Source organism: Carcharodon carcharias, chromosome 27 (genome assembly GCF_017639515.1).
Source record: "Carcharodon carcharias isolate sCarCar2 chromosome 27, sCarCar2.pri, whole genome shotgun sequence".
NCBI lineage: Eukaryota > Metazoa > Chordata > Chondrichthyes > Lamniformes > Lamnidae > Carcharodon > Carcharodon carcharias.
Genome location: NC_054493.1, coordinates 17,305,796 through 17,449,974, shown reverse-complemented (window position 1 = coordinate 17,449,974; position 144,179 = coordinate 17,305,796). Strand labels below are relative to the sequence as shown.

Here is a 144,179-nt window from a genome sequence, read left to right as displayed (position 1 = left end):
TGCTCCGAGTGTGGGAAGACATTTGCGCATTCATCTGATCTGGTGAAACACCAGCACACTCACTCTGGGGAGAGGTCATTCCGTTGCGCCGAGTGTGGGGAGAGATTCACTCAGTCATCTGATCTAGTGAGATACCAACGCACTCACGCTGGGAGAGGCCATTCACCTGCTCTGAGTGTGGGAAGGGATTTGCTCACTCAGGCACCCTGCTGACACACCAGCGAATTCACACTGGGGAGAAGCCGTTCACCTGCTCTGAGTGTGGGAAGGGATTTATTTGTTCGCACCACCTGCTGAGACACCAGCAAGTTCACAGGTCACCAGCAAAGTTGGATTTTCTTGATTTTGCTGCTGAGAATTACGTCCAGGACTGAACCTTTTCTCCTTTCTACCTCTAGAGTATTTCAGTTCTCCTACCTTCAGTTCTCTCATGAAAAAGTCCCAGCTCCCCATACCTTCTAGAGTGTCTTTCTTGGGATCCAGGGAAGGCATCTGTAAGACACTCAGGATCACTAAACACAAAACTCAACCTGTTAATCAGTTTCAGCTCCTGAACTTGGTGTGTGTCCCACAGCATCTCTCTCACCTTCGATGTGTGAATGGAGCATCACGTCTGCAAACCTGGCTTAAATTGAAATCCACTTAGTCAACGTATTTAATGAAACACTGTGGCTGATGAGACAATGTTAAGGTTCCAGTGTGCGGCTGTATTGCTGGGTCAGCTGTGGCTCAGTGGGTAACACTCTCATCTCTCAAGCAGAAGGTAGTGGGGTCAAGTTCCACTTCAGCCACTCAGCACAAAAACTGAGGTTGACTCTCCAGTGCAGTACTGAGGGAGTGCCTCACTGTCAGAGATGCTGTCTTTCAACTGAGAATATTACACCAAGGTCCCCACCTGGCTGCTTGGGTAGATGTAAAAGATCCACTGGCCTTTGTTTTGAAGAAGAGCAGGGGAGTTATTCCTAATGCCCCAGCCAATATTCATCCCTCAGCCAATGTGACAAACACAGATGATCTGGTCATTATCATGTTGCTGTGTGTGGGAGCTTGTTGTGCGCAAATTGATTATGATGTGTTTCCTAAATTACAACAGTGACTGCACTTCAAAAGGATTTCCCTAATGTAAAGCCTACTTTGGGACTCCCTGAGGTGGTGAAAGGTGCTATATAAATCCAGGTCTTTCCTTTCTCTGTGTTTTGCCTGTAAAGGAAAATGCCTGAACCTTTGTCCCAGTGGAACCTTTGCTGTTATGAAATGTTGGGGAATATTAATGAGCCTCACATCCTGCTGCAATTGTGTAGAAAGAGAATGTGTAAGAGCTGGTCTTTGTATGGCAATGTTAACCAAGGAAATGGTATTTGTGTGTGATAGTGATACAGCCTTGTGCTCAAACTCAGAGCAATGCACCGATATCCTTGTGGTTACGGTCTGAGCAGAGTCATCACGAACAAGTTAAATATAAATATCTCCAGTGTAGCTGCAGTTTGTTAGATCAGAGGTGGGGAGAATGCGGCAAATGAAATTGAACACAGGTAAATGTGAGGTAGCAGATTTTGGTCAGAAGAATAAACTGGTCACTTATTACTTGGAACGTCTGAATCTGGATGGGCTAGAGGAAAAAAGAGATCTCCAAGTATAAGTACAGCAATCAGAGCAAGGCCATAAAAAGAGAAAACCAAGTACTAGGTTTTATTTTGCAAGGAATGGAATTAGAAAGTTGGGAGGTTCTGCTAAAGCTGCCTGGAATCTTGGTCAGACCACACTGAGAATAAAGAGTGAATCTGGTCACCATTTTATAAAAAAGGATAGAGAGACACTGGAGACGGAGCAGAGAAGATTTACGAGGATGATTGCTGAAATACGTATAAATCAGAATCACAGTGCAGAAGAGGCCATACAGCTCATCAATTCTGCACCAACATGTGAGAAACACCTGACCTACCTACCTAATCCCATTTACCAGCACTTGGCACATAGCCTTGAATGTTATGAGTACCAAGTGCTCATGCAGGTACTTTTTAAAGGATGTGAGGCAAAACCGCCTCCACCACCCTCCCAGGCAGTGCATTCCAGACCGTCATCACCCTCTGGGTAAAAAAGCTTTTCCTCACATCCCCCCAAACCTCCTGCCCCTCACCTTGAACTTATGCTCCCTTGTGACTGACCCTTCAACTAAGGGGAACAGATGCTCCCTTTCCACCCTGTCCATGCCCCTCATAATCTTGTGCATCTCAATCAGGTTGCCTCTCAGACTTCTCTGCTGCAACGAAAACAACCCAAGTCTATCCAACCTCTCTTCATAACTTAAATGTTTCAGCCCAGGCAACATCCTGGTGAATCCCCTCCAGTGCAATCACATCCTTTCTATAATGTGGTGACCAGAACTGCACACAGTGCTCCAGCTGTGGCCTCCTTGTTAAATCACTCCTTCCAAAGTGTACCACCTCACACTTTTGAGCGTTAAATTCCATCTGTTACTCATCTGCCCATCCCATCTATATCTTCCTGTAACTCTTTTGAGTACAAACATGTTTCCATCTGTTCCTATTCAGATGAAGTTAAATTGTTTCATAGTTTTGCCATTGTGAGATTTGAACTCTTGATAATCTTTTAAATGAAAACCAAATCAACAAAATTGGGATAAATCAGGCACAGCCCCTAATTCAGGTCAGCTGTAAAACCAAGAACAAAGTTTAAAGGAAACTTACAAACTTTAAATCAAAATGTGATTAAAGGGGTCAACAAAACACCCCAGTCCCCGCGGTGCCCACCGAGCACGGAAGGCCTCGAGAGTGCCAGCAGACACCGCGTGCTCCTTCTCCAGGGACATCCGGCAGCGAACGTAGCCGCGGAAGAGGGACAAACAATCGGGCGGGACTCCCCCGTCGATCGCCCGCTGCCTGGACCTGTTAATGGCCAACTTGGCCAGGCCCAGGAGCAGGTTCACGAGGAGGTCCTCCTCCTTCCCGACCCCCTTCCGCACCGGGTGCCCATAGATCAGGAGCGTGGGGCTGAAGTGCAAACAAAACATCAATAAAAGGTTTTTCAAATAACTAAAAAGGGAGTGCAGCCTACAACACCCTATGTATACATGGTCCACGGACTCCACAAGACCGCAAAAAGGGCATGTGTCCTGAGAGTCCGTGAACCTATGCATCCTCTTATTATAAGGGACTGCTGCATGCAACACCCTCCAACCCAGGTCCCCGATAGAAAGGGGGAGGACACCTCCGTAGAGGGCCTCCCATCGAGGGCCTCCGCCGCCGGACGGCAACAAGGCACGCCAGGGCGTGTCCGGTCGACGGACAAGGGCGAGAAAATGGAAGGTGTGCAGCAGCAGTCCATACAAAAAGCCCCTCTTTGCTGTGCCAAAAGGCACAGAGGGCATGTCCCCGAGGCGGCTCATATTGCGGGGCACCAGCACCCGAGGGAGGGTTCGGGGCTTGGGGCCAATGTGGAATTCCGTCCGAACAGGGGAACGCTCAGACGGAAGACCACCGCGCACCTGGGCCACCTCAAGACCCAAAATAACGTCGGGTCCGAGCACGACCGTTCTCAGGTCTTGGATCCACACAACATGGCGGCGATCAGCTGGTTTATGACCAGAACTCGACCCCGGTAAGATAGCACTCGGAGCAGTCCTGTCCAGCGTCGCAGGCGAGCGGTGACTTTCGTCTCCAGTTCCTGCCAGTTCACCGGCCAGGATTCCTCAGCAGGGCAGAGATGGACCCCCAGGTAGAGGAGGCTGGTCCTGCTCCAGGTGAAAGGCCTGAGCTCCTCGGGTAGGGGATCCATTTGCCACTGACCGACCAGGAGTCCAGAACATTTCTCCCAGTTGATCCTGGCAGAAGAAGCGGCAGAGTAGACCTCCTGGCACTCGCGCATCCTCTGCAGGTCAGCCGGGTCACTAAACATAAGGAGCACGTCATCGGCATAAGCCGTTGAACTCTTGATCTTGGGGTTACAAGCCCAGTACCATAACCACTTGGCTATTTAGGCCAAGCCTATATCTTCCTGTAACTCTTTTGAGTACAAACACATTTCCATCTGTTTCAGATGAAGTTCCATTGTTTCATAGTTTGTTATTGTGAGATTTGAACTCTTGATCTTGGGGTTACAAACCCAGTACCATAACCACTTGGCTATTTAGGCCAAGCCTATATCTTCCTGTATTTTTAGTAAGTTTTCTTGTCTGCCCCTTGTTTAACTGGCTGTATAAACGTAATACTGCAATGATAGTGTGTTCCCTGTAAGTCATGACATCAGCATACCCATGCTCTGTAATATATCTATGTGGATATTTTGGGCTTCATGTTGTCACTTGGTGTTGATGTCATGAGCAGTGGTCAAATTATCACCACCAATCTGTAACTCTTTCGAGTACAAACACATTTCCATCTGTTCCTATTCAGATGAAGTTACATTGTTTCATAGTTTGCCATTGTGAGATTTGAACTCTTGATAATCTTTTAAAGGAAAACCAAATCAACAAAATTGGGATAAATCAGGCACAGCCCCTAATTCAGGTCAGCTGTAAAACCAAGGACAAAAGTTTAAAGGAACCTTACAAACTTTAAATCAAAATGTGATTAAAGGGGTCAACAAAACACCCCAGTCCCCGCGGTGCCCACCGAGCATGGAAGGCCTCGAGAGTGCCAGCAGACACCGCGTGCTCCCTCTCCAGGGACATCCGGCAGCGAACGTAGCCACGGAAGAGGGACAAACAATCGGGCGGGACTCCCCCGTCGATCGCCCGCTGCCTGGACCTGTTAATGGCCAACTTGGCCAGGCCCAGGAGCAGGTTCACGAGGAGGTCCTCCTCCTTCCCAACCCCCTTCCGCACCGGGTGCCCATAGATCAGGAGCGTGGGGCTGAAGTGCAAACAAAACATCAATAAAAGATTTTTCAAGTAACTAAAGAGGGAGTGCAGCCTACAACACCCTATGTATACATGATCCACGGACTCCACAAGACCGCAAAAAGGGCACGTGTCCTGAGAGACCGAGAACCTATGCATCCTCTTATTATAGGGGACTGCTGCATGCAACACCCTCCAACCCAGGTCCCCGATAGAAAGGGGGAAGACACCTCCGTAGAGGGCCTCCCATCGGGGGTCTCCGCCACCGGATGGCAACAAGGCACGCCAGGGCGTGTCCGGGCGACGGACAAGGGCGAGAAAATGGAAGGTGTGCAGCAGCAGTCCGTACAAAAAGCCCCTCTTTGCTGTGCCAAAAGGCACAGAGGGCATGTCCCCGAGGCGGCTCATATTGCGGGGCACCAGCACCCGAGGGAGGGTTCGGGGCTTGGGGCCAATGTGGAATTCTGTCCGAACAGGGGAACGTTCAGACGGAAGACCACCGTGCACCTGGACCACCTCAAGACCCAAAATAACGTCGGGTCCGAGCACGACCATTCTCAGGTCTTGGATGGCATCGGCTGCGACCTGGACACTCACAGACGCGCATTGCGCCAACTCCTGCGGGAGCATCCAGCCCAGTCCTCCGCCACCCAGCACGTCCCTGATCCTGGTCACCCCTGCGGCCACAGCCCTCCTCTCCGCCAACCACTGAAAAGGACGGAGGGGTGGATTCCTGAGCAGCGGCTCTCTGACGATAGCCGCTACTCCTGACGGGGGAGAGCTGCGTCGCGAGGCGACCACTTTCCAGACTTTGATCAGGTCCTGGTAAAAGACGGGCAACGCCTGCAAGGAGCCACCGAGGCCCAGCTGTTCTATAAACAGGAGCTGCACGTCATAATTCAGGCCGTGCACCTGACGGAAGAAATACGTCGTCAGGGCACACCATCTAGGAGGAGGCTAGACGTAGAGGTATCGCTGCAGGGTCTGAAGGCGGAAAGTCGCCACCTGTGCGTAGGCACACTAGCGCCTGACCACCCTCGCTAAGCGGGAGACCCAGAACCTCGGCAGCGACCCAGTGCAATCTTTTGTCCCAGAAGAAGTCGACTAACAATCTCTGGATTCTTGTGACAAAGTCCGGGGGAGGGGTCAAAGTGACCAGTCGATACCACAACATGGCGGCGATCAGCTGGTTTATGACCAGAACTCGACCCCGGTAAGATAGCACTCGGAGCAGTCCTGTCCAGCGTCGCAGGCGAGCGGTGACTTTCGTCTCCAGTTCCTGCCAGTTCGCCGGCCAGGATTCCTCAGCAGGGCAGAGATGGACCCCCAGGTAGAGGAGGCTGGTCCTGCTCCAGGTGAAAGGCCTGAGCTCCTCGGGTAGGGGATCCATTTGCCACTGACCGACCAGGAGTCCAGAACATTTCTCCCAGTTGATCCTGGCAGAAGAAGCGGCAGAGTAGACCTCCTGGCACTCGCGCATCCTCTGCAGGTCAGCCGGGTCACTAAACATAAGGAGCACGTCATCGGCATAAGCCGTTGAACTCTTGATCTTGGGGTTACAAACCCAGTACCATAACCACTTGGCTATTTAGGCCAAGCCTATATCTTCCTGTAGCCCAAGACACTCAACCTCACTGCTAATTACCCAGCCCATCTTTGTGTCATCCGCAAACTTACTAATCCTACCCCCTACGTAGTCATCTATGTTGTTTCTATAAATGATGAATAATAGGGGACCCAGCACAGATCCCTGTGGTATGACACTGGCTTCCAGTCACAAAAGCAACCTTCTGTCATCATCCTCTGTCTCCTACAATTAAGCCAATTTTGAATCCACCTTATCAAATTACCCTGTATCCCATGTGCATTTGCCTTCTTTATAAGTCTCCCATGTGGGACCTTGTCAAAGGCTTTACTGAAGTCTATATAAACTACATAAACTGCACTCCCCTCATCTACACACCTGGTCATCTCCTCAATAAGTTGAATCAAATTTGTTAGGCATGACTTCCCTCTGACAAAGCCATGCTGACTGTCTCTGATCAAACCTTGCCTGATTAGGTGTTGATTACTATTTGAAGATTAACTATTGTGAGTTGTTTCAGCTCACCTCAGCTCGATTTCAGAAAGGGATGATTAGAAGCACACGAGCAGGGGAGAGACCTCATCCTGAGTGAGACACAGCCAGAGTGAATGTGGGTCTTGGCAATTTGCTGCACTGTGGGAATTGAACTGGTAAGTCTTTCTCTTTAATTTCTCTGAGTTCAGTAGTCTAGTTAAAAGGTTGCTCAGGTAGCTGACTCACCTGACTGTGTGACAGTTAACTGTCAATCACCTGAAGCCTGATTAGGGCCTGAATAGGTGTTGATTACTATTTGAAGCTATATTCAAGACATTACTGCAGTTGATCCTTTCTGATTATCACTAGACTTGACCAAGTCGCTATTTATGTTTTACATGACTCTGTTATTTGTGCCCTTGATGCTGTCTCAGTTGTTACAAAATGACCATGTTTCTGTTTCTGTTTCATTAGACCCTGTCTCAGTTATTTGACTGTGTCTCTAATAATATCTACCTGTATTACATGAGGCCCTGTGTTAGTAACATGACTAACAATTTGAAAGTGCTTAATTAGGTATAAAGTGTTTTGACACATTTGGTGATCATGAAATGAGCTATATAAATGCAAATATTTCTTAATATTATTTTGAACTGTACTAGACCCTATCCTGGGTTATAGTACCCTAGACCCAGTGTACTGATTACTGCACTAGACCCTGTCCCTGTTTATAATGCACTCGGCCTTGTTTTGCTTTTAACTCACCTTGACCATGGCTCAGTTATTGCCATATAAGTCCAGCCCACTATTTGCACTACACTAGGCCCTGTCAAAGCTACTGCAGTCGACTGCGCCACTGTAATTTGGGCCGTCTGTCTGTTACATTACAGTGGGCCATATATCTCAGTTATTACTGCACTAGATCAGGTCTTGGTTTATTTTACTCCTCTTGCTGTATCAGTAATCACTGCACTGGACCCTATCTCAGTTGAGATTAACCTGGGCCCTGTCTCAGTTTATATTAACCTAGACCCTGTATCAATAATCAATTGAAAAAAGGCGGGAGAGTGTGATCAGCTAAGTGAAGCTAGAAGATAAGATCGGCCAATTGTCCTCCTTCTCTGGTGGAACCATTGTTTGAGTCTTAAGCTAATGGCGGCCGTGGTTCCCACAATCCCCCGCGCCCCAGAAACCGCTCTATCCAATTCGCTCCTTTCCCCGGGCGCTGAGAGTGCTCATGCTCCCCAGGACCAGCCGCGGGGCATTCTGGGCGGCTCCTTTGTTGTGAGTCAGACTCAGTGGAAACGGGAGAAGAAACCGGGAAGCGGCGGCCAGGATGGGGGAGGCGCTGCAGCATCGCTTTAATGGGCAGCCCCGACCCCCCAGCCCGGAGAGGTCACCGCATGGCCGCCGGGCACGGCCGCTCTCATTCGGCCTCTGAGAGCCGCACTCGCTGTTCCTGAGGCTGCGCTTGCCCCCCGCTCAGTTTCTCCATTGAATCCTGTTTCTCTCCTTGTTTTTCCCAACTCAGATCCACCGCCTCATTTTCTTTTCTTCCTCTGAGCCCCTGAACTCCATCTGACAGGGTCATGTTGGACAGCGGGCATTGACTGTCCTGGGAAACAACAGCAAGAGGAGCTCAGAGGCCGGAGGAGCAAAGGAACAGCGAGTTCAGTCACCAATCGGGGGGATTGAGGACTGGACTCTGAGTCAGTCAGTCAGGGGAGTCAGAGTGAACCCCTGGGGAATCAGTCATCTCTGAAAAATTAAATGAGTATCTCTTTTATCAACAATACAATTTAACATTTATCAGTTTATTTTTTATTCTTTGTTACCTCAAACCCAGGATATCGCTGTAGGAATTCCTCAGGACAGTATCCTGGGCCCAAACATCTTCAGCTGCTTTATCAATAACCTTTCTTCCATCATAAGTCAGACTTGGGAATATATTGCTGTTCCTTCATTGTCGCTGGGTTGAAATCCTCGAACTCCCTTCCTAACAGCGCCGACATCACATGGACTACAGCAGTTCAAGGAAGTGAACAGGAAGATTTGCTGACAGGAAACTCAAACCAAAAATCACGTCAAAATCTGACAGATTCACTCAATACATCAGGTCCTGGATATCATTGAACCTTTAATGTAGAAGGAGAAACGTTTTGATCAATTGCACAGCCTGAAAAAAAAATCTAATCATTCACAGCGGGGATAAACTGTGTCCAAGGTTTGGTCTGACCATTCAACATGGACAGCCATGAGGACACCGAAACCATGGAGAAACCGTGGAAATGTGGGGACTGTGGGAAGGGATTTGGTTCCCCATCAAAGCTGGAAATTCATCAACGCAGTCACACTGGGGAGAGGCCGTTCACCTGCTCCGTGTGTGGGAAGGGATTCACTAATTCATCCAACCTGATGAGACACCAGCACATTCACACTGAGCAGAGTTCAGTCATCTGCTCCGTGTGTGGGAAGGCAATCGGTCATTCATCAAACTTTCAGAGGCACCAGCAAACTCACAGTGGAGAGAGGCCGTTCACCTGCTCCGTGTGTGGCAAGGGATTCACTCAGTCATCCTACCTACTGACACACCAGCGCATTCACACGAGGGAGAGTCCGTTCATCTGTTCCTTGTGTGGAGACGGATTTAATCAATTATCCAGGCTTCTGAATCACCAGAGAATTCACACTGGGGCAAGTCCATACACCTGCTTTATCTGTGGCAAGGGATTTAATCGACCATCCAAACTACTGACACACCAGCGAATTCACACTGGGGAGAGGCCATTCACCTGCTCCATGTGCGGGAAGGGATACACCAATTCATCTGACCTGTTGACACATCAGCGGGTTCACACTGGTGAGAGGCCATTCACATGTTCCATGTGTGGAAAGGGATTCATTCGGTCATCCCACCTTCTGACACATCAACTTGTTCATACTGATCAGAGACCTTTTAAATGTTCTGAGTGTGAGAAGACCTTTAAAAGTAAAAAGGATCTGCTGACACACCAACGAGTTCACACTGGGGAGAGGCCATTCACCTGCTCCGTGTGTGGGAAGGGATTCACTCAGTCATCCACCCTGCTGACACATCAGCAAGTTCACAAGTGACTATGGGGATTGAAATCTGTGGTTACTGTTGCTGTTAATCCTGTTCAGGATTGAATTCTTTCATTCTGACAGCTGGAGTTTGTTTCTGCTGAAATATAATTGTGCAAAGAAGGGTGGCAGTTCAGAAGACAGGATAGAATTTTAAAAAAAAGAAAATGATTGATTGAAAGATTAATAAAGAGAGAAAAAGTCGAGTATGAGAGAAAGCAAGGTAGAAATATGAAGACAGATAGTAAAAGTAAATATTGATATTTAAAAATGAAAAGAGTTAACAAAGTGAGGGTTGCTCCTATAGAAAGTGAATCTGGGGAGTTAATAATGGGAAAATAAGGAGATGGCAGATGAATTGAAGAGGTATTTTGCATCATCTTCACTATGGAGGATACAAGTAACATGCCAGGAATGGCTATAAATCAGGAATTGGAAGGGAGGGAGGAGCTCAAGAAAATTACAATCACCAGGGAAGTGGTACTGAGCAAATTGTTGGAGCTGCGGGCTGACAACTCCCCCTGTCCTGATGGATTTCATCCTTGGGTCTTAAAAGAAGTGGCTGGTGAGATAGTTGATGCATTAATTTTAATTTTCCAAAATTCGCTAGATTCGGGAAAGATTCCATCAGATAGGAAAATGGGAAATGTAACTCCTTTATTCAAAAAAGGAGGGAGACAGAGAACAGGAAGCTATATGCCAGTTAGCTTAACATCTGTCATAGGGAAAATATTGGAAGTATTATTACAGGGCACTTAGATAAATTCAAGGTAATCAGGCAGAGTCAACAAGGTTTTGTGAGAGGGAAATCATGCTTAACAAATTTATTGGGGCTCTTTGAAGAAGTAATAGGTCCTGTGGATAAAGGGGAACTGGTGGATGTCCTGTACCCATATTTCCAGAAGGCATTTGATAAGGTGCCTCATTAAAGGTTATTGCAGAAAATGAAATTTCATGGTGTATGGGGTAACATATTGACATGAATAGAAGATTAGCTAGCTAACAGGAAGCAGAGTTTAGGCATAAATGCGTCTTTTTCTGATTAGCAGGATGTGATGAGTGGTGTGCCACAAGGATCACTGCTGGGACCTCAACTCTTTAGAATTGATATAAATGATTTGGATGAAGGAACCAATGGTATGTTGCTAAATTTGCTGATGACACACAGGTAGGAAAATAAATTGTGAAGAGGACATAAGGAGGCTACAAAAGGATACAAATAGGTTAGGTGAGTGGGCAAAAATCTGGCAAATGGAGTATAATGTGGGAAAATGTGATAGTGTCTATTTTGGCAGGAAGGATAAAAAAGAAGCATATTATTTAAATGGTGAGAGATTGCAGAGCTCAGATTCAGAGGGATCTGGGTGTTCTAGTGCATGAATCGCAAAAGGTTAGTGTGCAGGTACAGCAAGTCATTAGCAAAGCTGAAAGAATTTTATCATTCCTTGCAAGGGAAATTGAATATGAGAGAGGTTATGCTTCAGTTATACAGGGCACTGGTGAGCCCACATCTGGAGTGCAGTTCAGCGAAGGTTTAGTTGATCATTACCAGGAATGGGTGGGTTGTCTTATGAGGAAAGATTGGACAGATGAGGCTTGTATCTGCTGGAGTTTAGAAGTGTAAGAGGCAACTTGATTGAAACACATAAGATCATGAGGGGTCTTGTCAAGGTGGATGTGGAAAGGATGTTTTCTCTTCTGAGAGAATCTTTAGCCAGGGGCCACTCTTTAAGGGGTCGCCCATTTAAGTCAGAGATGAGGAATTATTTTTTCTCTCATAGGGTTGTGAGACTTTGGAATTCTCTTCCTCAAAAGGCAGTTGAGACAGAATCTTTGAATATATTTAAGGCAGAGGTAGATAGATTCTTGATAAGCAAGGGGGTGAAAGATTATCGGGGTCGGCAGGAATGTGTAGTTGAGATTACAATCAGATCAGCCATGATATTATTGAATGGCGGAACAAGCCTGAGAGGCCTACTCCTGCTCCTAATTCATATGTTCGTATATAAGTTAATAAACCATTTCAATGGGCTGCTGTTTAATATTCTGGATAAATGTCACATAGCATGTCAAACTTTGTTTTTCACACATTGTTGTACAATTTTGTCTTTTGTATCTGAGTGTTTAACATCACCTGGCTGGAGCTCACAAAGGACAATCTGGGGGTGGATCATATGGCAGGAACAGAACTTCAGCTTGGACACAGTCCTTTAGGGTCATACTGAAAGGGACAAATGACACTTTGGTCTTTCTCATATTTCTTCACTGACAGCAAAACCCACATGTGGATTAATCTTGAGGTGTGTGAGAAATCTGTCACAGCCACTTCTGTGCAGTACATACAGCCTAAAGATGACCAAGGTCAGGCTGTGGAGTCCAAGGTCACATAGAAAAATGGATGGAAAAATACAAACTCCCTGTAAATCTAACCCTCTGATTTCTGTTCGGAATCATTGGGTTTCAAAGCTCCCAGGCACCGAGTAGCAGGCTCCTTTACAACTGTGGTTGTTAAATCAGAGATTGGTGTAAAACTGTGCTCTGTTCCTGACTGAAACTGAAATGGCAGGAATAAGTCTCCAGTTTAAAAATGACTGTGGTGATTATTCTGAAGTTTTTAAGGTTTGTTAGTGACAGTCCTGAGTCCACTACTTTAAGCCAATGTCAACAACAACTTGTATTGACATAGCACCTCTAACATAGTAAAATGTAGCTAAAAATAAATAGTGTAAAGTCTGTCTTAAAATAACACGAGGAGGAATTCACAGGATCCTTTTAACTCCTGGGACAATTATACAACAGACATTTGATCTCCAGATAAAGAAGGACCTACACCATGTTTCCAAGAATTCCCTGTGAAATTGGTGTGTGTGTGTTAGATCCCAGGATTTTGTTGCAGTCTTCCTCAGTATTAACTGTACTTCCCAATTTGGTAATCAATTAATTTATAAATAAATCAGTTCATCACTTCCTCATGTCATTGTACACTCTGCTACTGAATTAAAGATTTAATGAACTGTACAACAAAGTTTTGTTAACTGGGAATTCTTATCTGTGATTTACTGTAATTCTGTTCCCAAATGTTAAAATTGGCTTTCTGATTTCTGAGTCCAAATCGTTTATATAAATTTGAATAACAGTGGTTCCAGCATTGCTCCCTGTGGAACATCAATTCCCACCTTTTACCAGTCTGAGTCGCTACTCTTAACCTCTTCTTTCTGTTTTGTAACCCGCTTGTTATCGATAACAGTGTGTACAAGGTGACCAACATCAGGCTGTGTGGAGTGAAGGGCCAGGCAGCAGATGGATGGAAAGATGGCTACAAAACTGAAATCAGAGGGTTTGATTTACAGAGAGTTTGGAGCCATCTTTTCATCCATTCTGCTATGTGGCCTGACCTTCAACAAGACCATCAATATAAGGGGAATTATCCGGAATACCAATAGGAAAGTAGAGGCTGCAAATATGCAAAGATGTTCTGCATTTTCTAAAATCTCCCGCCAGGGCTGATCACCGGGATGGCCATAGACCACCTAATATCTATTGGTGGCTTAGCTTTTTGTCATTGTATCTGTTCAAGATGTTGTCCATTATAGATTAAGGTTCGGAGAAAGTGCTGGAATTAGATAGTCAAAACTGCTTTGAGTCCCTGGAAGGTGATGTTTACTTGAATTTCGATAACTTTTTGGTCCTTACAGACACTGATACTTTATCGCCAGTCTTAGTCAGTAGTCAGGTTGGCAGTGTGAGGCTAAACCTGGTCTACCTGATCGATAGGAAGTGTATCCATGTGGGTTTGTGTGTATGTGTGTTGTGTCAAACCAAATGGAATGTTCCATGTCCTTTGTAACAACAGGAAGAGTTTTTTTTTCAAGATCCCTTCCTTTCCCCTCACTTTTATGATCAGTTCAGAAAACACTTGTGTACATCATCCTCCAGCGTGCTACTGCCTCCACTAAATACTTCCATCGGTCTTACTAACAGATAGGAATGGGATCACTGATATCACAGGAATAATTTCTAAAATGCTGTCATTCTGATTTTAAAGCTTCCTGGAGTAAGACATTGATCCAGATCTTCCCACTTAACACCAATCCATATTCCCATCTGAGTTCCAGATTTCAACGTGATTGTCCCATATGTTTAGCATCTGTCCATCTGTGAGAGATGATGAGAATACAGCCTCAGAACTTTGGTGAGATCAGATGAGATGATCTGCTGCACTTCATCTGATGGCTGAACAAGCCAATTCTGTAAAGGCAAAAGTGCCTTGTATGAAGGTTTTCCTCACTCGTGTTGCGGGATGATCTCTGCTGACACCTTGTTTGTCTGTGTTGGAGTTTCTGAAACGACATGTTGCTATGGTGGTGGACTTCTGCCCACAGCTGGTGTTTCCAATTGAATCAATCATCAGTTCGCTTCCCACTTGTTATGATTAATGTTGAGGGCTTTCATGTCTCATCTTTGAAGCTTTGTGATTGTGCGATATGGAAAACATGTTTAACCCCTCGTTAAACTTGGTTCAGCACATCCCCTCCACAGACGTTACAACAAATTGTCTTTGAGATCAGTTTTTCCTTTACATTCTGAGTTGTTCTGAATATTAACCTTATCCTGACCTGTCCTAACTTTCCTGCCGGTTCATTTATTGAAACCAAGGACTCCCCTTGTTCTAATGGTGAATTCCCTGTCTGCCCAGTTATTCCTTTAAGTTTGTGCCTTGTTTCACCATGTTCCCACATTTCAGTAACAAATGTTGAAATATTTGCTCCACACCCACAGGGTTTCATCTGTTCAAAACCACAAACAGAAGGGTCCAGTTTTCTCTTGGAGTTTGAGGCAAATCAGCTTCCAAAATGATGCAGAGTTTCAACCAATGAGGGAGATCGTGGTTCAGCCCCGCTCCTCGTTCACTCCAATTGGCTGGAGGGCCAGCCGCTCCCCTTTGGTCCTGCGGTCCTGCAGCCCTGCTACCTCTTCCTATTGGGCCAGAGCTGCCGTCAATCACCCAGGCATAGTGATGAGAGCATGCGCAGTGTGGCTGCTGGTGCTGGACATCAGTGCGCAGGTGCAATCCCGCCTCGAGTTTGGAGCATGCGCAGTGTGAGTGAGGGCGAAGGAAAGCTGCTTGTTTGTCAGGTCCGCAGCCGGTAAGATAAAGGGCGGAATTGAGGGAGAGATGCAGCCGGCGGGTGGACGGGCAGGTTTCGTAAACACCTTGAGCCGTTCTGAAGCCAGAATAACAAGCTACCGGTTCCTCGCTGGTACTGTGGGCGGCAGTTGCCCCGATCCGCGTTCCTCGGTGAGAGACCCGGATTAATGGCCGCCATCGTGTTCAGAGGGGCGCATGCGCGGTCATCTATGTCTCTGTCAGCAGGAGGAGAGGATATTATGAATTTCTATCCTGGACTGACAGGATGGATTTTGGAAACTATCTTTACAGTGGGTTAGAAGGGGAGGATTTACACACAGGAAACTCAAATCAAGAGAAATGTTTGTCCCTTCTCAGTTTCCATCCTGGATTTATAGTGATGGTTATTGTAAACTTACAGGACACTGGAAGTGGAGGATTGACAGACGGGAAACTCAAACCAAACATCTGACAGAGTCATTTGATTCTTCAGAACCTGAATATCACTAAAGTTTGAATGTATAAGTGGAACAGCTTGTCTGTAGGCAAAGATTTCAGGTAAGCATGAGAATGATGAACTCCAGTGGGGTAAGAATGGATCTGACCCAGTTAAGTTGAAAACAAAGGTTGGCAGGTGAAACTGGAACTGAAAAATTGGCTGCTTTGAAAAAAGAGATAGTTTGGACACACAAGGCAAAAGATAGGGGAAAGAAATCCAGAGCTCTCACAATGACAAAAACAACAGAGATTAAGATGAAGAAGAAAAAGTGTGCTTTATTGCAAATGTCAGGTGTAAAGTAGAAGCAAGCTGAATAAAAAAGGTTCAGAGCAGAATTGGAAAAGCAATTAAGAGAAGCAAAGAGAGGGTATGAAAAGAGATTGATGGCTAACATAGAAAGAAATTAAAATGTCTTCTATAAACATACAAAGGATGACGAAGGAATGGATGGGGCTAATTTGGAACCACAAAGGGAATTCACACATGGAGGCAGGGGGCATGGCTGATGTATTAAATTAATACTTTGCACCTGTATTTACTAAAGAAAAAACCGTTGCACAGGTCATGGTGAAAGAGAAGGTAGTTGAGACCCCTGAAGGGTTTAAAATTGATGAGCTATTGGACAGGCTGTCTGTACTTAAAATAGACAATGTACCAGGATGGTTTGCATCCACGGATATTGAGGGAAGTGAGAGTGGGAATTGCGGAGGCACTGGCCAGAACTTTTCAATCTTCCTTATACTCGGGTGATGTCAGAGGACTGGAGAATTCCAAAGATTCCACCCTTGTTCAGAAAGGGTCTAAAGATAAGCTCAGCAACTACAGGTCTATCAGTTTAACTTCTGTGGTGTGGAAGCTTCTAGAAACAATAATTCAGGACAAAATTAATAATGGCAAATCATGTTCATCTAAAATAAAAACAAAGTTCTGTAAAAACTTTGCAAGTCAGGCAGCATCTGTAGAGAGAGAAACAGAGTTAATGTTTCGAGTCCGATATGACTTTTCCTCAGAACCTTATCTAACTTGCTTGAGTTTTTTGATGAGGCATCAAAGAGGGTTGATGAGCGTAATTCTGTTTATGTGGTGTAAATGGACTTCCAAAAGACATTTGATAAAGTGCTGCACAACAGACTTGTGAGAAAAGTTATAGCTCATGTGATCAAAGGGACAGTAACAACATGGATACGGAATTGGCTGAGCGCCTGGAAATAACGAGTAGTGGTGCAGTGGTTAATGGTTGTTTTTCGGACTGGATGAAGATTTATAGTGGAGTTCCCAAGGGATCAGCATTAGGAGCTCTGCTATTCCTGAAAAAATATTAATGATCTACACCTTGGTATACAGGGTTCAGTTTCAAAATTCACAAACATTACAAAACTTGGAAGCATTGTGAACTGTGAGGACGATAGTGTGAAAAGGACGTAGACAGGTTGGTAGAGAGGGTGGACTTGTGGCAGATGAAATGTAATGCAGAGAAGTGTGACGTGATTCATTTTGGTCAGAAGAACGCTGGGAGACAATAGAAAAGAAAGAATACAAGTCTAAAGTGGATATAGGAGCAGAGAGACCTGGATGTGTATGTGTTGAAGGTGGCAGGGCAGGTTGAGAAAGCAGTTCATAAAGCACACAGTATCCTGGGGTTTATTAATAGGGACATTGAGTACAGGAGCAAAGTTGTTATACAAGACTGGTTTGGCTTCAACTGGGGTATTGTGTCTATTTCTGGGCACCACGCTTTGGGAAGGATGTGAAGGCATTAGAGAGAGTGCAGAAAAGATTCCCGAGAATGAAGTCCCTCATCCCTGGGACCAGTTACAAATATAAATTAGAGAAGTCCGGACTGTTCTGTTTGGAGAAGCGAAGGTTGAGAGGAGATTTGATAGAGGTGTTCAAAGTCATGAGAGGCCTGGACAGAGTGAACAGGGAAAGGCTGCTGTCATTGGTTGGAGGATGAAGATTCAGAGGACACAGATTGAAGGGAATTGGGGAAAGAAGCAATGGTCATATGAGAAAAACTTTATCTCATAGCCAGTGTTTAGAATCTGGAATGCACTGCCTGAGAGTGCAGCGGAGGCAGATTCCATTGAAGCATTGGGGAGGAAATGATTGTATTGTTTGAAAAGGAAGAATGTGAGGGGCTACAGAGAGAAGGCAGGGGAGTGGTACCAGATGAATATCTCCTTTAGGGAGCCAGAATAGATGCAAGGGGCCGAATGGCTTCCTTCTGTGCTGTAACTATTCGGTGATCCTGAAGCAGTGTGACTGGAAAAGCACCGAGACACACATACCCTGGTTAGAGCACACCTGGAGAACTGTGTTCAGTTCTGGGCAGCAAACTTTAGGAAGGATAGAATGGCCTTGGAGGGAGTGTAGCACAGATTTACCTGAATAATATCCGAACCCAAGGGTTAAATGACAGAGATTGCACAAAAAGTCGTAGAGACATTATGACATAGAGGAGGCCATTCGGCCCATTGAGTCCATGCCAGCTCTCCAGAGCAATCCAGTCAGTCCCATTTCCCTGCTCTATCCCTGTATTCTTGCAGATTTATTTCCCTCAAGTGTTTATCCAATTTCCTTTTGAGATCATTCACCATGTCCATTGCCAACCCCTCGCATAGGCAGCAAGTTCCAGCTCAATATCACTCATTCTCAGAGGGCCAATAGGCTGTGGAATTCTCTTCCCCTGAGACCATGGGGGCTGGGTCATTGAATATATTCACGGCTGAGTTATATAGATTCTCGACTGACAAAGGAGTTGCAGATTATAGGGGATAAATAGGAAAATAGAGTTGAGGCCACGATCAGATCAGCCATGATCTTATCAAATGGTGGGGCAGGTTTGAGGAGCTGAATGGCCTACTGTTGCCCCTAATTCCAATGTTTGTATGTATGGAAACTCAGTACAGTCTTGCCAGGGAGAGGGTGTTCAGAATTGAAATCAGTGAGGACTCTGATCTCTGGGAAGGAAGGAAACCCTGGGAGGTGGGCGTGGAGGATTCAGAAACACTCACTGGAGACCCCAAACCCTCAATAAGAGCCTGCAGGTTCTGCGTTTGCAGCTCTGAGGCTTCTTCCCAGGAGCAGGCCCAGGTTAATGGCCGTAATCTTGGTTCATCTGGGAGCAGACGCATGTATGGCCACCTTGATGATGCAACAGAGAGTGGACGGGGCTTGAGGGTGTCTGTTACCAGGAGGGAAAATGATTAATTCATTGATTTTATTGTCAGTCTACAGACAGGAGCTGGAGAACTGAACCCAGGCAGAGGAGAGGGAGGGAGAAAACTGGGAGTGGAGGAAAGAAATGGTGGAGATGGGTTTGGATTTCAGCCCAGGGAGGATGGAGTGTGTGTGGGACGGGGATTTATAGCTTTGGGGGAACAAGAGAGAAATCAATATTCCATTAAAACTAGAATTGTCTGCTCTGAATTTCTATCCGGAACAGACAGTGATGACTTTTATAAACTCGTTTTCCAGGGTATTAGAAGGGAAGGATTTGCAGATGCGAAACTCAAACCAAACATCTTCTGACAGAGTCACTCGATTCACCAGGACCTGAATCAGACTTTGAATGTGGAAGGAGAAATGTTTGTCTGTTCTGTCAGTGGGGAAAGATACTGAACGTCAGTGTCACTGGAAAAACACTGAGACACACACATATACACACCCGAGTGAGCGTGTTCAGTGAACTGACTGTGGAAAGAGCTTTAACCAGTTAAACAGCCTGGAAAAGCATCACATCGTTCAGTGAGGAGAAATCATACACATGTTCTGTGTCTGGACAAGGCTTCAACTGATCATTCAACCTGGAGAGACACAAGGACACCCACACTATGGAGAAACCGTGGAAATGTGAGGATTGTGGGAAAGGATTCAGTTACCCATCCCTGCTGGAAAACCATCGACGCAGTCACACAGGGGAAAGGCCATTCACCTGCTCTGTGTGTGGGGAGGGATTTACTCAGTCATCTGGCCTTTGGTCACACCAACGAATTCACACTGAGGAGAAGCTATTCAGCTGCACTTCTTGTGGAAAGAGGTTCAGGCACTCTTCAGCACTCACTGTACATCAACGCATTCACACTGGGGAGCGGCCATTCACTTGCTCCGACTGTGGGAAGGGATTCACTCAGTCGTTCCATCTTCTGACACACCAGCGAGTTCATACTGGAGAGAGGCTGTTCACTTGCTCTGTGTGTGGGAAAGGATTCACTGGGTCATCCCACCTGCTGTCACACCAGCGAATTCACATTGAAGAGAAGCCATTCAGTTGCACTTCCTGTGGAAAGAGTTTCAGACAGGCATCGTCCCTCATTTTACACCAGCGAGTTCACACTGGGGAGAGACCATTCATCTGTTCTGAGTGTGGGAAGGGATTCACAGTTTTACCCAACCTGCTGAGACACCAGCGAATTCACACTGGGGAGAAGCCATTTAGCTGCACTTCCTGTGGGAAGAGTTTCAGGCAGTCATCCAACCTCACTGCTCACCAACGCACTCACACTGCAGAGAAACCGTTCACATGCTCCGTATGTGGGAAAGGATTCAGTAGGTCATCCAACCTCACCGCACACCAGCGAGTTCACACTGGGGAGAGGCCGTTCACTTGCTCGCTGTGTGGGAAGGGATTTGCAAAGTCTTTCAACCTGCTGACCCACCAACGCACTCACACTGAGAAGAGGTTATTCAACTCTCGGTGTGTGGGAAGGGATTCACTCAGTCACGATGCCTCCTGAGACATCAGCAAGTTCATAAGTGACTGCAGGGGTTGGATCCTGCTGTTCTTGCTGCTTGTAAGATTGTTTAGTATTCATAGTCTGGCAATATTTTGTTTCTGCTGATGTTAACAACCCTATAACTGGCTGGAGTTTAATATTCTGGAGATGTCACTGATTTTCAGGACTGCAGTGTCCCTTTTTAAAAGCACCATTAACTTCAAAAACTGTCAGTAGAAACCCCTTGACAATAAAATTATGAACTTTTACTACAATCGTAAATTGATATTTGGTGAAAAATCTCCAATTCAGTGTCTGAAAGTTTTAACTGCAGGGATCTAAATTTATTTTTCAATGCCAGTGGGAAGAGGATAACCAGGGAAAGAGTAGGGCCCATTAGCGACCTATGGGCCTTGAAATCTTGACCATCATTCAAGGCTATGGGCCAAGTGCTGGTAAATGGGATGGTTAGGTAGGTAGGTCAGGAGTTTCTCATGTGTTGGTGCAGACTTGATGGGCTGAAGGGCCTCTTCTGCACTATGTGATTCTGAGAAGATTTCAGGTGTGACTGGAAAACTGCTGAGACACACAAACCCTGGTTATAGCACACCTGAAGAACAGTGTTCAGTTCTGGGCAACAAACATCAGGAAGGATAGAATGGCCTTAGAGGGAGGGTAGCACATATTTACCTGAGTGATCTGAGCTCCAAGGGTTCAATTACAGAATGTGATTACGCAAAAGAGTCACAGAGTCATTATGGCACAGAGGAGGCCATTAGGCTCATTGAGGCCATGCCAGCTATGTAGAACAATCCAATCAGTCTCATTCCCCTGCTCTATCCCCGTATCCTTGCAAGTTTATTTCCCTCATGCTTCTGTCCACTTTCCTTTTGAAATTACTTACCATGTCCATTTCCACCTCCCTCATAGGCAGTAACCTCCAGGTCATTACCACTCACTGTGTAAAAATATTCTTCCTCACATCTGCCGCACTTTTTACCCAAAATCTTAAACCTCTGTCCTTGAGTCTTTGTATGATCAGCTGATGGGAATAGCTTTTCTTTGTCCACCGTATCTAAACCTGTCATAATCTCATACACCTCTACCAATCTCCCCTCAACCTCCTTTGCAGGAACCATTCTGGTAAAGCTCCTCTGCACCTTCTCAATGACCTTCACATCCTCCCTAAAGTGAGGTGACCAGAACTGGATGCAGTTCTCAAATTGTGGCCTAACCAGAGCTTCATAAAGAATTCAACATAACTTCCTTGTTTTTGTTCTCAATATCACAATTTATGAAGCTCAAGATCCAATTGGCTTTGCTAACCACTCTCTTAATGCATTCTGTCACCTTCAGAGATCAAAGCCATGAAGCCCCAGTTCCCCCTGTCCCTGCACACTCTTTAGAGCTGTGCCATGAATAATATTTTCCCTCTCCCTATTCCTCCTGATAAAATACATCACCTCACTGTGAGGGTTGTAATCCCTGGAATTTATAAGATTAAGAGCTGATTTGATCAAAGTTTTTGAGATAATAATTGGAACTGACAGGATAGATAGAGAGAAACTATTTCCACTGGTTGGGGAATCTAGGACGAGTGGGTGGAGGCTAAACATAGAATCAGGTTCTAGCACCTTTTCTGGGAGAGAGTTCCCGATCAGAACGACTCTGTTGGTGCACTTCCCTGTTTTTGTACTCAGTACCTCTATTTATGAAGCCCAAGACCCCATATGCTTCACTGATACCCCCTCAATCTGTCCTGCCACACGAAATTGGTTCCATAAATGGTTTAGTCATCACTCGTACTCATAAAGCCTACAGAATGATACAAAATTTAAAATAGTTCCTGTACTATGTGAAACAAAAGCAGAATTACCTGGAAAAACTCAGCAGGTCTGGCAGCATCGGTGGAGAAGAAAAGAGTTGACGTTTCGAGTCCTCGTGACCCTTCGACAGAACTGTAGTTCTGTCGAAGGGTCATGAGGACTCGAAACGTCAACTCTTTTCTTCTCCGCCGATGCTGCCAGACCTGCTGAGTTTTTCCAGGTAATTCTGTTTTTGTTTTGGATTTCCAGCATCCGCAGTTTTTTTGTTTTTATCCCTGTACTATGTGCCCTGAATACCACACACCCGTCCCCACTGTTATGTCATCGTATCTACAAGGACCTTGATGTTTGGATGATAAGGGAATTATCCACAGATTTCAGAAGTCAGAATGCAGGGAGAGAGATGGGTGGACTATGACCACCCAGTAGCCAAGACCCCGGTGTTAAGGCAGTTTTCAGAAAACACTGAAATAGTCCCTGTGATAGTGACACCAGTAAAAAGGGTGGAGAGAAGAGAGGGATTGGTGACTGGGCTGGAATAGGGGCCACGGCTGGCACGGCTGCTGGGAAGCACTTATACCTGGAGAATATGTGGGAACAGGATGAGGCTGTGAGGCAGCAATGGACAGGAATCTTCAGTAAAAGAAATAAAAGGCAGAGAGATGAAATCCTGGAACAAGAAGAAGGAGCGAAATCCAAAAAAGAGATGGTGGACGGCCTGATTGAGAGAAAAGGAACGGTCAGTGAGATCATTCAGCAGAAAAAGATTGAGGTGAAAAGTCAGAACATGTCTAAAGCTGTTCCCTGTGTGATGTGAGGAGGGTTTTTATTGGATCAGGTACAACAAGGCCAGGAGGACATTGAAAAACAATAGACAGTCCAACAATAGAGAGCCCAAAGGGTCTGGAGTGGGGAGAGCTAATAAACCCAGGGAATCACAGGGCCAGTAGGACATTGAAAAACAAAAGAGAGCTCAAAGGGTCTGGAGGGGGAGAGTTATTAAACTCAGGGAATCACAGGCTGCACAAACTTCAAGTGTGAGCCCAGACCCATTTTAAAACTGAACAAATAAATCCCTGATTTTACTGAGACTCTTTTCCGTGTCCCAGCTCCTGTAAATACTGACTGGAAAGGGACCAGAATCTTCGGAGGCTCCACTCCGCTGGCTGCTTGTGAGGATGTGATTTCCGACCAGATTAATGTGCTTTTGCTGTGAGTATTTAATAAAGTGTCCGAACCTCTCAGTGTGCTTCCTGTCCAATATCCCTCTCATCCATGGATCATCTGTTTTACCAATTGGGAAAAAAAATGCCCTTTCACAGATTGGTCTCGATGGCGGCTGGTTTACCCAGAATCCCCATGGGTCAGAAAGTCCCCTGTCAATGAGAACGGGAATCCATAGCGCTGGAATGAGGGCCGGGCTGTGCTCTGAGGCAGGGGCACAGCTGGGCGATGTTACTGAGTTGGAAATGGGTGGTTTTAGTGATCTGCAGTCAGAAGCTCAGTTTGGGCTGAAATATGACAACAAGATTGTGAATATTCTGGTTCAGCCTCAGAGAGTTGGTTTGGGAGTGGAGACAATGGCTTTCATCTTCCCAAAGTTTAAATGGAGGGAATTTCTGCTCATCCAGTACTGGATGTCAGACAAGTCAGGACGGTGTGTGAGTTGGACAGGTGTTCATTGACACCTGTTACCTTCGTCCTTCTAGGTGGAGGAGGTTGAGGGTTTGGGAGATTCTGCCAAAGTTCTGGTCGAGCTGAAGATGTATTAAACACACCTTCACCCCCTGCATCTCCCACCTCTCTCTCTCCTCTCATGGAGGCCAGCGTCTTGTATAGGCCCAGACTGGGTGGCAGGTTCCCTTCCCTGCAGGACATTAGTGAACCAGTTGGGTTTTTATGACAATCCAGCAGTTTTCATGGTCACTTTTTCCTAGTGCCGGCCCCACAAATTACTAGATTCAGCTCAGTTTCACAACCTGTTTTTGTGGGTTCTCTCTCACTCCCTTTTTTCTGTTTTAAATCAGTTTCACAGGGGATTAGAAGGGGAGGATTTGCAGTCGGGAAGCAGAAACAAAACATCACAGCAGGATCTGACAGTCGCCTGATTTATCATAACCTGAATATCATTTGATTTTGAACATGGAAAGAAAAAGCACCGTTCACATCGCAGAGAAACCGTACACGTGTTCTCTGTGTGGACGAGGCTTCAACCAATTATCTGGCCTGTCAAGACACAAGCGCAGCCACACCAGGGAGAAACCGTGGAAATGTGGGGACTGTGGGAAGGGATTCAGATTCCCATCTGAGTTGGAAATGCATCGGCGCAGTCACACTGGGGAGAGGCCGTTCACCTGCTCCACGTGTGGGAAGGGATTTACTCTTTCATCCAACCTGCTGAGCCACCAGCGAGTTCACACTGACAAGAGACCTTTTAAATGCCCAGACTGTGGGAAGTGCTTTAAAAGTTCCTGGGAGCTGATGTACCATCAGTGTGTTCACACAGACAAGAGACCATTTAAATGCTCCCACTGCGGGACTGGGTTCAGGCGATCATCTCAACTCATTGTACACCAGCGAATTCACACTGGGGAGAGGCCGTTCACCTGCTCCACTTGTGGGAAGGGATTCACTCATTCACCCCACCTGCTGAGACATCAGCGAGTTCACACGGGGGAGAGACCGTTCATCTGCTCTGAGTGTGGGAAAGGATTCACTCGGTCATCCCACCTGCTGACACACCAGCGAGTTCACACTGGGGAGAGGCCATTTAGCTGCCCCCAGTGTCGGAAGGGATTCACTCAGTTATCTAGCCTGCTGAGACACCAGCAAATTCACACTGGGAAGAGGCCATTTTCCTGCCCTCATTGTGGGAAGAGATTCACTACTTCATCCAACCTGCTGACACACCAACGAATTCACACTGGAGAGAGGCCATTCACCTGCCCTCAGTGTGGGAAGAGATTCACTACTTCATCCAACCTGCTGACACACCAGCGAGTTCACACTGGGGAGAGACCATTCACCTGTGCCCAGTGTGGGAAGAGATTCACTCATTCACCCCACCTGCTGAGACACCAGCGAATTCACACGGGGGAGAAGCCATTCACCTGCGCCCAGTGTGGGAAGAGATTCACTCATTCACCCCACCTGCTGAGACACCAGCGAATTCACAAATAACGACAGTGATGGGATTTTGCTGTTCAACACATCTAGGACTGAATCACGTTCATTGGGGTCTGTTTCTGCTGATGTTATAAACTACAGCCCACTTACAGGGTCTAATCTGGTGAAAAGTCAAATAAATTAGTTTTGTGTTAAAGACACAGTGTGTTGAATCTTTTTTATATCACTAACACAACTTAGTTCCTTTTGAAGGGCTCTCCCTTTCCCCTCTCCATCCTCACCTCCAGCAACAAGTGTGAGGATCTCATGGAGCTTCTTTGTCACTAAGCTGCCTCTGCTGCTTCCCTCCCTTCCACTTACACTCCCTAAAGTTCCCCATTACCCGAGCCCTGAGCTCACATTTTTCAGTCGTTTCCCTCCCATCTCCCCTCATGCCGTCTCAGAGCTCATCTTGTCCATGAAACCCAACTCCTGCTCCATCGATCCTACTCCCACTAAACTGCTGATCACTCAACTTCCCAATGTCCACTGACTATATTAATAGTTTTCTCTCTCAGGTACTGTCCCTCCCTCCTATCATTATACCCTTCTCAAAAAAATCCTTGACCCCACTGTCTTTCCAAACTATTGCCCCATCTCCAGCCTCCCTTTCCTCTCCAAAGTCCTTGAACATGTTGTCACCTCCCAAATCTGTGCCCATTTTTCCCAGAACTCCATGTTTGAATCCCTCCAGTCAGGTTTTTGCCCCTGTCATAGTGCTGAAACAACTCTTATCAAAGTCACAAATGGCATCCTATGTGACTGTGACAAAGATAAACTTGCCCTTCTTGTCCTCGACCTGTCTGCAGCCTTTGACGATATTGACCACATCATTCTGCACCTTTGCCTCTCCCCTATCGTCCAGCTGGGTGGGGCCGCTCTCTCCTGGTTCCATTCTTCTTTCTAATCATAGCCAGAGTATCACTTGCAATGTCTTCCCTTCCCAATCCCACAGTTACCTCTGGTGTCCCCAAAGGATCCCACCTTGGTCTCCTCTTATTTCTCATTAACCTGCTCCACACAATGATATCATCTGAAAACCCTGTCAGTTCTCACATTTACACTGACAGCTCCCAGCTCTGCCTCACCATCACTCCTCTCGACTTCTCCACTCTTGGTAAATTATCAGACCGTTTGTCTGATATCTGGTGGTGGATGTGCAGAAATTTCTTCAAATTAAACATTGGGAAGACTGAAGTCATTGAATGACTGGTAAAAGCAGATTCAGTAGTAATTTTCAAAAGTGATTTGAATTTCAACTTAATAAGTAAAGATTTGGAAGGCGATTGGAAAAGGGCAGGGGAATGCGACAGATTGGTAACATTTTCAGAGACAGTACAGGCACAATGGGCTGAATGGCCACCATCCGTGCTCTATGAGATTCTATCATATGTTTATTATGAATCGTTCCATTATTATAGATGACAGAATGTCATCAAACCACAGCAGAGAAGGAGGCCATTTGGCCTATCGAATCTGTGCTGACAAATTCGGCAAGCGACCCAGTTAGTCCCACTCCCCCATTCTTTACCCCATCCCAGCATCATTTCTCTTTCAAGAATTTATCCGATTCCCTTTTGAAGGTCACTCTTGAATCTGTATCCATCCGATGGTGAATTCCAAATTCTTACCACTTGTTACTGAAAAGATTTCCTCATGATGCTAGCGTAAAAGCAAAATACTGCAGATGCTGGGTGTCGGAAATAAAAACAGGAAAAGCTCAGCAGGTCTGACAGCGCCTGTGGAGAGAGAAAGAGAGTTAACGTTTCGAGTCCGTGTATGACTCTCCTTCATTGCACAATACCAAATTCCCTAGGCAGTTCCTCGACATTCCAGTCTAAAAAAAATCTTGTACACTCCTGGAATTCATCCACCACAGTAATATTGCTAATTTGGTTTGCCCAATCCATATGTAGCTTAAAGTCACCCATGAATACCGTAACACCCTTGTTACATGCATCTCTAATTTACTGTTTAGTACTGTCCCCCACCTGATCACTACTGTTTGGAAGCCTACAGACAACACCCAATAATGTTTTCTTCCCATTGTTGCTTCTTAGCTCCACCCAGACTGATTCTACATCTAGATTTTCTGAGCCAATTTCCTCTCTCAGTATCGCACTTTTGTCCTTAACTAACAATGCCACTCCACCTCCTTTTCCATTTTTCCTGTCTGTCCTTAATATCAAGTATGCTTGGACATTCAGTTCCCAGCCTTGGTCACCATGCAGCCATGTCTCTGTAATCACAATCATATTGTATCCATTTACATCTACTTGCACTGTTAATCCATTTACCTTATTGCGAATGTTCTGTGCTCTAGACTTTTTAACATTTTTACTTTTTTTTTTGTACTGTGGCTCTATTTACTGCTAGCCCTTGTTTCCTCTGCCTTCCACTTTTGCTTTCTACTTTTCTGTCTCTCATTCCAATCTTTGTTTCCCTCTTTTGTGTCTCCCCACTCAGTTTCCCATTCCCCTGCCAGTCTAGCTTAAACCGTCCCCCACAGTACTAGCAAACACCCCAGCGAGGATATTGGTTGCAGTCCTACTGGGGTGCAACCCATCCACCTTGTACAGGTCCCACCTTCCCCAGAATCAGTTCCAATGTCTCAGCAATCTAAATCCCTCCCTCCTGCACCATCTCTCCAGCCATGAATTAATCTGGTATATTCTCCTTTTCCTGATCTTTCCAGCACATGGCACTTGGAGTAATCCTGATTCCAGGGGAATCACTTTTTAATTTATTTCCCAGCTCCCTATATTCTGCTTTCAGGACCTCATCCTTCTTTTTACCTACATCATTGGTACCTATATGGGCATTGACCTCTGGCTGTTCACCCATCCCTTCAGAATGTCCTGCAGCCACTCAGTGACATCCTTGATTCTGGCACCAGGGAGACAACATACTATCCTGGTGTCACGTCTGTGGCCGCAGAAATGTCTATCTGTTCCCCTGTCAATATTTCTCTTGTGCTCTCCCCACCTTGTGCAGCTGAGCCACTCGTGATGCCACAGATATTTTTTAATTCATTCATCGGATGTGGGCGTCACTGGCTGGGTCAGCATTTATTGCCCATCCCTAATTGCCCTTTTCAGAGGGCATTTAAGAGTCAACCACATTGCTGTGGGACTGGAGTCACATGTAGGCCAGACCAGGTAAGGATGACAGATTTTCTTCCCTAAAGGGACATAAGTGAACCAAATGGGTTTTCACAACAATCGACAATGGTTTCATGGTCTTTAGACTTTTTAAATTCTAGATTGTTTATCAAATTCAAATTCCATGGCGGGATTCAAACCCAGGTCCCCAGAGCATTACCCTGGGTGTCTGGATTATTCGTCCAGCGACAATACCACTACGCCATTGCATCCCCTTTGCTTGGACCCAGGGACCCCTGCACTACCTGCCTAATGCTCTTACTCTGTCTGGCAGTCACCCAATCACTTTCTGCCTGTGTACTCTTTACCTGCAGTATGACCACCTTGCTGTATGTGCCATCCACAAAGATCTCTTCTTTGCTTTTTCTCCACAGTGACTCCAGCCACAGCTCCAGCTCTGAAACGTGGATTTTGAGTAGCTGCAACTGGAGACATTTCCTACATACTTGGTCACCTGGAGACTGGAAAGTGTCCCTGACTTCCCACATTGCACAGGAGGAGCATTCCACTTGGCCGAGCTGCCCTGCCATGACTTAACTGTATAAGCCAGTTAACTAATGGACTAGCTGCAGCTGCAAGCAGAGCCTGTATAATCTTTGTTTTAAAGCTGGGCTTAAACTCACTTTCTCCTAACCCAAAGAGTAACTTTTAGCAACACTTAGAAGGACAAGGATAGCAGACAGAGGGGAACACCACCACCTGGAAGTTCCCCTCCAAGCCACACACCATCCTAACCTGGAAATATGTTGCCATTCCTTCACTGTTGCTGGATAAAAATCCTGGAATTCCTCCCTAACAGCACTGTGGGTGTACCCACACCATGCGGACGACAGTGGCTCAAGAAGGCAGTTCACCGCCACCTTGTCAAGGGCAATTAGGGATGGGCAATAAATGCTGGCCTAGCCAGCAATTCCCATATCCCATAAATGAATAAAAAATGTAAAGAATAGTTAGACTTTAGAGAGAAATTAATCCTTAAAAGTCCCTCTCTTACCAAACACCAACTTAAGCACTCCAATGCAACCCAAAGCAACACTCCAGTGAAGATAAAAGCATAACTATCGATGGCTTGCTTTTATGCTGCCTGAATCTAGCTTCTGAAAACCTGTTTAAACCAGTTAACTAATTAACTAGCTGCAGCTGCAAGCAGAGCCTGTATAACCTCTGTTTTAAAGCTGGACTAAAACTCAACTTCTCCCAACCCGAAGAACAACTTTTAGTTAGTTGCTAAATTAAAGAAAGATTATACTTTAGATAGAAATTACCCCTTAAAATTCCCTCTCTCATCAAACTCCAGCTGAAGCACTCTGATGCACAGCCCTCCTGTGCAGACCAGTGAGGGTGATAATGGAACATTTTTAAATCAAAGTGCAGTGATACCTGATCACCTATTGAATGAGCAAGCTTATAACAGTTTTATTCAAATAATCACAACTACTGCAGGTGATTCTCTGGCTACAATTTGATAAGAAAGGAATCAGGAGCGTGATGTCCCATCTAGCTGGGAACCAGTGGAGGGGCATTGGGGGAGGATGGTTTGGTTCATGGTGCCAATGACTGCAGAGAGGCCGAGAAGGACAAGGAGGAGAGTTCATTTTGGTGACATGGAATGTAGGTTGTGATTCTAAGAGATCATTCAGCACTGTGACAGGGGCAAGAGTCAGATTGGGGGGATTAAAAATGGAATTTCTGGAAAGATGGGCATGGATTTGGGAAATGACAAGGACTTTGGATGCAAAAGGGAGGTTGAAGATGGGGTTGGAGTTTGTAAATATGTTGTGGTCAAGGGTTGGTTTTATTGAGGAGGGGCTGATGATGGCAGATTTGAAGAACAGAGGGACAGGACATGAAGAGAGAGAACCATTAACAATGTCAGTGAAAATGGAAGATCAGCAGATTAGTGAGAATAGGGTCAATGGAGCAGGAGGTGGTTCTCATGGACAAGATGAGCTCTGAGAGGGCATGAGGAGAGATGGCAGATAAACATAAGAAATATGTGAGTTCAGGGCTAGGAGAAGGAGCAGCTTGAGAGGCAGTTCAGCCTGGTGTGTTAGTGGAAGGGAGAAAAGCAGCAGAGGCAGTTGATAGGATTGTCATAATCATAGTGACAAAGAAACTCCATGAGCTTCTCACACTTGTTTTTTTTCTAATTCAATCATTGGACGTGGGCATCGCAGTCGAGGCCAGCATTTATTGCTCATCCCTAATTTCCCTTGAGAAGGTGAGGGTGAGCTGCCTTTTTAAGGCAGTCCTGTGGTGTAGGTACACCCACAGTGCTGTTAGGGAGGGAGTTCCAGGATTTCAACCCAGCGACAGTGAAGGAACAGCGATACAGTTCCAAGTCAGGATGGTAAGTGGCTTGGAGGGGAACTTCCAGGTGATGATGTTCCCATCTATCTGCTTGCCTTGTCCTTCTAGGTGGTAGCGGTCGTGGGTTCAGAAGGTGCTGACTAAGGAGCCTGGTGAGTTGGAGTTTGAGAACGGAGGAGACAGGAAAGGGAGAGCACATCAAAGGAATTAACTTGTGTTATAGATATTAAAAATACTCGGCACACTGTGTTTAACTCAAAGCTGATTTATTTTAATTATATCCAGAATATTAACACCTATAACTAGGCTGGAGTTTATTAACATCAGCAGAAAAAGAGCCCAATTTAGTCCTGGATGTGATTAGCAGCAAAATCTAATCACTATACTTACTTGTGAACTCGCTGGTGTGTCAGCAGGGTGGATGACTGAGTGAATCCCTTCCCACACTCAGAGCAGGTGAATGGTCTCTCCCCAGTGTGAACTCGCTGGTGCTCAGTGAGGTGAGATGACCTCCTGAACCCAGTCCCACAGTGAGAGCACCTGAACGGTCTCTCGTCAGTGTGAACACGTTGATGGGACATCAAGACCCCGGAACTTTTATAGCACTTCCCGCAGTCTGGGCATTTAAAAGGTCTCTCCCCAGTGTGACCTCGCTGGTGTATCAGCAACCTGGAGGACTGAGTGAATCCCTTCCCACACAGGTGGCAAGAGAATGGCCACTCCCCAGTGTGAACTTGCTGATGTGTCAGCAGGTCGGATGTCCGAGTGAATCCCTTCCCGCACTTGGAGCAGATGAACAGCCTCTTCCCAGTGTGAACTTGCTGATGTATCAGCAAGGTGGATAACTGCGTGAATCCCTTCCCACAATCAGAGAAGGTAAACGGTGTCTCCCCAGTGTGAATGCGCCGGTGTGTCACCAGGTGGGATGACCGAGTGAATCCCTTCCCACACACGGGGCAGGTGAATGGTCTTTCTCCAGTGTGAAGTCGCTGGTGTACAGTGAGTTGAGATGACCACCTGAAACCAGTCCCGCAGTGAGAGCACCTGAATGGTCTCTCATCAGTGTGAACATTTTGATGGGACATCAAGTCCCCAGAACTTTTGAAGCACTTCCCACAGTCTGGACATTTAAAACGTGTCTCGTCAGTGTGAATGCGCCGGTGTGTCAGCAGATTGGATGACTGAGTGAATCCCTTCCCACACTCGGAGCAGGTGAACGGCCTCTCTCCAGTATGAACTCGCTGGTGTCTTGTCAGGTGGCATGATCGAGTGAAACCTATCCCGCAGTCAGAGCAGGTGAATGGCCTCTCCCCAGTGTGAGTGCGCCTGTGATTTTCCAGCTGAACTGGATAATTATATCCCTTCCCACAGTCTCCACATTTCCACAGTTTCTCCCTGCTGTGGCTGCATTTGTGTTTTGATAGGTTAGATGATCGGCTGAAGCCTCGTCCACACACAGAACACGTACGGTTTCTCTCCACTGTGAACGGTGCTTTTCCCTTCCATGTTCAAATTCCGATGATATTCTCGTTATGATATATTGGGTGACTCTGTCAGATCCCAATGTGATGTTTGGTTTCAGCTTCCTGACTGCAAATCCTTCCCTTTAAATATTCTGTGAAATTGATATAAAACAGAAAAAGAGAGTGAGACAGAACCCAGAAGACACAAAGGCAGGTTGTGAAATTGAGCTGAATGAATCTGGTAATTTGCGGGGCTGGCTCCAGGAAAAAATGACCATAAAAACTGCTGGATTGTCGTAAAAACTTAGCTGGTTCACTGATGTCCTTCAGGGTGGGAATCTGGTGTGGGCCTAAACAAGACTCTGGTTCTATGGGTGGAGAGAGGGTGTGTGTGAGAGAAAGAGAGGTGGGAGAGGCAGGTGGTGAAGGAGAAAAATTTGATATCTATAATTTGACAAGAACATTGACAGAATCACCCAAACCCTCAGATTCCACTACCTAGACAGACCAGGGTGTGTGAACACCAGCACCTCCAAGTTCCCACCCAAGTCACGCACCATCCTGACTTGTCTGATGTCAAGTACAGGATGTGCAGAAATTTCCTCTGAAGCTGAACCAGATTGTTCACAACCATGGTGTCATATTTTGACTCCCAGATGAGCTTCTAACCACATATCCACATCATCACCAAGGCTGCCTATTTCTACCTCAGTAATATGACCTTAGTCTCAGTTTACCTCCTGCAGAAACCATTATCCATTCCTTTGTTACTGCAAGGCTAAACTATCCTCACACACTCCCAGTCGGCTTTCAACATTAAACCATCCCCCTCCACCCCTGTAATCTTAAGGTCATTCAAAGCCCAGTTGCTTGTGTGTTTAGTCGCACTGTCTTGTTCATCCACTGCCCCTGTGCTTGCTGACCTACAATGGCTCCCAGTTAAGAAGCACCAACTTTTAAAATTCTCAATCAAAAACAAAAATAGCTGGGAAAACTCAGCAGGTCTGACAGCATCTGCGGAGAAGAATACAGTTAATGATTCGAGTCCGTATGACTCTTCATCAGAACTAAGGAGAAATAGAAATGAGGTGAAATATAAGCTGGTGGAGAGGGGTGGGACAGGTAGAGCTGGATAGAGGGCCAGTAATAGGTGGAGGCAAAGAAGAGATTTCCAAAGATGTCATAAACAAAAGGACAAAGGATAAAGTTCTCATCCTTGTTTTCCTCCATGGTTGTGATCATTCCTATCTCCACAATTTCCACCACCAGCCACACAATCTCCAAGATCTCTGCACTCATCTAATTCCAGCCTCTTGAGAATTCCCAATTTTAATCGCCATCAGTGACTGTTCCTTCCATTGCCTAGGCCACAAGCTCTGGAATTTCCTTCTTAAACCTCTCTGCCTCTCCACGTCATTTTCCTCCTTCAAGATATTCCTTAAAACCTATCTCTTTGACAAAGCTTTTGTCACCTGCCCTAATATCTCCTTATATGGCTGTGTCAAATGTTACTTTGTAACATTTATGTTAAATGCATTGGAAAGTTTTATACTGTTTAAGGCACAATATAAATACAAATGATTGTCACTGACTTGGACATATATCATTGTCCTGCCTCATCAATAAGACATTGTAACTCAAATATGAAGCAGCTTGATGGACAATTGTTCACACTTTGTCGTTGGAAAAATTTCAACATTGCCCCCTACAAAGATGGAGACCGCGCGTGCGCCCCGTTGCAAATTGCCCCCAATAAATATGGCGACCGTTAATCGGGGTCTGGAACTGGAAGAAAGCGGCGGCCCTGCTTTGTGCAAAAGAGGGGCAAGGTATCGGTTGGTTGTTTTTCGAGGTTTACGGTTTACATAACATTTACGAAGCCTATTCAACCACCGGCCGGATTGCGCCATCCCTTCACCCCGCCATCCCTCTCCGCCTTTACCGAATGCGAATCCGAGTAAGCTTTTCCCCATCGCCATTGAACGCACTGTGCATGCTTCACGCAGCCCAGCCCCGCCCCGTCCCGCCCCTTATTCACTCCGATTGGTTGGAGGACCAGTCGCCTCCACGCGCCTACAGCCCCGCCCTCTCCTTTCCTATTGGTCCGGTTCTGCCGTCAATCAGCCGGGCGTTGTTGGCTGTCCGGTGAGAGGTCACTGTAGTGAGGGGCTTCCTTGAGACATAGGAAATGGAAGCAGAATAGACCATTAAGCTCTTGGAGCCTGTTCCGCCATTCACTATGATCATGGCTGATCCTCTATCTCCCGCCATACTTCCGCTCTCTCCCCATACCCCTTGACGCCTTTAGAATCTAGAAATCTGTCCGTTTCCTTCTTAAATATATTCAGTGACTTTGCCACCACAGCCCCCTGTGATAGGGAGCTTCACAGGTTGACCACCCTTTGAGTGAAAAAGTTTCTCTTTATCTCAATCCTAAATGGCCTACCCCGTATCCTGAGATTGTGACCTCTTGATCTAGACCCTGACCCCAGGCAGAGGAAACATCATCCCAGCATGCAGTTTGTCCAGCCCTGTCAGAATTTTATACGTTTCAATGAGACCCCCTCTCACTCTTCTAAACCCCAATAAATACAGGCTTTGTTGGCCCAACCTGTCCTCATAAGACAATCCTGCCATCCCAGGAATCATATGGGTCAACCTTCGCTGCACACCCTCTATGGCAAGTATATCCTTTGTTAGGTAAGGAGACAAAACTTCACACAATACTCCAGGTGTGATCTTACCAAGGCCCTGTATAACTGCAGTAAGACATCCTTGTTCCTGTACTCAAGTCCTCTTGCAATGAAGGCCAGCATACCATTTGCCTTAACAGCTCGCTGCACCTGCATGCTTGCTTTCAGTGATTGGTGTACAAGGACACCCAGGTCCCTTTGTACATCAACATTTCCCAATGTATCACCATTTAAATAATACTCTGCCATTCTGTTTTTCCTACCAAAGTGAATAACTTCACACTTAACCATGTTATACTGCATCTGCTTTGTATTTGCCCACTCACTCAACTTGTCTAAATCACATTGAAGCCGCTTGACATCCTCCTCGCTACTCACATTTCCACCTAGTTTTGTGTGGTCAGCAAACTTGGAAATATTACATTTGTTTCCCTCCAAATCATTAATATATACGGTGAATAGCTGGGGCCCAAGCACTGATCCCTGCAGTACCCCACTAGTCACCACCTGCTATTCCAAAAAAGACTCATTTATTCCTACTCTCTGTTTTCTGTCCGCTAACTAGTTCTCAATCCATACCAATATATTACCCCCAATCCCGTGTGCTTTAATTTTGCACACTAACCTTTATGTGGGACTTTAACCTTTCTAAAAATCTAAATACACCACATCCACTGGTTCTCTCTTATCTATTCTGCTAGTCATGTCCTCAAAAAACTCCAGGAGGTTTGTCAAACATGATTACCCTTTCATAAATCCATGTTGACTTTGTCTAATCCTGTTGATATTTTCTAAATATCCAGTTATCACATCTTTTATAATAGATTCTTGCATTTCCCTACCACAGATGTTAGGCTAACTGGTCTGTAATTCTGTTTCTTCCCTCCTTCCTTTCTTTAAAATCGTGGGGTTACATTTGCCACCTTCCAATCTGACGGGACTATTCCAGAAACTACAGAATTTTGGAAGATGACAACCAACCCATCCACTATTTCCATGGTCACCTCCTTTAGTACCCTGGGATACAGATTATCAGACCCTGGGAATTTATCAGCTTTCAGTCCCATTAATTTCTCCAGCACTGTTTTTTTTAAGTAATACTAATTTCCTTCAATTCCTCCTTCTCATTAGACCTTTGGTTCCCTTGTATTTCTTGGAAGTTATTTGTGTCTTCCTCCATGAAGACAGAACTGATGTAGTTGTTTAACTGCACTGCCATATCCTTGTTCTCTATTATAAATTCTCCTATTTCGGACTGTAATTGACCTTCATTTGTCTTCACTAATCTTTTTTTTCTTACATGCTTGTAGAAGCTTTTACAGTTCTCTTTTATGTTCCTTGCAAGTTTACGCTCATACTGTATTTTTCCCTCTTAATCAATCTCTTGGTCCTCCTTTGCTGAATTCTAAACTGCTCCAATCCTCAGGCTTGCTATTTTTAAAAGCAACTTTATATGACTACTCTTTGGATCTAATACTACACTTCATTTGTTTTGTTAACCATGGTTGGGCCACTTTTCCTGTTGTGTTTTTGCACCAGAAAGGAATATATAACTGTTGCAATGCATACATTCATTCCTTATATATTAGCTATTGCCTATTCACCATCATCCCTTTTAATGACATTCCCCAATTTATCTTAGCCAGCTCGCGCCTTATACCCTTGAGTTCCCTTTGTTTAGATTTAGGACCTAAGTTTCGAATTGAACTACTTTATTTTCCAACCTAAGGAAGAATTCTCTCATGTTATGGTCGCTGTTCCCTAAAGGACCCAGCACCACAGATTTTTAATTAACCCCTTCTCATTGCGCAAAACCAATTCCAAGATAGCCTGTTCCCTAGTTGGTTCTTCGACATACTGGTCTAAAAAACCATCTCATACAGACTCCAGGAATTCATCCTGTATTGCTAATTTGGTTTGCCCAGTCTATATTAGATTTACGTCACCCATGATTACTGTAGCACCCATGTTATATGCATCTCTAATTTCCTTTTTAATACTGTCCCCTGCCTTACCACTACTGTTTGGAGGCCTGTACACAACTCCCACTAATGTTTTCCAACCCTTGTTGCTTCTTAGCTTCACCCAGACTGATTCTACAACTAGATTTTCTCAGCCGATATCCTCTCTCACTGTTGCACTGACTTCAACCTTAACTAACAATACCACTCCAATTTCTTTTCCTTTGTGCCTGCCCTTCCTAAATTTCAAATACCCTTGGATATTCGGTTCCCAGCCTTGGTCACCCTACAGTCGTGCCTTTGTAATCGCAATCATATCATAGCTGTTTACTTCTATTTGCACTATTAATTCATCTATCTTATTGTGAATGCTCCATGCATTCAGAGACAGTGCCTTTGGAGTTGTCTTTATTCACATCTTCTTTTGTGCTATTGCCCTATTTGCTGCTATCCCCCGTTTCCTCTGCCTTCCACTTTAGATTTTTACTTCACTGTCTTTCATGTCTATCTTTGTTTCCTTCTTCTGTGTCTCCCACTCAGATTCCCATCCCCCTGGAGTCTGAGGTGCCAATGATTGTGATTTGGGGGATCCCATGGAATCCCCTCTGGGGCAGCTTTCCTGGTGAGCCAGTCTGCCTGGTTATTACCATCACCCTCTTCACTAACTTCTGCTGCTGACATGCCTTCACTTTACAAACAGCAATTTGTCCTGGACACTTACCAGCAACATCCCGAATCATTCAGAGTTTGTAGTGGTGACTGAGTGGTTTCCTTTTTGTTGTCGAGAAGCCATATTTTTTTTTGCCAGATGAAAGATTCTGCATGAGGGAATTACAACTAGAGGAGCTTTCAGAATAGTGGTGCTTTTCTCAGTAACAGTTTGAAAGGCTGTGATGATGCTTTCTAGGCTGAATATTGTGGTGGTTACTTAATAAGGATATTACAGCTGTCATGAGGAATCAAAGACACCGAACAAGTCTGGCACAGACTTTGTTTATAAAACAAAGATCCATCCAGATGAACAGTGGAGTTAGACACAATAATGTGGCTTTTACTGGTTCATTGTACATGGCCTCTTTCACCTGACATGTATGTGAGGTTCTTTCATACTGCAACATCCCAGCCAATTCTTAATTGTGAGGTTGCAGGATGTTAATTCATCCGCTCTATTACATCAGTGATACTCCCTTAATTGATCCTGTATTAAAAATGTCATTCTGGTATGTGGGGTATGTAGAATTATTGAATTAAACTCTACCAGGTAACTCTGTGTGCTTAATTAACCAGTGAACTCTTCATATCTGCTTAGTACACTAGGCAATCGATCTTTGCACAAGGGTGCGTATATCTAAGAGCTGTCCAACTGGAGAATTTTCTCCATTCACCTCTTGCATTATGACAGCAGACTGTTCTGATTCCACCAGCAGGGCTGTGAAATCAATTTTAAAATCTTGCAAAGAGCCAGCACGGAAATGATGGGCCAAATGGTTTCCACCTGTGCTGTATCATTCTATAAAGCAGTGAATATTCAGTATCTGGAGATAAATGAGAGAGGAACCATTAAGAAAAGCTTTATAAGTTCTGCATAGTTCCACAGCAGAGCAATGGTTTGAATCACTTTGAGAAATAGAATATAGCATTGCACCCGTTCACAAGCATATATGTGACTTCGTAAGTTAACGTATCCCAATTTTTAACAAAATTATTTTCCATTCCATTTTTGGAGAATCAATGGCGCTACTGTTACCCAACATGCTCGGCAGCTGTGAATGTGCCCTATTAACGGTACAGGAGCCTAGTGCGCAGGTGCAATGCTGGATTCCATCCCGGGCATGCGCAGTGTCACTTTGATCAGAGCCCTGAGTGCAATGGAAGATTTTTTCTGCGGGTAAGAGATGGTGGGGCGGAGTGAGGAACAGAGCCGGGAGTCCTGGGTGGGGCGGGTGGAGAGAGGGGAGATTTTATAAACAGCCGCTGGAGGCCATAAGCTCCGAATTACACCCTGCAGGTCCGGCGTTTGTACTTCCGGGGCTTTTTCTCTGGAACAGGCCCAGATTAACGACTACCATCTTTGTTCAGTGCTGAGCAGAGCGCGTGCGCTGCAATTTTGGTGACGCAACAGTGTGTGGACGGGGCTCCACGTTCCAGGTTCCCGATGAGCAGCAGATTGACAGGTCCGGGTTAACGGCCGCTATCTATCCAGAGCCAGGTGCTTTAGGACGCATGCGCGGCGATCCTAAGAACGAAGACACCAGAATTAGGAGCAGGAATAGGCCATTCGGCCCATCGAGTCTGTTCCGCTGATGAAATAAACTCATGATCTGATTGTTCCTCCTGCCCCCATAATTCTTAAGTCCCTTGTAGACTGAGCCTCCATTGCTCATTGGGGAAGAGAATTCCACAGACGAATGACCTTCTGAGAGAAGAAATTTCTCCTCATCTCTGTGATAAATGGGAGACTTCTTAGTTTTAAACACTTCCCTTAGTTCTAGATTCTCCCTATGAGGGGAAATACCTTTCAGCATCTATCTGTCTAGAGCCCTCAGAATCTTATATATTTCAATAAAATCCTCTCCCATTCTTATAAACTCCAATGAGTCCAACCTCTAACCTTGCTTCAAACGACAAACTCCCTCATCCCAAGAATCAGACTAGTGAATCTTTACTGAACTGCCTCCTGTGCAAATAATAAGTCTTAAGTATTCCTGGGACTGGAAAAAGGAGGGAATATTGTGAATTTCTATCCTGGACTAACAGTAATGGATTTTGGAAACTCTTTTTACAGGGGGTTAGAAGGGGAGGATTTACACACAGCAAGCACATTTCAAGAGAAAGGTTTGTCTATTCTGAATTTCTAACCACTACTGACACTTATGACTCTTGTAATCTCCTTTCACAGGGAGCTAAAGATTTGAAAACTGTGTTATTTTTCCCTGACTCAGTGCTTCTGATATCTTTCCAACTGCAGGCTCCAGCAGGAGATTTTAAATCTGAAAACAGTGAAATTGTTACGGTGGTGAGAACTGTTGAATATTCATCTACACTTTAGAGCTTTTAGTGCTGTGTTCTGGCTCCATGGCGCTGAAGCTAGTGTGGCCCCTTTACTGTGGATCTGAATCCATGTCCATCTATTGCTCTGTTTCACCTCTGCCCTCCCTGATCACCTTTCTGCCATGGTCTAACTTCCTCTGCCTGCAATAATGGTTGTAATTTAACCATGTTTGGTATTTTACTGTTCTTTCTACAGTTACTGTCTGACCTGCTGAGTACTTTCAGCATTTGCTCTTTTTATTTCAGTTTTCCAGCAGCTGCAGTATTTTGCTTTTGTTTTATTCCAAGTGTTTCCCTCAGAACTGAGTTTAGAAACATAGATAGACCAATTAAGAACTGGTAGATAATGGGCTGGGTGTTGGTGCAAAGGTTGATCCCTGGCCCCCAGAATGGGTCCTTTTTCACAGAATCATTGAATGGTTACAATACTGAAGGAGGCCATTTAGCCCATCATACCCATGCTGGCTCTCTGCAAGAGCAGATCAGTTAGTCCCACTCCCCTGCCCTTTCCTCATAGCTGAGTAGATTTTTTTCTCTCCAGGATCTTATCTAATTCCCTTTGTTTTGTTGCATCAGTTTGAGCTGGAGTGGAGATGGAGGAGAAGCTGCTGGATTTAACCTCAAGGACGTTGGAAGCTAGTTGGGACCAATGATTTTAGTTGTGAAACTGTCAAGGGAGGAAGATTCCAGGGGAGATCTGGTTGCCAAACGGACATTTAGGAACAAGCATTTCTTTAGATGCTTCAATCTATTTTACATATACATATTTTAAAAGTTTGTGGAATTTGGGTGACACCAACAAGACCAGCAGCAGATATTGTCAATCCCCAGTTGCCTGTGGAGAAGATGATGTTTGACCTTCTTGAACCGCTGCAGTCAGTATGGTAAAGGTGCTCCCACAATGCTATTTGGTCAGTAGTTACAGGTAATTCACCCAATGGTGATGAAGGAATGGTGATATATGTCCAAATTAATGACAATGATTTGCATTTATATTGTGTCTTTAACATAATAAAACGTTCCAAGACATTCACTGAAATATTACAAAGCAACATTAGACTCCGAGTCACATAAGGTGATATTAGAGCAGGCGATCAGCAGCTTAGTCAATGAGATAAAGCAGTGGAGAGATTTAAGAAGGAAATTCCAGAGCTTGGGCCTAGGCAACTGAATCAATGGCCACCATTGCTGGTGTGATTAAAATGTGGAATCCTCATGATGCTGTAATTAAATGAGTGCAGTTATCTCAAAGGGTTATGTGACTGGAGGAGATTACAGAGATGCAGATGGGTAAGTCTAGAGGTAACAAAGGAATAGAGGAGAGTTTCAGAAGCAGATGAGCTGAGACTAGGAAAGAGCCGAGCAATGTTACTGAGGTGGAAATAGGCGATCTTGCTGATGACGCGGATCAGTGGTCAGAAGCTCAGTTTGGGGTAAAAGATGACAGCGATCTTGTGAACAGTCTGGTTCAGCTTCAGACAGTTTCTGGGGAGAGGGATGGAGTCAGTGGTTATGGAGTGGAGTTTGCAGCAGGGACTGAAGACAATGGCAATCATGTTCCCAGTATTTAGTTGAAGGAAATTTCTGTTCACCCAGGACTAGATGTTAGACAAGTCAGGATGGTGTCTGAGTTGAAGGGGAACTTGCAGGCGATGGTGTTCACATACACCTTCTACCCTGGTCCTTCCAGGTGGTTCAGCTTGACGGTTTGGGAGCTTCTGTCACCTTTTGGCCAAACTGCAGATTTATTAAAGGACTCTCTTTCATCCGCTGCCTCTCGCTCTGTCTCTATTTCTCTTTCTCCCTCTCTCTACCTCTCTATATCTCTACTTCTCTCTCTCGCGCTCTCTCTCTCTCTCGCTTGCACTCTCTCTCTTTTGCGCGCTCTCTCGCTCTCTCTCTTTGTCCAAAGTCCCCTTTAGGTCCAGACTGGGTGACAATTTCCCTTCCCTGAAGGACATTAATGAACCATTTGGGTTTTTATGACAGCCCTTCAGCTTTCATGGTCTTTTTTCCGAATGCATGTCCCATAAATTCATTCAGCACAATTTCACAGTCTGTCTTTGTGTTTTTGTGGGTTCTCTGTCACTCTTTTTTTTCTGTTTTAAATTTCACAGGGCATTAGAAGGGGAGGATTTGTATTCGGGAAACTGAAACCAAACATCACATCAGGATCTGACGGAGTTGCCCAATTTATGTTAACGTGAATATTATTGGATTTTGAACATGGAAGGGAAAAGCACCATCCATAATGGAGAGAAACCGTACATGTGTTCTGTGTGTGGACGAAGCTTCAGCCGATCATCTGGCCTGTCGAGACACAAGCACAGTCACACTAGGGAGAAACCATGGAAATGTGAGGACTGTGGGAAGGGATTCACTCATTCATCCGCCCTGCAGAATCACCAGTGAATTCACACTGGGGAGAAACCATTCACCTGCTCCGAGTGTGGGAAGGGATTCACTCAGTCATCCCACCTGTTGACATACCAGCGTGATCACACTGGGGAGAGACCATTCACCTGTTCTGTATGTGGGAAAGGATTAATTCAATTATCCAACCTGTTGGCTCGTCGGCAGGTTCATACTGGGGAGAGGCCATTCACCTGCTCCGAGTGTGGGAAGGGATTCACTCAATCCGGCAGCCTGCATTTACACAAGCTCACTCACACTGGGGAGAGACCATTCACCTGCTCAGAGCGTGAGAAGGGATTCACTCGGTCATCTGACTTGCTTATACACCAGCGAGTTCACACTGATGAAAGACCTTTTAAATGCCCAGATTTTGGGAAGTGCTATAAAAGTTCCAGGCAATTGATCTCCCACCAACATGTTCACACTGAGGAGAGACCGTTCAAATGCTCTCACTGTGGGACTGGGTTCAGGCGATCAACAAACCTCACTGTACACCAACGAATTCACACTGGGGAGAGACCATTCACCTGCTCTGAGTGTGGGAAGGGATTCTCTGATTTATCCACCCTTCTGAAACACCAGCGTGCGCATACTGGAGAGAGGCCATTCACCTGTCCTGATTGTGGGAAGGGATTCAGTCAGCCGGCCAACCTGCTGGGGCACCAGCGGATTCACACTAGGGAGAGGCCATTCACCTGCTCCGAGTGTGGGAAGGGATTCACTGACTTGTCCAACCTGCTGAGACATCAGCGAGTTCATGAGTAACTAACATGATTTGATTTTGCTGTTAACCACATCCAGGAATGAACCATGTTCATTGGGATATGTTTTTTCTTCTTCCTCTTCCACCCATTTTACTTGGGGTCACCACAATGCTGCTTGATCACCTTCTCTATCTCCTTCTGTCACTCACACATTCCTCTTCCAATCCTACTGCATTTCTGTCTCTGGCCACCACATCTTTCCATCTGGTCTTAGATCTTCGTCTTCTCCTTCTTCCTGACAGTCCCATGTCCATCACTCACCTCACAACATTTCCTCTCTCTTTGCACAACGAATGACCAGACCATTTCAATCTCTTCTCAGCTACATTCTTTGATGTTTCCACAATCTTCACTGACCGCCTGATGTCCTGGTTTCTAATCCTGTCTTTTCTTGTCACACCACACATCCATCTCAGCATCTGTATCTCATTAGTATCCATTCGTTGTCCTCTCTTCTTGATATTGTCCAAGTTACCCCAGGTATTTGAAGCTACTTATGTTGTCCAAGTCTTCACCCATCATCTTTACATCTTCACTCTGATTGTCTTCCTTAGGCTCAAACCGACAGTCCATAGATTGGGTCTTTGGTTCACTAATGTCCTTCAGGGAAGGAAATCTGTATGGATTCGAAACGTTAACTTGGTTTTTCTATTTCCACTGATGCTGCTAGACCTGCTGAGTTTTTTCAGCATTTTCTGGTTTTATTTCAGTTTCCCAGGATTTATAGTATTTTGCTTTTATTTAAAACAATCTCCATGTTGTATTGACCTTCCTGGTATTTCTCCATGACTTGTCTCAAAACAAAAATAGCTTTGGGATCTGTTTCTGTTGAAGTTAATAAACTCTATCCCAGTTATATGTGTTAATACTCTGGATAAAAGTCAAATAAATCAGCTTTAACAGACAGTATGATGAGTCATTTTGATCTCTCTTACAAATTAGTGCCTTGTTAAGGTCTCTCCCTCTCCCCTGTCTCTTCCCGCTCACCAACAAGTGTGAGGAGCTCATGGTGCTCATTGAGACAATCTGATCAGCTGCCACTTCCTCTTCCCTCCCTCCCACTAGCCCACCAGGAAAAACTTTGCCTCAAGATCGGCCCAGCTGTAGCCCTAAACTCACATCTTTCTTTAGTTTCTCTCCTGCCTCCCCTTATCCCCTCAAGAGCTCCTCTTGTCCATGGGATCCACCTTCTGCTCGATTGACCCTATTCATACTAAACTGCTGACCACACAGAAGAATTTTGAAGGAAGGTAAGTTTACGCAGGGTGGAAGATGGGGGACCGATCACGAGAAGATTGGAATTGTTGATTCTGGATGTAAGTCATGGATTTCAGCAGCAAATGTGCTGAGGCAGGATGGAAACAACTGATATTACAGGGGTGGACGGAGGTGATCTTGGTGTTGGAGTGGATATGTCGTCCGTAGCCCAGCACTCATATCAGGGTCAAATAGGAAACTAAGGTTGCAATTGGCCTGGTTCAGCCTCAGACTGTGGTAAGGGAGGGGAAAGAGCTGGTAATGAGGGTAACAAAGTTTATGGTGGGGGGAAGTTTCATGGGCCTGACTATTAATCCACCTCCTGGGCCATACTGTACAGACCAGAGAATTGATCCAGTTCTGCCTCATTGGATTACAAGCCATTCGGTCCCTTCTCAATATGTTGGTAAAAAGTACTGTTCACCAATTGGGTTTTCAATGACACTGTTACAACCCATAATTTTCCATGTGAGAGAATGTGCTGCTTCAATGACTACAGGAGCCCAGTGTGATTCCTCAGCACCAGATTGTACTCTGAGCATGTGCAGTGCAAGTGGTGGATGTGCAACATGCTGATCAGAACCTTGGCAGTGAGGACAAGGAATATTGGGTCCAGGAGCAGACCATTTGTTTCAACTAGCCTGGGTGGTTATCTTCAACATGAATCTCCTTCCATTCCATCTTCCTCATCTCAGTCTTTCAGCTTATCTTTCTATTCTCTTTTCTCTCATGTAACCATCCTCTTTCCTTTTGAAAATATCTAAGCTATTTCACTTCAACCACCTCCTGTGGTAGCGAATTTCACATTCTAACCATTCTCTGAGTAAAGACGTTTCTCCTTATTTGCCTGTTGGATTTATTAGTTACCATCTTGTACATATGGACCTAGTATTTTATTCTCCCACAAGTTAATAATTTAAAAGACCTCTACCACCTCAAAGTCTTCTCTTTTCGAAAGATTAAAGATCAGACCTGTTCAATCTTTCAAAAAACTGCAAAATCTCAGTTATGAAATTTATCCATGCATTTTCACCTGTGTTTCTTTGTCCTTTCTATAGAACAGAAACCAGAGCTGTTCACAGGATCTTGCACGAATTGAACATAATTTCACTATTTCTAAATTCTGTAGCTCTAGAAATAAATGCCACTCCTTTGTGAGCATTTTTAATTGATGTGCTGACTTGCAGTGATGGTTTTAATTAATTGTTCACTTCTATCCAGAGATTGCTTTGCTCTTCTGCACCAGTAACTTTCTTATTTTCTCAGGTGCAGGTGTTGTTTGTATCTTTCATATCAAAGTGCATCGTCACAATTTATCTATGTTATCTATGCACATTCTTTTAGATAATATCACCACCTTCAACACCTCTTTGTTCTTTTGTCTGTGACATCTTTTGATTATTCGCTCCCATCACTGCTTGCTTGTCCCTACAACCACCCCCCCCCCCCACCTTAAACCAGCTTATATTTCACCCCTCCTATTTTTACTTAGTTCTGTTGAAGGGTCATGAGGACTCGAAACGTCAACTTTGTTCTTCTCCGCCGATGCTGCCTGACCTGCTGAGTTTTTCCAGGTAATTCTGTTTCTGTTTTGTTATCTGTTAATGTTCACTTGCCACTTCACTGCCCAGGCTGGAAGTTTTGTAATGTGTATGTTACATTTTTCCTCAGTTTTAGATATACGCCCCTAGTTTGGTATCAGCTGCAAATTTTGACATTGAATTACTTCTTCTCAGGTCCAAATAGCAGTGCTACGAGAACTGGTCCTTGCTGATCACATTTTTTGACCCTTTTCCAATCTGATATTGGTGAGGGAGATGGAGGTGCATTGCACAGACTTCGTAACAGGTATGGAAGGTCCAGGTTTCGAATTTCTATGTATTATAGGCGTTTACGTTGTATTGCGCCTTTGGCCTCGATCTCTCTTGGGATACCGAGACATTGATTTTCAGTCAGCAGTTCAAGCTGTCAATGGCGGTTTGTTTACCCACAACATGCCGCGCTGCAGAAAGTCTCCTATCAACGACGATAGGAGTCCAGTGCGCAGGTGCAGTGTGTGTGTGTGTGTGTGTGTGTGTGTGTGCGTGCGCGCGCGCGCGCGCTCTGAGCATGCTCAGTGTCAGTCATGGTGACAGAGTCAGGAGGAGCGGACGGTTAGAGAGGCGGGAGGAGATTGTGAGCACAGGGTAGCAATGGAAACCGCGGCTGGATTAGGAACTGGATCAACTTCTGGGGTAGGCCCTGAATAAGAGGCCATTGGCTCCGCGTTTACCCGCGATGACAAGACCGGGTAGCGGGTTTACTGGCCGCCATATTGCGAGTCAGGGCTTAACAGGGAGGCGGAGCTTCCTTAACGGTGACGGCCTGTGTTATCCAGGCAACAGGCCGCCATCTTGTGAGAGGAAGGCGGGGCTTGTTCAGGGAGCGAGGTACATGGGCGGCCATCTTGGTGAGGGAAGAGGGAGTGGACGGGGATTGTTCGGTGAGCGGGAATTAGGAGCAGGAATACAAAATCTTTTAGAATGTTCATGGACTAAGCAGTCCCTTTTACTGTTATTAGACAGGTGCGGTGGTACTTTTAGGCTTTTCATATATCTGTTAGTTGATGTTGATAAAATGTTTCCCCTACAATTATTTCTTCGAGTCTCCTCCACCATTCAATAAGATGATGGCTGATCTGACTGTAACCTCCAGTTCACATTCTGCCTTCCCCTGAAATCTTACACCCCCTTGTTAGTCAAGAGTTTATATAACTTTTGCCTTAAAAATATTGATTAGACCCATTCTCCACCGCTCTCTGGGGAAACAAATTCCAAAGATTCACGACCCTTTGAGAGAAAAAGATTGTCATCTCTGCCTTAAATAGGAGGCCTCTTAGTTTTAAGCTGTGTCCTCTATTTCTAGTTTCCCCCACAATGGGAAACATCATTTCAGCATCCATCCTGTCAAGGCCATTCAGGACCTTCTGTTTCAATAAGATCACCTCTCATTCTTCTTAACTCCAATGTATACTGGACCAGCCTGTTCAACTTTTCCTCGTAAAATAACCCCATTCCCAATTATCAGCTGAGTGAACCTTCTCTGAACTGCTTCTAACGCATTTATACCCCTTTCTTGAAAATGGATACCAAAACTGTACACAGTGCTCTAGATGTGGTCTTACTAACAATCTGTCCAACTGTAGCAAAACTTCCCAACTTTTATATTCCATTTCCCTTGCAAGAAGCCAAACATTCAATTTGCCTTCCTAATCACTTGCTGTGCCTACACACCAATATTTTGTTATTCCGATACAGGTCACCCGGATCTCTCTGTATCTTAGAGTTCTACAGTCTCTCTCCGTTTAAATAATATGCTGCTCTTCTATTCTTCCTGCCAAAATGCACAGGTCCACATTTTACTCCATCTGCCAAATTTTTGCCCACTCACTTAACCTGTCTATATCACTTTACAGACTCCTTATGATTTTTGGCAAATTGCACCCCTACCTATCTTTGTGTCATCAGCAGATTTAGCAACCATACATTCAGCCCCATCATCCAAGCCATTAATATAGGTTGTAGATAGTTGAAGCCCAGCACTGATCCCTGTGGCACTTCACTTGTTACATTTTGCCAACCCGAAAATGATTCTTTTATGCCAACTCTCTGTTACCTGTTAGCTAATCGATCCCCTAGCCATGCTAATATGTTATCCCGAACACCAAGAGCTTATTTTGTATAGTAACCTTTGATGTGGCACCTTGTCAATCCTGGAAATCTAGTACATCACATCCACAGATTCTCCTTTATTCACAATGCTTGTTACTTCCTCAAGCCAATTTCCCTTTCACAGAACCCTGTTGACTCTGCCTGATTGCATTGAGATTTTCCAAGTGCCCCACTATAACCTTCTTAATGATAGATACCAGCATTTCCCCAGTGACACATGTTAAGCTTGTTGGGCTGTAATTTCCTGCTTTCTGTCCCCCTGTGTTGAATGAAGGTGTTAACTTAGGAATTTTCCAATCTGTTGGGATCATTCCAGAATCCAGGGAATTTTGGAAAATTAAAACAAATGCATCTACTGTCTGAGCAACTACTTCTTTTAGGACCCGAAGGTGAAGACCATCAGGACCCAGGGATTTTTCAACTTTCAGTTCTAATAATTTTCTCAGTGCTTTTTCCCTGGTGATTGTAATTGTTTTAAGTCACTCCCTTCCTTTCACCTCTACAGTGAAGATGCAAAATATGTGTTCAATTCATCTTCCTTATTTTCCATTATTAATTCCCAGACTTGTCCTGTAGAGGATCAATGTTCACTTTACCTCTTTTCCTTTTTGAATACCCATAGAAACTCTTACAATCTGCTTTCACATTTCCAGCTAGCTTTCTCTTGTACTCTAAATTCTTCCTCATTTTTTAGCCGTTCTTTGCTTTTTCTATATTCTGTCCAATCTTCTAATCTGCCACTAATCTTCACATAATTGTACACATATTCTTTCAATTTGATACTATCTTAAACTGCCTTAGTTAGCCACCTATGGTACGTCTTTCCCCTAGAGTCTTTTTTCTCAATGGAATGTATCTTTCTGAGTATTATAAAATATCTCCTTAAATATCTGTCACTGCATCTCTACTGACTTAACACTTAGTCTAATTTCCCAGTTCGCTTTGGCCAGCTCTGTCTTCATACCCTCATAATTGTCCTTATTTAAGTTCAAAACACTAGTCTTAGACCCATTCTTCTCTCCCACGAATTGAATACAAAATTCAATCATATTATGATCACTGCTACCTTGGGGCACCTTTACTATGAGGCCATTAATTAATCCCTTCCCATTACACATTACCAGATTCAGAATAACCTGCTTTCTGATTGTCTGTAGCACATGCTGCTCTAAGAAATTGTTCCGAAAACACCCGATGAACTCATCTTCCAGTTTAACTTTGCCATTTGGATTCATCCAATCTATATGTATGTTAAAATCACCCATGATTGTTGCTGTATCTTTCTCACAAGACCCCATTATTTCTTAAAAGCAAAAAACTGTGGATGCTGGAAATCTAAAACTAAAATAAATATAAAAATACCTAGATTAATACCTACCATTATTTCTTCTACACACCCCGTCCTACAGTGTGGTTACTGTTAGGGGGCCTATAAACTACTCCCACAAGTGACTTCCTACCATTACTATTTCTTATCACTACCCAATCTGATTCTAAATCTTGATCTCCAGAACTAAGGTCATCTGTCTCTGTTGTACTAATGCCATCCTTAACTGACAGATCTACCCGTCCACCTTTTCCTAGCTTCCTGTCTTTCTGAAACATCATGTGCCCTTGAATATTCAGGTCCCAGCCTTTGCCACTTTGAAGTTATGTCTCTGTAATAGCTTTCAGATCACAATACCTCTCCCCAGTGTGTACAGTTTTGTACTGTGTACAGTTTTGGTGTCCTTAATTAAGGGGAGCTATTCCCAAGAACAACTTGGGAGCAGTTCAGAGTAGGATCACCAGCCTGATTCCTGGGATGAAGATGTTGTCTTATGAGGAAAGGTTGGGCCTGTACTCATGGGAGTTTAGAAGAATGAGAGGTGATCTTACTGAAACCTATAAGATTCTGAGGGGGGTTGACAGGGTTGATGAAAAGAGGCTGTTTCCCCTCATGGGGGATTTTAGAACTGGGGAGCAGAGCCTCAAAATAAGGGGTCTCTCATTGAACATGGAATTGAGGAGAAATTTCTTCTATCAGAGGGCCATTATTCTGTGGAATTCTCTTCCCCAGAGAGTAATGGAGGCCAAGTCATTGAATATATTCAAGGCTGAGTTATACAGACTTTTGATTGATAAGAGAGTCAAGGGTCATGGGTAACAGGCAGGAAATTGGAGTTAAGATCACAATCAGATCAACCATGATCCTTTTGAATGGAAGAGCAGGCTCGATGGGCCAAATGGCCTACTCCTGCTCTTATTTCTTATGTTATGATCTCTGTGCTGAGGACAGAAAGCGGTGTGTATTGATCTGTCGATCAGCTTGAAGCAGCACCTTCTGGAGAATTGAGAGGGTGTATCTTAGGTAAAGCAGAGTGAGAATGGAGGGAGAGATTGTGGGGCAGAGATTTACAGCTTTTGGGGAATGAGAGGAAAGAATGATCCATAGAAACTGGAATTGTCTGTGTTCTGAGTTTCCATTCTGTACTGACGGTGATGACTTTCTGTAAATTTGTTTTACAGGATATTAGAAGGGGAGATCTGGAGACAGAAATCGCAAAACAAATGTCACATCACGATCTGACATCACTTAATTCGTTGGGATATGAATATTATTGGCCAATTTAACATCAGTTTGACCGGAACAGCACCAAGTCTCACACCCAAGTGAGAGTGTTCTAATGCACTGACTGTGGAAAGAGCTCTAACCAGTTACACTGCCTGAAAAACATCACACCATTCACAGTAGGGAGATCCTGTACCTGTGTTCTGTGTGTGGACGGTGCTTCAAATGATTATCCAACCGGAAGAGACACAAGAACACCGGCACCATGGAGAAACCGTGGAAATGTGGAGACTGTGGGAAGGGATTCAGGACCCCTTCTGAGCTGGAAACTCATCGACGCAGTCACACCGGCGAGAGACCATTCATCTGCTCGAAGTGTGGGAAGGGATTTGCTCAGTCATCCACACCAGTGAGTTCACAGCAGAGAGAGGCCATTCACCTGTTCTCAATGTGGGAAAGGATTCACTAATTCATCCCTTCTCCTGAGACACCAGTGAGTTCACACTGAGGAGAGACCGTTCACCTGCTCTGACTGTGGGAAGGGATTTAAGGATACATCCACACTGCTAACACACCAGCGAGTTCACAGCGGAGAGAAACCATTTATCTGCTCCAAGTGTGTCTTCAAATCTGCTGAAACACCGGCAAGTTCACTCCAAGCAGAAGCCGTTCACCTGCTCTGAGTGTGGGAAGGGATTCAGTGATTCATTTCACCTGCTGAGACACCAGAGAGTTCACACTGGGGAGAGACCATTCACCTGTTACGTGTGTGGGAAGGGATTCACTCATTCATCCACCCTACTGGCACACCAGCGAGTTCACACAGGGGAAAGGCCGTTCACCTGCTCCGTGTGTGGGAAGGGATTCACTCAGTCTTCCAAACTGCTGAAACACTGGCGAGTTCACTCCGGGCAGAAACCATTCGCCTGCTCTGAGTGTGGGAAGGGATTCAGTGATTCATTCCACTGGCTGAGACACCAGAGAGTTCACAAGTGATTACAGGGGTTGGATTCTGCTGTTAATCACATCCAGGACTGAACCATGTTCCTTCTGACAGTTGGTGAAGTGGGAGGGTCAGAGGGTTTCTTTCTGCTGGACTGGCCAGTTTCATTATTTTCCTTCCAGTGGACTGATGCTCTTTGAGCCTGGGAGTGTACGTTTCCAGTGAAATGATCAACAAAGGCAGATGAAGTACATTTATTTTATCCTGGATAGTAAATAGTGTGTTTCCTATACTACAGGTGTCTTATCTTGTTTTTCACCTGTCTTTGTTTCCAGGGTTGCCACACTATGAATAATCTTTCTCCACTGATTTCTATTCTCTGCTGCCCCCACTGCCTGTCCCATTGAGAGGTCAGGCCGCCTTCTGATATTATCCATCTATTCCATCTTGGGTCTTCCTTGTGCACATTTTCCAGGTGTTTGTTTTTGCATTACCTCTTTTTGCAAACATTCGCCTCCTGTTCGCATCACGTATCCAAGCTCTGTGAGCTTCCCTGATATCACTGCCTCAAACAAGTTCCTCTTAACACCAGCTTTCTCGAGCACCCACTTGTCTGTCCTCCTCGCCGTCCGTGACACACAGAATATCCGTCTGAGGCCTTTCATTTCAAATGCTCTCATTCAAGCCTCCTCATTCTTCTTGATGGTCCAGCTTTCACACTCGTACATTGTCACCGGCCACACAAGGGCTTTCACAAGACACGTTTGTTGTAATCGAGATGCTGTGGCTGCTCCATACTCTGTTAAGTGAGCTCACAATGCCATGACCCTTGCTAAGTCTGGCCCAAATTTCTTTGGTGACTCTGTATCTACCACTACAGGGAGATATAAAATAAATACGTTTGTCCCTGTTCCATTGACTCTACAGCACAGGGCCAGGCCAGTCAGCTCAACTGGTCTGTCAGTATTTATGCTCCACATGAGCCTCCACCCACCTCTCTTCACTTCCCCCATCAGCATATCCTTTTATTCCTTTCTCCCTCATTTATGTATCTAGCTTGTGCTTAAATGTATTCACGCTATTCACCTCAACCACTCACTGTGGTAGCGAATTCCACATTCTCACCACTCGCTGGGTAAAGAAGTTTTTCATGAAATCCCTATTTGGATTATTGAACCCCTTCATAATCTTAAACTCTTCAGTCAGGTCACAGTGCCAATGATTATGTTTTGGGTGGATCCCATGGAATCCCCTCTGCAGCAGCTTCCCTGGTGAGTCAGTTTGCCTGGTTATTACCCCAACCTCTTCACTAACTCTGCTGCTGATGTACCTTCACCTTGCAAATAGTAATTTGTCCTGGACACATACCAGCATGTCCCATTTCTCCATCCTAGGATTCTTTGTATGAACAGGGTGGGATGTGTTTGGAGACATATGTCCCAGTTCTCCACCCTGGGCTGTTCAGTATGAACAGGGTGGGATGTGTTTTGAGGCAGGATGTCCCAGTTCTCCACCCTGGGATTCTGAGTATGAACAGGGAGAATACTTCGGTCCGTCCGCAAGCATGACCCAGACCTCCCTGTGACTTGCCATTTCAACACTCCACCCTGCTCTCATTTCCATATGTCCATCCTTGGCCTACTGCATTGTTCCAGTGAAGCTCAACACAAACTGGAGGAACAGCACCTCATCTTCCGGACTGAATATTGAGTTCAACAATTTTAGATCATGAACTCTGTCCTCCATCCCCACCCCCTTTCTGATCCCCCTTTTTTCCCCAATAATTGATATAGATTTTTCTTTTCCCACCTATTTCCGTTATTTTTAAATGTATTTCCATCCATTGTTTTATCTCTACCTTTTAGCCTAATTCGATCCCTTCCCTTCACACACACACACACACAAGCCCCACCACCCCCCCCCCCCCCCAACTAGGGCTATCTGTACCTTGCTTGTCCTTTCCACCCTTAATTAGCACATTCCTTAGATAATATCACCACCTTCAACACCTCTTTGTTCTTTTGTCTATGACATCTTTTGGCAATCTCCACCTATCACTGGCCCTCTATACAGCTCTACCTGTCCCACCCCCCTTTAAACCAGCTTATATTTCACCTCTTCCATTTTTACTTAGTTCTGTTGAAGAATCATACGACTTGAAACGTTAACTGTGTTCCTCGCCGCAGATGCTGCCAGACCTGCTGAGTTTTTCCAGGTATTTTTATTTTTGTTTTGGATTTCCAGCATCCGCAGTTTTTTTGCTTTTATATTATATGAACAGGGTGGAATGTGTTTGGAGACAGGATGTCCCAGTTCTCCACACTGGGATTCTCAGTATGAACAGGGTGCGATGTGTTTTGAGACAGGATGTCTCAGTTCTCCACCTTTAAAGGGACAAGGAGAGGACCAGATGGATTGAATGGTGATGTTTTATGACATCAGTGCAGTGCCTCGGATCTCACCTCCTTGAACCCTGCTCAATATTGGCTGGGAGAGTTTGATGGGACAGCACAGAAAGAGTTTTACTCTCTTATTAAAACTGTGCTGTACCTGCTCTGTGGCACTCTTTGATGTGGCACATTGTGGAAGTTTTTATCTGGAGCTAGCCTGGGCCGTACTTGCCCTGGGTGTGTTTGATGGGACGATTTAGAAGGAGCTTTGCTCACTATCTAATTCCAACACTTGTACCTACCTTGGGAATATTTGATAGGAAAGTGTAAAAGGACCTGTTTGTAACACGTGCTGTACCTGCCCTGAGTGAATTCCACATTGGAACAGGCACATTAAATTCTCTCACCTTGAGAAATGCTTTAAAAGATTAAAGTAGTTAATTCACAATACATTCCTAATAGAGAGAGGCTGTTTAAATATCCTATGTATGGAAAGAAATGAGACACCAGTTCATCTGTGACTACAGGTGTTGGTTTCTGCTGTGATTCATCTCATTCAGGCCTATACCATGTCAGAGTTCCAGTGAACTTGAATATCTGTGAGACTTTTTAAATTAATTTTATTGATTTAATTAATTTGTGCATTTCACTGGCATCACAGAGATCAACCATTATTTACTATTTGGGATTTTCAATTTCAGGGTTTTTGCCCAACATCCCCGCAGAAGGAAATGTGCCCTGTTCACTCCACACAAGCTCAGTGTGCAGGTGTAGTGCTGGACAGTATCTGAAGCATCCCCAGTGTTGCTTTTACCAGAACCATGCAAGTGCTAGATGCGCTCTTCAGGCAGGTGAGCTGGTGGCATGCGGGGGATCAAGGCTTTAGAAAAACCTGGTGAAGGCCACAAGACCTGAATAAGAACCTGCAGGGCCCACATTTGTCACTCTGGGGCTTTTTCCCAGGAACAGGCCCAGGTTGATGGCTGCCATCTAGCTTCAGGAAGTAGCCCAGCAAATGCGTGGCCATCTTGGTGAGGGAACAGGGAGTAGGTGGGGCTTCAGGGTCCCAGTGACCAGGAGAGAAAATTATTGAGTCATTGATTTCATTACTAGTCTGCACACAAGTGAGAACTGAACCCAGCCAGAGAAGAAGGAGGGAGAAAACTGGGTGTGGAGGAAAGGAATGGTGCAGATGGCACAATGAGTTTGGTTCTCATCATAAGGAGTAAAGCACCAAGACACAGCCAAGTGAGTGTTCCAGTGCACTGGCTATGGAAAGAGCTTTAACCAGTTGCACAGCCTGAACATCACACTATTCACAGCAGAGAGAAACCATACACATGTTTTGTGCGCGTGGACCAGGTTTCAACTGGTCATCCAACTTAGAGAGACACAAGGACACTGACAACATGGAGAATCTGTGAAAATGTGAGGACAGTGGGAAGGCATTCAATTATCCAAGCTGGAAAGTCATTGGCGAACTCACACAGGGGAGAGGCCATTCACTTAACCTGTCTGCTGGAAAGGATTCACTTAGTCATCTAGCCTGCTGTTACATCAGCGAGTTCACACAGGGGAGAGGCTATTCACCTGCTGTTTGCATGGGAAAAGAATCAGTCGGTCATTTACCAGCTTCCTATGTTGAAATAAATTTGATAATGGATCCACTGCTTTTCAGAGATCTCTGGATTAATTTCAAATTGTTACAGGATGTTGGCCTCTAAAAGGCTAATTATACATTGCGTTTTTACACAATTATCTGGACCCAGACCCCTTCAAACAAGCTCAGAAAGTAGGAAAGAATGGGTTGTTGTTCAATGTTTATTTCTGTTACACAAGTGACTACATACTGAGCCTATGAGATTACTGGATACTCAAGGGAGGAATCATCAGAAAGAGTTGTGAGTGTGATCAGCACATCGTTCTAATCTGGTTACTCTGGTCAAAGTTAGACCAGGTCAAGAGCCCCAAGCTTTTGTGTATTGAACCGTTTTTGTTTTAGTAAGGTCTTGCCAACTTGATAACAAATATCAACATTTTCTGTTTTTGTAAATTAAAATGGAAAAAGATCAATCTAATGAACTCATCTTGTAAATGATTTAATCCTCTTTTTAAGTAAGTCTGAGAGATAACGTCATTCCTTTTTTCACAGTTTGTGCCTGAAAATCTCATTTCTTTCTTAGAGACTTAATAATATCTTTGCATTGAGTTCATCTCCTGACCCTCTGGCTCAGTATTGAGAACATACATTATCTTTCTTTTCAGATCTTTGATCGATTCCTGTCCAATCTTATCCTCAGTAGGACCTTCTGCTTCTATTACAGATTCGTACTTTTGAGAAATGTTTAATAAAGTTATTAGAATTATTCAGATCTTCCTCACCTGGTCTTCCTCAGTCTACATTCCCCACCTTGAGGCTCAAGAATGTTATTCCTTTTGTAGCTTCAAAGCTTCACACTTGGTCAGTGCAAGCATTTCCAGTCTATTCTTTCCCCTTGTAATCTGTCTTTGAATCCTCTTCATCAACCAGGCCATGAACATCAGGGGAATTAGCATAATCATAGTAATACCAAGAGGAAATTAGAGGCAGGGATTACCCAGGGATGTTGTCCTGTATTTCACATTATCTGCCAGTGGGGCTGATCACCCTGTGTAACAATGAACCACTCAATGTTAACAGTAGGAGGGTGAATTTAACATGGTTAATTCTATCCTGATTGTTTTAAAGTCTGTTTCTTGATGGAGTATGTGTCAATGCACTGATAATATAAAAAGTCTCATTCTACTAACCACATTAATCAGTTTATGTTGTTGTGCTGTTGAGTTCCTGAGCACGTCTGGGACTTATTCCTCAGAGCAGGTTCACTATGCATTTCCACATGTTAATTACTTCACATGTAACAAATCACATCTGCGCACACACACCAGTATCCCAAAATCATGCTACACATACCGTCTGATACAAGCCACTCTTGCCTTTTAGGTAAACTTACCAAAAAGGAGGGTGTCTGACGATCTTGGTTTTTCTCCCCACTGCATGGTGCAATGCCTCAGGTACTGACCAGACTATTAAATGCAGTTACCTTGAAAAGTTCAGAGGCAAGGATACAAACATCTTCAACAAAATTTACTAGTCTCATCTACACTTTCCTTTCTTCCACTTAAATGTACACGGATACCAGATTGATCTATTATCTTGAACAATACCCAGGATGAGTTATTCCAACATTCATTTGTTGGTATGATTGTCTCTATTTTATTCTAAGTGGGCCATCCCATTAATCACCATTCTATTTCATTCATGAGCCCTGGGGGAACTTTACTGTCCAACTCAATAGTCACATAATATGGTGTTTTTACATCAGAGATATAAGTATTTACAATCAGCTTAGACCTAATTCCCATACCTCCCGTTATCAAACATTTTGTCTTGAAAGATAACAAGTGGGATAAATCCAAACCTTTAAAAGACAGTCTTCAGTTCAAATCATCACAGTGGACAGGGGTTAACTTCTCTTGTTTGCAGAAAGGTTGGAGCAAATGTTCTCGAATGTGCAAAATTGTATCAACTTTACATAACTTTTCAGTTCAAAGATGAACCAAACACCATTTTTGTTTCTCTAATTCTTTTGGTATTTCTCACAGCTCTTTTGTTCTCTCTTCAGATTACTGTTACGATCCCAACTGATGTTAATACTAGACAATAAGATCCCAGAGTGAATCCTGGTTTGACAGATCCTACATTTTTTTGAAGAAACTGTGAAGGAAAGTTCGTCAACAGGAGTCTGCTGATGAACTTCTAATGCAAGGAATAAACTATTTATTAAACAAGAAAAAATGAACTGTATTACACTAGACAAAAAGGTTGGAAAGATCTCAATACCAACAAAAAAAGACATTTCAGATTTATGCTATCCTTTACCCTAGAAATACCTTTACAGACACATAAACCACTGAAAAGTTACCACTAGCTTGACACAAAAGCGTCTCTCTTGGGGCTGGCATAGTTGCAAACAGTTTACTTCCGGTGAATTCCTGAGCATTCACTCGATGCTTATCACCCAACTTGTATGTCTTCCCGAGACACCCAAAAAATACACTCTAAACTCATTGCTTCTTCAACTGCAAAGTGAACAAATGAGTTCCCTAAACTCCATCTTCCAGTAGCACCTCTGCTAAGCTGATCACCTTACTGAGTTCTATAACTGATAATTCAGTTAACTGCTGTTCCCAATAGCCTTACAATTTTTCTTATCAGAAAGCTTAAAATTCCTGTGTTCTCTGACGCACTTTGAATTCTCGATGACAGATGCAACCAAAGCAGATGCCTTGGATTTCTCAACAACCCACCCAGACACTTGTCACACTGTGAGCCAACTGATCTCACTTTCTCTTGAGGGTTTCCAATCTCCACATCTGAAGATCTCACTTTGGAATTCTTTCCAAAAGTCACTCCCACTCGGGCAGTTTCAACAATGTCCCACCTCACAGGTTTTCAATCTCTCCTTCCAAGATTCCTTTCCCGTGGATTCTAGAGTACACTCAAGCATCACATTCCAAGCACAATTTCAGATTTTTGGCTGTGCCAAGCAGAACACCACTGCTTCAAAGAGGTATCGAACAGCCCACAGCGTGGAGTCACTGACCTTCAGCAACCTCCTCGGATCTTCAGGGCTTCTCTCAAGTCCACTTCACTGCAAGTCTGCTCACTGCAGCTCCTTATTTAACTCTGAGCCTATTTATCTGCTCCTTTCCTTTACCTGATTTAAGGGGACCTATTCCTGTCCCCTATCATCATCCCTTACCTGGAACTACCTTTTGGGACCTCTCCCTGATTTGGGAACTTCTCCCTCTCCCATGTCCTGATCCATGGGACGTCTACAAGATAATGGCGCTCCATCTCAGGTCATCTGACATGCAGTTCCGAACTAGAATTCCTTGCCTCTGAACCAAAGAAGGTGAGTTGAGCTTTCATCACACGCCTTTGCAAATGACTGTAATATAACTAAAGAAAATTAAAACTAAATAAGTTAGCATTGAAGCTTCAACCTTCTCAGACCAAAAAGAGTCAAAGAGGGTGGAGCTCCCTACAGCTTGTAAGTTCCGGATCATAACTTCAAGGCTGAAGCTTATCTTTAGGGAATCCAACTTTTCGGTGCCTTTTGCAGTTCTACAAGTAAATTGTAATTCATGCTAAAAGGTTTACTTTCACTCAGTTATTATAACGTTTTACTTTTCTCAGCACATAAACTGGCAGCATTTTAAATCCTAATTGTAGTACGCTTCTCTTGTAGCTCGTGCATGGAGAAGATCACTTCCACTGTAGATCTGCCAGCACAGAAACTGCAGTGTTCCTGGATACACTCGGTTTGCAAAAAGGTAGTGTTTAAGCATGACCGTAGTGTAGGTCTTCCCTGTGACACTAAGGAGTGAGATGCCTCCCTAATTGTTGCAATCTCGTCTTTCACCTTTGTTTTTGTATATTGTGATGACTTCTGCATCATGCGTGTCCTGTGGAACAGATGCTACCTTCCACAGAAGGAGGTGCTCACAATATCTGGGACTTCCAGTACCTGAGCAGTTTGGTTGGAATTCCATCCTTGCCGGGTGCTTTTCTGCTTGCTAAGAATAATTGGGCCTGGTCAAGCTCAAATGATGTGGGTTCTTTATCCAACTCAACTATGATGGGAAGTTGTAGGAGAGAGTCAAACAAACTGGGAGATGTCTGTCTCACAGGGGTACAGCTCACAATAGTGTTCAGCCCAGTGGGACATCTGTTTACTTCTGTCAGTGAATACATCACCATCTGTGATTTCAGCGGTCAACTTTGTTGATGGTCGGACCAAGTGCCCTTTTGATCCCACCATACATTGCACATAGATTTCCATTGTTCCAGGCAATTTGGATTTCTTGACTGTGGAAGAATAAAATACATCTATACATATGAGAGAAATAAAATTAAAATCCATGTATAATGAAATTACTGTAGAAAGTCCCTAGTCACGCAGCCAGCACATAAATTAGCAAATCAAAGGGCCAGTGCTACCTTCCCAGACTAAGGGGCTCCGGATGTCAGATACAGTGGCAAAATCTAAGAGAAAAAACTATTGTGTGTGCATTGCCCAGGATATGTAACCATTAACACTGTCTACTTGCTAAACCATTGACATTGTCCTGTCTAATCGTTAAATCATTAACACTGGTCGCTATCCTTTGAAGCCATTTGAAACTATTGTAATTGCCAAAGTTTCTGTCACGAACCTTTTGCTATATCTATGTGTGTAAAGAATTGTTAGTCAGAGTGTCAGCTAGCTCCACTGTAAGCTGCTGGGTTCTCCATGATATCACGATTTTAATAAAAGGCTTCCGAGACAAACCTCCTGGGTCTGAGTGTTCACTCCGATTTCCGCGACATTGACACAAGCTGATCCAGTGTTTATTTATACCTTATCTCCCTGTCTTTTGCACAATCATCTTGGCTACTTTCAAGTTATGCAGTGTTCTAACTATTGGGTTTATGTTGTGCATCAGGTAGGCTTTGCTTTTTGCTTCAATAATAGATGCCATCTCTGCTGAGTAGGTCTCAAACCAGTCTTTGTTGTGGGTTCCACCTTTACCAAATGTTGCTGCTGCTGTCAGAAATGATTGAACTCAGCGACTTCCAAGCTTCATCAATATCAGTGTTGATTGATGAAGCTTTTATTGATATGCCTGTAAAATATTTTACTATTTTGTTTAACATTCCTTCTTAATGTGATTTCATGATCAAGGTATCATTGAAGAATGTGCAAGTCAGTAAGAATTGTCAACAAGGATTAATCAACACATTATAACTGGAAATGTTAATCACTGGAATCTTTCTGACACTGAATTGTAGATTTTGCATCAAATATCAATTTAGGATTGAAGTAAAATCCAAAATTTTATTGTAAACTAGTTCCCGGGCAGAGTTCTTGCATTCAGGGGAAAGACCACAAATGGTGCTTTTAAAAACGGACATTGCAACCCTGAAAGTCAGTGACATCTCCAGAATATTAAACTCCAGCCAGGGTTGTTAACATCAGCAGAAACAAACCTAATATTGTCAGACTATCAGTCCTGAGTGTGATTAACAGCAGCAATAACAGCAGTGTCCAACCGCTGTAATCACTTGTGAACCCGCTCGTGTCTCAGTAGGTGTTGTGACTGAGTGAATCCCGACCCACACAAGGAGCAGGTGAACGGTCTGTCCCTGGTGTGAACTCGCTGATGTGTCAGCAGTTGAGATGACCAACAGAATCCCTTCCCACACACGGAGCAGGTGAATGGCTTCTCCCTAGTGTGAGTACGTTGGTGTTCATTGAGGTCAGTTGACTGCCTGAAACTCTTTCCACAGGAAGTACAGCTGAATGGATTCTCCTTCGTGTGCATTTGGTGGTGTGACTGGAGGGCAAATACCTGAGTGAATCCCTTCCCACACACGAAGCAAGTGAATGGTGTCCCAACCGTGTGAAGTTGCTGGTGTTCAGTGAGGATGGATGAAGACTTGAACCTCTGACCACAGGTTGTGCAGCTGAATGGCTTTTTCTCAGTGTGAACTCGCTGGTGTGACCGAAGGCCAGATGACTGAGTGAATCCCTTCCCACACACACAACAGCTGAACGGCTTCTCCCCAGTGTGAATGCGTAGATGGATTTCCAGCCGAGATGAATAGGTGAATCCTTTACCACAGTCCTCACATTTCCATGGTTTCTCCATGATGCCGGTATTTTTTGTCTCTCTCCAGGTTGGACAACCAGTTGAACCTTTACCACATTACAACATGTGTGCAGTTTCTCCCCACTGTGAATGATCTGATGTTTCTTCAGGATGTGTAACTGATTAAAACTCTTTCCACAGCCAACTCACTGGAACACTCTCACTTGGGTGTGTGTGTCTTGGTGATTTTCCAGTCATAATGTTTGAAACATTTCCCCACAGACAGAACAGACAAACATTTCTCCTTCCACATTGAAAGCCTGATGATATTCAGGTCCTTCAGGTCCTGATGAATCGAGTGACTCTGTCAGATCATGCTGTGATGTTAGGTTGATTTACAGGCTTCCAGTCTGTAAATCCACCTGTTCTAATACCCTGGAAAAGGAATTTACAAAACTCATCACTGTGAATACAGGATAGAAATTGTGAACAGACAAATCTAGTTTCTATGGAATATGCTATCCTTTCGTTCCTGCAAAGCAGTAAATCCTCATCAAAAACAGAATTACCTGGAAAAACTCAGCGGGTCTGGCAGCATCGGCGGAGAAGAAGAGTTGACGTTTCGAGTCCTCATGAACCTTCAACAGAACTGATCTTTCTTTACAAGGAGAGGGAAATATAAGCTGGTTTAAGGGGGGGCGGGGGTGTTAGGATAGGAGCAGATCATCAAAAGATGTCACAGACAAAAGAACAAAAGAACACAGAGGTGTTGAAGTTGGTGATACTATCCAAACGAATGTGCTAATTAAGAATGGATGGTAGGGCACTCAAGGTATAGCTCTAGTGGGGGTGGGGGATCATAAAAGATTTAAAAATAATGGAAATAGGTGGGAAAAGAAAAATCTATATAAATTATTGGAAAAAAAGCAAAAGGAAGGGGGAAGAAACAGAAAGGGGGTGGGGATGGAGGAGGGTGAGCTCAAGACCTGAAGTTGTTGAATTCAATATTCAGTCCAGAAGGCTGTAAAGTGCCTAGTCGGAAGATGAGGTGCTGTTCCTCCAGTTTGCGTTGGGCTTTACTGGAACAATGCAGCAAGCCAAGGACAGACATGTGGGCAAGAGAGCAGGGTGGAGTGTTAAAATGGCAAGCGACAGGGAGGTTTGGGTCATTCTTGTGGACAGACCGCAGGTGTTCTGCAAAGCGGTCGCCCAGTTTACGTTTGGTCTCTCCAATGTAGAGGAGACCGCATTGGGAGCAACGAATACAGTGGACTAAGTTGGGGGAAATGCAAGTGAAATGCTGCTTCACTTGAAAGGACTGTTTGGGCCCTTGGAAGATGAGGAGAGAGGAAGTGAAGGGGCAGGTGTTACATCTTTTGCGTGGGCATGGGGAGGTGCCATAGGTGGGGGTTGAGGAGTAGGGGGTGATGGAGGAGGGGACCAGGGTGTCCCGGAGGGAACTATCCCTACAGAATGCTGACAGGGGGGGTGAAGAGAAGATGTGTTTGGTGGTGGCATCATGCTGGAGTTGGTGGAAATGGCGGAGGATGATCCTTTGAATGCGGAGGCTGGTGGGGTGATAAGTGAGGACAAGGGGGACCCTATCATGTTTCTGGGAGGGAGGAGAAGGCGTGAGGGCGGATGCGCGGGAGATGGGCCGGACACGGTTGAGGGCCCTGTCAACGACCGTGGGTGGAAAACCTCGGTAAATCCTCATCCCTCGCAGTCTCCCTCCTCCCCATGCTGGAATCCAAACCCCAGAGTGACCAACTGTACAGTATTTTACAGCATTGTTCTGTATTTGAGAGTCAACTGTCCAGGTACTGGAACACTATTTGTCCCACAAATTGGACGTTTCTGGTCATGCCCTATGCAGTACCCTGAGGCCTACTGCTTGTGTTCAAACAGCTCTGGCAGCTATTTCCCCTCATTACCCCCACCCCACCCCTCACCAACTCTGGTGGCATCCCACCACCCACTTGTATGGACTCCCATGGCAGGCTGTCCCTCAATTTGCTCCATGAGAGTTGGTCATCCTGCCAAACCCATCACACCATTCCTTTCCTCACTCCCAGTTTTATCCCTCTCTGTACTCTGGCTGGGTTCCATTCTCAAATCCCTGTGTGGAGAGTGAGAATATCATCAATGAATCGATCATTTTCTCTCCTGGTCATTGGGACCCTGAAGCCCCGCCCACTCTCTGTTGCTTCACCAAGAAAGTAAAAGTCGCGGAGCAACAAATGCAGGACCTGCAGGTTCCTACTGGGTGGGGCCTCCAGCGGGTGTTTCTGAATCCTCCCCGTCCACCTCCCAGGGTTTCCTTCCTTCCCACAGATCAAATTCCTCATTGATTTGAGCCCAAAGTGCAACCTCTTATTTATTGTCCCCCCTCCCCTCCCCCATCCTCTGATGTGAACCATCCTCCACTCGCTGACCCAGGATGGCGGCCGTTAACCTGGGCCTGTTCTCGGGAGGGAGAAACCCCGCAGCTGCAAACCAGGAGCTGATAATTATTCATAACGGTTATTCCAACTCACAATGCCCGGGGAGTGATTGACGCGAGGAACGGACCTAGGAAGAGGGAATCGGGCTGGAGGACCGAACAAGAGAGCCTGGTCCTCCAAACAATCGGAGTGAATGAGGGGCGGGGCTGAGTCATTGTCTCCGCAGGCGCCCCGGCTGCAACATTGTCCCCGATAAAGGTGGCGGCCGTTAACCGGGGCCTGTCTCGGGGAAAAGCCCGAGCAGTTGTAGCCGGTTCAAATCATACGCGAGCTTCGGATTCGGGACATGCAGCCTAGACGAGGTGTTTATGAATCCTCTCAGCCCACCCGCCAATTCCTTCCCTTCTTCATGACCCAACCGGCGATAACTCACCGGCTGAGAATTTCAATACAGCCATCGCAGTTCATCACCATCATCGGCAGTGCGCATGCTCTTGCTCACGCAGCTCGGCTGATTGGCAGTAGCTCCGGACCAATAGGTACAGGGGGCGGGGCTGGAGGACTGCGTGCGAATGAGTGAACGGCTGGTCCTCCGACCAATCGGAATGAATGAGGGGCGGGGCTGAGCCCTGATCAACCTCATTGGCTGAGACTCTGCATCATTTTGGATGCTGATTTGTCTCAAACTCCAGGAGAAAACTGGACCTTTCTGTTTGTGGCTTTAAACAGATGAAACCCTGTGGGTGTGGAGCAAACATTTCAACATTTGTTAGTAAACTGTGGGAACATGATGAAACAATGCAGAATTAATTCAAGGGCTGACTTCAAGGAATAACTGGGCAAACAAGGAATGTCACCATTAGAAGGTTCATACTGTTCATATATATACAGCAACAACTGGTCTCAAAGACAATCTCTTGCAGTTTGTGTGCATGGAGTGTGGGTGCTCAGCCAGGTTTAACGGGGTTAAATGATATATGGTTCCTTGACAAAAACAAAAATTGCTAGAAAAACTCAGCAGGCCTGACAGCATCTGTGGAGAGAAAGACAGAGTTAATGTTGCGAGTGCATGTGACTCTTCTTCAGAACTTGTTTCCTAGATTGGACAATCACATTAAAATGTTGAACTCTGATGGGAATATTTATTGGTGTGAGGTGGGAAGATCTGGTTCCACATACTCCTATGGCAATCCTTAAAATCAGAGTGACAGTATTTCAGAACTGATTCCTGTGTTAGCAGCTATCCCATTGCTAACTGTTGATAAGACTGATGGAAGTCTTTAAAGTGGAGACCATAGATGAGTTGGAGGATGATGTGTACAAGGAATTTGTGAACTAACTGAGGATGATAGTGAGGGGAAAGGAGGGGATCTGGAAAGTAGCAGACAGTTTGTGTTGTTCCAGGAGAAATGGGGCCTGGTTGTGTAGATGTCAGGTTTTACACAGCACACGGTCAGCCTATAGCTTCACTCTGGATGAAGAATCTCTGAATGGTACCATTCAAATCATTCAATGAGATTCTAGGAGAACCAACATCGTCTGCTCAGAGAGGGGAAGGTTTGTTTTACAGTTAATGAGAAACAGCACACACGCTCAGAGACACCCACACACAGAAACTTGCACACAGGCACACATATACCTATAATACACAGCCACACACTCAAACACAGAGACCCACATTCACATACACCCAGGCGTATACTATCCTCCAGTGATTCTGAGTGGTTTTGGCCATACAATTTCACGGTTTTCTCTGAAGTTTAAATCAATTTTGAACAACATCTGGGACACAGGAAACAACAAGCAATAACATTTGAGTGATCTATTGGGTGATCATCCCTGGTTGGAGATAGGGTAAAATACAGAAGAACATCCCTGGATAATCACAGCATCTACTTTCCTCCTAGCATTACAGATGATGCTAATTCCTCTTCTGTTGATGGCCTGCGGGATGGAAAGAATTCTAAGACAGGTTACAAGGAGAAAGGATATAATGGAAATGTTTGCACTGACCAAGAGAAATGCTTTGAAGCTACAAAAGGAAGAATCTTCTTAAGCCTTGAGGTGGGGAATGTAGACAGTGGGAGGCCAAGTGAGGAAGACTCAAAAAATTCTAATAACTCTATTAACCATTTCTCAATAGTACAGAGACTTACACACATTAAACTAAGAATCTGCAATAGAAGTAGGCTCTAGGAGGTCATACTGAGGATAAGATTAGAGCCTGTTGACAGACACCACTACATTAATGATCTGGAAGAAAAGACAAAGTATGTTCTCGACACCGAGCCAGAGGGTCAGGAGATGAACTGAATACAAAGACGTTATTAAGTCTCTCAGAACGAGATCAGATGTTCAGGTAGAAACCATGAGAAGAGCAATGACGATATCGCACAGATTTCATTAACAAGGATTACATCATTTATGAGATGAAATGTTATGATATGGCAAGTGGTATTTGCCAAACTGACTAAATACACAAGGGAACCTTGGCCACGCTAACACAATGGTTTTGCAATTTGTATTTATTACCAGAAGATTTGTGCACTGATTCAGAAGTGATACGTCCACTGACATCTTTAGAGATTTTGGAAATCAAATTAAAACATTTATTAACAAAAGAAAAGCATAAATCACATACACAAGATTACAGTTACATGGTTACTCCATATTATAACAATTTCCAAAATTCCTAGTTAACCAGACTCCAGACTACAAATTCCTAATTAACCAGACACCCCCTTTAAGGCAACAGTCCAAAATAGATTTTAAATTTATTGTGACAATCCAGCAAGATTATCCACTTGACAGTGGTGTTCCAAAGGCTTTTAACACAACTTTGCCTACAGGAACACTTTCTGCAAAGTGGCTAGAGGCTTTTCTTCAAGTTGGTTTTACACTTGTACCTTTCAGATATTACACGGCCACCCCACACACAGCCTTCCATCCTTCTTTAAATATATTTCTTCCTCTATAATCTCTAAACTCCATTGTTCCTTCATGTTTTTGGCATTTACTTTTCCCATAATATGAAAATCTTTTATGTTGTCATTATGGCCAGCACTTTTGGGAAAACTCAGCATAATAACCTGCCTTATTTATCTTGTTAGTTGTCAACATCTCATCATGTATTTTTGAAAACCAAACACCTCTGCACATATCTTAAAATGCAAATTCCATCTGCCAAGGCTTTACCCTACTTCATTCATTAGCATTTCACATGCCCTTTTTATACGTGACTTTGATCATTTGAACCTTGCAGTCTATCCATCTCTAATTTAATTAAATCAGCTATGCAGACAGAACAATCCACACACACACAAACATAAGCCTACTTTACAATACCCCACAATAATATTATGAAAAATATGATAGTTTCATGACAGATGTAAAGGGTTACTGTATTCTGTTTGATAAACAAATAACCAGAATGTGTTGATATATTATCATCAAGTTAGCGAAACGTAACTAAAGTCAAAAAGGATCAATATACAAAAGCTTGGAGTTGTTCACCATGTCTACCTTCGATCAGACTGATCAGGTTCGAATAATGTGCTCACAACTATTTCTGATGAGTCCTCCTGTGAGTATCCAGTAATCTCATGGTCTCTGTGTGTAACAGGTTATGTACTAGAAAAAAAAACATTCAACCAATGTCTCAGTGTTCCCTAGTTTCCGAGCTTGTTTAAAGGGAGACAGATAATTCTGTAAAAACACAAAATGCATTTAGCTTTTAGGGAGTAACACTCTAACAATTTGAAATGAATTCCAGGACCTCTGTTAAGTACAATATCCATTATCAGAAAATGATTTTCCAGACAGGAAGCAGGTGAATAGCCTCATTCCACTTTGTCATTGACATTTTTACAGTTTTCATGATGATCAAATCCCTTTACAAGGAGATATACACATACACACACACACAGAAACCTCCACTATTCAGTGTGAACTCACTGATCAGTCAGAAGTTTAAACAACTGAGTGAATTCCTTCCCACACATGAGCAGGTGAACAGTCTCAGCCCAGTGTGAACTTGCTGCTCTGTCCAAAGATTGGATGAATTAATGAATCCAATCTCACGTTCATATCACCTGCACAGTCTTTTCCCAGTGAGAACATGTTGGTGATTCATCAGGTCAGTTGATTCCGTGAATCCCTACCCACAATCGGAGCAAGTGAATGACTGTCCAACAGCAGGCTGTATGACTGAGTGAATCCCCACCCACACGTGGAGCAGGTGATTGGCCTCTCTCCGGTGAGAACTTGCTGGTATATGAGAAGGGTGCATTTCTGATCAACTCTCTTCCCACATCCTGAGCATGAGACAGCCTCTCCCCAATGTGACTGCGCTGGTGGACAGTGAAATAAGATGACTGCCCGAACTCAGTCCCACAGTGGGAGCACTTGCAAGGTTTCATATCAGTGAGCATTTTGGTGTAACATAAGGTCTCCAGGGCTTTTATATCACTTCCTGCAGCCTGGGCATTTAAAAAGGTCTCTAGTCAGTGTGGACCCATAGATGTTTCAGTAAGTTGGATGTGGTAGTGAATTCCTTCCCACAATTGGAGCAGGTGAATGGCCTCTCCCCAGTGTGAACTCGCTGGTGGGTTAGCAAGTGTGATAAGCAAGTGAATCCTTTCCCACACACAGAGCAAGTGAATGGCCTCTCCCCAGTATGAGTGCGCTGATGTGTCGACAGTTGGGATGACTGAGTGAATCCCTTCCCTCACTCAGAGCAGATGAACGGCCTTTCCCCAGTGCGAATTCGCTGGTGCATCAGCAGGCGGGATGAAATACTGAATCCCTTCCCACATTCAGAGCAGGTGAAAGGACTCTCCCCAGTGTGACTGTGCTGATGTACAGTGAGTTCAAATGATCGCCTGAACCCAGTGCCACACTGAAAGCACCTGAACGGTCTCTCATCAGTGTGAACACGTTGATGGGACATCAGTTCCCCAGAACTTTTATAGCACTTCCCGCAGTCTGGGCATTTAAAAGGTCTCTCAGCAGTGTGAACTCGCTGGTGTGTCAGCAGACATGATGAACATGTGAATCCCTTCCCACAGTTGGAGCAGGTGAATGGCCTCTCCCCAGTGTGACTGCGCTGGTGAGTCAGCAGGTGGGATGACTGAGTGAATCCCTTCCCACAGTCAGAGCAATTAAAGGGTCTCTCCCCAGTGTGAGTGCGCTGGTGGGCTTGTAGTTGGGATGACTGAGTGAATCGCTTCCCACAGTCAGAGCAGGTGAATGGCCTCTCCCCAGTGTGAATTTGCTGATGTGTCAGCAGGTGAAATGAGGTAGTGAATCCCTTCCCACACTTAGAGCAGGTGAATGGTCTCTCCCCATTGTGATCTCACTGGTGTTTCAGCAAGCTGGATGAGTGAGTGAATCCCTTCCCACACTCAGAGCAAGTGAATGGCTTCTCCCCAGTGTGAGTGCGCCGATGAGTTTCCAGGTCAGACGGGTAATTGAATCCCTTCCCACAGTCCTCACATTTCCATAGTTTCTCCCTCGTATGACTGCACTTGTGTTTCAACAGGCCAGATGAATGGCTGAAGCCTCGGCCACACACAGAACATGTGTACGGTTTATCCCCACTGTGAACGGTGCTTTTTCCTTCCGTGTTCAAAATCAAATGATATTCCAGTTATGATATATTTGGAGGCTGCATCAGATCCTGATGTGAAGTTTGAGTTTCCTCACTGCAAATCCTCCCATTCTAGCACCCTGTGAAATTAATTTAAAATAGAAAAAAAGACAGTGAGGGATAACCTACTAAAGCATAAAGAGAGAAATGGAGCGAGAGAGAGGGATGGAGCAGCAGGGCGCTAAGGAGAAGGTTTTTAAATATTTACAACTTGACCAGAACTTTGACAGAACCTGCCAAACTTTCAAACTCCCCCACCCAGAAGGACCAGGGTAACAGATGTATGTGAACACCATCACCGACAAGTCCCCCACGGTCTTGACTTGTCTGACATCCAGTAATGGATGAACAAAAATTTACTTCATTGAAATATTGGGAAGCCCAAAGCCTCTGTCTTCAGTCCCCACTACAAACTCCATTTCCTAGCCACCGACTCCATCCCTCTCCCCAGAACTATGTGTGGTTGAATCAGACTGATCACAACCTCTGTGTCATATTTCACCCAAAGATGAGCTTTCAACCACATATCTACATCACCAAAACCGCCTATTTTCACCTCAGTAACATTGCCCGATTCTATCTTAGTTTCAGCTCATCTGCTGCTGAAACCGTCACCCATTCCTTTGTTACCTCTAGGCTTAACTATCCTAACGCACTCCCAGGCAGCCTCCCACATTCAACCTCCTCTAATGTTGAGCTCACCCAGAGCTCCATTGCCATGTGCTTCCTTGCACCAAGTCATATATATCCATCACCCTTATGCTCACTGACTTACAAAAGCTCCCATTTAATAAGTACCTACATTTTTAAATTCTCATGTTTGTTTTCAATTTCCTCCATGTTCCCTGTCTCTGTAATCTCCTCCATGCTCTTGTCCCTCCCTGTCTCTGTAATCTCCTCCAAGTTCTTGTCCATCCCTGGCTCTGTAATCTCCTCCATGCTCTTGTCCCTCCCTGTCTCTGTAATCTCCTCCAAGTTCTTGTCCCTCAATGTCTCTGTAATCTCCTCCATACTTTTGTCCATTCCTGGCTCTGTAATCTCCTCCACACTCCTGTCCGTCCCTGTGTCTGTAATCTGCTCCATATTCTTGTCCCTCACTGTCTCTCTAATCTCCTCCAGTCACGCAATCCTCTGAAATATCCGCGCCCTTATAATTCCGGCCTGCTGACCGCTCCTGATTTTAATCGCTCCACTGTTGGTGGCCCTACCTTCAGTTGCCAAGGCCACAAGCTCTGGAATTTCCTCCATAAACCTCTCTGTCCCTCTACTTCGCTTTCCTCCTTTAAAATACTCCTTAAAGCCTACCTCTGACCAAGCTTTTGGTCACCTGCCCTAATATTGCCTTATGTGGCTCGTTGTCAAATGTTGTTTTGTAACATTTGTGTGAAATATTTGAAACATTGTATTGCATCAAAAGCGTGACATAAATACAAATTAGTATTGTTGACTTGGACATATATGGCCTTCATCATCACTGGGTAAATAACCTGTAACTCCTTATCTAACATCATTGTGGGAGCACCTTCGCCACACGGACTGCAGCGGTTCAAGAAGATCAAATCTCATGTTCTCCACAGGCAACTGGGGATTTGTAATATCTGTTGCTGGTCCTGTTGGTGAAAGGACAGGGGCATGGAACTAGTTGATTTGCTCTTGTCAAAAGCTAGCCTGAGCACAACGTGCTAAATAGTTTTCTTCTGTATTGTAATCACTCAATGATTCTATGATTCAATGAAAAAGAACCCATGCTGGAGGCCAGAGATCAACTTCTGCCACCAAAGCCCACCGTGATGCAACCCAGCTCTTAATCAGTCTGTCTGTGTTTCCAGACTTGGTTCTCTGAGTGATGCCTGGAATAAAATAATAGTAAAATACTGCAGCTGCTGGAAATCTGAAATAAAAATAAAAAACACCGGGAATATTCAGCAGGTCGGGCAATTTCTTTGGAGCGAGAAACAGCATTAACATTTCAGGATGCGCAGAATGAATTACGGGGAATAAAAATGGTGCAGAATTTGACGGGCAGTATTAGGTCATAAGTGGAAGAGAAATGGACAATAGTGCAAGTTAAACAAGACATGACAATGAAAGATCATGTGGGAAGATGGAATGATTGGGGGATGGGCAGCAGTGGAACCTCATTTAGACATAGTCAATGGCAGTAACAGTAAAATACTAAACATAACTATAATACGTTCATTATCAGAGACAGAGGAAGTTAGATAATGGCAGAGAGGTGATCAGGGAGGGCAGAGGTGAAATAGATCAATGGATGGACATGGGTTCAGTTCCACTGTAAAGGAGCCAAACCAGCCCCAGAGATGTGGAACTTCATACAAATAACAGAGCATAGAATTAAAAGCTCTAAATTGCAGAGCTTCTTATCGTGTCCATGGACAGCCTATACATGGCCCAGCCAGAACTGGACACATTTTTGCACCTTGTTGTTGAATTTGGCAAGATCTGCAACAGTGTAGGGTTCCTCTAGCGATAGGCATTGCAGGAGATGTTGCATAGTCTGTGGCTCAGTTCCACATTCACAAGTTGTCGGGCTGGTTGTATATCCCCATTTGCTTAGTGACACCTTTGAACGACCTACACCAGTCCTAAGTCTGTTAAGGCGCTTCCAGGTTAATTGCAGATGAATGGTCAGAAATACCACGGAAACAATTTCAGTTTTCAATTTAAAAATCCCCTGCTGCAGCCTGCATGTGGAAAGATATCAAGAAGCACTGGAGTCCGAGAAAAATCTCACAGTTGAGGAAATACCCACGAACTCCAGCCGGAAAAAACATCTATTAACCACTACTGTTTGTTACCTGTCACTCAGCCAATTCCCTATCCTTGTGATAAAAACAAAAAAACTGCGGATGCTGGAAATCCAAAACAAAAACAGAATTACCTGGAAAAACTCAGCAGGTCTGGCAGCATCGGCGGAGAAGAAAAGAGTTGACGTTTCGAGTCCTCATGACCCTTCGACAGAACTTGAGTTCGAGTCCAAGAAAGAGTTGAAATATAAGCTGGTTTAAGGTGTGTGTGTGGGGGTCGGAGAGATAGAAAGAGAGAAAGAGGTGGGGGGGGTGTGGTTGTAGGGACAAACAAGCAGTGATAGAAGCAGATCATCAAAAGATGTCAACGACAATAGTACAATAAAACACATAGGTGTTAAAGTTAAAGTTGGTGATATTATCTAAACGAATGTGCTAATTAAGAATGGATGGTAGGGCACTCAAGGTATAGCTCTATTGGGGTTTTTTTTTAAATAATGGAAATAGGTGGGAAAAGGAAAATCTTTATAATTTATTGGAAAAAAAAGGAAGGGGGAAACAGAAAGGGGGTGGGGATGGGGGAGGGAGCTCACGACCTAAAGTTGTTGAATTCAATATTCAGTCCGGAAGGCTGTAAAGGCCCTAGTCAGAAGATGAGGTGTTGTTCCTCCAGTTTGCGTTGGGCTTCACTGGAACAATGCAGCAAGCCAAGGACAGACATGTGGGCAAGAGAGCAGGGTGGAGTGTTGAAATGGCAAGCGACAGGGAGGTTTGGGTCATTCTTGCGGACAAACCGCAGGTGTTCTGCAAAGCGGTCGCCCAGTTTACGTTTGGTCTCTCCAATGTAGAGGAGACCACATTGGGAGCAACGAATGCAGTAGACTAAGTTGGGGGAAATGCAAGTGAAATGCTGCTTCACTTGAAAGGAGTGTTTGGGTCCTTGGACGGTGAGGAGAGAGGAAGTGAAGGGGCAGGTGTTGCATCTTTTGCGTGGGCATGGGGTGGTGCCATAGGAGGGGGTTGAGGAGTAGGGGGTGATGGAGGAGTGGACAAGGGTGTCCCGGAGGTAGCGATCCCTACGGAATGCCGATAAGGGGGGTGAAGGGAAGATGTGTTTGGTGGTGGCATCATGCTGGAGTTGGTGGAAATGGCGAAGGATGATCCTTTGAATGCGGAGGCTGGTGGAGTGATAAGTGAAGACAAGGGGGACCCTATCATGTTTCTGGGAGGGAGGAGAAGACGTGAGGGCGGATGCACGGGAGATGGGCCGGACACGGTTGAGGGCCCTGTCAACGACCGTGGGTGGAAAACCTCAGTTAAGGAAGAAGGAGGACATGTCAGAGGAACTGTTTTTGAATGTAGCATCATCGGAACAGATGCGACGGAGGCGAAGGAACTGAGAGAATGGGATGGAGTCCTTACAGGAAGCGGGGTGTGAGGAGCTGTAGTCGAGATAGCTGTGGGAGTCGGTGGGTTTGTAATGGATATTGGTGGACAGTCTATCACCAGAGATTGAGACAGAGAGGTCAAGGAAGGGAAGGGAAGTGTCAGAGATGGACCACGTGAAAATGATGGAGGGGTGGAGATTGGAAGCAAAATTAATAAATTTTTCCAAGTCCCGACGAGAGCATGAAGCGGCACCGAAGTAATCATCGATGTACCGGAGAAAGAGTTGTGGAAGGGGGCCGGAGTAGGACTGGAACAAGGAACGTTCCACATACCCCATAAAGAGTCAGGCATAGCTGGGGCCCATGCGGGTACCCATAGCCACACCTTTTATTTGGAGGAAGTGAGAGGAGTTGAAGGAGAAATTGTTCAGTGTGAGAACAAGTTCAGCCAGACGGAGGAGAGTAGTGGTGGATGGAGATTGTTCAGGCCTCTGTTCGACGAAGAAGCTAAGGGCCCTCAGACCATCCTGGTGGGGGATGGAGGTGTATGGTGAAGAGGAAGCGGTTGGGGCCAGGGAACTGGAAATTGTTGATGTGACGTAAGGTGTCAGAGGAATCACGGATGTAGGTGGGAAGGGACTGGACAAGGGGAGAGAGAAGGGAGTCAAGATAAGGAGAAATGAGTTCTGTGGGGCAGGAGCAAGCTGAGACGATCGGTCTACCGGGGCAGTTCTGTTTGTGGATTTTGGGTAGGAGATAGAAGCGGGCCGTCCGAGGTTGGGCGACTATCAGGTTGGAAGCTGTGGGAGGGAGATCCGCAGAGGAGGTGAGGTCAGTGACAGTTCTGGAAACAATGGCTTGATGTTCAGTGGTGGGGTCATGGTCCAGGGAGAGGTAGGAGGAAGTGTCTGCGAGTTGACGCTCAGCCTCCGCGAGGTAGAGGTCAGTGCGCCAGACAACAACAGCACCACCCTTGTCAGCGGGTTTGATGACAATGTCAGGGTTGGACCTGAGAGAATGGAGTGCAGTAAGTTGAGAGGGAGACAGGTTAGAATGGGTGAGAGGAGCAGAGAAATTGAAACGACTAATGTCGCGCCGACAGTTCTCAATGAAAAGATCGAGAGAAGGTAAGAATCCAGAGGGAGGGGTCCAGGTGGAGGGAGAATATTGGAGATGGGTAAAAGGATCCGTTGAACTGGGAGAGGAATCCTGCCCAAAGAAGTGAGCCCGGAGACGAAGATTATTATTAATTTTGCTTCCAATCTCCACCCCTCCATCATTTTCACGTGGTCCATCTCTGACACTTCCCTTCCCTTCCTTGACCTCTCTGTCTCAATCTCTGGTGATAGACTGTCCACCAATATCCATTACAAACCCACCGACTCCCACAGCTATCTCGACTACAGCTCCTCACACCCCGCTTCCTGTAAGGACTCCATCCCATTCTCTCAGTTCCTTCGCCTCCGTCGCATCTGTTCCGATGATGCTACATTCAAAAACAGTTCCTCTGACATGTCCTCCTTCTTCCTTAACCGAGGTTTTCCACCCACGGTCGTTGACAGGGCCCTCAACCGTGTCCGGCCCATCTCCCGCGCATCCGCCCTCACACCTTCTCCTCCCTCCCAGAAACATGATAGGGTCCCCCTTGTCCTCACTTATCACCCCACCAGCCTCCGCATTCAAAGGATCATCCTCCGCCATTTCCGCCAACTCCAGCATGATGCCACCACCAAATACATCTTCCCTTCACCCCCCTTATCGGCATTCCGTAGGGATCGCTCCCTCCGGGACACCCTTGTCCACTCCTCCATCACCCCCTACTCCTCAACCCCCTCCTATGGCACCACCCCATGCCCACGCAAAAGATGCAACACCTGCCCCTTCACTTCCTCTCTCCTCACCGTCCAAGGACCCAAACGCTCCTTTCAAGTGAAGCAACATTTCACTTGCATTTCCCCCAACTTAGTCTACTGCATTCGTTGCTCCCAATGTGGTCTCCTCTACATTGGAGAGACCAAACGTAAACTGGGCGACCGCTTTGCAGAACACCTATGGTCTGTCCGCAAGAATGACCCAAACCTCCCTGTCGCTTGCCATTTTAACACTCCACCCTGCTCTCTTGCCCACATGTCTGTCCTTGGCTTGCTGCATTGTTCCAGTGAAGCCCAACGTAAACTGGAGGAACAACACCTCATCTTCCGACTAGGGACTTAACAGCCTTCCGGACTGAATATTGAATTCAACAACTTTAGGTCATGTGCTCCCTCCCCCAACCCCACCCCCTTTGTTTCCCCCTTCCTTTTTTTTCCAATAAATTATAAAGATTTTCCTTTTCCCACCTATTTCCATTATTTAAAAAAAAAATTAAAAAAAAACCCCCACTAGAGCTATACCTTGAGTGCCCTACCATCCATTCTTAATTAGCACATTCGGTTAGATAATATCACCAACTTTAACACCTATGTGTTCTATTGTACTATTGTCGTTGACATCTTTTGATGATCTGCTTCTATCACTGCTTGTTTGTCCCTACAACCACACCCCCCCACTTCTCTCTCTCTCTATCTCTCCGCCCCCCCCACACACACACCTTAAACCAGCTTATATTTCAACTCTTTCTTGGACTCGAACTCAAGTTCTGTTGAAGGGTCATGAGGACTCGAAACGTCAACTCTTTTCTTCTCCGCCGATGCTGCCAGACCTGCTGAGTTTTTCCAGGTAATTCTGTTTTTGTTTCCCTATCCTTGTTGTTCATGTCCCTTTTATTCCATGAGCTAGAACTTTGCTCACAGCTTAAAGTCTGTTGTGTGACACTGTATCAAATGTCTTTTGGAAATCCATGTACATCAATCATTGCTCACATTAACCCTCTCTGTTACCAATTCAAAAAACTCCCGCAAGTTAGTTAATTATGATATTAAACAGTCTCCCCTCCTGTTTCCTGTAAAGTTAAAGATGTTTTTTTTTATAAACAAATGCATCAGTGTCAGTCCAGGATAGAAATTCACACCATTCTCTCCTCCTGCTCCAGATCAGTAAAGTTAGATAAAGACGATTTCTCATTAACAAATCAATTGCTGCGTTTCCTTCATTAACCCACATTTGTCCACTCGGATAAAAGCAAAAAACTGCGGATGCTGGAAATCCAAAACAAAAACAAAAATACCTAGAAAAACTCAGCAGGTCTGACAACATCTGCGGAAAGGAACACAGTTAACGTTTCGAGTCCGTATGACCCTTCAGCAGAACTAAGTAAAAGTCCAGAGATAAAAACAAAAAACTGCGGATGCTGGAAATCCAAAACAAAAACAGAATTACCTGGAACAACTCAGCAGGTCTGGCAGCATCGGCGGAGAAGAAGGGTCATGAGGACTCGAAACGTCAACTCTTTTCTTCTCCGCCGATGCTGCCAAACCTGCTGAGTTTTTCCAGGTAATTCTGTTTTTGTTTAGTAAAAATCCACTCGGGCCTGGCACCGGGAGAAAACCCGCATTTGCCGTTCCGTTCGGTGCAAAGGCACTTTCTTACGGGGGTGCTGAGGCCTCCACTGGGTGTTTGTGAAGCCTCCCCTCCCACCCACCGCCCCTAACGCTGCTCCGCTTATCCGCCTCCTTCCCGCCTGAAGATGAGACAAACAAGCGTCTGTCCAAATACATCATCCGCACTGCGCATGCTCCATATCACAATGCCTGGAGAGTGATTGATGGAGGCTTCGGACCAATAGGAAGAAGGGGCGGGACTGGAAGACCGAACGGGAGAGCTGGTCCTTCAACCAATCAGAGTGAATGAGAGGCGGGGCTGAGCCCGGATCCCCCTCATCCCTCACTGAAACTCTGCATCATTTTGGAAGCTGATTTGCCTCAAACTCCAGTAGAAAACTGGACCTTTCTGTTTGTGGCTTTAAACAGATGAAACCCTGTGGGTGTGGAGCAAACATTCCAACATTTGTTATTGAAATGGATTCATTCAGGACAGACGGCAGGGATGATTTATTTGCAGTGTAGTGAGAAAGGGAAAAAATGACCACAAACTGAATAATCAGTAACAGGATATTCATCTCCTCTCTCAGCAGCAGATGAGCAGTGGGTGAGACAAGTAACGTTATGGAGGGGGAGATATGTGGTATTTGTGATGGTGTGGATAAGTGGTGGGAAAGTCATCTTTGGATCAAACAGACATCAAGATTCTGAACAGTGTGATTCAACCTCAAGATAGTTCCTAGAGAGAGGGATGGATTCGGTAGTTAAGGAACAGAGTTTGTAGTGATGACTGTAGACAATAGCTTTGGTCTTCCCAATTGTTAATTGAAGGAAATTTCTGCTCATCCAGTACTGGATGTCAGATAATCAGTTTGATAATTTAGTCGAGGTGGTGGAATGGAGAAGGATGGTGCTGAAGTAGAGCTGGGCATTGTCAGTGTACATGTGAAAACTAACAAGGTGCTTTTCGATGGTGTCGCTTTTTGGCAGCATGTAGATGAGAAATAGGAGGGACCAAGTATAGATCCTTGGGGGACACCAAGTTCAAGGTCCTTGCAGAGGAAAAGCAGGTTGGAGATGGGGCAGTAGTTTGCAAGGATGGTGGGGGTCAAGGTTTGCTTTTTTTTAGGATGGTGATGATGGTGGATTTAGAGGTGAGAGGGACAATATCAAAAGAGAGAGACAACCATAAACAGTTTCAGCTAAAATGGGGAAAATGGAGCGTCAGCAGTGTAGTGGGAGTAGGAGTGGGGGACTAGGAAGTAGGTCTCATGGACAAGATGAGCTTTGACAGGTGTTGATGGGAGATAGGAGAGAAACGGGGGGAAAGATGCAAGTTCAGTGCTAAGACGAGGAGGAACTTTGAAGACAGTTTGGCCCGGTGGGATAGTGGAAGGGAGGGAAACAGCAGATGCAGCTGATCAGATTGTCCGAATCTTAGTGATGGAGAAGCTCCATAAGCTCCTCACGCTTATTGTTGGAGGTGAGGAAGAAGGAAATGGGGAGAGGGAGAGCATTTCAAAAGAAACTAACTTGTGTTGAGAGATATTAAAATGATTTGCCGCACTGTGTTTAACACAAAACAAATATATTTCACTTTTGTCCAGAATATTAACCCCTATAACGAAGCTGGAGTTTATTAACATCAGCAAAAATAGACTACAATGACATAGTTCAGTCCTGAATATGATTAACAGCAGAATCCAACCCCTGCAGTCACAGAAGATTCTGGCCTCCATGAGAGGAGAGACAGGGCAGGAGATGCAGGTGGTAAGCAAGAGAGATTTTATTTTTCTACAACTCAGTCAGAACTTTGACAGAACACCCCAAACCCTTAACCTCACACCAAGAAGGACCAGGGTTGCAGGTGCACATGGATGAGTGCAGCTCCCACAACACTCAAGAAGCTTGGCACCGTCCAGGACAAAGCAGTCCGCTTGATTGGCACCCCATCCACAATCATTCACTCCCTCCACCACCATGCGCAGTGACAGCAGTGTGTACCATCTACAAGATGCACTGCAGGAATTCACCAAGGCTCCTTTGACAGCACCTTCCAAACCCATGACCACTACCATCCAGAAGGACAAGGGCACCAGTTAGGTGGAAACACCATCAACTGTAAGGTCCCCTCCAAGTCACACACCATCCTGACTTGGAAATATATCGGCCATTCCTTCACTGTCGCTGGGTCAAAATCCTGGAACTCCTTCCCTAACAGCACTGTGGGTGTACCTGCACCACATGGACTACAGCGGTTCAAGAAGGCAGCTCACCACCACCTTCTCAAGGGCAACTAGGGATGGGCAATAAATGCTGGCACAGCCAGTGAAGCCAGCATCCCATCAATGAATTTTTAAAAAATCCTTAGTTGCCTCTGGATTTAACTATCCTCACTCACTTCCAGCTGGCCTCGCACATTCAACCTCTCCATAATCTTGAGGTCACCCAAAACTCTGCTGTGTGTTTACTCACACCAAGTCTTGTTCACGCTTCAGCCCTGTGCTCACTGACCTACAAATGTCTCAAATAAGAAGCACCAAAGTTTTAAATTTCTCATCCTTGTTTTCAAATCCTCCTCATGGTTGCATTCATCCCTTTCTCTGTGATTCCTCCAGCCACACAACCCTCTGAGATATCTGCACTGCTCTAATTCTGTCCTGAGAATTCCTGGTTTTACTCACTCCCACCTTGCTTGCCAAGGCCATAACCTGTGAAATTTCCTCCCCAACCTCTCCACCTCTTTCCCTCTCTGTTGTCCTTTAAGATACTCTTTAAAAACTAACTATTTGACCAAACTAGTTGTCATCTGCCCTAACATCTCCATATGCGGGCCCGGTGTCAAATCTTGCTTTAGAACACTCCTGTGAAACACACATTGGAAAGTTGTATTCATATGAAAGGTGCTATAAAAATACATGTTGTTGTTGCTGTTTTACATATACCACCATTACTTCATTTCTGGCCGAAAACCCTATAACTCCTTACCAAACACATTGTGGGAACACCTTCACCACACAGACAGCAGCGGGTCAAGAGGTCAAACATCTTCTCCACAGGTAACTGGGGATTGGTAATATATGCTGATCTTGTGGGACTAACTGATCAGATCTTGCAGAGAGAGCCAGCATGGGCACAATGAGTTAAAGAGCCTCCTTCTATATGCCTCGAAGAAAATGGACCTGTAGTGGAGGCCAGGGGTGAACGTCTGCCACCACTGCCTATCCTGCTACAAACTAGCTCTGAGTTGGTCTGTATGTGTTTCTAGACTCGGTTCTGCAAAAAAATCCTGCAATAAAACAAAAGGAAAAGAAACGCAAGTAAAACAATTCCTGAATATAAAAGATTCTGCGGGAAGATAAAGCTGGGAAGCCAGCAGCACGTGGTCAGGGATGGCCAGTGGTGGAAGCCTCAATTAGACATGATCAGCATAACTATCAATAAAATACTAAACATGGTTAAAACACACCCATTAGAAGAGACAGAGGAAGTTAGTCAATGACAGAGAGGTGACCAGGGAGGGCAGAGAGGAACAGAAACCGAGCAATGGATGGACATGTACTCAGATCCACAGTAAAGGAGCCACACCAGCCCCAGAGCCATGGAACCTCTCACAGATAACACAGCATTGAACTTAAAGCTCTAAAATGCAGGTGAATGGTCAAAAATACCCACCTCTGAAACAATTTCAGTTTTCAATTTTAAAATCTCCTGCTGGAGCCAGCATCTGGAAAGGTATGAGAAGTACTGGAGTCAAAGAAAAATCTCCCAGTTGAGGAAATACCCAGGGAGCGGGGTGATGTCACCGCGCAATTGTCAGTGCGTGATGACATCACAGACACAAATACAGAACATCTGGGTCTGTGCAAACCAGTGATCACCACACATTATGAAGGATGTGAGGGTCCTTGAGAGGGTGCAGAGGAGGTTTACCAGAATAGTTCGAGGGATGAGGGATTATAGTTGCAAGGTTAGGCTGGAGAAATCGGGATTGATCCTCTTGGAGTGAAGCCGATTGCTGGGAGATTTGATAGAGGTGTACAAGTTTATAAAAATAAAAATACCTGGAAAAACTCAGCAAGTCTGGCAGCATCTAGGGAGAGGAACACAGTTAACGTTTTGAGTCTGTATGACTCTTTAACAGAACTTGTGCTAGTTTTATACCAGGTAGGTAAAGATTAACTGTTCCCATTAACTAATCAAAAAGATTTTGTGCAAGAAATACAAAAGGGGGATGTGAGGAAGAGCTTCTTTTGACGCAGCGAGTGATAATGTCTTGGGTAATGACCCTGGGTCTCTGAATTGCTGATCCAGTGACATGCCCACTAGGCCACTCTCTCCCCCTGGTCTCCTTGCTTGAGGTTGTTCCCGGAGAGAAGCCGGAAGCTGCGGATAGTGAGAGTGGATAATGTTCATTGTTTAATATTCGGCTCTGGGGCCGCACTCGGGATTTGGAAACCCCGCCCGGGGTTCATTAACCCGCTCCCGACTGTGACCTCTCACCTGACAGCTCACAATGCCCGGCTGATTGACTGAAGCTCCGGACGAATCGGAGGCGGGGCTGGAGGACCGATCGGAAGCTGGGGGCGGGGCATTATGCAGCGGAGAGCATGCGCGATCGCCATCTTTATAGGGGCAAGTCCAGATGAGCGCATGCGCAGTCATCCTGGACCCGGAAGTGGGAATATTGTGATTTTTTTTTCCTGGACTGACAGTGATGGATTTTGGAAACTCCTTTTACAGGCAGATTTGCTGACTAGAAACGAAAACTAAGCATCACCTCAGGATCTGACAAGAGTCAACCGAATCATCAGGGCCTGAACGTCATCAGACATTGAAAGTGGAAGCAAAGAGCCCTGTTCAAAGTGGGGAGAAACAGTTCATGTGTTCCGAGTGTGGACGAGGTTTTACCCGATCATCTGACCTTTCAAAACACAAGCACAATCACGCTGGGGAGAAGCCTTGGAAATGTGGGGACTGTGGAAAGGGATTTAGTTACCCATCAGAGCTGGAAATTCATTGGTGTATTCACACCGGGGAGAGGCTGTTCACCTGCTTGGTGTGTGGGAAAGGATTCACTCAGTCATCCCAACTTCTGAGACACCAGCGAGTTCACTTTGGAGAAAGGCCTTTCACCTGTACTCAATGTGGGAAGCGATTTCATGCTTTTTCACATCTTTTGTCAGACTCTTGCGTTCACACCAATGAGGGATTGTTTAAATGTTCTGACTGTGAGAAGAGATTTAAAAACACAAGGGATTTGCTGAGACACCAACCCAGTCGCCCCGGTGAGAGGCTGTTTAGCTGTACCATACGTGGGAAACGATTCACTAATTCATCCCAGCTCTCTGAACACCAGCGAGTTCACACTGGGGAGAAACCATTCATCTGCTCTGAGTGTGAGATGCGATTCATTTGGTCAAGCAGCCTCATTTCACACCGACTAATTCACACTGATAAGAGATCATTTAAATGTTCTGTGACAAGAGCTTTAAATGCAAAAGGGAACTGCTGAGGCACTCACACTGGGAAGAGGCCATTCACCTGCTTTGCATGTGGGATGGAATTCACTGTCTCCTGCAACCTGCTGAAACATCAGCGCACTCACACTGGGGAGAGGCTGTTTGTCTCCCCATGTGTGGGAAGGGATTCATTCAGTTATCGTAACTCAATAAACATCAGCTGTTCACACTGATAAGAGACCATTTAAATGTTCTGATTGTGGAAAGAGTTTTAAAAACATAAATAACCTGCTAACACACCAGCGCATTCGCACTGGGGAGAGGCCATTCAGCTGTTCTGTATGTGGGAAACAATTCATTAATCCATCCCACCTCACTGAACATCATTGAGTTCACACTGGGGAGAGGGCATTCACCTGCTCCCTGTGTGGGAAGGGTTTCACTTGGATAAGCGCCCTGATTTCACATCAACTTGTTCACGCTGTTAAGAGACCATTTAAATGCTCTGACTGTGAAAAGAGTTTTAAATGCAAAATGGAACTGCTGAGACATGTGCGCAGTCACACTGGAGAGAGGCCATTCCCTTGCTCTGTGTGTGGGAAGGGATTCACTGACTCATCCGGTCTTCTGTAACACCAGTGTATTCACACTGGGCAGAGGCCTTTCATATGCTCCGTGTGTGAGAAGCGATTTAATCTATCATCCACCCTGCTGAGACACCAGCGAATTCACGAGTGACTGCAGGGATTAGGTTCTGCTGTTATTTCTGCTGCATTCTCACAGTTGGGGTTTGTTGCTGCTGATGTTAATAACTGGGCTGAAGTTGAATACTCATATACATTTAATCTGCATGTTGTATAAAGTAAAGCGGGAAGGGTCACTTTCTAAAAAGCTTACTTCCAGTAATGGAAGCTACCATGAATGTGGTGAATCCCAGTAAAATAATTAGAAAATGAAATTAATGTTTGTGTCTGGACTTTGTTTTTGGATTACTGTGGGTCAGAGTAGGATGTGTAGGGCTGTTCAGGGTCAGATGCTGAAATACTGCACCCCACAGGAACATCACAAACTTCCCTTCCTGGTGCATCACAGGGTCAGACACCTGCACCCCAAGGGGACAGCACAAATTGGTCCTTTCTGGGACAACTCAGTGTTGGATACTGAACATCCTGCTCCACAGTGACATCCCAAACTGGCCCCACTTTGAGATAATCATTGCTGGAGGGACAGCAGCCAGGACATAAGAACAAGATGAGGCCATTCAGTCCCACAAGTCTGCTCCCCCATTCAATTAGATCATAGTTGATCTGTACCTCAACTCCATTTTCCCATCTTCAATCCATTTTCTTTGAGATCTTTATTTAACAAGAATCTATCGATTCCCAATTGAAAATTTCAATTGATCCCTGGCCTTTTGTGGAGATTGGTCCAGATTTGCATCAACTTTTACGTGAACAAATTTCTGATTTCACTGCACAGGTTGTGTATCAAACAATGACTCATTGTCTAAAACAGACACCATGGACACAAATCTAGTTACCCTGAGATAATACATGCAACTGGACAGGGGTCACTGAACTGAATTCTGACCACAGAAAGTTCACTTGAGCAAAAGCTAAGGCAGAAACACAAGCACTTGTGATAGTTGACAATTAACCAGAAATCAAACTCAATTAGAATGAACATTGGAGGAGCTTGATTAGATTCATAATGCAGAATGAGTTATAAACTGAGACAATTTCTTTATGGATAATGGAAAATACTGGACAAAGATAGGAATGATTTCATTCTGAGAGGATGAGGAGAGGCTTGGTAGAGGATAGCTAGGTTTCTTCAGCTACTGTAGTTCAGCACTCACAAGGAAGGAGGCGGTTAGATTATCTAAGTACCACTATTAAGTTGCAAAAGTAAATTCAAGACTTTTTTTGGAGTGGATTTACGAAGGAAATCTGTCAGTTCGGTGGCAATCGTAACTTTTACGCTTATTAATAAAGAATAACTTCACATTCCCATCTCTGAGTCAGAAACCGCATTGCAGACAGTCCTGGTGAGTGGAGACGGCTCTTCAGCTCATTCTGGGTTGACGTTAGGCAGGATCAGTGCATCCGGCGGGTCTGGCTGTCCACTCCCATTGAGTGAGTTGTGGGAACTCATCAAACTCTCCCAGTTGAAGCCGGACCAACAGATCGGCTGGAATTAAATGGTTCCAGTCATAGAAGGAGCGTTAAACAGCCTGTGAATTCTTCCACTAATTCACACTGTTCTCCAAGGGTAGAGTTCAAAGAGAAACAATCACTACACTGTAACTTCCTGAAATAATCCCTGCTGTCTGTCCTGAATGAATCCATTTCAGTAACAAATGTTGAAATGTTTGCTCCACATCCACAGGGTTTCATCCGTAAAGCCACAAACAGAAAGGTCCAGTTTTCTCTTGGAGTTTGAGACAAATCAGCTTCCAAAATGATGCAGCGTTTCAGCCAATGAGGGAGATCCGGGCTCAGTTCCGCCCCTCATTCACTCCGATTGGGTGGAGGACAGCAGCATTTGGTCCGTCCGCCAGCCACGCCCCCTCTTCTTATTGGTCCGGAGCCGCCGTCAATCACTCGCTGAGCATCGTGAACTGGAGCATGCGCATTGCGGGTGATGTCTGTGGACAAATGTTTGTCTTATCTTCAGGCGGGAAGGAGGCGAAGAAGCGGAGGCAGCGTTAGGGGCGGTGGGTGGGAAGGGAGGCTTCACAAACACCCAGTGGAGGCTTCAACGCCATAAACAAGAAGCTTCAGGTACTTCGCTTGCATTAACGGAGCGGTATCTTTCTCGGTGAAAGGCTCAGGTTAACGACCGCCATCGGCATGGGGGTTGCGCATGCGCGGTCAGCAGGAATGACAGAGAGTGAAACAGGCACATAAACAGACATTTCGGCCCATCGTGTCCGTGCCGGCCACCAAGCACCTATCTACTTTCCAGCACCTGGCCCGCAGCCCTGTCTGATATGGCGTTTCAAATGCTGATCTAAATACTTCTTAAATGTTGTGAGGGTTTCTGCCTTTACCACCCCCCCTCAGGCAAGTGTAGTCCAGATTCCAGCCACCCTCTGGGGGAAAATAATGTTTCCTCAAATCCCCTCTAAACCTCCTGCCGAGTGGTGAGAGTGTGGAACGAGCTTCCATCTGATGTGGTAAATGCAGGCTCACTCTTAAGTTTTAAGAATAAATTGGATAGATACATGGATGGGAGAGGTCTGGAGGGTTATGGACTAGGTGCAGGTCAGTGGAACTAACAGAATAATATTTCGGCACAGACTAGAAGGGCCAAATGGTTGGTTTTCTGTGCTGTAGTGTTCTATGGTTCTACCTTAAATCTATGCCCCCTGGTTATTGACACCTCTGCTAAAGGGAAAAGTTTCTTCCTATCTACACTATCTATGCCCCTCATAATTTTGTCTATCAATGTTGTGAATTTCTATCCTGGACTGACAGGGATGGATTTTGGAAACTACTTTTACAGGAGGTTAGAAGAGGGTTTGGAGACAGAAAACTCAAACCAAACATAACATGAAGTCCCGATTAATCAGAACCTCAATATCATCAGCCTTTGAGTTTAAGCATCGAGTTCCAGGTCATCACCACTCACTGTAAAAAAAGCTCTTACTCTTATTCCCCCTGTATCTCTTGCTCAAAAGCAAAATTTTCAATCTGTGTTCATAATCCTTTTACAATCAGATAATGGGAACAGTTTTTCTTTATGTGCCTTATATAAACCTCTTATAAGCTTGTACACCTCTGTCAACTCTCCTCAATCTCCTTTGCTCCAAGGAGAACAACCCCAGTTCTCCAACCTAACATTCCAACTAAAATTCCTCATCCCTCGAACCATTCTGGTAAATCTCCTCTGCACCCTCTCAAGGACCCTCACATCCTTCATAATGTGTGGTGACCACTGGTTTGCACAGACCCAGATGTTCTGTATTTGTGTCTGTGATGTCATCACGCACTGACAATTGTGTGGTGACATTACCCCGCTCCTCGGGTATTTCTACAACTGGTGCTTCTGATATCTTGCCATCTGCAGGCTCCAGCAGGAGGTTTTAAAATTGAACACAGTGGAATTGTTATTCAGCATCCATCTACAATTTAGAGCATTTAATGCTACGCTCTGTTATTTGTGAGAGGTTCCATGGCTCTGGGGCTGGTGTGACACCTTCACTGTGGATCTGAATCCATGTCCATCCATTGCTCTTTTTCACCTCTGCTCTCGCTGATCACCTCTCTGCTGTTGCCTAATTAATGGGTATATTTTAGTTATGTTTAGTATTTTACTGTTTCTTTCACCGACCATGTAAAAATGCATTTTCCATGGCCGCCCTTCCCTCAACCTTGTGCTGCTGGCTTATCAGTTTTATCTTCCCACAGTATCTTTCAGTCAGGAATTGTTTTCCCTGTGCTATGGTCCATTTCTCTTCCACTTCTGAGCTTATAATGACCATCAAATTCTGCACCATTTTTATTCCCCATAATTCATTAACACACTGAAACGTTAACTCTCCACAGATATTGCCTGACCTGCTGAGTATTTCCAGCTTTTTCGTATTTTATTTCGGATTTCCATCAGTTGCAGTATTTTGCTGTTATTTTATTGCAGGCGGCACTCAGAGTTCAGAGACACAGGCAGACCAGTGAAGAGCCAGTTTGTAGCAGTGTGGTTGTTACAGAAGTCCCTGGCCTTCAGTGCAGGTCTATTTAATAGAATCAGAGTATGATAACAAAAAACAGGAGGCCCTTTAGCCCCTTGTGCCCATTCTGGTTCTCTGCAACACCAAATCAGTTAGCCCCACTCCCCTACCCATTCCTCATAGTCCAGCAATTGTGTTTTTCTCTTCAGGTGATTATCTGGTTCCCTTTTGAAAACCTTTTTTTTTTGCATCAGTTTGAACTGGAGGAGAAGCTGCTGGGTTTAACCCTAAGGACTTTGGAACACAGTCGTACCCAGAAATTTCCAATGTGAAATTGTCGAGGGAGGTAGATTTCAGGAGAGGTAAGGTTGTTGAACGGACACTGTCCAGACAATGTAAAAGAGTATTTTAAGAAAAAGTATTTCTGTAGATGCTTTCAATCTACTTTACATATACATATTTTTAAAATTTATCCTTGGGATTGGGTGTCACTAACAAGGCCAGCAGCAGATATTGCCAATCCCCAGTTGCCTGTGGAGAAGATGATATTTGACCTTCTTGAACCGTTGCAGTCCGTGTGGTGAAGGTGCTTCCTCAATGATGTTAGATGAGTAGCTACAGGTTATTCACCCAGCGATGATGAAGGAACAGTGATATATGTCCAAGTCAACAACAACAATGTGTGTTTATATCGTGCCTTTATGTACTAGAATATTCCAAGGCATTTCACAGAAATGTTTCAAAACAATATTTGACACCGAGATACATCGGGAAATATTAGGGCAGGTGACCAGATTTTGGCAAAATAGGTAGAAGCATCTTAAAGGAGGAAAGCGATGTCAAGAGGCAAAGAGGTTTAGGGAGGAAATTCCTCAGTCATGGAAGCTGAAGGTGTGGGAACAGTTAAAATCAAGAATGTTCAGGAGGTTGGAATTAGATGCGTGCAGATATCTCGGAGGGTTGTGAGGCAGAAGGAGATCACAGAGATAGGGAACAGTTGGGGAGGAATTTGAAAATAAGGCTATAAGTTTTAAAATTTAGGTGCTTCTTAAACAGGAACCTTTGTCGGTCAGTGAGCACAGGGGTGATGGGTGAAGAAAACTTAGTGTGAGTAAGCACACGGGCAGCAGATTACAGGGAGGTTGGCCGCCCCGGAGTGTGTTAGGATAGTTAAGTCTAGAGGTAATAAAGGAATAGATGAGAGTTTCAGCAGCAGATAAGCTGAGACTAAGGCGGAGTCAGTCGATGTTACTGAGGTGGAAATAGGCAGTCTTGGTGATAACACTGAAATGTGATTGTAAACTCATCTTGGGGTCAGATATTACATAAAAATCATGAATAGTCTGGTTCAGCCTCAGACAGTTTTCAAGGAGAGGGATGGAGTTGGTCACTAGGGAGTGGAGTTTACCACAGGGACTGAAGACAATGTCTCCCAATATTTAAATGGAGGAAATTTCTTCTCATCCAGGACTGGATGTCAGGCAAGTCGGGATGGTGTGTGAGTTGGAGGGGAACTTGGAGTTGATGGTGTTCACATACACCTGTTACCCTGGTCCTTTCAAGTGGTGGAGGTTGAGGGTTTGGGATTTTCTGTCAAAGTTATGGTTGAGTTGGTCTCTCATTTGCGACCAGCCTCTCCCACTTCTCTCTCTCTCTCTCTCTCTCTCTCTCTCCTCCTATAGTGTCCAGAGTCTTGTGTAGGCCTAGACCGGATGGCAGGTTCCCTTCCCTGCAGGACATTAGTGAACCAGTTGGGTTTTTACGACAATCAAGCAGTTTTCATGGTCACTTGTTCCTAGTTCCGGCTGCACAACTTACCAGATTCATTCAGCTCAGTTTCACAACCTGCCTTTGGTACATGTGGGTTCTCTCACTCCCTATTTTCTGTTTTAAATCAATTGCACAGAAGATTAGAAGGGGAGGAGTTGCAGTTCAGAAACTCAAACTAAACATCACATCAGGATCTGAATGAGTCACCCAATTCATCAGGACCTGAATATCATCAGCCTTTGAACATGGAACCAAAAAGCACATTCACTCTGGGGAAAAACTATGGAAGTGTGGGGACTATGAGAATGGATTCAATTACCCATCTGAGCTGGAAATTCACCAGCGAATTCACACTGAGGACAGGCCGTTCACCTGCTCTGAGTGCGGGAAGGGATTCACAAAGTCAAACTACCTGCGAAAACACCAGCGAGTTCACACTGGGAAGAGGCCGTTCACCTGCATCGAGTGTGGGAAAGGATTCATTAATTCATCTGATCTGCTGACACACCGAAGAGTTCACAATGGGGAGAGGCCGTTCATCTGCCCCAAGTGTGGGAAGGGATTCGCTCAGTCATCCACCCTACTTATACACCAGCGAGGTCACACTGGGGAGAGACCGTTCACCTGCTCTGTGTGTGGAAAGGGATTCACATGTTCATCAAACCTGATGAGACACCAGCAAATTCACACCGACAAGAAACCTTTCAAATGCACAGACTGTGAGAAGTGCTATAAAAGTTTTGAGGAACTGATGTCCCATCAACGTTTTCACACTGATGAGAGACCGTTCAGGTGCTCTCACTGTGGGGTTGGGTTCAGGCAAACATGTGAACTTACTGTACACCAGCGAATTCACACTGGGGAGAGACTGTTCCTCTGCTCCGAGTGTGGGAAGGGATTCACTCAGTCATCCAACCTGCTGAGGCATCAGCGAGTTCACACTGATGAGAGACCTTTTAAATGCCCAGACTGCGGAAGGTGCTATAAAAGTTCTGGGGAACTGATGCGCCATCAACGTGTTCAAACTGATGTGAGATCATTCAGATGATCTCAATGTGGCACTGGGTTCAGGCAATCATCTCAACTCACTATACACCAGCAAGTTCACACTGGAGTGAGACCATTCATCTGTTCCATGTGTGGAAAGGGATTCAGTCAGTCATCCCACCTGCAGAAACACCAGCGAGTTCACAGTGCGGAGAGACCATTTATCTGCTTCGTTTGTGGGAAGAGATTCACTCGGTCATCCACCCTGATGAGTCACCAGCGAGTTTACAAACAATTACAGTGACTGGATTTTGCTGTTAATCACGTCTATGAACCATGTTCATTGCTGTCTATTTTTACTGACGTTAATAAACTCCTGCCTAGTTATCATGGTTAGTTTTCTGGATAAAAGTCAAATAAATTAGCTTTGTATTCGACACAGTGTGTTGAATCTTCTTAATATTTCTAACAAGTTCCTTTTGAAGTTCTCTCCTGTCTCCTCCATCCTCACCTCCCAACAAGTGTGAGGAGCTCATGGAGCTTCTTTGTCATGAAGATTGAGACAATCTGATCAGCTGTCTCTGCTGCTTCCCTCCTTTTCACTAGCGCACTGGGAAAAACTATCTAAAGTTCTTCCTTCTCCAAGCCCTGAACTTGCATCTTTCTCCAATTTCTCTCCTACCTTTTAACTTCCTCAAAGTTCATCTTGTCCATGAAACCTGTCTTCTGCTCCCTTGACCCTATTCTCACTAAACTGCTGACCACCCAACTTCCCTTAACAACGGGGTCCTCCATGTATTAATGGAGAAATGAAGTACAAAAGCAAGGAAGTCACACTGAATCTTGATAAATTACTTTTTAATCCTCAGCTCAAATATTGTGTTTAGGTCTGAGCATCACACTTCAGGAAAGATGTCAAGGCCTTGGAGAGAGTACACGGAAAATTGACCAGAATAGTATCAGGGATGAGGGGTTTCCGTTATGCGGAGAGACTGGAGAATCTGGGATAGTTCACTTTAGAACAGAGAAGGTTAAGGAGTGATTTTAAAAGAGGTGTGAGCATTTTTGAAGAATTTTCATCAAATAGGGAGAAATTGTTTCCATTGGCAGGATGGTTGGTAACTGCAGGACACAGATTTAAAATAATTGGCAAAAAATTCAGGATGGAGATGAGAGGTTATTTTACACAGTGAGTTCTGATGATCTGGAACACATTGTCCAAATGACTGGTGGAAGCAGATCCAACAGCAACTTTCAAAAGTGATTTGGACTTTTACTTCATAAGGAAAGATTTTCAGAGCTCGGGAGAAAGATCAGGGGAGTGGGACAGAATGTGAACATTTTCAGAGAGATAGTACAGACAAAGTGAGCTGAATGGCCACCTTGTGAGCGCTATGATTCGATCGTAAGGTGTTTATTATGAATCATTATCCTGTTATGGAATCATAGGATCTCATCAGTGTACAGCACAGAAGGAGGCCACTTGGCACATCGAATCTGCACTGGCTCTTTCAAAGAGCAATTCGGTTAATCCCATTCCTCCACTCCTTCCCCATATCCCTGGACAAGGATTCAGCCGATCATCTGGCCTGTCAAGACACAAACCCAGTCACACTGGGGAGAAACCATGTTAATGTGGGGACAGTGGAAAGGGATTAAAGTACTCATTTGAGTTGGAAATTCATCAATACAAACATACCAGGGAGAGGCTGTTCACCTGCTCCATGTGTAGGAAGGGATTCGTTCGGTCATTCAGCTCTCAAACACACCAGCAAGTTCATACTAGAGAGAGAGGGGGTTTAAATGCTTAGAATGTGACAAAAGTTTTAAAAGTAGGTTCCTGTTTTTATTGGTGGACGTGGCCTAATGGACTACTTTCTGAGGCCCAATTGCTGCTGCAGAAAAAGCTCGTGAAAAGGTCAGTGTTCATATTTTCTGAAAAGCTGATTTCTTCAATAATCAGGATCATAATGTATTAATAATCAGGATTGTAATATATTAATAGTCAGGATAATATATTAAAAATCAAGATCATAATATATTAATAATCAGAATCATAATATATTAATAGGACGATCATAATGCATTAATAATCAGGAAAATATATTCATAATCAGCATCAGTGTATTAATAACCAGGATACTGTTACATTAATAATCAGAATCCTATTGCATCAATAAAGAGGATCCTATTACATTAATAATCAAGATTCCATTACATTAATAGTCTGGTGCCTATTTCATCAACAATCAGGACCTTATTGTATAAATAATCATCCTATGAGATTAATAATCAGGATTCTATTACATTAATAATCAGGATCTAATTACATTTAATTACACTGTTCCATTTGCATTAATCATTAGCTGCCTATTGGTTCAATTATCAGGAAATTATTGCAATTATCAAGATGCCAATGCATTAATAATCAGAATTATTTCAATTAATAATCAGAGTCCTATGGCATCAATAATCAGGATCCCATTATGTTAAAGTCATTTTCCAATTGTGTCCATAGTCAGGATCCTATAAGATGAATAACCAGGAGGCTATTATATTAATAATCAGAGCCCAAGTATATCAACAATTCCTCCAACCCCACTCAACAGCTCATGTACCCTCAAATTTTCACTCTGGGGTCACAAAAGTCTGAGGCATTAAAATGGGATCACACTGGGAAAACATCTGGGAAGCACTCATTTAAACAACCTCTTTCTGGACTTAAATGCACTTATCTCATGACTCATCTCACCATCAATGCCACATCTCCCTGTTCTATCTCCCTGATAGAAGTTATTATTATTCGTGGTTATCAGGTGTCTTTGTGGGCTTACCCTGGTTCTGCTATTATCACATTCTGCTTTCTTTCCTTAATGCTACTATCAGCACCTTTTTTAGCCCTTACCACTACCATTAACACTCCCTTTGTCCTTTTGATCACGACATCTTTGTCAATCTCTCCTTTGCCCCCACCGATCACTAGCCTTCTATCCAGCTTCACCTGTTCCAACCCCTTTAAACAGCATAAATTTCATCACATTTCTACTTCTCTCCAGCTCTGAAGAAGGGTCATATGGACTCTAAACATTAACTCTGTTTCTCTCTCTATAGATGCTGCTAGGCCTGCTGAGTTTTTCCAGAATTTTCTGTTTTTGTTTCAGATTTCCAGCATTGCAGTATTTTGCTTTCAATCTCAAAGACAACCTCTTGTAGTTCGGGTGGGGGTGGTGGTGAGTGCTCAATCACATTTGGAGGGGTTAAATGATATGTGTTTTCTATTGCATTACATTTTCTATTACAGTCACATAAAAATCTGGAACACGGATGGGAATATGGATTGGTGTTAGATGAGAAGATCTGGCTCAGTGTATTACTGCAGGAAGTCTAAAAACCAGAGACGGTATTTCAGAGCTGATTCCTGTGCTGGCAGCAATCCCATTGCTAACTGTTGATAAGGCTCCAGTGTTGCTGTAGGATGATGCACACAAGGAATTTGTGAACTATCTGAGGGTCATAGTGAGGGGAGAGGAAGGGATCTGGAAAGCTGCAGACTCTTCATGTTGTTCCAGGAGAAGTGGGGTATGGTTGTGTAGATGTCAGGTTTTACACAGCACATGGTCAGCCTGTGGTTTCATCCTGGATGAAGAATCTCTGAATGAAGAAACTCTCTCTCTCTCTTTCCATGGACACACCAACACCCACACAAACAGAAACACACGGGGAAACTTCCTGTCCAATTGGGTGGACGCCAACCAACCTGACCAACATTGGGGATGAAGTATTGGTGCCTGTAAAGGCCACAATGTTTGAGAAATTCAAAGAAACATTACCCTCCAAAGACTACAAGCAGTTTTGTCCATGCAATTCCACCTCTTTCTCTGAACCTTAAATCTATACTGAACAACATTTGGCACAGAGGCAACAACAAAACATTAACATTGAGCAATCTATTGCCACCCTGAGTTATCAGCCCCATTTAGAGATTGTGTACAATACAGGGCATAATCCTAGGATAAGTACAGCCACTAACTTTCCTCTTGTAATTACAGAAGATGCGAATTCTTCAATATTGATGGTCCAGTTGATGAAGAGAATTCCAATGCGGGTTACAAGGAGAAAGAGTATAATGTTGTTTTGACTCTGTAGTCCAATATTTCCCTGACTTTGATCATTGCTGCTGCAATGTCATAGGACATATATTGCACAATATCTAAAAGGAGCCATAAATATTGCACAACTTCACAATTTACAACATTACTCCTGATGTTCATGTGTTCCCTAGCTTTCTTTTCCATTAGTTTCATTTACAGATCAATAAGCGATGGACTTGCTGCCATCTCGAACAAAACTGTTTTCATCACTAAGGCTCCACTCTTATTTAATGGTCTTCAAGATATCATCGTACCAGGGCTGGATGACATTAACTTAATGATCCACATCGATAGCAACAGGAACTATTATTATACCTGAGCACATTATCTAGGCTGACACTCCAGTGTGCCATTGAGGGACTACTGCACTGTTAGAGACAGTGTCCTTCAGATGGAACTTGTGGAGGCTCTGGCCACAATCTTATATTTCTCCTTATATAGTGATGGTGCCAAAGGACTGACAGGTTGCAAATCTTATACCCCTGTTCAAAAACACAGCAATTACAGCCAATCAGCTTAACATCAGTGGTGGGGCAATGATGAAGCTAATAATCTGGGTGAAATTCAATTGCCAGTTGGAAAAGTATGGATTAATAAATGGAAACCAACATGAATTTGTTAAAAGCAAATTGTATTTGACCAACTTCATCAAGGAAGAGTGTATAAAGTACTGGATTTGATGCCTTGGTGGATAAAATGGTGGCTAGTATAGTACCACACAATAGACTAGTCAGCAAAGTTGAAACCCATCCGATTAAAAGGGTAAGTGGCTGCCTGTATATTAAATTGGTTCAGGGACAGAAAGCAGAAATGTTTGTTTTTCAGGATGGAGGGAAGTTTTCAGCAGTGTGACCCCAGCATTCAGTGTTGGCAATACTGCTCTCTTTAATATATATCAATGAAGTGGACTTGGGTACACAGGGCCGAATTTCAAAATTTGCATGTGTTTCAAAACTCAGAAATATAAGAGACAGTGAGGAGGATAATAACAAACTTCAGGAGGACAGGGTGAAAATGGCAGACACATAACGGATTAAATGCTTACACCATACTGCTTCGCACATCTTACATTCTTACCAAGTTTGGGAACATTGTCTGAATGGTCAGGATGGTGAGGCATAAAGCAGATGGGAAATGGATTTCGAAACAGTATAAAGAAGAAATTAATAGGGAAAATACAAGCAGCAAGTGCCCATGGAAATAAAAATAAGATTGACTGAATGCAAAAACAAAAGAAACAAAACTAGAAGACAGAAAACAGTGGTTACTTAAGATTATTGGAATTAATCTCTGGGAAAACCATCAGCCATAAGGCATTTGACTGAAATAAATGTGTGTGATGTAATAATCATGAAATACACAAATAATTCCAGTGTATGTTATATTACTAACAGGTCAACGAAGGCTTGGATCATACAGAGCCAGAGGATCTGCGGTTTTACAACCATCAGTGTGTTATACAATATGAGAGACCATTTTTCAGAGTCACTGATTTGTGTCAGTAATATCTCTGCATTCCTGTTTTGATTGTATGGAAATTACAGCTGTGTATTGGGACTAAATTGGACACTCGAGCATACAAATGCCAGCAATCATCCATTTTAATGTCAGGACAGTTAACACTCCTGTGAAGGGTTTTGGAATGTTTTTATACTGTCAAGCTGCTATAAAATTTCAATTCATTGACTGTGGGAAGGGCGTAAACTCCCTGTCAGAGCTGCAAACTCATGATACAGTCACACCACATATTGACCACTCAGCAGCTGAATGTGGAAAGAGATGCACTTGGTCTTCCCATTTACTGACAAAGCAGCACAGTCACATCAGAGAGCGGCTGTTGACATATTTCATGAGAACGAGGGCATTTTATTATTTTTCCAACTGTTCACACTGCAGTTCAAAGGTTCAAAGGGTTTCATGCATGATCAGCACATTTTTACTGTAGAGAGTCTTTTTAAATGTTCCATTTGATAGGAAAAGACTCACTTGTTCATCGCACCTGCTGACATACTGGTAAGCTCACGTGAGTTCGACAGGGGATGGATTCTACAATTATTTCTACTGTTTTGGTGACTCTTAATTCCTGACCAATTCCAATGCCCCTTCTCTGGAAGTGGATAATGGCCCGTGCATTTGGGTTCCTCTATAATCTGTTTTCTAATTTTATTTGTGGTTCTTTAGTCCCAGTCTGCACCCGGTAACAGCAAAGAAATCACGAAAACCATGTCTTATTTACAATGGCGGGGTATATCCCCAACATCCCTCACGGCGGAGAATGGTCCCCAATCCAGACCACAGGAGGCCATTGCGCAAGTGCAGGACGGTCCAGTGTTTGGAGCATGCGCAGTGGGAGTGATAGCGAAGGGAACGTACCTGTATGTCGTCTCTGCAGCCAATAAGGTAAATGCATGTCGGAGGGAGCGATGAGCGCAGTGAGTGGATGGAAAGGCTCTGTGAACACCCAGTGAAAGTGTCAAACCCAGAATAAGAAGCTCTCAGCCCAATCTCGGGTTTCCTGGAGCCGCTGAGCTTCCTGTGATCACTGGCCCGGGTTAACGGCTGCCATTTTGAGCGGGGTCAATGTGCAGCAGGGCGCATGTGCGATCATTCCTGTCCCTGTCAGCAGGAGGAGGGAATGTTGTGAATTTTGATTCGGACTGACAGGGATGGATTTTGGAAACCCCTTTTATGGGGGCGCGGGGGTGGTTAGGAGGGGAGAATTTGCCAACGGTAATTTAAAGCCAAGCACCACATCAGGACTGCTAGAATCATTCGATTCATCAGGACCTGGATATTATTGGCCTTTGAGTGTAATCATTGAGTTTCAGGTCATTACCACTCTCTGTGTAAAATTTCTTCCTCACAATCCCTCTGTAGATCTTAAATCTGTTTCCCCAAATCATTTTGTAGTCTGCTAATGGGAACAGCTTTTCTTTATCTACCTTATTTAAATCTATTATAAATTTGTCCACTTCTATCATATCTTCAATCTCCTTTGCTCCAAGAAGAACAACCCCAGTTTCTCCAACCTAACATTGCAATTATAATCCCTCATTCCTGGAACCATTCTGGTAAAACTCCTCTGCACCCTCTCAAAGACCATCACATCCTTCATAATGGTTTGCACAGACCCAGATGTTCTGTATTCGTGTCTGTGATGTCATCACACACCGTCAATTGCTCAGTGACATCACCCCGCTCCCCAGGTATTTCCTCAACTGGGAGACTTTTCTAAGTGATTCCAGTGCTTCTGATATCTTTCCATCTGCAGGCTCCAACAGGAGATTTTAAAATTGAAAACAGTGAAATCGTTTCAGAAGTGAGTCACTCACCATCCTGACTTGGAAATAGCTTCCAAAAGCTTCCAACCTGATAGTCGCCCAACCTCGGGCGGCCCGCTTCTATCTCCTACCCAAAATCCACAAACAGAACTGCCCCGGTAGACCGATCGTCTCAGCTTGCTCCTGCCCCACAGAACTCATTTCTCGTTATCTTGACTCCCTTCTCTCTCCCCTTGTCCAGTCCCTTCCCACCTACATCCGTGATTCCTCTGACACCTTACGTCACATCAACAATTTCCAGTTCCCTGGCCCCAACCGCTTACTATTCACCATGGACGTCCAATCCCTCCACACCTCCATCCCCCACCAGGATGGTCTGAGGGCCCTTAGCTTCTTCCTCGAACAGAGGCCCGAACAATCCCCATCCACCACTACTCTCCTCCGTCTGGCTGAACTTGTTCTCACACTGAACAATTTCTCCTTCAACTCCTCTCACTTCCTCCAAATAAAAGGTGTAGCTATGGGTACCCACATGGGCCCCAGCTATGCCTGTCTCTTTATGGGGTATGTGGAACATTCCTTGTTGCAGTCCTACTCCGGCCCCCTTCCACAACTCTTTCTCCGGTACATCGATGATTACTTTGGTGCCGCTTCATGCTCTTGTCGGGACTTGGAAAAATTTATTAATTTTGCTTCCAATCTCCACCCCTCCATCATTTTCACGTGGTCCATCTCTGACACTTCCCTTCCCTTCCTTGACCTCTCTGTCTCAATCTCTGGTGATAGACTGTCCACCAATATCCATTACAAACCCACCGACTCCCACAGCTATCTCGACTACAGCTCCTCACACCCTGCTTCCTGTAAGGACTCCATCCCATTCTCTCAGTTCCTTTGCCTCCGTCGCATCTGTTCCGATGATGCTACATTCAAAAACAGTTCCTCTGACATGTCCTCCTTCTTCCTTAACCGAGGTTTTCCACCCACCGTCGTTGACAGGGCCCTCAACCGTGTCCGGCCCATCTCCCGCGCATCCACCCTCACGCCTTCTCCTCCCTCCCAGAAACATGATAGGGTCCCCCTCGTCCTCACTTATCACCCCACCAGCCTCCGCATTCAAAGGATCATCCTCCGCCATTTCCGCCAACTCCAGCATGATGCCACCACCAAACACATCTTCCCTTCACCTCCCTTATCGGCATTCCGTAGGGATCACTCCCTCCGGGACACCCTGGTCCCCTCCTCCATCACCCCCTACTCCTCAACCCCCTTCTATGGCACCACCCCATGCCCACGCAAAAGATGCAACACCTGCCCCTTCACTTCCTTTCTCCTCACTGTCCAAGGACCCAAACACTCCTTTCAAGTGAAGCAGCATTTCACTTGCATTTCCCCCAACTTAGTCTACTGCATTCATTGGTCCCAATGTGGTCTCCTTTACATTGGAGAGACCAAACGTAAACTGGGCGACCGCTTTGCAGAACACCTGCGGTCTGTCCGCAAGAATGACCCAAACCTCCCTGTCGCTTGCCATTTCAACACTCCACCCTGCTCTCTTGCCCACATGTCTGTCCTTGGCTTGCTGCATTGTTCCAGTGAAGCCCAACGCAAACTGGAGGAACAACACCTCATCTTCCGACTAGGGACTTTACAGCCTTCCGGACTGAATATTGAATTCAACAACTTTAGGTCGTGAGCTCCCTCCCCCATCCCCACCCCCTTTCTGTTTCCCCCTTCCCTTTTTTTTTCCAATAAATTATAAAGATTTTCCTTTTCCCACCTATTTCCATTATATATATAAAAAAAACCCCACTAGAGCTATACCTTGATTGCCCTACCATCCATTCTTAATTAGCACATTCGTTTAGATAATATCACCAACTTTAATTTTAACACCTATGTGTTCTATTGTACTATTGTCGTTGACATCTTTTGATGATCTGCTTCTATCACTGCTTGTTTGTCCCTACAACCACACCACCCCCCCTCCACCTCTTTGTCTCTCTATCTCTCCGCCCCCCACACACACACCTTAAACCAGCTTATATTTCAACTCCTTCTTGGACTCGAACGCAAGTTCTGTCGAAGAGTCATGAGGACTCGAAACGTCAACTCTTTTCTTCTCCACCGATGCTGCCAGACCTGCTGAGTTCTTCCAGGTAATTCTGTTTTTGTTTTGGAAATATATCGCCGTTCCTTCGCTTTCATTAGGTCAAAATCCTGCAATTCCCTTCCAAACAGCACTGTGGGTGTACCTACACCACATGGACTGAAGCGATTCAAGAAGGCAGCTCACCACCACCTTTTCAAAGGCAATTAGGGATGGGCAATAAATCTTGGTCCAGCCAGCAAAGTTCACATCCCTTGAATGAATAAAAAAGTGAATATTTTTGACCATTCGTCTAAAATTTAGAGCTTTTAATGCTGTGCTTTGTTACCAGTGAGAGGTTCCATGGCTCTGGAGCTGGTGTGGCACCTTTACTGTGGATCTGAAACCATGTCCATCTATTGCTCTGTTCACCTCTGCCCTTTCTGATCATCTCTCTGCCATTGTCTAACTTCCTCTGTCTCTAATATTGGGTGTATTTTAGTTATATTAGTATATTTTACTGTTACTTCTGCCGACCATGTCTAAATGAGGTTTCTGCCACTGCCCATCCCCCGACCATGTGCTGCTGGCTTCCCAGCTTTATCTTCCCACAGTATCTTTCATGGTCAGGAATTGTTTTCCCTGCACTATAGCCCATTTCTCTTCTGTTTTTGAGCTTATATCGACCGTTAAATTCTGCATCATTTTTAATACCCGTAGTTCATTTTGCAGACTGAGATGTTAACTCTGATTCTCTCTCCACAGATGTTGCCTGACCTGCTGAGTTTTTCCAGCATTTTCTCTTTGTATCTCAGATTTCCAGCACTGCAGAATTTGCTATTATTTTATTGCAGGCGTTGCTCACAGAACCAAGTCTAGAAACACAGGTGGACCAGTTAAGAGCCGGTTTGTAGCAGGGTTGACAGTGGCTGCAGAAGTTAGTCCCTGGCATCCAGTGTAGGCCCATTTTCATTGAGTTATAGAATCACCGAGTGACTGCAATACAGAAGGAGGCTATTTAGCTCATCGCCCCATGCTGGTTGTCTGTGAGAGCAACTCAGTTAGTCCCACTCCCCTGCCCTTCCCTCATAGTCCAGTGATTGTGATTTTCACTTCAGGCGTTTATCCAATTTCCTTTTGAGAGCCTTTGTTATATCAGTTTGAGCTGGAGGGGTGATGGAGGAGAAGCTGCTGGGTTTATAACCCCAAGGACTTTGGAACCCAGTCGGATCCAGCAATTTCCAATGTGAAATTGTTGAGGGAGATACATTCCAGGAGAGATCAGGTTGCAAAAGGGTATTGTTCCAGACCAAGTATTTCTGTGGATGCTTTTACTCTATTTTACATATGCATATTTTTAAAATGTGTTCTTGGATTTGGGAGTCACTAACAAGACCAGCAGCAGATATTACCCATCCCCAGTTACCTGTGGAGAAGATGATGCTTGACCTTCTTGAACCGCTGCAGTCCATGTGGTGAAGGTGCTCCCACAATGCTGTTAGATAAGGAGTTACAGGTTATTCATCCAGTGATGAGGAAGGAACAATGGTCTATGTCCAAATCAACAGCAATAATTTGTATAGCACCTCCAAGGTGTTTCATAGGAATGTTACAAAGCACCTTTGACACCAAGCCCCATAAGGAGATATTAGGGCAGGTGACCCAAAGCTTGGTTGAGGAGGAGGTGGGGGTGGGGGCTAAGTTGGAGAGGTTTAGGGAGGAAATTCCAGAGCTGGGCACCTAGGCAACTGAAAGAACGGCCACTGAAGGCCTTTTAAAATTAGGCATGCTCAGGAGGCTGGATTAGAGGAGAACATATATCTTGGAGAGTTGTAAGGCTGGAGGAGATCACAGAGATAGGGATTGGTGAGATTATGGAGGGATTTGAAAACAAGAATGAGAAACTTAAAGTGTAGGTGCTTCTTAACCTGGAGTATTTGTAGGTCAGTGAATACAGGACAAGACTTGGTGCGAGTAAGCACACGGGCAGCAGAGTTTTGAATGACCTCAAGATTACGAGGAGGTTGAATGTGGGAACCCGGCCAGAAGTGTGTTAGAACAGTTAAGTCTAGAGGTAACTAAGGAATGGATGAGAGTCTCAGCAGCAGATGAGCTGAGACTAGGGTGGAGTCGGGTGATGTTACTGAGGTGGAAACAGGCGGTCTTGGTGATTCTCGATTTCCCCCTATTTATACCTTTCTCTGTTGCCTTGTCTCTACTCTTTGATTTACCACATCTTCCCAATTTTTTATTCTTCTTGTCAAAATGGACAATTTCACATTTTCCCACATTATACCCCATTTGTCAAATTATTGCCCGCTGACCTAACCTATCTATATCCCTTTATGGCCTCCTTACATCCTCTTCACAACTTCCTTTCCTACCTATCTTTGTATTATTAGCAAATTTAGCAACCATACCTTCGGCCCCTTCATCCCAGTTATTTACATAAATTATAAGAAGTTAAGGCTGCAGCACTGATCCCTGTGACACCCCACTCATTGCAGCTTGCCAACCAGAAAATGACCCATTTATGCCGACTCTCTGTTCCTGTTGGCCAGCCAATCTTCTTTCCATGTCGATATGTTACCCACTACACCGCAACTTTTGTTTTCCGCCATAATCTTTGATGTGGCACCTTAGCAACTGTGTTCTGGAAATCTAAGTACAGTGCATTCACCGAGAGGGATGGAGTCAGTGGCTAGGGAGTGGAGCTTGTTGCTGGACTGAAGACAATGGCTTCAGTCTTCCCAATATTTAAATGGAAGTGATTTCGGCTCATCCAGTACTGGAAATCAGACAAGTCAGGATAGTGTGTGACCTAGAGAGGAACTTGGAGGTAATGGTGTTTGCATACAGCTCCTACCCTGGTCGTTCTGGGTAGTGGAGATTGATGGTTTGGGAGATTCTGTCAAAATTCTGGTTAGTTGTAGGTATATAAAACTCCCCTTAATCCCCTGCCTCTCCCACCTCTCTATCTCTCTCTTTCCCTCTTCCCATAGAGGCTAGAGTCTTGTGTAGGCCCAAATTGGGAGACAGGTTCCCTTCCCTGAAGGACCTCAGTGAACCAGTTGGGTTTTTATGATAATCCAGCAGCTTTGATGGTCATTTTTTCCGAGTGCTGCCCCCACAAATTCATTCAGCTCAATTTCACAACCTGCCTTTGTGTTTTTGTGGGTTCTCTCTCACTCCCTTTTTTCTGTTTTCAATAAATTTCACAGGGTATTAGAAGGGGAGGATTTTCAGTCGGGAAACTGAAACCAAATATCACATCAGGATCTGACGGTGATGCCCAATTTATCGTAACTTGAATATCATTGGAGTTTGAACATGGAAGGAGAAAGCACCATTCACAGTGGGGAGAAACCGTATACATGCTCTTTGTGCAGGCAAGGCTTCAACCAATCATCTGATCTGTCAAAACACCAGTGCATTCACACCAGAGAGAGGCTGTTCACCTGCACTGAGTGTGGAAAGGGATTCACTCGGTTATTCACCCTGCTGAGACACCAGCGAGTTCACACTGGGGAGAGACCGTTCACATGCCCTGAGTGTGGGAAGGGATTTACTCAGTCATCCACCCTGCTGACACACCAGCGCACTCACACGGGGGAGAGGCCATTTACCTGTTCTGAGTGTGGAAAGGGATTCATTAATTCAACCAATTTGCTGACACATCAGCGAGTTCATACCGGGGAGAGGCCATTCACCTGCCCTGCATGTGGGAAGGGATTCAATAATTCATCTAACCTACTCAGACACCAGCGAGTTCACACTGGGGAGAGGCCATTTACCTGCTCCGTGTGTGATAAGGAATTTACTCAGTTATCCCACCTGCTGAGACACCAGCGAGTTCACACTGGGGAGACACCGTTCACCTGTTCTGATTGTGGGAAGGAATTCAGTCAGTTATCCCACCGGCTAAGACACCAGCGAGTTCACACAGGGGAGAGGCCATTCATCTGTTCCGAGTGTGGAAAGGGATTCACTCAGGCAAATGATTTGCTGAGACACCAGCGAATTCACACTGGGGAGAAGCCATTCACCTGCTCCGAGTGTGGGAAGGGATTCACTCAGGGAAATGATTTGCTGAGACACCAGCGAGTTCACACTGGGGAGAAACCATTCACCTGCTCCGAGTGTGGGACAGGATTCACTCGGTTATCCAACCTATTGGATCACCAGCGAGTTCACACTGGGGAAAAGCCGTTCACCTGCTCTGAATGTGGGAAGAGATTCACTCGGTCATCCAGCCTGCAGAAACACCAGCGAGTCCACACTGAGAAAAGTCCTTCCACTTGCACAGAGTCTGGGGAGGGACTCATTCAGTTATCCAATCTGCAGACACACCGACAAGTTCACACTGAAGCAAGTCCTTCCACCTGCACAGAGTCTGGGGAGGGACTCATTCAGTCATCCCGCCTGCAGAGACACCAGCGAGTCCACATTGAGGAAAGTCCTTCCACTTGCACAGAGTCTGGGGAGAGACTCATTCAGTCATCCAGCCTGCAGAAACACCGACAAGTTCACACTGTGGAAAGTTCTTCTACCTGCACAGAGTCTGGGGAGCGACTCAATCAGTCATCCAGCCTGCAGACACCCCGACAGGTTCACACTGAGGAAAGTCCTTCCACCTGCACAGAGTCTGGGGAGCGACTCATTCAGTCATCCAGCCTGCAGAAACACCAGCGAGTCCGCACTGAGGAAAGTCCTTCCACTTGCACAGAGTCTAGGGAGAGACTCATTCAGTCATCCAGCCTGCAGAAACACCAGCGAGTCCTCACTGAGGAAAGTCCTTCCACTTGCACAGAGTCTGGGGAGAGACTCATTCAGTCATCCAACCTGCAGAGACACCAGCGAGTTCACACTGAAGCAAGTCCTTCCACCTGCACAGAATCTGGGGAGCGACTCATTCAGTTATCCAACCTGTTAACAGACCAGCGAGATCACACTGACAGACCTTTTAAATGTCCAAACAGTGAGAAGTACTCTAAAAGTTCCCTGGAGCTGAAGTACCATCAAGTTGTTCATAATGACGAGAGACCGTTCAGGTGCTCTCACTGCAGCACTGAGTTCAGGCGATCATCGGACCTCAGTGAACACCAATGCACTCACTCTAGGGAGAGACCCTTCACTTTCCCCAAGTGTGGAAAAGGACTCACTCAGTCTCCCAAACTGCAGACACGCCAGCGTACTCACACTGGGAAGAGGCTGTTCACCTGCCCCGATTGTGGGAAGGGATTCACCCAGTCATCCAACCTGCTGAGACACCAGCGAGTTCACACTGGGGAGAGACCGTTCACCTGCTCTGATTGTGGGAAGGGATTCACTGAGTTGTGCAACTTGCTGACACACCAACGAGTTCACACTGGGGAGAGGCCGTTCGCCTGCTCCGAGTGTGGAAAGAGATTTATTAATTCAGCCAACATGCTGAGACACCAGCGAGTTCACACTGGAGAGAGACCGTTCACCTGCTCCGAGTGTGGGAAGGGATTCACTCAGTTATCACATCTACTGAGACATCAGCATGTTCACACCGGGGAGAAACCGTTCACCTGCCCGGTGTGTGGGAAGGGATTCACTCAGTTATCGCACCGGCTAAGACACCAGCGTGTTCACACTGGGGAGAGACCGTTCACCTGCTCTGTGTGTGGGAAGGAATTCACTCAGACAAATGACCTGCTGAGACACCAGCGAGTTCACACTGGGGAGAGACCATTCATGTGCTCCGAGTGTGGGAATCAATTTGCTCAGTTATCCACCCTGCTGAAACACCAGCGAGTTCACACTGGGAAGAGGTCGTACACCTGCTCCAAATGAGAGAAGGGCTTCTCTCGGTCACCCAACCTGCTTCGACACACCAACGATTTCACATTGGGCAAGACCTTTTAAATTCCTGGACTGGGGGAAAGTGAAATAAAAGTTCTTGGGAACTGTTCCATCTACATGTTCACACTGACGAGAGACCGTTCAGGTGCTCTCACAGCAGATGTGTCCAGGAAATCATTTCAATTCACTGTACACCAGGAATTTCACAGTGGGGAGAGACCATCCACCTGCTTGGAATGTGGGAAGGAATTTGCTGAGACACCAGCGAGTTCACAAGTAACCACAGTGATTGGATTTTGCTGTTAATCATAATTAGGACTGAAGCATGTCCATTGGGTCTGTTTCTGTTGATGTTATTAAACTCCAGCCCAGTTATAGGGGCTAATATTCTGGATAAAAGTCAAATAAATCAGCTTTGAATCAAATACACTATGTCAAGTCTTTTAAATATCTCTAACACAAGTTAGAAGTGCTCTCCCTCTCCCTGTCTCCTCCATCCTCACCTCCAACAATGTGTGAGGAGCTCATGGAGTTTCTTCATTACTGAGATTGAGACAATCCGATCAGCTGCCTCTACTGCTTCCCTCTCTTCTAGTAGCCCACCAGGACAAACTGCTTCTAAAATTCCCTCTTGTCTTTTAAATATGTAAAATGTAAAACGAGCAGAACAATGGTCTGTTGGTCTGTTATTGATGTATTAATAGAGATTGATTGTCAGGATTGACCAACAATAATTATCGCATGGTGTGAATGGTAGGAGTTCGAACTTGATCTTTATATTTTTGCAATCCCTATGTCATCACTCTGTTGGCAAGATCTCAGCCTCACATTCCCAGATTCAGACAAAGCTTAACCAACTCAGTCTCTAATGGCAGCCAGACTATCAACAATTCTGTGCGCCTTAGAAATCGTTCTACTGCTGTGTGTTGGCCGGGTGGATCGCGCATGCTGGGTCTTTGACAGTTCATAATGCCCGAGTGATTGATGGCAGCTCCAGACCAATAGGAAGAAGGGGTGGGTCTGGAAGTCAGAGATTGCATCATTTTGAAAGCTGATTTGTGTCAAACTCAGTATCTTGTCACAGCATCTTTACAGTGCAGAAGGAGGCCATTCAGCCCATCGAGTCTGCACTGGCTCACTGAAAAGAGCATTCCACCTAGTCCCACTCCCCTGCCTTATCCCCTTGCACATTCTGTCTTTTCAGATAGCAATCCAATTCCCTTCTGAATACCTTAATTGAACCTGCCTCCACCACCCTTTAGGAAGTTTGTTCCAGACTCCAACCACCCTCTGGGTGAAAAAATTTTTCCTCACATCACATTTACTCCTTTTGCCAATTATTTTGATTCTGTGTCCTCTAGTCCTTGATGTTCTCTTGAGTGGGAACAGTTTCACACAATTTACCCTGTCCATACCCCTCAGGATCTTGAATACCTCTATCAAGTCTCCTCTCATCCTTCTTTTCTCCAATGAAAACAGTCCCAACCTCTCCAATCTATCCTCATAGCTACAGTTCTTCATCCCGGGAATCATTCTTGTGAATCTCATCTGTACTCTCTCCAATGCCTTCACATCCTTCCTGAAGTATGGTGCCCAGAACTGGACGCAGTACTCCAGATGAGGCCTAACTAATGTCTTAAACAAGTTCAACATGACCTCTTTACTCTTGTACTCAATGCCCCTATTAATAAAGCCTAAGATGCTATATGCTTTATTAACTGCTCTCTCAACACACCCTGCCATCTTCAATGACCTATGAACATATACACCGAGGTCCCTCTGTTCCTGCACCTCCTTTAGAGGCTCACCCTTTATTTTAAAATGTCTCACCATATCTTGCCTGCCAAAACGAATCACCTCACACTTCTCTGCATTGAACTTTATCTGCGACTTGTCTGCCCAATCCACCAAAATGTTTATGTCCTTTTGAAGTTCAAGACTATCCTTATCACAGTTGACAACATTTCCAGTCTTCGTATGATCTGCAAATTTTGAAATCATGCCCTGCACACCACTCCAGGAAAAAACTGGACCTTTCTGTCTGTGGGTTTAAACAGATGAAACCCTGTGAGTGTAGATGTACAAAGGGATCTGGGTGTCCTTGTCCATAAGTCACTGAAAGCCAACATGCAGGCGCAGTTAATGGAATGTTAGCCTTTATTGCAAGAGGATTTGAGTACAGGAGTAGTGAAGTTTTGCTTCAAATGTACAAAACCTTAGTTAGACTGCACCTGGAGTACAGTGTGCAGTTTTGGTCCCCATACAAAGAACAAAGAAAAGTACAGCACAGGAACAGGCCCTTTGGCCCTCCAAGCCTGCGCCGATCATATTGCCTGTCAAACTAAAACATTTTGCACTTTCGGGGTCCATATCCTTCTATTCCCATCCTATTCATGTATTTGTCAAGCTGCCTCTTAAACACCACTATCGTACCTGCTTCCACCACGAATTCCAGACACTCACTACCCTCTGCATAAAAAACTTGCCCTGCACATCTCCTCTAAAGTTTTCTCCTCTCACCTTAAATCTATGTCCCCTAGTAATTGACTCTTCCACCCTGGGAAAAAGCTTCTGACTTATCTACTCTGTCCATGCCACTCATAATTTTGTAAACTTCTATCAAGTTGCCCCTCAATCTCCGTCGCTCTAGTGAGAACAATCCGAGTTTCTCCAAACTCTCCTCATAGCTAATAACCTCCAGACTAGGCAGCATCCTGGTAAACCTCCTCTCCAACGACTCCATATCCTTCTGGTAATGTGGCAACCAGAATTGCACGCAATATTCCAAGTATGGCCTAACCAATGTTCTATATAGCTGCAGCATGACTTCCCAGCTTTTATACTCAATACCCCTGCCAATGAAGGCAAGCATGCCAAATGCCTTCCTGACGACCTTATCCACCTGCCATGCCACTTTCAGTGACCTGTGGACCTGTACACCCAAAACCCTCTGCCTGTCGATGCACTTCAGGGTTCTCCCATTTACTGTATAATTCCTACCTGTATTAGACCTTACAAAATGCATTACCTCGCATTAGTCCGGATTAAATTCCATCTGCCATTTCTCTGCCCAAGTCTCCACCCGATCTATATCCCGTTGTATCCTTTGACAATCTTCTTCACTATCTGCAACTCCTCCAACCTTAGTGTCATCTGCAAACTTGCTAATTGGCCCAGTTACATTTTCCTACAAATCATTTATGTGTACTACAAAAAGCAAAGGTCCCAGCACTGATCCCTGTGGAACACCACTAGTCACGACTCTCCATTCAGAAAAGGACCCTTCCACTGCTACCCCCTGTCTTCTATGACCAAGCCATCTTGCCAGCTCACCTCTGATCCTGTGCAACTTTACCTTCTGTACCAACCTGCCATGAGGGACCTTGTCAAAGGCCTTAGTGAAATCCATGTAGATAACGCCCACTGTCCTTCCATCGTTGATCATCTTTGTCACTTCCTCAAAAAACTCGATCAGGTTAGTGAGACATGACCTCCCCTTCACAAAACCATGCTGCCTCTCACTAATATGCCCATTTGCTTCCAAATGGTAGTAAATCCTGTCATGAAGAATCTTCTCCAATAATTTCCCTACCACTGACGTAAGGCTCACTGGCCTGTAATTTCCTGGATTATCCTAGCTATCCTTCGTAAACAAGAGAACAACATTGGCCATACTCCAGTCCTTTGGGACCTCACCCATAGCCAGTGAAGATACAAAGATTTCTGTCAAGGCCCCAGCAATCTCCTCCCTTGCCTCCCTCAGTACTCTGGGGTCGATCCTATCTGGCCTTGGGGACTTATCCACCTTAATATTCTTCAAGACGCCTAACACCTCTTTTTTGATCTCAACATGATCCAGGCTATCTACACACTCTTTCCTAAACAAATCGACCAATAAGTTCTTCTCTTCGGTGAATACTGATGAGAAGCACTCATTTACTATCTCTCCCGTTTCTTCTGGCTCCACACACAGATTCCCACCTCTGTCCCTGAGTGAGCCCACACTTTCCCTGGCTACCCTCTTGCTTTTTACATATGTATAAAAGGCCTTGGGATTTTCCTTAATCCTGGTTGCCAATGACGTTTCATGACCCCTTTTAGCCATCCTGACTCCTTGCTTAAGTTTCTTCCTACTTAGAAGGGATATTATTGCCATAGAGGGAGTGCAACAAAGGTTCACCAGACTTGTTCCGGGGATTGCGGACTGTCTTATGAAGAGAGACTGGGGAATCCGGGCCTGCATTCTCGAGAGTTTTGAAGAATGAGAGGTGACCTCATTGAAACCTACAAAATACTAAAAGGAATAGACAAGGTAGGTGCAGGTAAGATTTTTTTCTCTGGTTGGGGAGTCTAGAAGCAGGGGACAGCATTTCAAATTAAGGGGGAAGCCACTTAATTCCGATAAGAGGAGAAATTTCTTTACTCAGAGGTTGTGAATTTTTGGAATTCTCTACCCCAGAAGGCCATGGAAGCTCAGTCATTGAGTATGTTTAAGGTGGAGATTGATAGACTTCTGATTAACAATAACATAAAGGGCTATGGATAATGTGGGTAAAAGGTACTGAAGTGTTCAATCCGCCATGATCATTTTGAATAGCGGGGCAGACTTGATGGGCTGAATGGCCTTTGTCTGTTCCTATGTTCCTTTATGTGATGCAAACCTGTAAACATTTGTTAGTGAAATGGATTCATTCAGGACAGACAGCAGGAATTATTTCAAGAAATTACAGAGTGCAGTGAGAAAGGAAATTCAGTGTCAGGATTGGGGAGTGGGGACTTGTTACTGAAGGTTTGAGAACTGAAATAATCTGCAGTAAGAGTGGAGAAAAATGACAACAAACTGAATATGAATAAACATGGAGCACCATTTCCCGATTTCCATCATCCCCAATTTTAATCTCTCCACCATTGGTGGCCGTGCCTTCAGCTGCCTGGACCCTAAACTCTGGAATTTGCTCCCTAAACCTCTCCACCTTTCTACTTCACTTTCCTCCTTTAAGACACTCCTTAGAACCGACCTCTTTGATCAAGCTTTTAGTCATCTGACCTAATATGTCCTTAAGCTCCTGTGAAACTCCTTGGGACATTTTATTATGTTAAAAGCTCGATATAATTATCAGTTGTTGTAGCTCAGTCAGACCCGATCACTTACTGATTGAGTCTGTATAAATGTAACTCAGAAACAGCTTGTGTCATAGTTCAGTGAGATCTGATCACTGACTGAATGAGTGAGTTTTTATAAATGTAACTCAGATAGACACAGCTTCTTAGACCTGAGGAGAAGGAAGCTCTGATCTAACCACTGGACTTTCTGTTTTGCACAATTGGGAAAAGAAGAATGTTTCCAAACATTGAAAATTACTAATAAAGTCATTTAAGATGGTTTGTTGTTGTGAGCTGAATTATCTGGTAGAATTAGAGTGAAGGATTGGGATTGATCCACAGCCTGAGTCACCAGTTTAAGGACAGGAGGAGAGAGAATCTGGAGAGGAGAGAAGAATAAATAGGAAACTGGACACTGAATCTGGAACAATGAGCAGAGAGGGAGAGGAGTATGTGGGACAGAGATTTATAGATTTGGGGGAATGAAAGGGTAAAAATGTTCCATAGAAACTAGAATTCTCTGTTCTGAATTTCTATCCTGTGCTGACAGTGATGACTTTTGTAAACTCTGTTTACAGGGGGTTAGAGGGGATTTGCAGACGGGAAACCTAAACTAACAATCTCGATAAGATCTGAAGGAATCACTTAATTCATGTGCCTGATTATTGAAGAAATGTTTGCTCTGTCTTTGGGGAAAGATTTAAATCATAATTTTGATTGAAAATTCACCAGGATAAACACACACAGACATCCCCGAGTTGGAAACCCATCTCAGGGTCAAACATGACATCAAGCATGTGAAAAGTCTGTTTGAGTGTCAGACAGTTACCAGGGAGAGGAATGGAGTGGGTAGCTAGGGAATGAAGATAATGACTTCAGTCTTCCCAATATTTAATTGGAGGAAATTTCTGCACATGCACCACTGGATGTCAGACAAACAGTTTGATAATTTACTAAGAGCAGAGAAGTTGAGACAGGTGGTGGTGAAGTAGAGCTGGGAGCTGTCAGTGTAAATGTGATAACTGACACTGTTTTCAGATCATGAGCAGAATTTTACAGCCCTGTTGTGGTGGGGTCGGGGCCGGGAAACGTGGTGAGCTGTTCAAAAGTCCGTTGACTTTGGCGGGACTGGAAAATCCCGCCAGCAGGAGGGGCTGTAAAATCTCACTCTCTGTTATTGTGTGGAGCAGGTTGATAAGAAAATCAATGCCAAGGCTGGATCCTTCGGGGACACCAGAGGTAACTGTGTGAGTGGGAAGGGAAGACATTGCAAGTGATTCTCTGGCTATGATTAGACAGTAGAGACCGGCCCCACCCAGCTGGACAACAGGGGAGAGGCGAAGGTGCAGAATGATGTGGTCGACCTTGTCAAAGGCTGCAGACAGGTCGAGGACAAGACAGAAACATGATTGGGGGGGATTCAAACATACAGTTCCGGGAAAGATGGGCAGGGATTTGGGAGATGACAACAAGGACTTTGGAGAGGAAAGGGAGGCTGGAGATGGGTCAGAAGCTTGTAAGGATGACGGGGTCAGGGATTTGTTTTTTGAGGAGGGGGTGAGGATGGCAGATTTGAAGGAGAGAGGGACAGTGTCTGAGAGAGAAAACTGTTAACATAGTCAGTGAACATGGGGAAATTGGCTGATCAGCAGCTTAGTGGGAATAGGGTCGATGGAGCAGGAGGTGGGATTCATGGACAAGATGAGCTCTGAGATGGCAGGAGGGGAGATGGGAGAGAAACTGGAAAAAGGTTCAGAGCTCAGTCAAGGATGAGCTTTAGAGGCAGTTCGGCCCGGTAGGATAGTGGGATTGAGGGAAGCAGCAGGGACTGCTGATCAGATTGTCTCAATCTTAGTGACAAAGAAGCTCCATGAGCTCCTCACAGTTGCTGTTGGTGAGGATTGGGGAGAAGGAGAGCCCTTCAAAAGGAACTAACTTATGTTAGAAATACTAAAAAGACACAGCACAGTGTGTGTTTAACACAAAGCTAATTTATTTGACTTTTAGCCATAATATTTGCTCCTGTAAGTGATCTGGAGTTTATTAACATCAGCAGAAACAGACAGAAGCAGATGGTTCAGTCCTGAACGTGATTAATAACCGAATTCAATTGTTGTCATTACTTGTGAACTTGCTGGTGTCTCAGTAGGTGGGATGAGGTAGTGAATCCCTTCCCACACTCCGTGCAGGTGAATGGCCTCTCCCCAGTATAAACTCACTGATGTACAGTGAGCTGAGATGATCACACGACCCCTGTCTTGCAGTGAATGCACCTGAATGGTCTCTCGTCAGTGTGAACACGTTGATGGCGAGTCAGTTCCCCAGAACTTTTAAAACACTTCCCGCAGTCCGGGCATTTAAAAGGTCTCTCATCATTGTGAACTCGCTGGTGTGCAGTGAGTTGAGATGATCGCCTGAACCCAGTCCCACAGTGAGAGCACTTGAATGGTCTCATATCAGTGTGAACACGTTGATGGGACATCAGTTTCCCGGAATTTTTAAAGCACTTCCCGCAGTCTGGGCATTTAGAAGGTCTCTCATCGTTGTGAACTCGCTGGTGTGTCAGCAGGATGGGTGAGGTGGTGAATCCCTTCCCACTCTCAGGGCAGGTAAATGGCCTCTCCCCAGCATGAATTCATTGGTGCTTCAGCAGGTCAGATGACTGGATGAATCCCTTCTACACAAGACTCTGGGCTCTATGGGAGGAGAGAGACAGAGAACTTTGACAGAGCCTCCCAAACCCTCAATCTCCAACACTCAGAATGACCAGGGTAGCAGGTGTGTGTGAACACCACCACCTGGAAGTTCCCCTCCAAGTCACACACCATCCTGACTTCTCTGACATCCAGTACTGGATGAACAGAAATTTCCTTAATTCAAATATTGGGAAGACTGAAGCCATTGTCTTCGGTCCCCACAACAAACTTCACTCCCTCGCCCCCAAATCTCACTTGGTGAATGTACTGTACTTAGATTTCCAGAAGACATTTGATAAGGTGTTACATCCCATGAATGAATTAAAAAAATGAATGGCAAAAGGTTATTACAGGTCAGAGGCTAGGAATCATGTGAGGAATAACTCACCTCCTGACTCCCCAAAGCCTGTCCACTATCGACAAGGCACAAGTCAGGAATGTGATGGAATACTCCCCACTTGCCTGGATGAGTGAAGTTCCCACAACACTGAAAAAGCTGGGCAGCGTCCAAACCAGTCCGCTTGACTGGCACCACATCCATAAACATTTATTCCCTCCACCACCGATGCACTGTGGCAGCAGTGTGTATCATCTACAAGATGCACTGCAAGAATTCACCAATGCTCCTTAGACAGCACCTTCCAAATCTATGACCACTACCACCCAGAAGGACAAGGGCAGCAGATAGATGGGAACACCACCACCTGGAAGTTCCCCTCCAAGTCACTCACCATCCTGACTTGGAAATATATCACTGTCCCTTCACTGTCGTTGGGTCAAAATCCTGGAACTCCCTTCCTAACTGCACTGTGGGTGCACCTACACCACATGGACTGCAACAGTTCAAGAAGGCAGCTCACCACCACCTTCTCAAGGGCAACTAGGGATGGGCAATAAATGCTGGCTCAGCCAGCGAAGCTCACATTCCGCGAATGAATAAAAAAAAGGTACAGCAAGTAATCAGGATTATTTATTGCGTGGGGAACTGAATACAAAAGTAGAGGGTGTATGTTTCAGTTATACAAGACATTGGTGAGACCACATCTGGAATATTGTGTACAGTATTGGTCTCCTTATTTAAGGAAGGAAGTAAATGTGTTTGAAGCAGTTCAGAGGTTTGCCAGGCTAATACCTTCAATGGGAGGGTTGACTTTTGAGGAATGGTTGGACAGGCTGGATTTGTAACTACTGGAGTTTAGAAGAGCAAGAGGTGACTTGATTGAAACCTTTCATAACCTGAGGGGTCTTGACAGGGTGGATGTGGAGAGGATGTCTCTTGTGGGAGAATCTAGAACTAAGTAAGGGGTTGCCCATTCAAGACAGAGATGAGGAGAATTTTTCTCTCTCTGAGGGTAGTGAGTCTTTGGAACTCTTCCTCAAAAGGCAGTGGAAGCAGAGTCTTTGAATATGTTTTTAAGGCAGAGGTAGACAGATTCTGGATAAGCAAGGGGGTGAAAGGTTATTGAATGAAAGGCAGGAATGTGATGTTAAAATCAGATCAGCCACCATCTTATTGAATGGTGGAGCAGACTCGAGGGGCTGAGTGACCTACCCCTGCTCCTAATCCATATGTCTCTCCCCGGCAACTGTCAGAGGCTGAACCAGACTGTTCACACCCACAGTGTCATATTTCAAGAACATATCTGCATCATCACCATTTCCGTATATTCCCACCTCAGTAACATCGCCCAACTCCACCCTGGTCTCAGCTCATCTGCTGCTGAAAGCATCATCCGGCTCTTTGTCACTTCTACACTTAACTATCCAAACACACTCCCGGCCGGCCTCCAACATTCAACCTCTCTGTAATCTTGAGGTCAGCCAAAACTCTGCTGCCCGTGTGCTTACTCACACCAAGTCTTGTTCGCTCATCACCCCTGTGCTCACTGACATACAAAGGCTCTGGGTTAAGAAGCACCTACATTTTAAGTTTCTCATCCTTGTTTTCAAATCCTTCCATGGTCTCATCCCACCCTATCTCTGTAACCTTCTCCAGCATCACTAACCTCCAAGGTATCTGTACTAATCTATTTCCAGCCTCTTCAGCATTCCTGATGTTAATTGCTGCACCATTAGTGGCTGTTCTTTCAGTTGTCCAGGACCCAAGCTCTGGAATTTCCTCCCTAAACCTCTCCACCTCACTTTTCTCCTCGAAACGTTAACTCTGTTTCTCTCCCCACGGATGCTGTCAGACTTGCTGAATTTTTCCAGCATTTTCTGTTTTTGTTTCAGATTTCTAGCTTCCGCAGTATTTTGCTTTTATCTCCTTACGCAGCTCAGTGTCAAGTATGCTTTGTAACATTTCTGTGAAATGCCTTGGAACATTTTGTTACATTAAAGGCGCAATATAAATACAGATTGCTGTTGTTGATTTGGACATATATCACCATCCCTTCATCATCACTGGGTGAATGCTTTAGTGACTGGAAGTCTGTGTCCAGTGGCATACCACAGGGATCTGTGCTAGGTCCCCTATTATTCATCATTTATACAAATGATATAGATGACTATGTGGGGGGTAGGATTAGTAAGTTTACGGATGACACAAAGATTGGCTGGGTGGTTAACAGTGAGGTTGAGTGTCTTGGGCTACAGTAAAATACAGACGAGATGGTCAAATGGGCAGATAAGTGGCAGATAGAATTTAACCCTGAAAAGTGTGAGGTGATACACTTTGGAAGGAGTAATTTGATAAGGAAGTATTCAATGAATGGGATGACACTAGGAAGTTCTGAGGAACAAAGGGACCTTGGCGTGTGTGTCCATAGATCTCTGAAGGTGGAGGGGCAAGTTAGTGGGGTGGTGAAAAAGGCATATGGGACACTTGCCTTTATCAATTGAGGCACAGATTACAAAAGTAGGGAGGTCATGTTGGAGTTGTATAGAACCTTGGTGAGGCCACAGCTGGAGTACTGTGTGCAGTTCTGGTCGCCACATTATAGGAAGGATGTGATTGCACTGGAGAGGATGCAGAGGAGATTCACCAGGATGTTGCCTGGGATGAACATTTAAGTTATGAAGAGCGGTTGGATAGACTTGGGTTGTTTTCATTGGGGCAGAGAAGACTGAGGGGCAACCTGATCGAGGTGTACAAGATTATGAGGAGCATGGACAGGGTGGATAGGGAGCAGCTGTTCTTCCCCTTAGTTGAAGGGTCAGTCACGAGGGGACACAAGTTTAAGGTGAGGGGCAGAAGGTCTAGGGAGGATGTGAGGAAAAGCTTTTTTACCCAAGAGGGTGGTGGTGGTCTGGAATGCGCTGCCTGGGAGGGTGGTGGAGGCAGGTTGCCTCACATCCTTTAAAAAGTACCTGGATGAGCACTTGGCACGTCATAACATTCAAGGCGATGGGCCAAGTGCTGGTAAACGGGATTAGGTAGGTAGGTCAGGAGTTTCTCACATGTTGGTGCAGACTTGATGGGCCGAAGGGCCTCTTCTACACTGTGTGATTCTGAGAGTCTTTGATGTACCCCCCTCCACACTGGCAGCCATAGATTAGGAGCCTGGGTCTGAAGTGTGACCAGGCATTGAGGAGCAGGCCTCCAGGGGCTGCAACCTCTCACAATGAATATATACATGGCCCATGGACTCCTGTAGGCTGCAAACATCACCTGCAGCCTGGGGGTGGGTGAAGCTGTTTAAAAATGTGTTGCCCAGATTACTTCAACTCCCAGGCACTGGGACCTGGTTGGTAACAATCCCTGCAGCCCTGCCCACTCACTTTTGCATCACCAAGACGTCAACGCATGCACTTTGCTCCCCGCTGAACCAAAATGGCGGCCATTAACTTGCGCTTCCAACAACTCATCGACACCAACACCCATCTAGGACACTCCACCCCTGCCTGTCCCTCCGTCCCCACCCCATCTTCCAATCCCAGCCCCGGCTGTGTATTCACTATACCCCCTGACCTTCCCCTCTCCGACGCTGAACGTTCAGTGCTCAGCAAAGGACTTAGTTTCATACGCTTACGCCCTCATCTCAATGAATTTCGGGCTTGGCACGATGCTGAACTCTTCTTCCACCGTCATCGTCTCTGGGCTCACTTCTTTGGGCAGGACTCCTCTCCCCATTCAACGGATCCTTTTACCCGCTTCCAATATTCTCCCTCCACCTGGACCCCTCCCTCTGGATTCTTACCTTCTCTTGATCTTTTCATTGAGAACTGTCGGCGCAACATTAGTCGTCTCAATTTCTCTGCTCCTCTCACCCATTCTAATCTCTCTCTCTCTCTGAATTTACTGCACTCCGTTCTCTCAGGTCCAACCCCAACATTGTCATCAAACCCGCTGACAAGGGTGGTGCTGTTGTTGTCTGGTGCACTGACCTCTACCTCCTGGAGGCTGAGCGTCAACTCGCAGACACTTCCTCCTACCTCTCCCTGGACCATGACCCCACCACTGAACATCAAGCCATTGTTTCCAGGACTGTCACTGACCTCATCGTCTCTGGAGATCTTCCTCCCACAGCTTCCAACCTGATAGTCGTCCAACCTCGGACAGCCCGCTTCTACCTCCTACCCAAAATCCACAAACAGAACTGTCCCGGTAGACCGATCATGTCAGCTTGCTCCTGCCCCACGGAACTCATTTCTCATTATCTTGACTCCCTTCTCTCTCCCCTTGTCCAGTCCCTTCCCACCTACATCCGTGATTCCTCTGACACCTTACGTCACATCAACAATTTCCAGTTCCCTGGCTTCCTCTTCACATGGACGTCCAATCCCTCTACACCTCCATCCCCCACCAGGATGGTCTGAGGGCCCTTAGCTTCTTCCTCGAACAGAGGCCCAAACAATCCCCATCCACCACTACTCTCCTCCGTCTGGCTGAACTTGTTCTCACACTGAACAATTTCTCCTTCAACTCCTCTCACTTCCTCCAAATAAAAGGTGTGGCTATGGGTACCCGCATGGGCCCCAGCTATGCCTGACTCTTTATGGGGTATGTGGAACATTCCTTGTTCCAGTCCTACTCTGGCCCCCTTCCACAACTCTTTCTCCGGTACATGGATGAGTACTTTGGTGCTGCTTCATGCTCTCGTCGGGACTTGGAAAAATTTATTAATTTTGCTTCCAATCTCCACCCCTCCATCATTTTCACATGGTCCATCTCTGACACTTCCCTTCCCTTCCTTGACCTCTCTGTCTCAATCTCTGGTGATAGACTGTCCACCAATATCCATTACAAGCCTACCTACTCCCACAGCTACCTCGACTACAGCTCCTCACACCCCGCTTCCTGTAAGGACTCCATTCCATTCCCTCAGTTCCTTCGCCTCTGTCGTATCTGTTCTGATGATGCTACCTTCAAAAAAAGTTCCTCTGACATGTCCTCCTTCTTCCTTAACCGAGGTTTTCCACCCACGGTCGTTGACAGGGAACCTCAACCGTGTCCGGCCCATCTCCCGCGCATCCGCCCTCACGCCTTCTCCTCCCTCCCAGAAACATGATAGGGTCCCCCTTGTCCTCACTTATCACCCCACCAGCCTCCGCATTCAAAGGATCATCCTCAGCCATTTCCGCCAACTCCAGCATGATGCCACCACCAAACACATCTTCCCTTCACCCCCCCCCCGTCGGCATTCCGTAGGGATCGTTCCCTCCGGGACACCCTGGTCCACTCCTCCATCACCCTCCACTTATGGCACCTCCCCATACCCACGCAAAAGATGCAACACCTGCCCCTTCACTTCCTCTTTCCTCACCGTCCAAGGGCCCAAATACTCCTTTCAAGTGAAGCAGCATTTCACTTGCATTCGTTACTCCCAATGCGGTATATTCTACATTGGAGAGACCAAACGTAAACTGGGCGACCGCTTTGCAGAACACCTGCGGTCTGTCCGCAAGAATGACCCAAACCTCCCTGTTGCTTGCCATTTTAACACTCCACCCTGCTCTCTTGCCCAGTCTGTCCTTGGCTTGCTGCATTGTTCCAGTGAAGCCCAACGCAAACTGGAGGAACAGCACCTCATCTTCCGACTAGGCACTTTACAGCCTTCCAGACTGAATATTGAATTCAACAACTTTAGATCTTGAACTCCCTCCTCCATCCCCACTCCCTTTCCATTTCTTATCCCGTCCTTTTTTTTTCCCAATAATTTATATAGATTTTTCTTTTCCCACCTATTTCCAATATTTTAAATCTTTTATGCCCTGCTAGCCTTTCCACCCCACCCCCACTAGAGCTATACCTTGAGTGCCCTACCATCCATTCTTAATTAGCACATTCGTTTAGATAATATCACCACCTTCAACACCTCTTTGTTCTTTTATCTGTGACATCTTTTGATTATCTGCTCCTATCACTGCTTGTTTGTCCCTTCAACCACACCCCCCCTTCTCTTGCCCCACCCCAACCACCCCCCCCCCCACCTTAAACCAGCTTATATTTCACCCCTTTCCTAAGATTCACCTAGTTCTGTTGAAGGGTCATGAGGACTCGAAACGTCAACTCTTCTCCGCCGATGCTGCCAGACCTGCTGAGTTTTTCCAGGTAATTCTGTTTTTGTTTTGGATTTCCAGCATCCGCGTTTTTTTTTTTATTAACTTGCGCTTGTTCGGAAAAAAGAACCGGGATGCAAACGGTGGTATCTCAGGATCTTATTCGAGGTGTGGAGCTTTTGCGAGGTGTTTAGAAACCCTGTCCGTCCTCCCGCCGCCTCTATCGCTCCCTCCGTGTTTTCACTTTCTTACCGGTTTTGGAGATAAGCCAGACAATGGGCTCCACATCGCCATTATGGCGCATGCTCCAAACACTGTGCGGTACTGCGCCTGCGCACTACTCGCCTGTGATGTGAATAGGGGACAGTCTCCACCGCGGGCGATGCTGGGTAAAGTCCTCGCCATCGAATGTCCGAATTGGCGAATAGTGAGGCTTTTTTGCAACGATGCGGGGATTGGGACGAGTGTCCGGCAGTCAATAAAATTAGCAACCAAATTAAAAAGAGGCCCAAGTGCACAGAACCTCCATTATCCACCAAAAAGGGAATCGATGGTGAATTGCAAATCCCCCAAAGTTTTACCGAAACAGCAGCAATGACGCGGAATCCAATCCCTCCAGTCAAATGTGAACTCAGCAAATGGGGTGAGTGAGTGAATCCTTTCAGTGAGTAACTGTAAGGATTGTTGTCTTGTGGATATGCCTGGTTGTGTATTTTTAGTTATGCTGTCACATACCAATAATACAGAGAAACCTGGAAACAGGCTGCAGCTGCTTTTCTTTCATTCATCACAGGATGTGGGTGTCATGGGCAATGCGGGCATTTATTGCTATCCCTAATTGCCCTTGAGAATGTGATGGTGATCTGCCTTCATGAACTGCTGCAGTCCATTTGAAATTTTACTTTCTCCGAGTGGCTTTAACACACCAAGTAGCTTATGCACCATTTCAAAGGGTCAAGCACATTGCTGTTGGTCTGAAGTCACCTAGAGACCAGATGAGATTGGGATGGCAGGTTTCCTTTCTTAGAGGATGTCAGGAGACCAGTTGGACTTTTATAATAATGCATTCATTTTGTGATCACTAATAACAATTTTATGGTTGATTTTTATTCCAGATTTATAGAATTAACTGAATTTAAAACCTCTAACCGTTGTGAAGGGATTTGAACTCACATCTCCAGATCATTATTCCCTCTAGGTTACTAATCCAGTAATGTAACCACTATGTCTGGGCATGTCGTTAGAATGCCTGAATTCAGATTAACAAACAGGTGCTGTACTCAGAGCTAGACCAGGGAGGCCCTTCACATGGGGCCAAAGGAAACTTTTCAAAGACAACTTCAAGACCACTGTGACATTCTGCTCTCTTCACAGAAACACTTGGGAAGCAGATTCCCAATTGCCTCCAAAATGTTGATTCATCAACCATAAACTTTTCAATCAACAAGAGCTGCCATTGAGAGAGAGACGAACAGAGAGAGCAGCTACTCGAGTCAACAATCCATCACCAACTCAACTGGCCAACAACCCCCATGTCCTCACTGCGGGGAGAGCCTGCAAGGCTAAAATTGAGCTCATTAGTCATTTGTGAACCCACAGCTAATACTGACATCCCAGTCATCCACAAGAAAAAAATTATCCTTGATACAAGGGATTACCGATGGATAACCACAATGTTATCGTATCCTTCTTTTTCTGGGGATTGAATGTTAGTTATAAGATTGTAGCAGCAGTTAACAGCCTCCTGTGAACTGCTCCACGTGTTTTCTTAGTGCAGATTTGAAACAATTTATTTTGAGTGTGCTTATGTTAAAAGAGTTAATACTGATTTTATAAACCAATGGTTAGACCTCAGTTGGAGTGCTGTATTCATTTCTGGGCATAACACTTTAAACAGGATGTGAAAGCCTGAGACAGAGTGCGAAGGAGATTTGCTAGAATGGTACCAAGGATAAGAGGCTTCAGTTATATGGAGAGACTGGAGAAACAGGGATTGTTTTCCTTGGAGCAAAGAGTTAAGAGGGGAGGTGGTGGCATAATGATACTATCACTAGACCAGTAATCCAGAGACCCAAGGTAATGCTCTGGAGACTGGGGTTCAAATCCCACCAAGTTCTCATGGTGATGATGAAGCCATTGTCACTTGTTATAAACCCATCTGGAGCACTAAGAAGGAAATCTGCCATCTTTACCTGGTCTGGCCAGCACTGTATATGACTCCAGACCCACAGCAAAATGGTTGACTCTTAAAATGCCCAGAACTTACAGCACATGGACTGCAACAGGTCAAGAATGGCAGCTCACCACCACCTTATCAAAAAAAAAGATGCAATAGCAGTTTTCAGAATCACACAGTGCAGAAGAGACCCTTTTGCCCATCGAGTCTGCACCGACACATGAGAAACACCTGACCTAGCTAATCCCATAGCCTTGAATGTTATGACGTTTGTCAAAGCAATCATGAATGGCTTTGACAAACTAAAGAAAGAGGAAGGATCTCCAGTAGCAGAAAAATTGTTAATCAGAGGACACAGATTTCAAAATTTTTTTTAAGCAGTGTGTTGTTGTGATCTGGAATGCACTGCCTGAAAGGGTGCTGGAAGCAGATTCAATAGCAACATTCTATGGAGAATTGAATAAATACTTAAAGGGAATAAGTATTCAAGTTTATGAGTAAAGAGCAGGGGAATGGTACTAATTCGATAGTTTCACTAAAGAGCTAGTATAAACATAATGAGCTGAACACCTTCCTTTAGCTCCTGTACCATCTGAGAACGATGGCCGATGATGCACCCAGAATGCTTCAGATGGTAGAAGGTGGCCGATCAACATCAACAGGAAAACAACAGTCAGATTTTTCTCCCTTTCTTTCGTGAAGGTGCTGTGTGATGGTGAGGTTCAATCCCAGTCACCATTTACCCTCCTGTACCCTGCCAAGTGGTAATTCTGAGCTTATGACCCTACACTGTGAGCTAATAATAACGGTATTTTATTCAGGAAACAAGTTTTCAGACCAAAGGCTGAATTGCAGTGTGACTTAAATGAGAAAATTCACATACAGACTAAATAATCAAGTTAAAAACATGGAAATGTGACAATCAAATACCAGAAACAGGTTCCAGTTGAAAACTGGCAGAGAAAATGTTTCCAATGATAATAATAAACACAGACACCAGAAATGGAATTAAAGGCAGGTTATTTTCTAATAATAACAGTGGCAGAGTACAAGTGTAACAATTACAAGCACAGGGTCTGATACAGTAAGAGTGCAGATGGGGCCCAAAGGAAGAACAGCAAAGGTTTGGCTCATTTTGAGTGTAAAAAATACAGTGTTTGTTCCAATAATAAGAGTCAGGTTTCAGTGTGTTAGTGAACACATCATTGGATCCAGTGTAATGATAATACAGTCAGTATCTAGTGCACCAAAATCAAAGATTGGATCTCATATAGCAGTCTGAGTGATTCATGGCCTATTGATATATCAATGTGTTGCCTAATGTCTAATAACAGAGCCAAGGATCAATGCAAGATGAATGGGATGGGTTTAGTGTAATAACACAGACACGGTGTAGTGGAATGGGAACTGATGGCAACATTGACAAATTGGTGACACTGTCACCCCGAGTCAAAAGGACTCTAATGTTATGTGGATAATATTTGTGTTAAAAGTTTCTGTGTTATGGTGAGTGTCACAGGGAGGTGTATGATAAAATAGGAGTGGAAATGTCATGACAGAGACACATGTGACTGACTCCACCTGACTGGGAGCTGTTATACCCAAGGGGAGGGCAATGACAACATGGGGAACTCCACAGATTTCTGGTATCTGAGGTGATAATGATGCATGTGAGGAACTGAAAAGAATTGTTTCCTTCTCACCCTTGCCTGCGGTTCCCAAGTTACACAGACACACAGGAAACAGATCTGACAGTTCATAGAAACCAACGTTTTAAATCTTCTGTTTGAGACACATTATGATTGAAAAGATCAAATGTTAAAACCTCAGGAGAGGAAAATTCAGAATGTTAAAAACGAGTGAACCGTCCAATTAGTCCCATTCACTATAATTCTGCCAATTTTCCCTTCTTCAAGTATTGTTCCAATTCCCTTTGAAAGTTGTTATTATATCTGCTTCCAACCCCCTGTCAGTGTGTGCATTCCAGATCATATCAAATCACTGCGTAAAAATGTTCTCATCACCCCTTCCGATTCTGTTGTCAAATATCTTAAATCTCTGTGTTACAAACCTTCCTGCTCCTGGAACAGTTTCTCCCTTTCGATACTATTACAAATCCTTCCTCATTTCGAACACCTCCATTAAATTTCCCCTTAACCTTTCCTGATCGAAGAAGGACAGCCCCTGTTTTTCCCACTCAAAAGAAGCATCAGAGTGGACTCGAAACCTTAAATCTGTTTCTCTGTCCACAGATGCTGCCAGACCTCCTGAGTTTTTGCAGCATTTTCTGCCTTTAGCCGTTTTTCCTTCCTTAATCTATCAAAAACCCTTCATGATATTGAACATCTCAATTAAACAGGAACACAATGACATCGAGAGAGATATCGAGGAAAGGAGAGACAATGACAGAGAAAAACTGTGACTTAAAAAAAATGTTTGAAAGCTTTTCCCAAAAACAGAATAGACGAACATTTCTTCTTCCACATTCAAAAGCTGATGATATTCAGATCCTGATGAATTCAGTGTCTCTGACATATCTTGATGTAATGTTTGCTTACCGTCTTCTGTCTGCCAGTCAGCTCCGTTTAATACCCTGTAAAACGAGTTTACAAAAGTCATCACTTTAAATCCAGGACAGAAATTCTGAACAGACAAGTATAGTTTCTATGGAACATTTTTTTCTCTTGTTGCCCCAAAGCTGTAAATCCCCGTCCCACACAATCTCCCTCCTCCCTGGGCTGAAATCCAAACCCATCTCACCATCTCCACCATTTCTTTCCTCCACTCCCAGTTTTCTCCCCCCCTCTCCTCTGCCTGGGTTCAGTTCTCCAGCTCCTGTGTCTCTGATTCGGGGCCTCAGGCGGGACCCCAGCTGCCGTCAGACGGGACACAGGAGGGGGGACCCTCCCGGGTGGGTCTTACCCGGACCCTGAGTCCGTCCCCCAAGTTTCTGAGCCCCCGGGCGGCCCGCGGTCTCCCCGCAGTTTCTGAATCTCCCGCCCCGGAGCCTCTTCCTCTGAACCCGGCTCTTTCACCGGGAAGAAGCCCCGGAGCTGCAAACACGGGACATGGAGGCTGTGATCCGGGATTGCGGCCAACACCGGGTGTTTCTGAAGCCTCTCCCCCGACCCGCCGGCTCCAGTCAGTTTCTGTCTCCCTGCGGCTCCGACACTAGCCCGCCCGACCTGACCCAACACCCGCACTGCGCCTGCGCAACAATCGCCTGTTGCACAGATAGGAGACATTCCGCCTCTCTGAATGCTGGGTAACCCGCACCGCCATTGACAACCTGTTTCATCGAATACATCATCATCTTTTGTGGTCCGATTAAGATTTGAACCCTGGACCTAAAATGGTTCAGTCAGTTGACCCAATATCCATAGTTCTATCCTGGATTTGATTAACAGCAGGAAAAAACTCTCAATGTCAAATGTGAATTCACTGGATTCTTAGCAGGCAGTGTGAACGAGTGTGTCTTTTCTCGCAAACAGAACATTTAAACAACTCATCACCAATTGATTGTATATAAATTGCTTTGAACTTTTAAAGCTGAAGTGTTAACTAGTGGAAATACTGAATAGATCCCTCCGCGCATATAAAGTATCTGAATGGTCTCCCTCTGACGTGACTGTGTTCTTGTGTCAGTAAATGGGATGACTAAGTGAATCTCTGTCTGGTGGACGGTGTTTTTATGGTGTGATTGTACTCATGAGTTCCCAGCTCAGACATGCTTCGCAAACTCTTAATATAACGATTTCCATATTCTCACATTTACCTGGTCAAAGAAAAGCAAAAATACTGTGGATGCTGAAAATATGCAATAAAATAGAAAATGATGGAAATACTCTGATATTGAGTAACATCCAGATCAGAATTGACTTGATATGATGTGTTGCAGCCGTAGCATTTGGAAGTTGGTCGGCACCAATGTGATCCACAACAACATCTGCAGTAAATGCAGCTCGAGGAAGGTCAGCTCAGAGTTGTTGAGCTGGAGCCTGAACTTTGGACAATGGGGAGAAAGTTGCCTGGACAATCTGATTCAGCAAGCAACCACTCGCCTTAAGTTACATAATATCAGATTTAGTCTGTGGTCAGGGATGGGAGGGTGTGACTACTGGTGATACAGGTATGGGTGTCAAGAAGGTAGCACTGGAGGTGCATTAGCCTTTGCACTTGTCCAATAAATTAAAAATTCTTGGAGCCATGAGGACAGCAGCTTGATGTATGAGCAAAGTGACCATGGTGCTGAGTTACAGGGGACCATTCAAGTTGGGGGTGGCGGAGAGAACAGAATGTGGGGTGGCGGAGAGAACAGAATGTGGGAACAGTAGCCAAGGCTGTGAGTCACAAATGCTGTGCAGCCTGCTCAGTAATGGATTTAAGGACATCTCCTCGGGCTGGAGCGTAATGTGGAGAGGGAGGTAGAGAGCCCAGTTATCGTGGTTCATGTAGGCACCAGCTACATAGGTATTATCGTGTAAGAGGTTCTGCTTACGGAGAATGAGCATTAGGGCCTAAATTAAAAAGCAAAAACAAAAGTAATAACCTCTATTGTACTATCTCATCCATCAGTAAATTGGCATAGAGAAGACAAGATCAAAATGTTCAATGCGTGGTTCAACAACTGGTGTCACAAGGGTGATTTGGAAGAACCCCCTCTGACTTTTATTAACGGGATTGCCTGGGTGGTTATGTAATTAGGCTAGCAATCCAGTGGCCTGGAAGTGTGTTTGGATCCTAACATGGCAGGAGGGAATTTAAATTCCGTTCATTAAATAAATCTGGAATTGAAAGCTAGTCTCAGTGACGGTGACCATGAAACTATCTGATTGCTGTAAAAGCCTATCTGGGTCACTAATGACCTTTAGGGAAGGAAATCTGCCTGATCTGGCCTATATGTGACTCCAGGCCCCAACAATATGGTTGACTCCTAACTGCCCTCTGAAATGACCAGCAAGCCTTTCAGTTATACTCAAGGCAGCAGCTCGCCACCATTTTCTCAAGGAGCAATTTAGGGAAGGGCATTAAATCCTGACTTTGCCAGCAGTGCCCAAGTCCTGTGAATGAGAATAAAAACTTGAAGGCGATCATTCTCTCATCAGATATCAACTAGGGAAGACTGCATTATACTATTGAAATTAGGACAGGTCTTGGTGAATAGCAGAGGGGGATCCTATTCTGCTACTATCTGGTATTATATCAGTCTTGGGAGTATCGGAATAGTTTCACAACGCAATCTCTAAATTTGCCTCTGACGCCAATTTGCCAGGGGGTGCTGGGGAAAGAGTCAGTACTGAGGAGGGCTGCAACAAATTACAGGAGGACAGCAACAAACTTGCAGGATGGGAAAATAATTGGCAAATAAAGTTTAGCACAGATAAATGTGAGGAAGTTCATTTCGGTAGGAAGAACAGAGAGGACACGAATTACTTGGAAGATGGCAGTCTTGGTGGAGTAGAGGAACAAAGGGATCTCGGTTATGAATCATTGAAAACCGTGCCACAGGTTAGCGAGGCCATAAAAATAAGCAAACAAACAACAGGCTTTATCTCTAGAGGGCTAGAATTGAAAAGTAGGGAAGTTCTGCTAAAGCAACACCAAACCAAGATTAGACCAGACTTACGGTACTGTGTGCAGTTCTGCTCACCATATTATAAAAATGATACAGGGGTACTGGAAAGGGTGCAGAGAAGATTTACAAAGATGATCCCCGATGTGCATGGGTATACATATCAGGCAAGGGTTGGCAGGCTGGGTCACTTTTGGAAAAAATGGAAGGCTGAGGGGTGACTTAGAAGTCTTTAAAATGATGAAAGGTTTCAATAAGAGTGGATACAGAGGGAACTTTTCTTCTTGTGGGGAAGAGCAGAACCAGAGGCTGTCAATATAAAACAGTCACCAAGAAATCCAATGGGGAAATCAGGAGAAACTCCTTTACCCGGAGAGTGGGAGAGAATGTGGAACTCGCTCCTACAGGGAGTGGTTGAGGTGAATAGTGTAGATGTGTTTGAGGGAAGCTGGATGAACACATGAGGGAGAAAGGAATAGAGGGGTTACAATGATAGATTTGGATGAGGAATATAGGAGGAGGTTCGAGTAGAGCATAAACAGCAGCATGGGCTGGTTGGGCCATGGTCTGTTTCTGTGCCATGTAATCCTGTGTAGTTTCCGACCAGTGTCTCAGTTCCTTCTGCTAACATCCTTCATGCCAAAAACCAACACATTTGTAATTGTAGGCAGAACTTTAAACAGTAATGAATAAAAATGGGGCTCATGAAATAATTCAGGAGCCACCTGCGAGCTTTCCTCATCACCGTCACAACACTACACCAGCACTCTGCTCGCGGTCTCACATTTCTAGAACACAGTCAAGGCAGTTTTTCTAGAACAGTACATTTTCAAACTGGCTTGGGAACAGGCCAGGCGAGAGTTAGAGAGGAGAGGCAACCGGGGAGGGGGTTGGGGGTGGGGGGGTGGGTGGCGGTGGTGGTGGTGGGATTTGTTAATCATTCAACAGTCAATGACTGCCTTGCAAACAGTGACCACAATACCACTGAATTTGAGCTCCGCTTTGGGAGGGAGAGTTAGCGGGTGTATTTTGGTTGAGAGAATGATGAAAGTCAATATCAGTTACGATGGTGTGATTTTTAAATGGGGGTTTCCCTTCCTATTTACTTTCTCAATAATAAATTATTTCATGAGCCCCGTTTTTATTCACTATTATTTAAAGGTCTGCCTGCTATTCCAAATCTGTCGGTTTTTCGCATGCGGGACATTAGCAGAAGGAACTGGGGCACTTGTCGGAAACCACACAGGACATAGACCACAGAAACAGGCCACTCGGCAGCATAGGGAGAGGCCATTCAGCTCCTCTGGCCTGCCCCCCTCCTCCATTCAATAGGATGGTGGCTGATCGTCTGCCTCGACTCCACTTGCCTGCCCTATCCCTTCGCGCCCAAAATCCTATCGGTCTCAGACTTGAATAGACTTAGCGACAGAGCATTCACATCTCTCAGGTGGGCGGAGGGGGTGGGGGGTCATGGTGGGGGGTTTAGAATTCCAAAGATTCACAACCCTCCGAGTGAAGGAATTTCCCCTCATCTCAGTCCAAAATGGACGACCCCTCACCCTGAGACTGTGACGCCCCCAGCGCCCCCCATACAAGACTTTACAGCTGCGGGAGGGAAACAGTCTGTCGGCACCGATCCCGTCAAACCCTCAAAGAACGTTCAAAGTTTCAATCAGATCACCTCTCGTTCTTCCAAACTCCAGCGGTAACAGGCTCCCCACTTCAATCTCACCTCGGAGGATGGCCCTCTCGTAGGGATTCATGGAATGAGTAAGGAGGCCATTCTGTGCTTCACGCCCATGCCAGCATCCCAGGGATCAGTCTCGTGAACCCTCACTGCATCCCCACCAAAGGCAAGTCTCCTTAGCTAAGGAAACTGAAACTTGTGCACTGTTCTCCAGGCATGGTCTCACCGAAGCCTTCTATAATGGGCGCAAAATTTCCTTACTGAACCTTCACTGAACTGCTTCCAACGCACTTACAACCTTCCTTAAATAAGGTGACCAATACTGTACACAGTACTCCAGGTGTGGTCTCACCAGTGCCCTGTACAATTGAAGCATAACCTCCCTACTTTTGTATTCAATTCACCTCGCAATAAGCTATTACATTCTATTAGCTTTCCTAATTACTTGTTGTATCTGCATACTAACCTTTTGTGATTCATGCACCAGGACACCCAGATCATCCAGAAACTTAGATCGCTGCAATCTCTCACCATTTAGATAATATGCTTCTTTTTTATTTTTCCTGTCAAAATGGACAATTTCACATTTGCTCACATTGTACTCCATTTGCCTGGTCTTTGTCCACTCACTTAACCTATGTCTACCTCATTATGTCCTCTTCACAGCTTACTTTCCTACCTATCTGTGTCGGCAGCAAGTGTAGCCACCAAACCATCTGCCCCTTCATCCAAGTCATTTACATAAATTGTAAAATGTTGAGGTCCCAGCATTGATGCCTGCAGTACACCATTCATCACATCCTGTCAACCAGAGAAAGATCCATTTATGGCTACCCTCTGTTTCCTGTTAGCCAGCCAATCTTCTATCCATGCCAATACACCCGTACACCCACAAGCTTTTATTTTCTACAAAAGCGTTTGTGTGGCACTTTATCAAATGCCATCTGAAAATCTAAGTACAGTACATCTACCGGTTCCCCTTTATCCATAGCACATGTGGCTCCTTCAAAGAAACGCCAATAAATTGGTTAAACATGATTCCCCTTTCAAAACACCCTGTTGACTCTGCCTGATTGCTTTGAGTTTTTCTAAATGCCTTGCTATAACATCTTTAATAATAGCTTCTAACATTTTCCCTATGATAGATGTTAAGCTAACGAGCCTGTAGTTTCCTGCTTCCTGTCTCCCTCCCTTCTTGAAGAAAGGAATCACATTTGCTATTTGCATATCTAAAAGGGACCTTCCCAAAATCTGGAGGATTTTGAAAAGCTTCTTAAAAGGCATTAAGATGATCAAGTAACTCCTCAAATGCATGGAGGCGGCATATTATAAGGCATTAAGATGACTGAAAAAGAGAACATTTCTCAAAAGGCATTTAGATAATTGAACAAAGGAAAATATCTTTTTTAAAAGGCAATAAGATCTGGAAAAAGATAAAATATCTTCTTAAGAAGCATTAAGAGGATTGAAAAAGAGGACATATTTCCTTAAAAGGCATTAAGATGGCTAAAAAATAACATAACCTCATCTAATTGCTGAAAAATTGGGAGGAAATATCAAAGGCAAGTTAATTAACGGTCAACGCCAGGATGGTTGATCAAGGCCAAATAATTGCCTCCATGTCAAAACAAGAGTTGTCTACACAGGCCATCAAGAGTCACTAAACTTTGAGGTACAACCACCCACTAAAAAAACTTAAATGTAGCCCAAAGAGTTTTGAGGGAGATGGCGGTGTAGTGGTACTGTCACTGGGCTAGTAATCCAGTGGTCCAGGCTAACGCTCAGGGGACACAAGTTCTGATCAAGAAGATTTAGCAGAAGCGACATATATTCAGAAACAGGAACCTGTCCTCTGCAGGCAAAAGGAACATGTCCAGGCATTGCGCCTTTTATTGAATTAAACAAAAGCCTGGGGGGGAACAGTTCCCTTGGTGCATTGTCCAAAGTAACACCTTGACCAACCTGCTAAGTGCAAGATGAAAATCTTCGCAGCATGTCTCCTCAGCAATACACAACTCTTATCTATTCTAAACAATTTGGTAGATATGTTGCCTTTATAAAGCACATTTCATGAGATCCCAAAGCACTTTACAAGTCAATGAAGTACTTTTGAAGTGTTAGCACTGACGCATTGTAGGATTACCAACGTGATTACTGCTTTTTTCAGTGTCATTGGCCAAAAGATAAATGCTCATGGCACAGTAGGGATAATTCCCCTGCTCTTCTTCGGAATAATACCCTTGCAATCCTTTACATCCATCCGGGAGGGCAGATGGGGGGCCCTCGGTTGAAAGCCTCATACAGCAGTGCAGCATTCCCTCAGCACTGCATCAGGAGTGTCAGCCCAGCTTGTGGGCTCGAGTCACTGGACTGGGCCTTGAATACACAACGTCTGACTCTGCAGCCAGGCTACTTGCCAACAAGCTATGCTGGGTATACAGTCAGGCTTCGTATTCAAAAATCAGGGTGATTTGATTGAAGTGTATACAAGATCCCGAACGGCCTTGACAAGGTGGATGTTGAAAGGATGTTTCCTCTTATGGGTGAGTCCAGAACTAGGGGGCACTGTTTTAAAATTAGATGTCACCCTTTTAGGACAGAGATGAGGAGAATTTTTTTTCTGAGGGTTGTGAGACTTTCGAATTCTCGTCCTCAAGAGATGGTGGAGCCGGGTTAATTGAATATTTTTAAGGCGGAGGTGGACAGATTCTTGTGAGGTAAGGGAATCAAAGATTACTGGGGTTAGATGGGGATGCGGAAATCGAAACACAAGAGGATCAGTCATGATCTTATTGAATGGTGGAGCAGGCTCGAGGGGCTGAATGGTCCACTCCTGTTCCTATTTCTTATGTTCTAATGTTCCAATCATGTCAATACTTCCTATGGGGAAAAAATGTTAACATCTCCACTGTTAGAGGTGAATAAGATTAGGGCAGGTTTAGATAAAGTAGACACAGTAAAGCTGTTCCCATTAGCGAGGTACAGGAGACACAGATTTGAGGTTTTGCACAGGAGATGCGAGGAAGAACTTCTTTACACAGCGAGTTGTAATGAACTCACTGCCCACAAGGGTGGTGGAAGCAGAGACGATGAATGATTTCAAGAAGAAATTGGGTGGGAACCTGATGGAAATAAACTTGCAGGGGTACGGGGATAGAGCGGGAGGAATGGGAGTGACTGGATTGCTCTACAGAGAACCAGCATGGACTCGATGGGCCAAATGGCCTCCCTTCTAAGCGGTAATGGCTCATTGACTATCATTTGTGGCCTTATACCCTAGTATTGAACAAAATGTTAAAGTCTCTTTTCCTACATATATCCCAAAACTTTCTACACAAATTTCCATTTGATTTTTCAACTCATTAAAACTTCTAGCATACAAATTGAAGATTTAAACAATTACACATTTCACATGATTACATTTATCCACAGTTTAATGCTACACCATCAGCACACTGAGTTTTTTTTGAAAGGGCCAACTTTTCTATATGACAGCAGCACAGAAACAGACCATTCGGCCCATCTGCTACGTGCCAGTATTTCTGCTCCACATGAGCCTCCTCCCACCCCCTCACCACATCCTTCTGCTCCTCTCTAATGTCTCTCCAACTTCCCTTTAAACATATCTATGCTGTCCACCTCAACCCCTCCCTGTGTTAGCGATTTCCACATGCTCACCACTCGCTGGGAAATGAAGTTTCTCCCGAATTGCCCATCGGAGTTTCCATTCAAAAGGTCTCAACCTCTTCCACCTCTTTGGGTTTAAGACTCAATATCCATTCACTTACAGCTGTATTTTCACTGTCCAAATATATATCAAAGGCTCCTTGGTAGCTGGAATATAATGGCACCGAGAGACGAGTCATTGAATGCTCTGGGTCAAACCTCATCAGTACATGCATTACTTGTCAAAAATGCTAGAGGGGAAAATTTTAAAATGTTTATTTGGATAAAATTCCTGTTTAATATTTTGAAAGGAGGTGATTATTTGTGCAGTGATTTAACATCTACTTGGGCAGCCCTTCAAGGTCGAGGAGGACTTGCTTCCACTCCAGTCTGATGGATGACCCATGTGTGCGCGCGCGCTGGAGAGAAGGGGGAAGAAGCATCACTGAAGCACCTCCTGCCTCCACTGATTTCTGTGTACAGCAGTTGCTTCTGGAGTCTGGCATCAGGCATATCTGCACACCATGAGTGATTTGCTTGGGAAGAGAAAGCTGGTGTTGGATGGCCTTTCTAGTTTAAAAAATAAACTGCAGGAATGATTACACAATTATACTTTTGAGGGATTTTGCACAGAGGTGGTTGGACATTTGAGACTCTTTTCAGATTTTTTTCCCCCCCAAACACACCATACATTGGGAAGTCAAGATGCCAAATGTGCTGATGGTGTAGCATTAAATCATTCTGCTAGTGTAGACACTACCCAAGGGACTCATCAACTTGGTAATGATATTCTTTGTTCGCCAATATGCAAACATTTGAGGTTTAGTCATCAGAATCCTCCAGGCCCACTTCAAACGCACAGGCTTCCTAACTAAAACGGAACCCAATTTTTTGGCCACGATCTCACCTTAAATATGGCCCTTCCCAGAGGGCTTCCCCGAAGCAAATGTTCCCTATTTTGCTTTCTTTGGAACAGAGGAGACTATGGAGCAGAATGTAAGTAGTAACAAAATTATGCATATTATCTGTAATAGAGAGGGCTATGATGCAGAGTGGATATGAAGTACCCATTTCCCTCAGGAGCTCTGTATTTGAGAGGACTGCCTAAATGTGTCAATACTCAAACAGAGGCAGTATGTGCACATGTGCATGCAGGAGATTAATAGAAGTCAAGTTGTCTTGAGGTTTTGAAAGATGTAAAGGGTAGGGGCATTAAGCTTGAGGTACAAGTAACTAGGTTAGATCTAAAATTTGCATTTTGAGAAGTTGAGAGTTTGTCTGAATATCAAAGGGGAGTCAGAAGTACCAAAAAACATCTTTACCTATGGAACTCCTGTGAAATGTAGAGTAGTGGGGTTAGTATAGTTTATTGACCCAAAAAGCAAAGACGAGACAGAAACATAAAATCTTTATGTGGAAGGATTTGAGTTTCAAGGAGGTTTGAGAACAATGGAACTGGGATGGAAGGGGAAAAAGTTTAGGATTAGAGATAGCTGGAGCTCTGGGCCCCAGAGAGGATGCCATTTGAACCAGCCAACAGAAAAGTCCTGGGCTGCAACAAGCGGTTTTATTCTGAAGTGGATTCCAATGTAGAGTGGAAGAGGGTAGAAGGCATGTGCTATGCCTTTAAAGCTACAACACTTTGCCCCTTGGTTAATTATAAAATCCAGTAATTTTACACATCTATAAAAAGAGACTGTTGCCTGGGAGATGATTAATTGTAGGTTTGACCAAGTAGAATTTCCTTTTTTTGGGGAATGTTTTAAAAAAACATTAATGGTGTAACTAATCTTGTGTGTTTAAGTTTCCTTTTATTGTTGCTAATAAAACTTTTGGGATTTTAAGAAAGTAAAAGCGTTACTGGACTTCTGAAAACGAGGTGATGTACCGATCTTAAGAATACAAAAAAGGGTATAGTCCATAAGACAAGTTTCCCTGAGATTTGCTTTGCACAGCAATTAACACTGGCTGTGGTTATTACAATGGAAGATGGTCATACTCCTAAGGACCTTCCTTGTAGCATGGTACATGGAGTCAAATGACTAGTGGACAACCAAAGCAATGGTTCAAGGATGCTTGTAGCCATGACATGAAGTCCCTAACCATCGACAATTGCACCTGGGAGTCAATTCTTATATAGGTTGGCAATGCTATGCTACAAATGGCCAGTGGTAACAATCCCCAGTGTCACTTGGCAGCTTCATGGTGGAGCACCTGAGGCAGAACCTGTCACTTGGCTTTCAAAGAAAAAAAAAGGTACACCAAGTGAAGACACCCCTCTGAATGGATCATTTGCTACCTGCCCACCATTGCTCAGATTGACCTCACCAAGGGGAATGTTGGCATCCTACAACAACCAGGAGACACATTTAATGTCATTGGCAGAAGGATTAGATGGGCATAGATACTAAACTAGTCATATAAATACGGTGGCTACGAGGGGTCAGAGGCCAGGAACCATGTGACAAGTAACTCATCTGACTCCAAAGCCTGTCTGCCATCTGCAAGGCATAAGGAGTGTGATGGAATACTCCACTTGTCTGGATGAGTGCAGCCCCCACAACACTCAGGAAGCTTGACACCATCCAGGACAAAGCAGCCCTGCTTGATTGGCACCCCATCCACAAACATTCACTCCCTCCACCACTGACAGTAGTAGCAGTGTGTACCATCTATAAGATGCACTGCAGGAATTCACCAAATCCCCTTCAACAGCACCTTCCAAACCCACAACCACCACCACCACCACCACCATCTAGAAGGACAAGGGCAGCAGACGCATGGGAACACCACCACTGGAAGTTCCCATCATTGTCACTCACTATCCCGAGTTGGAAATATATCAGCCATTCCTTCACTGTCATTGGGTCAAACTCCTGGAACTCGCTCCCTAACAGCACTGTGGGTGTATCTGTACCACATGTACTGCAGCTGTTCAAGGCAGCTCACTACCACCCTCAAGGGCAACTAGGGATGGGTAATAAATGCTGGCCCAGCCAGTATAGCCCACATCCCATGAATGAATTTTTAGAAATTTATATGTGATGGGGGTAGAGGCAGCAACTTTATACACTTTTATTGGATGTGGACATTGCTGGCTTGGCCAGCATTTATTGCCCATCCCTAATTGACCTTGTTCAGACATTAAGAGTCAACCACATTGCTGTGGATCTGGAGTCACATGTAGGCCAGATAAGGACATCCTGATGGTCAGTGAATCAGATAGGACTTGACAACATGATAAATGGTCACACGTGGGGTCTATTTTTTTTTTTATGTAAATTGAATTCAAATTTCACCATTGGTATTTGAACCTAGGTCCCCAGAGAATTACCCTGGGTCTCTGGAATACTAGCCCAGTGACAATACCACTATGCCACCACTTCCCCAAAAAGGTGCACTTGGAAATCTGTGTGTCATGCTGTAACCCACAAGGCTAGGGACCAATCCCAGTTGGCAGAGACATGGGCCAAATAGCTTCATTTATGCTGCAAATCAAAACAAAAATTGCTTTTAAAGTTATCCAGTTTTACAGGAACATAACTACACAGTTAATCAGAGAGAAAGAAAATTCCAAGGTAGCTGACTCCAGGATAAGTTGCATAACAAGTTATTCATTTTAATAAATCAATTCCTCACGGGTGACAGACAGCTCCAATACAAAAGTCTTTGATGACCCACATACAAACCCACATTTGTGAAAACAGAATTTACAGGAAATTCTTGAACAGGAAAATGATAAAAAGGGGATGACAAACGGGTTACATGCAGCAGTTAACAAAATGTTGAAGCTTTTTTTTAAAAAAAATACATATATTTTTTAAGTCAACTGCAATTAAACCTTTCACTAAAGCTACTTTGAAAAGTCAGATAACAGTCACTGTACACATTAATTTTATTTCAATTCTTAAGTTTCTCAAATAACTGTAGTGAGGTCAGTTGTCAATTGGAAATAAACTGAAACGTTAAGTTGAGAATTTTGACACTCCCAATAGCATTCTTTTCGTGAAATAATATGAGACTCACTCAGCTGTAATCTGTATGAGAAACAGCTTTGTTTACATTTTCAGCAAAAAAAGTGAGTTTACTTGCATTGCTCAGAAATCACATCTTCCATTTCTTTTGCACAAACTTGGCATTTCCTTTTTGAATCCTGGCCTTTCACCCACCAACTCCCCCTGCAGTGACAAGTTTCTAATATCTCCTGTTGGGAGGAGAGGAAAGCAAAGCAGTGCTGTCAGTAGTCAGCCATTCTGCCCAAATATTGGGCTCAAGTAGTGTTGATGTGCTTGAAACAAAAAAAAGGTTCAATTTAAGAAAAATTGAAGTGTTGCATCATATCCCCAACTGCTCGACAACCACACTGGACTCAGACTGAAGTCAAAAATATCACACCCATCACCTTCAAAAGTGGAGAGTCAGCAATTCAATCTACACTATGGCTTCCAAAGATGGTCATTGGCTGTTTAATGATGGTGTTTACTGTTACAACATCTACAAGAGCTATTGCTACTTTTAATATGTGAAGGATAGAAGAAATGATCCCCAACATTGCATCAACACTTGAATGTACAATACAGCTTAAACTTACAAAAGGAAACTCATCTGAGTTTTGTTGTTCATTCAGACAAAGGGAGGGTCAGTCAATATGTTGCATTGACAACAGCTGGAGGGTTGCCGTAATGTGCTTAGGTGAAACTTCACACCCACCTAGCATGGTAGCTACCAGCTGCAGTGAAATACGAGTCTTGCTGTGCCTAGCCATCAATTTTGGCCCATGCCCATGTGGACTGCCAAATAGAATTTCATCTGCAAGCCAATCTCATTTAGTAGTTGTGACAGGTGAAGGTCTTGGGATGAAATGGATATGTTTTGTACTGAAGAGAAGGCATTGTGTATTAACAATCTTGGACTGGCAGAGCATGGAATGCCTCTGCAACAAGGTTACATCGCAGACTATGGAGGTAAAGAATAGGGAATTAAGCCACGTCACCCACCAGAGGATACCAATGTTGGCCTTTGATACTGAGGTTGAGGTTTCCTCTCCCTTCATTTGTCCCAAACACTATTAGATTGTTGGGCCTCAAACAATGTTATTTACCCCTCCGTATAGCCACCATTTTCCTCTGAATCCGGTAGGCATCGTCCATAAACTTCTCCAGCATGGTATCCAACAAGCGGATGGTGGAAGCCCCAGGCAGTTTCCCTCCAGGCAGGGTCTCCAGGAAGGGAATCCACTTCACGTGGCGGTGGGAGACCGGCACATTTATCTTCATCCACTTCAGCAGCTCCTCTGAGACACCCTTCTCCGTCAGCGCCCTTGCCATCGTGGTCTGGATCTCATCTGAGAGGACGAATGTTGGCCGGCGAATCAGCTTGGCCCTTTTGCTCAAGGCCGGGTGGTCCAGCTCAAACAAGACACGGTAAAGCTGGATCTCTTTGTACAGGAAGTGGACATTGGCCTGGTAAGGCAGCTGTTCGACCGAGGCAGGGTCAATGACACAGCTGTAGACCGCCGACACTGGAATGAACTCCCTCATGGAGTCCTTCAGCTCCATCTTGTTGGCCAGGTAGTACAGGGAGAGCAGCAGGGCGTATTTCTGGAGTGGAGGTGAGGAATTTCTCTGCAGAGCCTGGACGCACTCCAGAAAGTCAAACCTGTCAACATGGTGGCAGGAGACACAGAAGAAGCGAGCAGTCACGTATTCCATGTCCAGGTTTGCAAAGTAGTCAGTGGTGAAAACATGTAGGACGTCCTCAACGAACTCCTTCTCCCTGTAGCCAGGAGCATCCAAGTCAATCTTGGTGCGGATGAAGAAGAACTGCTTGCCAACCTGCCTGAGCTCACTGGCAAGGGCTGCGGCCTCCTGCGTGAACCACGCCGATGACAGGATGAAGAAGCCGACGTACTTGTCGACCTCCACTGCCTTCAGGTAGTCACTGGACGATAAGTTGGACCCCCTAATGCTGGGCAGCTCCCAGAACACAGAACTAGGGCTTCCCGGCCGGCTGTAAGGTGCTGGCTTTGTCACGTGTTGGGTGGGGCTGGTGGGTGCTGCACCATCTTCACCATCCTTGAAACCCATGACGGAATTAATGAAGGCAGACTTCCCCACTCTCGGGGTCCCGGTGACCGCCACATGAACTGTCACGCTTTCCACACTGCTCCTCTCAGCTTTCACCAAAGATGCCACTTCGGATACCCCACCATGGATCATGGCATCTGAAAACCTTCCTATAATCCCTGCAATTTCCAAATCCATGCTCGTAAACTGGGAGAAAAATAAACCATAGTTAGAATCTAATCTACAGCTTAGAACAAAGAATGAGAACAAAGAATGAACACATCGACGAACTCCAAGAGTCCTCCTTCTGTTTCTAAGACCCACAAACAACACATGGGAGGAGAGAGGTGGTGGCATAGTGGAATCATCACTGGACTAGTAATCCATAGACCCAGGGCAATGGGGTATGGGCCTGGGTTCAAACCCTGTATTGGCAGATGGTGGAATTAGAATTTAATAAAAATCTGGAACTAAAAATCTAGTGATGGTCATGAACCCATCTGGTTCACTAATGCCCTTTCGGGAAGGAAATCTGCTGCTGTCCTTACCTGGTCTGGCCTACATGCCATTAAGTTGACACCCACACCTCATGAATGAACAAAATTTTAACTCAAGGCCAACTGAAGGAAGTCACCTTTTTCTCAGGCCTTGAGGAAACAGACAGGTCACTTTGTATAGATGAAGGCCTGAATTTAATCCCTTGCATGCTAGTCAGCTAGATACAACAACAAGATTTGTCACTCAAGGAGGCCATTCGATCTGTCAACACTGGGCAATTCAGCTAGTGCCATTCCCCTGTAGTCTTGCACATTCTGCAGTCCTGTAGCCAAGACCTCAATGTATTTTTATAAAAAACTTATGGCTAAATTACATATTTAATAAAAAAACTGGATAAAGGCTTTCAAATGACTGGAGCCATTGCTGGCTGACTCAAACAAAAGGCACTTCCTAGCCATCAGAACAGCTGCCACCTCATTATCTGAAGAGATGCCAATGATGGATTTGATCTCTGCAGTCACAACAAAGGGAATTGTACAAAGACCAATTACGTTTCTAAGGTCAAGGCCTGGCCAACAGAGATGACCAGTCTGACAGTTCAATGGACCCAAAAACCTCTTGGACATGATTAATGATTGAAACATTAACCATCAAGAATCCAGACTAAGGAATATAAATCCTTTGTCCAAACCGAAGTGGAGAAGTGGGAGTCATATCACATGATTCCCACCACCACCCTAGCTGGGAGAACCAGTTACCCTGCCTTGTGGAGCAGCAAAGCAGATTGCCATCTTCCATAGATGAAGTGGCAGCAGAGCCAGGACTCTGTCCAAGTTTAAATTGCCTTGGCCCCCATCTATACTGTTTCTACTGGAACTTACTGTACCAGCGCCTACAAGACTAAGTCATCTCCATGTGCTGATCTCATCATGGAAGTTCTGCACACTGGAAAAGTGAATTATCCAGCATTAGTCTTCAACCTGCCGACTCTGAAAGGAATACATCATTGGACCGTTGATTCTGGAATCCAGTAAAATAATTTAGTTTGCGGTCTTTGCCCTGTACTTCTTCCTTTATCCCTCTTTTGTATGAATGTAAAAGTGGGTGGGGAGGGAGTGTGGTGTGGCAAACCCTCCTTCCTGCTTTGTACGTGTAAAATAAACTACTCCTCCGATTCTACCCTCGAGTTTGCTGTGGAGTGGTTAATAAAAATTGGATCACATCAAAACTGAGGCTTGGGGGAAAATGCCACCACTTTTGAAATCATTCATCACCTCCACTTCCACCACCCCTTGTGGGCACCACAGTCAGTGTTAAAAAATAATAATGCTCTTCACGCTTCTCTTCCACCCCCTTCCCCACCCCACACACCCCATCTCTTAGCTAAAATCTAAGATCTGTGTTCCTAGTCCTTGGTATCATCAGCTTTTCCCCGTACAGGTAAAAAGTGGAGAAGCTGGGATTGCTCTCTTGAGAATGGAGAAGCTTAAGAGGACATTGAGATTCTCAAAAAATATCACAAACCGGTCAATGGCAGCAGAGTTGGATTTTAAATGGCAGCTACCGAAGAAACCTCAGCAACACGAGAAAGCTTTTTTTTTAAAAAAAAGACGGTTGTGAAATGATGGCAGCAGCCGATTCTAAAGTGAATATTCCTATTTGTGGAACTTTAAGGCTACAGGGAACACAAGTGAGGAACTAATCAGATAAGAGTCAGTACATGCAGGACGGGCTGAACAGCCTCCCCGTGCTGTACAAACGCAGAAACTGTTTGGCCTGCGGATGGTGAATGCTGATGGTCTAGCATTCAGCTGGATGGCAGTGTAAATAAACACTGGATTAATTACATCTAATGGCAGCAAGTCCCATATGTAAGTAGTCAACCAAACCCATTTCTACTCTGAAGTAGAGAGGTCAACCTGAAGGCACAGGGCCCTCTATTATCAGTTGTCTATGTTAGTGTGCAGGTAAATCATTTCTTCAAAAGATCAAGTAGGCTATCTGGGTCACTGACCAGGGGAAGTCAATTCTGACAGCACAAAACTAAACAAACCACTCAAATTCCACCCTTTGATTTGCACATCAATCCAAGAAATACTGTGATTCAATGTCAAAAGTATCTTTGCAGTGCAGGACAACATTTGGCCTGTTGTCTGCACACTGGCTCTCTGAAAGAGCATTCTGCCTAGTCACACTCCTCTGGCTTATCCCTGTAAACTCACCTTTCAGGGAGCAATCCAATTCCCCTTTGAATAGTTCAGTTGAACCTGCCTCCACCACCCTTTCAGGAAGTTTGTTCCAGACTGAAACCACCCTCTGGGTGAAAAATGTTTTCCTCATCACATTTACTCCTTTCTCTTCCCACCCCCACCCCCCCCATCCCAATTATTTTGAATTGGTGCTCTCCAGTTCTTAATGTTCTGAGTGGGAACAGTTATTCATTATTTACCCTGCCCATACCCCTCAGGATATTGAATACCTCTTGTCAAGTCTCTTCTCAGCCTTATTTTCTCCAACAGAGTCCCAACCTATCCTTATAGCTACAGTTCTTCATCTCAGGAATCATTGTGAATCTAGAGAATACATCAACCAATATTTTCTTTGAAACATAGGGAAAACTCATACAACCCCTCCTGCCCACACCAGTGCTGATGCTCCAGTCAAGCCTCCTCCCACCCAGCTCAGTATACCTCTATTCCCATTTCTCTCATGTATTTAAAAAAGGGAGAAGATGTATAAATACATCTACACTATTCACCTCAACCACTCCCTGTGGGAGCAAACTCTACATTCTCCCCTACTCTCTGGGGCAAGAAGTTCCTCCTGAATTACCCATTGGATTTAGTGACAATCCTATATTGATGAACCCTAGATCTGGTCTCCCCCACAAGTGGAAACCCATTATAATCACATTCATATGTTTAAAGACCCCAGTCAGCATCTAAAAGATGATTACTAGGGAACATGATTGGGGGATTCTCAAAAAAAAATCCAGAATATCCAATTTAGAACAAAGTCAGATTTTTCATTGAAAAATAATAACATTACAACTCAGTCAGAACGCTAGACTAGTAACTCAAATTAATGAACATCATTATTTGTCAGGAAAATCAATAACATTTCAAATCATTTGTGCAAAGCTGCTCAATGGCCTGATTAATCTACCACTGCAGTGATTAACACATTTAGATTTAACATATATATCTCCACCAAGACAGCATTATTCAACTAAGATTACATCGTGCTAAAAAGGGACTGGAAATTAATTACAGACACCCAACATCACCTTCCCTCTCCCACAAACCATTTCTATCTCAATTTCAAATCAGCTTTCTGGTTTAAGCTGGAGGCCAACAGCTCAAACGAACATTAGCCATATTAGAGGATCAGCTTTGTGCTACCAGTCATAATTACAGGGCAAAAAGGTAGTTCTTTCAAATAAACCAACATAAATAGCCTCCTTCCTCTGAATCATTCAGAAAGAAACTTTAATGGTTTTGGACAAGTCTCTCTGAGCTCACTGGAAACAATCAGAGCCTCCCTAATTTGCTTCATGGACAGACAGACAAGGAGCTGCCCAGAAATTCAAATTGCCAAAAACGCAAAGGGAACATTGCTTCAAGAGTTGTAGGTTCCTCACTCACCACAAGTACAAGCATACTAAAAACATATAGTAGCACTATGACCAAGAGATGAGGGGGAAAACAATGGGTTTTTCCTCAATAGTTCACAAAAAGACTGTTACCAGCCGTTTTAATTCTCTACCTTGCTCTCACTCCAACCTCTGTCCTCAGCCTGCTTCACTATTCCAATGAAGCCCAAGGAACAGCACTTCATCTCTCAAATCAGACCCTGCCTGCAGCCTTCAAAGCTCAACAATTTCAGACTAACCTCTGCTCCCATTTTGTTTCCTTTGCCAGTTTCACTTTCTCTATTTTTTTGTTTTCAGACAACAGTTGCTCTTAAAAATTCTACCACTCACATCTCCTACAGACATTTTGTTTCTTTACTTATCCCAAAATTAATTCCCTTGACACCAAACCATAAAGCCTCTTACCCTTCAAAGACTTACATTTCAATTTTTAAAACAATACCCTCAACTTGCTGAAAACCTATTCCATTTCTAACTTTACTGAGTTCTGATAAAAGGTCATCAAACTGAAACATTAACTTTACTTTTTCTTTTCTCCACATAGATAGTGCCCAACCTGCCAATGGTTCCAAACATTTGCTTCTACTCTTCAACTGAAAGCCCATTCCTGATCCAGCTGAGAACTACTCCCATCATCCACTTACCTGGTTGAACACCATCCAATCATACAACCTGGCCAACTGCTCCCACAGCTTTTATATAATGCTAATTGATCTCATCTGACTACTTAACTGAAGCACCTATGTCAATTTGAAAAAGGTGCAGCCCAGTTTCCATTGGTTCATTGTTGCCTCTTGGAATATTTATTATGTAACATCTCCACCATCTCACTGAGCCAATTATTGGTTAATGGAAGCAAAGCGGCATCCAAAGTGACTAACTTGACTCAGAAACCCACTGTGAAATGTTGCATCCACTTAGACATGATAATGGTCAAGTGAAATGGCCACCCCATTAG

At 44.8% G+C, this 144,179-nt stretch overlaps 7 protein-coding genes and 2 pseudogenes across 17 annotated transcripts; 5 read left to right on the top strand and 4 right to left on the bottom strand.

The window, feature by feature from the left end:
* The first annotated feature begins 9,137 nt into the window (after positions 1-9,137).
* LOC121270361 (zinc finger protein 436-like) lies at positions 9,138-10,145 on the top strand. The gene has a single exon (XM_041175659.1). The coding sequence runs from the start codon at positions 9,162-9,164 to the stop codon at positions 10,029-10,031; it is 870 nt and encodes a 289-aa protein (XP_041031593.1). The 5' UTR covers positions 9,138-9,161; the 3' UTR covers positions 10,032-10,145.
* A 4,956-nt stretch (positions 10,146-15,101) lies between these two features.
* LOC121270358 (gastrula zinc finger protein XlCGF7.1-like) lies at positions 15,102-25,509 on the top strand. Of its 7 annotated transcripts, none has more exons than XM_041175653.1 (4): positions 15,102-15,166; positions 15,569-15,705; positions 23,297-23,399; positions 24,215-25,509. In XM_041175653.1, exon 4 carries the CDS (start codon positions 24,330-24,332, stop codon positions 25,365-25,367), a length of 1,038 nt encoding a protein of 345 aa, XP_041031587.1. In that variant the 5' UTR covers positions 15,102-15,166; positions 15,569-15,705; positions 23,297-23,399; positions 24,215-24,329; the 3' UTR covers positions 25,368-25,509. The 7 variants fall into 7 exon arrangements, 6 of the variants coding, with proteins under 6 accessions (XP_041031587.1, XP_041031586.1, XP_041031588.1 ...); XR_005941512.1 differs by lacking the exon at positions 24,215-25,509 and adding an exon at positions 19,124-20,439 and having other exon boundaries at positions 15,119-15,318; positions 23,297-23,395; XM_041175652.1 differs by having other exon boundaries at positions 15,119-15,318.
* Positions 25,510-31,111: 5,602 nt separating this feature from the next.
* Positions 31,112-32,326, bottom strand: LOC121270362 (zinc finger protein 239-like). Its single transcript, XM_041175660.1, has one exon. It carries the CDS (start codon positions 31,906-31,908, stop codon positions 31,210-31,212), a length of 699 nt encoding a protein of 232 aa, XP_041031594.1. The 5' UTR covers positions 31,909-32,326; the 3' UTR covers positions 31,112-31,209.
* Positions 32,327-39,758: 7,432 nt separating this feature from the next.
* On the top strand, positions 39,759-44,039 carry LOC121270360 (annotated as a pseudogene).
* A 16,885-nt stretch (positions 44,040-60,924) lies between these two features.
* On the bottom strand, positions 60,925-64,644 carry LOC121270622 (zinc finger protein 239-like). 2 transcript variants are annotated; one of them, XM_041176009.1, is made up of 2 exons: positions 64,576-64,644; positions 60,925-62,133 (listed from the first exon to the last, which is right to left on the bottom strand). In XM_041176009.1, the coding sequence occupies exon 2, from the start codon at positions 61,756-61,758 to the stop codon at positions 61,168-61,170; it is 591 nt and encodes a 196-aa protein (XP_041031943.1). In that variant the 5' UTR covers positions 61,759-62,133; positions 64,576-64,644; the 3' UTR covers positions 60,925-61,167. The 2 variants fall into 2 exon arrangements, with proteins under 2 accessions (XP_041031943.1, XP_041031944.1); XM_041176010.1 differs by lacking the exon at positions 64,576-64,644 and adding an exon at positions 62,268-62,326.
* Positions 64,645-66,734: 2,090 nt separating this feature from the next.
* Positions 66,735-69,789, bottom strand: LOC121270323 (annotated as a pseudogene).
* Positions 69,790-78,867: 9,078 nt separating this feature from the next.
* On the top strand, positions 78,868-83,817 carry LOC121270322 (gastrula zinc finger protein XlCGF8.2DB-like). Its single transcript, XM_041175620.1, has 2 exons — positions 78,868-78,907; positions 82,221-83,817. The coding sequence occupies exons 1-2, from the start codon at positions 78,868-78,870 to the stop codon at positions 82,937-82,939; spliced, it is 759 nt and encodes a 252-aa protein (XP_041031554.1). The 3' UTR covers positions 82,940-83,817.
* A 1,790-nt stretch (positions 83,818-85,607) lies between these two features.
* LOC121270613 (zinc finger protein 91-like) lies at positions 85,608-106,072 on the top strand. Of its 4 annotated transcripts, XM_041175997.1 has the most exons (4): positions 85,608-85,669; positions 87,813-87,920; positions 96,648-96,866; positions 103,058-106,072. In XM_041175997.1, the coding sequence occupies exon 4, from the start codon at positions 103,167-103,169 to the stop codon at positions 105,654-105,656; it is 2,490 nt and encodes an 829-aa protein (XP_041031931.1). In that variant the 5' UTR covers positions 85,608-85,669; positions 87,813-87,920; positions 96,648-96,866; positions 103,058-103,166; the 3' UTR covers positions 105,657-106,072. The 4 variants fall into 4 exon arrangements, with proteins under 4 accessions (XP_041031931.1, XP_041031932.1, XP_041031930.1 ...); XM_041175998.1 differs by lacking the exon at positions 87,813-87,920 and having other exon boundaries at positions 85,631-85,669; XM_041175996.1 differs by lacking the exon at positions 85,608-85,669 and having other exon boundaries at positions 87,755-87,920.
* Positions 106,073-138,099: 32,027 nt separating this feature from the next.
* Positions 138,100-139,269, bottom strand: LOC121270321 (interferon-inducible GTPase 5-like). Its single transcript, XM_041175619.1, has one exon. It carries the CDS (start codon positions 139,267-139,269, stop codon positions 138,100-138,102), a length of 1,170 nt encoding a protein of 389 aa, XP_041031553.1.
* Between the last annotated feature and the right edge of the window lie 4,910 nt (positions 139,270-144,179).

Coding starts and splice junctions, on each gene's coding strand:
- LOC121270361 (XM_041175659.1), top strand. CDS start 9,162: ATGGACAGCCATGAGGACACCGAAACCATGGAGAAACCGTGGAAATGT.
- LOC121270358 (XM_041175653.1), top strand. CDS start 24,330: ATGGAAAGAAAAAGCACCGTTCACATCGCAGAGAAACCGTACACGTGT.
- LOC121270362 (XM_041175660.1), bottom strand. CDS start 31,908: ATGTCCCATCAAAATGTTCACACTGATGAGAGACCATTCAGGTGCTCT.
- LOC121270622 (XM_041176009.1), bottom strand. CDS start 61,758: ATGGAGAAACCATGGAAATGTGAGGACTGTGGTAAAGGATTCACCTAT.
- LOC121270322 (XM_041175620.1), top strand. CDS start 78,868: ATGGAGAAGCTCCATAAGCTCCTCACGCTTATTGTTGGAG. Junction 78,908..82,220: donor CCTCACGCTTATTGTTGGAG/GTGAGGAAGAAG, acceptor GGATCTGACAAG/AGTCAACCGAATCATCAGGG.
- LOC121270613 (XM_041175997.1), top strand. CDS start 103,167: ATGGAAGGAGAAAGCACCATTCACAGTGGGGAGAAACCGTATACATGC.
- LOC121270321 (XM_041175619.1), bottom strand. CDS start 139,269: ATGGATTTGGAAATTGCAGGGATTATAGGAAGGTTTTCAGATGCCATG.